Source organism: Oncorhynchus masou, chromosome 17 (assembly GCF_036934945.1).
Source record: "Oncorhynchus masou masou isolate Uvic2021 chromosome 17, UVic_Omas_1.1, whole genome shotgun sequence".
NCBI classification, from domain to species: domain Eukaryota; kingdom Metazoa; phylum Chordata; class Actinopteri; order Salmoniformes; family Salmonidae; genus Oncorhynchus; species Oncorhynchus masou.
In genome coordinates, this window is record NC_088228.1 from 39,660,678 (window position 1) to 39,804,856 (window position 144,179).

The window sequence follows — 144,179 nt, forward strand, 5'->3', positions numbered from 1 at the left end:
CCTGCTCATCTGCGTGAACGTGCCTTAGGCATGCTGCAAGGAGGCATGAGGACTGCAGATGTGGCCAGGACAATAAATTGCAAGCCTAAAACAGCGCTACAGGGAGACAGGACGGACAGCTGATCGTCCTCGCAGTGGCAGACCACGTGTAACAACACCTGCACAGGATAAAGTACATCCAAACATCACACCTGCGGGACAGGTACAGGATGGCAACAATGCCCAGTTACACCAGGTAAATCCCTCCATCAGTGCTCAGACTGTCCGCAATAGGCTGAGAGAGGCTGGACTGAGGGCTTTTAGGCCTGTTGTAGTAAGGCAGGTCCTCACCAGACATCACCAGCATCAACGTTGCCTATGGGCACAAACCCACCATCGCTGGACCAGACAGGACTGTCAAAAGGTTCACTACAGTCGCGGTTTTGTCTCCCCAGGGGTGATGGTTGGATTTGCGTTTATCGTCTAAGGAATGAGCTTTACACTGAGGCCTGTACTCTGGAGTGGGATCGATCGGTTTGGAGGTGGAGGGTCCATCATTGTCTGCAGTGGTGTGTCACAGCATCATCGGACTGTGCTTGTTGTCATTGCAAGAAATCTCAACACTGTGCATTACAGGGAAGACATCCTCCTCCCTCATGTGGTACCCTTCCTGCAGGCTCATCCTGACATGACCCTCCAGCATGACAATGCCACCAGCCATACTGCTCGTTCTGTGCGTGATTTCCTACAAGACAGGAATGTCAGTGTGCTGCCATGGCCAGCGAAGAGCCCGGATCTCAATCCCATTAAGCACGTCTGGGACCTGTTGGATCGGAGGGTGAGGGCGAGGGCCATTCCTCCCCAGAAATGTCCAGGAACTTGCAGGTGCCTTGGTGGAAAAGTGGGGTAACATCTCACAGCAAGAACTGGCAAATCTGGTGCAGTCCATGAGAAGGAGATGCACTGCAGTACTTAATGCAGCTGGTGGCCACACCAGATACTGACTGATACTTCTGATTTTGACCCCCCCTTTATTCAGGGACACATTATTCAATTTCTGTTGGTCACATGTCTGTGGAACTTGATCAGTTTATGTCTCAGTTGTTGAATCTTGTTATGTTCATACAAATATTTACACATGTTAAGATTGCACAGTTGACAGAGAGAGGACGTTTATTTTTTTGCTGAGTTTATGTCGACGATTGTAATTGGCTGATGATCATTTTGAGACGGAAGTTCAGGTTAAACGTATACTTTTTCCAATGTTCGTAATTATGGACCTGCAGTGTTCACACGTCAGCCTGTCCTTCACGTGTGCCCTTGTTCATTTTGGTGCCTAAGCAGCACTGTGGTCTTGTGAGAGGAAACATCATAGCCTGTGCTAGAGGTTACATTCAGTGATTTATTTTGAAGAAGAAGCCTCTGTGTGCTGTGGGGACTGGGGTCTATTTTGGATTGTGCGTTTGTGTGATGGGTGTTGTGGCCTTTCGGGAAAAGAGACAGCCAGATGTGCCTGGGGATGGGGTGGGGTGGGGGGTGGGGGTCAACGGGGTGGGGTGGGGGGTGGACTCACAGGGATCATGTTTGTTGCCGTGATGGCTGCCAGGAAGGTGGGTGAGGAGAGGAAGGAGAGGGAAAGTGAGCACACACACACACACACAAACACTGGTGGTAAACACTGGGTGACCTCTCTCTCTCCCTCCATCAGGCAGCCACTCAGCTAACACGTTGCCTTATTTGGGTTGACTACTGGGAGTGGAGGGAGGCAGGTGGACTCGGGAGGGGCAAGGGTGAGGCAGAGTTAAACTTGTAAACATTGTCATCTAAGCCCACGTGGTGCCATTCAAGAGAGACAAATCATGTTGTCTTTATAAATGCAAAGCATTTCCAATATCCAAAAGGACGTGTGTGTGTGTGTGTGTGTGTTTGTGTGTGTGTTGCTACACTTTGGTTCTATTTTCATGTTCACTGTGCCTCAGTATAGTGTTGTTCTCTGCAGTGAGTCCAATCTCCATTAACTCTCAGTGGGTACCACAATAGGCTAGCTCTAATTTGCCAGGCATCGACCCTCTGGTATACTGTACATCTCTGCTAATTCACGAACAAAGTCTGCTTCTCAAATGGCACCCTATTCCCTAAGTAGTGCACTACATTTGACCAGGCCCCTATGGGAATATACAGAATATATTCTCTATACACTGAGAGTACAAAACATTAGGAGTACCTTCCTAATATTGAGTTGCTCCCTGTTTTCCCTCAACAGCTTCAATTTGTCTGGTCATGGACTCTACAAGGTGGTGAAAGTGTTCCACATGGATGCTGGCCCATGTTGACTCCAATTCTTCCCACAGTTGTGACAAGTTGGCTGGATGTCCTTTGAGTGTGTTGGACTTTTCTTCACACACACGGGAAACTGTTCAGCATTAAAACCTCAGCAGTGTTGCAGTTCTTGCTACAGAAACCTGTGTGCCTGGCACCTACTACTACTACTACTACTACTACTACTACTACTACTACTACCACCAAAGGCACATAAATAACTTGTCTTGCCCATTCACCCTCTGAATGGTACACATACACAATCCATGTTTCAGTTGTCTCAAGGCTTTAAAAATCCTTCTTTAATGACCTCCCCTTCATCTACACTGATTGAAGTGGATTTAACAAGTGACATCAACAAGGGATCATAGCTTTCACAATGCAATGGGATTCACCTGGTCCGTCTAGGTGATGGAAAGAGCAAAGGTACTAATGTTTTGTATATTCCCTATATAGGGAATAGGGTGGCATTTAACGCAACCTACTGTTTGGTAGGGCTGCCTATGTCTGTGTATAAGTGATGGTGTTAGTAGTTGAGCTCCAGATTCTAACTGGAAACAGACAGTAGTAGTAGCAGTGGTGGTAAAGCATTTCAGTAAATACAGTACAATGCAATGAGGATAATGACATGCAGTTCATTTCAGTAAATACAGTACAATGCAATGAGGATAATGACATGCAGTTCATTTCAGTAAATACAGTACAATGCAATGAGGATAATGACATGCAGTTCATTTCAGTAAATACAGTACAATGCAATGAGGATAATGACATGCAGTTCATTTCAGTAAATACAGTACAATGCAATGAGGATAATGACATGCAGTTCATTTCAGTAAATACAGTACAATGCAAGGAGGATAATGACATGCAGTTCATTTAAGTAAATACAGTACAATGCAATGAGGATAATGACATGCAGTTCATTTCAGTAAATACAGTACAATGCAATGAGGATAATGACATGCAGTTCATTTCAGTAAATGCAGTACAATGCAATGAGGATAATGACATGCAGTTCATTTCAGTAAATGCAGTACAATGCAATGAGGATAATGACATGCAGTTCATTTCAGTAAATACAGTACAATGCAATGAGGATAATGACATGCAGTTCATTTCAGTAAATGCAGTACAATGCAATGAGGATAATGACATGCAGTTCATTTCAGTAAATACAGTACAATGCAATGAGGATAATGACATGCAGTTCATTTCAGTAAATGCAGTACAATGCAATGAGGATAATGACATGCAGTTCATTTCAGTAAATGCAGTACAATGCAATGAGGATAATGACATGCAGTTCATTTCAGTAAATGCAGTACAATGCAATGAGGATAATGACATGCAGTTCATTTCAGTAAATACAGTACAATGCAAGGAGGATAATGACATGCAGTTCATTTCAGTAAATACAGTACAATGCAAGGAGGATAATGACATGCAGTTCATTTCAGTAAATACAGTACAATGCAAGGAGGATAATGACATGCAGTTGATTTCAGTAAATACTGTACAATGCAATGAGGATAATGACATGCAGTTCATTTCAGTAAATACAGTACAATGCAATGAGGATAATGAAATGCAGTTCATTTCAGTAAATACAGTACAATGCAAGGAGGATAATGACATGCAGTTGATTTCAGTAAATACTGTACAATGCAATGAGGATAATGACATGCAGTTCATTTCAGTAAATACAGTACAATGCAATGAGGATAATGACATGCAGTTCATTTCAGTAAATACAGTACAATGCAAGGAGGATAGTTCATTTCAGTAGGGATAATAATAAGTACATATAGTCATGTATACAGGTACAACACTACTGCTGTTGTATTGTGGAATCGTCAGTCGATACATTTAATTAACTAAAAATATGATTCTGAAAAGAAAGAATGGCTATAATAAATAAACAAAATGTACACAGATGATGGTTACACTATGTAATATTAGTTATATCAATCCTTCCGAGTCCCTGCCCTGTTTGATGTTTTAAAGATGGAAGTAGATGCGTGAGCTGGGGATGATGGGCTCGGGGTCCCTCTCCTCATTCGAGACATCATGTTGGCGTCTGCCTTCTGATTCTTGGATCCCAGGCGATAGGCTAGTGTGTAATTGAACTTGTTTAAAAAAACAGAGCCCACCTAGCCCGGCGAGCGTTCAACCTCTTGGCTTCTTGAATGGAGACCAAGTTCTTATGGTCTGTCTAGATTATGAAAGCATAAGGTGCGCCCTCCAACCAGTGTCTCCACCCCTCAAGGGCCCACTTAACGTTCGTCATAAGGATCGGACCAAGGCGCAGCGTGGTATGGGTACATCATTTTTTTAATGAATGAACAAAAAAAACAAACAACCAAATGAAACGTGAAGCTATACAAACTAGTGCTGACAGGCAACTAAACATAGACAAGATCCCACGACTAACAATGGGGAAAATGGCTACCTACAGTGCCTTGCGAAAGTATTCGGCCCCCTTGAACTTTGCGACCTTTTGCCACATTTCAGGCTTCAAACATAAAGATATAAAACTGTATTTTTTTGTGAAGATTCAACAACAAGTGGGACACAATCATGAAGTGGAACGACATTTATTGGATATTTCAAACTTTTTTAACAAATCAAAAATTGGGCGTGCAAAATGATTCAGGCCCCTTAAGTTAATACTTTGTAGTGCCACCTTTTGCTGCGATTACAGCTGTAAGTCGCTTGGGGTATGTCTCTATCAGTTTTGCACATCGAGAGTCTGAAATTTTTTCCCATTCCTCCTTGCAAAACAGCTCGAGCTCAGTGAGGTTGGATGGAGAGCATTTGTGAACAGCAGTTTTCAGTTCTTTCCACAGATTCTCGATTGGATTCAGGTCTGGACTTTGACTTGGCCATTCTAACACCGGGATATGTTTATTTTTGAACCATTCCATTGTAGATTTTGCTTTATGTTTTTGATCATTGTCGTGTTGGAAGACAAATCTCCGTCCCAGTCTCAGGTCTTTTGCAGACTCCATCAGGTTTTCTTCCAGAATGGTCGTGTATTTGGCTCCGTCCATCTTCCCATCCATTTTAACCATCTTCCCTGTCCCTGCTAAAGAAAAGCAGGCTCAAACCATGATGCTGCCACCACCATGTTTGACAGTGGGGATGGTGTGGTCAGGGTGATGAGCTGTGTTGCTTTTACGCCAAACATAACGTTTTGCATTGTTGCCAAAAAGTTCAATTTTGGTTTCATCTGACCAGAGCACCTTCTTCCACATGTTTGGTGTGTCTCCCAGGTGGCTTGTGGCAAACTTTAAACAACACTTTTTATGGATATCTTTAAGAAATGGCTTTCTTCTTGCCACTCTTCCATAAAGGCCAGATTTGTGCAATATACGACTGATTGTTGTCCTAAGGACAGAGTCTCCCACCTCAGCTGTAGATCTCTGCAGTTCATCCAGAGTGATCATGGGCCTCTTGGCTGCATCTCTGATCAGTCTTCTCCTTGTATGAGCTGAAAGTTTAGAGGGACGGCCAGGTCTTGGTAGATTTGCAGTGGTCTGATACTCCTTCCATTTCAATATTATTGCTTGCACAGTGCTCCTTGGGATGTTTAAAGCTTGGGAAATCTTTTTGTATCCAAATCCGGCTTTAAACTTCTTCACAACAGTATCTCGGACCTGCCTGGTGTGTTCCTTGTTCTTCATGATGCTCTCTGCGCTTTTAACGGACCTCTGAGACTATCACAGTGCAGGTGCATTTATACGGAGACTTGATTACACACAGGTGGATTGTACTTATCATCATTAGTCATTTAGGTCGTCATTGGATCATTCAGAGATCCTCACTGAACTTCTGGAGAGAGTTTGCTGCACTGAAAGTAAAGGGGCTGAATAATTTTGCACGCCCAATTTTTCAGTTTTTGGATTTGTTAAAAAAGTTTGAAATATCCAATAAATGTCGTTCCACTTCATGATTGTGTCCCACTTGTTGTTGATTCTTCACAAAAAATACAGTTTTATATCTTTATGTTTGAAGCCTGAAATGTGGCAAAAGGTCGCAAAGTTCAAGGGGGCCGAATACTTTCGCAAGGCACTGTAAATATGATCCCCGATCAGAGACAATGATAAACGGCTGTCTCTGATTGGGAACCATATCAGGCCAACATAGACATACAAAAACACTAGATGACAAAATTCCTAGACATACATCAACTGGAGTTCCCACCCTAGTCACACCCTGACTTAACCGAAATATATAGAAAAACAGAGAATCTAAGGTCAGTGTGTGACATTAACTGCCAAGAGCTCCCGGTTGCCTACATCGTTGTTGCGTTCCGCTGGCGTGAACCGCCATGGTGAGAAAGGTGAATGGGTGCAGTTTCTTGCCCTCCTCGTTCCGTGAGAGCAGGGGCGGTTCTTTCAATCACAAAGGAATGAGAAGGATCAGGATGAACGAGGATGGGTCAGAGGTGTCCGTTGAGCTCCATATCAAACACCTGTAAAACAAAATGGTCAAACCTGAGGCACCGCTGGACCGGCTTGAGTGAGGTGGGATGGGGCCAATCGGCGACCGCCTCAACCTCTATGGGGTCCATTTGAATGCCTGCAGTAGAGATAATGTGACCCAGGAAGGAAACTTGGGATACATGGAACTCACACTCTGCAGGAGGCGTCTCAGGACTTGACGGACGTGCAGTATGTGTTCCAGAAGGGTTTTCTAGGAGATCAGAATTTTGTTGAGGTAAACAAAGACAAACTGATTCAACATATCCCTAAGGGTGTCATTGATCAATGCTTGAAAGTCTACCGGTGAGTTCAGTAATCCAAAGGGCATGACTAAATACTCATAGTGACCACTAGGGGTGTTAAATGCAGTTTTTACTCATCTCCCTCCCTGATTCTCACCAAATTGTAAGCCTTGAGGAGGTCCAGGGTAACGATTCTTGATCGTAATCCGGTTCCGCCCTCTGTAATCGATGCAAGGACACCAACCTCCATCCTTCTTTCCCACAAAGAAGGAGCCTGCACCAGCTGGGAATGTAGAGGCGCGAATGAAACCTGCCTCCAGCGACTCCCGGATGTAATTGTCCATGACTGCTGCTTCAGGGGTCGAGAGGGAGTACAGACGGCCCCGGGGAGAGGTGGAGCCAGGCGGCTTTCTTTCTTACTGAAGGCCTCCCAGAGGGCGAAGTATTCGGGAGGGAGAGCGGAGAAGTCTTGGTCTTCAATGGATGCAGGAGGACACGGCGAGTCTCTTGGTGGGGGTCGAAGAAATTTAGTCTGGCATTCCTTACCCCAGTCCAGTAGGTGTCCCATGGACCAGGAGACTAGGGGGTTATGTAGCGCCAGCCAGTGGTAACCCTAGCATAAGGGGGTTCTCGGGAGCAGTGATCAAAATAAATTAAGAGTCTCTGAGTGGTTCACCTCAACCTGCAGTAGAATGGGCTTGGTCTGATATTCCACCTCACCGGAGCCAATGGCAAAGTCAGCCACTGGTCTGGCCCCTTGGCAGATGTTGAACAGTCAGCTAGCCACTTCTCGTCCGCCGACTGGGTGGTCGAAGGCTAGTCTCAGCTCGGCAATGAAGACTAATATAGAGCTGCAGGATGGTGGCTGCTGTTCCCACTCTGCCGTTGCCCACGCCAGGTCCTTGCCCGAGAGTAGGGAGAGGATGTAGGCAATCATGGCCCGATCAGTGTGGAACGAGGAGGGCTGTATCTCGAACACCAGAGAACACTGAATGAGGAACCCCTTGCATCCTCCCTGGTGGCCGTCATACCGCTCCGGGGCTGGGATCTTGGGTTCCCGGTGCAGTTTCCCTGGAGGAACTACAGGGACACCTGTAGCACTAAGCGAAGAGACTTGTGCATTTACTCCTCGTGGGTTGGAGACGTGCCGTGGTTGTAGGGAATCGGTAAGTACCCGGAGGGTCTCTGAGATTTGGGAGAGTTGTCCTTGCTGACGTCCCAACAGTGCTTCTTACTGGGTTATCACACTCCTGATCAGGGTAATCTCTGCTGGGTCCATGTTTGGGAAGAAGCTTGCTATGATGTGGTGAGGTTGAACTCAGGTGCAGAGAAGGACCAGACGAGGAATCAATGATTAAGGGTAAACATAAATACTTTGCTGAGAAAAGATAACATTAGGATCACAGAAACCAGGAGAAAACAGACACTCACTCACTCACTCACTCACTCACTCACTCACTCACTCACTCACTCACTCACTCACTCACTCACTCACTCACTCACTCACTCGACAAACACACAGAGGGCAACTAAAATCAAGCTTCTGCAAAGAGAACAGCAAACACACCTCTTTTAAAGGGTGAGGAAATTAGGAATAATGAGGAAATAGAAACAGGAAATAGAAACACCTGAGTGTGATAATAGCCTCTAGGGCTGTCTCTGCCGCCCTGTGGTTGTAGAATTTAACTGCTAGAATTTAACTGCTCTTTTCTGGATTTTGATCATTAGCGGGTATCGGCCCAATTCTGCTCTGCATTATTTGGTGTTTTACACCATACACGGAGGATGTTATTGCAGAATTCTGCATGCAGAGTCTCAGTTTGGGTTCTATTACTGATTCAATTATTTTTAGCCAGGTCCTAATTGGTATGTCAAATGTTATGTTCCTTTTGATGGCATAGAAGGCCCTTCTTGCCTTGTCTCTCAGCTTGTTCACAGCTTTGTGGAAGTTTTGTCTGCCACTCTCTCTCACTATCTCTTTCTCTCCATACTCTTTCTGCCTCTCTCTATGCCTCTCTCTCTGCCCCTTCTCTCTTCTGCTTCCCCTCCCTATAGTCTTACTCTATTTGTGATGACTTCGGCAAGGGGTATTTCTTGTCCATTATTGGACACTGTCTGAACTATTTCACCATTGTGCTGCATTATTGAAACCTGTCCAGGTTTCCCACAAGTCTATGCCAGTGTGTGTGTACATGTGTGAGTGGGTGTGGTTGTATGTATCGGGCTCTGTGTGTCTGTGTCTGTGCGTGTGCGTGTGCGTGCGTTTACATCTCTTTCCTGCTACACTCCTCAGTCCTCCTGGCACCGCCCTCCAATCAATTTTCAGCGTTTTTATCATCAGGGCTAATTTCTGTCAGTAATCTGATTAGGGGCTCTGAGAAGCTTTAGCACGCTGTCTCCTGCCTCTCATCTCTCTCTCTTTCCTCCTCTCCCCCCCCCCTCTCTCTTGCTTATACCTGTCTCTCTCTCTCTCTCTCTCTCTCTCTCTCTCTCTCTCTCTCTCTCTCTCTCTCTCTTTGCTCTCCCTCTGTCTCTCTATCGGCGCTGATCTCCCTGTCTGAGCCCACACACACACACCCACGCACACACACACATACAGTGTCTGTCTGTCTTTCAGACTGCTGGTCTGAGCTGGCCTTAATGCTACTTGCCTCGCGGTGTGTGTGTTTGTCTGTGTAGTACCTCACAGTGTAGTACCTCACTGCCACAGTCTGTCAGTCTGTCTGCATCACTGTTGCTGTGACTGTAAGCACCACTAGCTCTGGGAAACCTGGGACAACAGGGAGCCTGTCAGCAGCATATGTTCTGTCCGTCTTCAGCCTCCCTACAAACATGTTCCGGAACCCACGGACCACTAATTATCTGAGCCATGTCAAATACAGTGTCGGTGGGCAAGGTAAGGGCAAGGAGGAGGAGGGGACTCTGGAGTGTGTGTGTGCTAGGCTTTGACTTAGTAGCTTGAACTTATTGACCATTCATAGTAAGTAACTGTCCTTGTGCTGTGCACTGAGTGAGAGATTCCAAGGACATGAGTTACTTTGATTTGGTACATGCTTTCTCAGGGATTCAACTGGCTTTGTGTGTGTGTGTGTGTGTGTGTGTGTGTGTGTGTGTGTGTGTGTGTGTGTGTGTGTGTGTGTGTGTGTGTGTGTGTGTGTGTGTGTGTGTGTGTGTGTAAGGGCTGCTACAGCTGCAGTAGCACTATTGAATAATGAATCAAGTATCTCTTAGTGCATGTGGACTGAAGAAGTGTACCTGATGCTGTTTCTTTATGACTTTTTTTCTCATCTGATAAAAACTTCCCTAGTAGTCAACAGGTGCTTTATCCTTGGCACGTTATTACTGTATTGCTGCAGATCGTTATACCCCTCTCATCCATGTACTTCAGGGCTTGTATGTATCAAGCGTCTTAGGGGTGCTGATCCATTGAGATTTCCGCTAGGATCTGTTAGGTCTTTTATATTCTAAGGAATGGAGAGGGGGGACCTGATGGTAGATCAACCCCCCTACTCTCTCCTATCAGACTATGAAGGCTGATAGAGAGGATGGTTTCCATGACTTTAACTGAGGATGTACACATGGTAAGTCTATTCGCTCCTGTGATTCCTGCCTGCCTTGAGATGAGGTGCAGTTTGTTTAACAGGGTCTATTTTTCACCTTGTGCTTCCCCCTGTGTATTTATAGAAATCCCCTTTCTCCACTGAGCTCACTTTTGACAGACAGTCTCCTAAGCTCATCTTTGGCATGTCCTTTTCGCACGGCTGCCCACGAACCAACTGGACATTGTCATGGGTGGACGACTGACCTGTCTCTGATTTAGATGACCTGATTGACACATTCGCTCCCAGGCCACCACCCATGACAACACCTGCACCCACCCACACATACTCGGGCTGGCTCTAGCTTTTTGGAAGCCACCACCCATGACAACACCTGCACCCACCCACACATACTCAGGGCCGGCTCTAGCTTTTTGGAGGCCACCGCCCATGACAACACCTGCACCCACCCACACATACTCAGGGCCGGCTCAAGCTTTTTGGAGGCCACCGCCCATGACAACACCTGCACCCACCCACACATACTCAGGGCCGGCTCTAGCTTTTTGGAGGCCTGTCATGCAGGCCCCCCGCGCAAGCACTATTAGCGCCCGTTGCTATATCAATGGTGCAATGACCTAATGGGTCGATTTTTGGAGATCATTACAGTCTAAATTACGTTATTTTCATCCCCCACTATGTAAACAAAGCTGATTTTCCATGACAATTTCATTGTTTAAACCAGTTTTGTTTAGCTAATTAGATGAAAACATTACTTCAAACCCCCCCCCCCCCCCACCCCCACCTCACAGCAAAACATTTTAGATAACAGTGGAGGTTGATAAAAATTATTCTTCAATTCATGGACCTTGGTTGGAGAGCAAGGTAGCGGCAGTATTATTAGATCTTTTATTAAAAAGCTGTTGTTTTCGTTCTCATTTTCCAATGGTTATCGATTGATTGATGTATTTATTTTTATTTCCCCTTTATTTAACCAGGTAGGCCAGTTGAGAACACCTTTATTTAACCAGGTAGGCCAGTTGAGAACAAGTTCTCATTTACAACTGCGACCTGGCCAAGATAAAGCAAAGCAGTGTGACACAGACAACAACAAAGAGTTACACATGGAGTAAACAATAAACAAGCCAATAAATAACACAATAAACAAGTCAATTACACAATAGAAAAAATAAAGTCTATATACAGTGTGTGCAAAAGGCATGAGGAGATAATACAATTTAGCAGATTAACACTGGAGTGATAAATGAGCAGATGATGATGTACAAGTAGAGATACTGGTGTGCAAAAGAGCAGAAAAGTAAATGAAATAAAAACAGTATGGAGATGAGGTAGGTAGATTGGGTGGGCTATTTACAGATGGACTATGTACAGCTGCAGTGATCGGTTAGCTGCTCAGATAGTTGATGTTTGAATTTGTGAAGGTAATAAAAGTCTCCAACTTCAGCGATTTTTGCAATTCGTTCCAGTCATTGGCAGCAGAGAACTGTAAGGAAAGGCGGCCAAATGACGTGTTGGCTTTGGGGATTATCAGTGAGATATACCTGCTGATATACCTGCTGGGTGTTGTTATCGTGACCAGTGAACTGAGATAAGGCGGAGCTTTACCTAGCATAGACTTATAGATGACCTGGAGCCAGTGGGTTTGGCGACGATTATGTAGCGAGGTCCAGCCGACTAGAGCATACAGGGCGCAGTGGTGGGTGGTATAAGGTGATTTGGTAACAAAACGGATGGCACTGTGATAGACTGCATCCAGTTTGCTGAGTGTTGGAAGCTATTTTGTAGATGACATCACCGAAGTCGAGGATCGTTAGGATAGTCAGTTTTACTAGGGTAAGTTTGGCGGCGTGAGTAAAGGAGGCTTTGTTGCGAAATAGAAAGCCGATTGGAGATGTTTAATATGAGTCTGGAAGGAGAGTTTACAGTCTAGCCAGACACCTAGGTGTTTATAGATGTCCACATATTCTAGGTCGGAACTGTCTAGGGTGGTGATGCTAGTCGGGCGGGCAGTGCGGGCAGCGAACGGTTGAAAAGCATGCATTTGGTTTTACTAGTGTTTAAGAGCAGTTGGAGGCCACGGAAGGAGTGTTGTATGGCATTGAAGCTCGTTTGGAGGTTAGTTAGTACAGTGTCCAAGGAAGGGCCAGAAGCATACAGAATAGTGAGGTCCTCGTAGAGGTGGATCAGTGAATCGCCCGCAGCAAGAGCGACATCATTGATATATACAGAGAAAAGAGTCGGCCCGAGAATTGAACCCTGTGGTACCCCCATAAAGACTGCCAGAGGTCCGGACAACATGTCATCCGATTTGACACACACACTGAACTCTGTCTGCAAAGTAGTTGGTGAACCAGGCGAGGCAGTCTGATATTGAAGAAGTGAATACCTTATTTAGGCTGGAGTCTGGAGTTAGTCACCGCAGCAGGCATGTGCTGGTTATCTACAGTGTGTAATTCCATCATGTTTCCATTTAGGCTATGATGATGACGTAATATGCTTTATCGTCAGATTGCAATGGAAGATTGAGTCATGGTAAAATGTGGTGGATTCCTGTTTTTGGTCCACTCTGACACATTCTTGATTTGTCTTTGTAATATTTATGTAATCAGTCCTTTTTATCAGTTAAGTCATTGGGGGAGTTTCACCACACTGTTTCACCACACCGTGTGACAGGAAAAATCTAACCAATTAACATACACAGAAGTAGGACATATTTTTCTAACATATTTTCTCTGTCTGTTTCTCCAGGCTTTGGAACTGAGGCTCCAGTCAAACTCTTCACTTCAACCCCATTGCCAACAGAAACTCTAAGGTGGAGGAAACCATTTTGTATGCACTTTTCACTTGTCATATTCTAACATATACAGTCGACCCATTTCACAGTCGTGTTGTGGCACAATTATGCGTCAGAAAGAGAGTGTTTTTATCAAAGAAAGTGAACATTAAACTTCAGATGAACGTTAACAAATGTAAGGTCATTTGATCAGGTTGTTATAGCAAACGTTACACATTGTAATCCTGAAGAGCAACATGAGGCCGATAGCATGTTCTATCTGCTACATCATCAAGATAGGGATAGACAAGGATAAGGGCTCTTCAGACTGGTTTAAGATGAATTCAGACTGGTTTAAGATGAATTCAGACTGTTTTAAGATGAATTCAGACTGGTTTAAGATGAATTCAGACTGGTTTAAGATGAATTCAGACTGGTTTAAGATGAATTCAGACTGGTTTAAGACTAGGCTCCTGATGAGATACCCAGGCAGGCAGAGTACCGCCTCTATGAAACCAGAACAGTCCACAGTCCGGATACAACCCCCACTGTCACCACAAAAACACCGTTACCAACAACAGTACAAGGGCCACAAAATACTCCAGCTTTTAATGCTTACTGGGTAAAATTAGCCCAGTATGCATTAAAAGCTGACATGCCTGGAGCAGCTTATCCTAAGATACTTTGTTCACGTGGCAGAACAGAAGAACTGTAATGCCTACATTCAGGAGTCCCTCCCTCCTATCCTGATGGAATTAGTGTACTTCTGTAACTGACAGCTCATTTTCTGCACCCATTCAAAGCTAGTCTATGTCAATATCCTCCACCCTTTTCCAAAATTGTGCACTTGCACACTTCGCGAAATGGATTTAACAGTGTGAAACATTCCTTTCTACCAATGCTCACACCAATCTAATGTCATTACATATATCACACTAAAGCAGTCGAACGTAATATATCATACGAAACGGGTCAAAGCAACCTGTTGCGATCAAGACGTAGGATACTATACGCCCTATAATTCCTATTATATTGTATGACCGCTCTTACCTTGGTAGGCAAATGTAATGTAACCTAACGTAAAGTAACATAATAAATGGAGTGGCACGGATTTTAGTCAAATATAATCCATTTTGCTCTGAGGCCAGGTTGGAGTGGAGAATCAGAGATACATTAAGTAGAGCTACTATAATTCATTTAATTTGTGAATTATAGGATTTCTATGGTCATGTGGCCATTCGTGAACGTTTCATAGAGTTGTACTGTTTCACATCGGACCATTATGAGAACTTTTGATTGACACGGTCAGAATGTTTCGTTGTGACGGCAGAGATGTTTAGAAGATACTTGCCTGGCTATGTGTCCTTTTGATTGGTCTGGATAAAACCACTAGGACATGATCCTGATCGTTTCCTGGAGGTGTGCCATGTTAGGGTTAGGGGTTAACCTAGTTCTTAGCTAGATCCCTCTTCCCTCACGGAAGTCGAAGCACAGTACAAAATTACCCGAACTGACCCTGGGGACTGACAGTATGTTTATCCACTTAAAGGCAGTAATAGTAGTAGACATGACGGTGTCTTCACAATCTTAAAATGGTTTATCCAAGTCAGCAACTTAGGGGCCTTGTGGTTAGTGTCAGCTCTGAGATTGGAAGTTTGGAGGTTCGATCCCAGCTTGGGTCATACCAAGGACTCTAAAAATGGAACCCTATGCTTGGCACTCAGCGTTAAGGAGTTGGATTAGGGGCCTGCGAGAGACTAGTGTGCTGTCCAGGGGGTGCACTTGTACATCAAGCTGCCTCACGCTACAGAAACATGAGATAGTATCATTTCTTTTAGTCATTTGACCAATATGTGAGATGATATATCCAGTAGGAAATGTGTGGCACCTTACTGAAGACTGGTATACAACTTATATACAGTACATCTTCAATAGCAATATTCTCATGATAAGATGCTAGATTATTTGGAACTCTTTTACTTTCAGCTTTCAGAACGACTTTTCCTTCGGGGACAAGACCGAGCTGGTCAAGAGTGCCACTGATATCGATGCCAATCTTCTGTCAGTCCTACCCAAGGGTGAGCTTCTTCCCAAACACAGACAGCATCCCAAATGGCACCCTATTCTATATACAGTGCACTACTTTTCACATGTAGTAAACTATGTGTAGGGGATTTTAGTTATTGCGATAGGAGTAATGAACTAACTAACAGATTACTGTCGTGCCATGTTTTGTAATATTTTACATATATTTTTTCCCAGTTTCAGAATTAAAGAAACATTTTGAAAGCGTTGTCTCGAGTGATTTAGAAATGAACAGGTATGTTTGCATATGTTGAAATCGTAACCCTTGACAACACTCCCTCTGTCCCTCCTTTCCATACATCCTTCAGTTTTCATCAACTCTCGTAGTTACCTCAGACCATTTCATGTTGTTATTGTGTAGGGCTGCAAAATTCTGGGAATTTTCCAACATTCACAGGTTTTCCTTATGTCTTGCTTACTCCATTCTAATTCTGGGAATTTCCCAACATTCACAGGTTTTCCTTATGTCTTGCTTACTCCATTCTAATTCTGGGAATGTTCCAACATTCACAGGTTTTCCTTATGTCTTGCTTACTCCATTCTAATTCTGGGAATGTTCCAACATTCACAGGTTTTCCTTATGTCTTGCTTACTCCATTCTAATTCTGGGAATGTTCCAACATTCCCAGGTTTTCCTTATGCCTTGCTTACTCCATTCTAATTCTGGGAATTTCCCAACATTCCCAGGTTTTCCTTATGTCTTGCTTACTCCATTCTAATTCTGGGAATGTTCCAACATTCCCAGGTTTTCCTTATGTCTTGCTTACTCCATTCTAATTCTGGGAATTTCCCAACATTCACAGGTTTTCCTTATGTCTTGCTTACTCCACTCTAATTCTGTGAATGTTCCAACATTCCCAGGTTTTCCTTATGTCTTGCATACTCCATTCTAATTCTGTGAATGTTCCAACATTCACAGGTTTTCCTTATGTCGTGCTTACTCCATTCTAATTCTGGGAATTTCCCAACATTCACAGGTTTTCCTTATGTCTTGCTTACTCCATTCTAATTCTGGGAATGTTCCAACATTCACAGGTTTTCCTTATGTCTTGCTTACTCCATTCTAATTCTGGGAATGTTCCAACTAAAATTTTTGGAAAATCTGGAATTTTGCAAACCTCTCCTGTATAAACAAGAGTCACTGTTGAGAACCTCTTTACTGAGGAATATGGTTGTTTTTCACAATTATGTTATATTTTGTTGGTGTATTTCCTATGCTCCCATGCTGCCTTGATTGTGCAATTGTTTTGTACTTGTTGAGAAGCAGGGCGCCCTTGCAAAAGAAACTTTAAAAAATCATAATTAAAAATGGCAATATATGATATTATCATATATATCTATATCCCCCTGTCTGTCTCTGCCTGGTATGAAGCAGGAAGGAAAGGATAGCCAGGCGCCTGGAGGGTATCGAGAGTGAGGCTCCTCTTGCCCTGATACCTAGCTGTGCCGGCCTGGTGGCCAACCGCATGCTGGAGGAGGACCCGCCACGATACACCCGGGCCTCAGACCCCTGTGAGCCAATCATGGGTACGTACCACACAAGGCAATGCAAGCCCTGTATGAAACATATAGTGTCGGCTTGGACTACTGTACTTAGATTTTTAAGCTCCTCGTAAAGAACAGGTGAAGCCTCATAATGTATGCTAGTGAGGGGGATGCATGTGACACCTAGACCCTTATTCAGAGCATGGGTTGTTAGGTGCTGATTATTTTGGGATGGAGAAAGATTATATTTGGGAGAGAGGCATGGTAGGTCTGCATGTATGTTTAACTGTGTGTCTGGGTTTCTCCTGGTTCCACAGTGAGACCATGCCATGTTTGAGACATCGTTGTGTTCATATGATTTAGGGTACGTCCCAAATGGCACCCTGTTCCCTATATCAAAAGTGGTGAACTGTAAAGGGAACAGAGTGCCATTTGGGACACATCCTTACTGTGTGCTTGTCTCCCTCCTCGTTCCACAGTGAGACGTTACAGCAGAGAGCAGGTGGAGGCCCCACAGATGCCGGTGTCCTCCCCAGACAGACAGTCTAGGACCCGGGGCAGACCGGGGGACCATCCTGGACCGGCCGTCCACCCCCATGCAGAGCCTGTCCTATCCTCTTCCGGTGGCCCAGTGGACCCAGCCAGCCTCAGTTCCAAGGCCGAGCGGATCGCCCGCTACAAAGCAGAGCGCCGGCGTCAGCTCTCTGAGCGTTACGGCATCCTCTTGGATCAGGAGATAGACATGGACTACAGTCCTCGCTACTCGCTACGTAGAGAGTCTGACGCCTTGGATAGAGTGGCCCCAGCAGTCACAGAGCGTAGGAGAGACAGAGATAGAGAAAGACATGAGGTGGAGGAGGGAGGAGGGGGGCGGGAGAGTTCCCGCAGAACTCCCCACAGCTCTGGAGTAGGCAGGATCTACATGCAGGCTCACCCTGCTGAGCCTTCTCCTGGCCACGCTCCTGCCCCAGGTCACGGTCCAGCCCCTGCAGGCCCTACCCATACTCAAGCCCCTCAGCCAGCCCGGGGGGGGGCCGGCACCTTCTCAGAGCGGGAGAGGATGATGAACCTGGAGAACTGCCGGCGGGCCCAGGAGAGGACAGGGGGCCTCAGAGGTGCCAGTAACAGGCCCCATGATCATGCCCAGGCCTCCTCCATCCAGCAGCTCAGCCCTCCTCTATCCAGGACCTCCTCCAGAGAGTCCTGCAGCGTGGCGGCCATCCCCAGCTCCCCTCGTACGGCCCGCCGGGCCTCCCTGCCCTCCACACGCTACGGCATCTCCCCCGGGGACCTGTTCATCGAGCAGCAAGCTCAAGCCATCCTCAGCAGACAGGGGTGAGTTCAGATCAGCTTTGATGTCATACTGCACTCTGTCTTCAATGAGTTTGATCTCTGTGCTCAGGTTGCTTTCAATATGAAATAGGTGCAGGTGCTGAGTACAAAAAAAATGAATGTAAATATATTGGCACAGTGATGAATGCTCCCACTGTCTCCGGGGGGCGGAGTGGCTTGGGTAAAAAACAGGTTGCTTTCACCGTTGACTGACCACTTTAAGGAGTAGTTGCAGTATTTTGTTGCGCTTGTGCTGTTGTTGGTAACAGTGTTTTTGTAGTGCCAGTGGGGGTTGTATCCGGTACTCTGCCTGCTTGGGTATCTCATCAGGAGCTGCAGAGGGGCTACAGGGTGGGTTTTTGTGGGGGTAAGGGGGCCATCTATGATGGGGGATTTGTTAACTTGGATGGGTTTCACAGCTTGCCCTGTAAGGGCAGACCTATAGAGTTAGATAGAGTGCTCATCTTTGCCTCTTAAAACAGGCTTTGTGCCAAGTGTGCCCTCTATCCAACTCTATGGCCAGAGCAGAGATGGTAGAGAAAGCGAGACATCTCACTGGCTAATCCTTTCTTGTCAGGTGATGCGAGCAGGGAGGTGACAATAATTATACCAGTGCCAGCTGTTATTGGGCAGTTTCTCATTGAAAATAAATGTTTTCTGTGTAAGTGGGCCTTAACTCTCTTGCATGAACATGCCAGAGATTATGGAGAGGAATCGTGAGCTCATGCAGGAAAGCATGCTAACGCGAGAGAGGGAACGCCCACTTTCAAAGACCGGAACCTTGATAAATGTTTCCAATGGTAAACTGCCTGAGTAAGACATCTTCATGTATCCACCATCTTTGGCCAGACCAGAGAGAGCGAGTGGACAGGGTCTAAATGTCTTGTAGCATTGATTAATATTGATATTTCCGAAATAGTGCACTGCTTTTGACCAGAGGCCTATGGGCCCTGGTCAAAAGTAGTGCACTATATAGGGAATAGGGTGCAATTTGGGACACAACCACAGTATTATAGTAGTCCTAATGACCCAGCACCATTCTAAGCTATGTCGTCATCTTCACCACATTGGTCCTGTAGCCTGGCAGTGTTGTCTCAGAGTGACTGGTCTCTCCAGACAGACTCAGAAGATGATGCCGCTGGCACTCAGTCTGTCATCAGTTGGCCTTCCAGGTACTGTGGTATCTGAACATACTGTAGGGCCTGGGTTCAAATACTTTCCCCATTTGCTTTAGCCTGCAGGTCGGTGGGGTTTCTCATTTAGAGACTTTATTATTGGTTCTATTGCAACAGGCAAGTTCACTCAAGCACATATTTGAAATGATGTCTAATGGTATTTGAACCCAGGTCTGTGTACCGTATGTGTGTGTGTGTGTAGACCCCAAAACATCTACCTAACACATCCTCCCAACAGATAGACAACCTATATAATTTATATGATAATATATCCTGTATTATATATTACTATATAATCATAGTAATCATTCCCCTTTGTCATCTCCAAGTTAACTGCTGTTTTCTAGTTCTCAGTGTGAGGTTTGGATTGCAGTTCTTAACCCCCTCATGTTTCAAATTAACGTTTGGTCTTCTCATCCATTTGAATTATCCTTAAAACTTCTAAGGATGTTATCTCTCAAATGTCATCACGCCTCCTCATCAGGGAATGAGATGGAAACCTGAATGCACACAAGTAATAGAAGTGAATGCTTTGGTCACACGTTAGTGATTGGTCAGATATGTAGTATACAGTAGTAGGACAAGAACTTCCAGTCACAGTGTAGGGTGCAAGATGCAACTGACATTTTGAGTGTGAGATAGTGAGAAAGGATGGGGGAAGCTTGCCTTGAAGCGCTAGGCATCTTGCCATGACATGCGTCATCTGAATTAGGCCCACAGAATATCTCTCCCACATTTCTGAATGACACTTGTAACGTGGTCAGTAGGCAAAAGTAACCTATGCTTCAGAGGGGAGGGGCAAGTCAAATCAAATGTTATTGGTCACATACACATGGTTAGCAGATGTTAATGTGAGTGTAGCGAACTGCTTGTGCTTCTAGTTCCGACAATGCAGTAATAACCAACGAGTAATCTAACCTAACAATTCCGCAACTACTACCTTATACACACAAGTGTAAAGGGATAAAGAATATCTACATAAAGATATATGAATGAGTGATGGTACAGAACGACATAGGCAAGATGCAGTAGATGGTATAGAGTACAGTATATACTGAGTAATGTAGGGTATGTAAACATTATATTAAGTGGCATTGTTTAAAGTGGCTAATGATAAATTTTTACATCAATTTCCATCCATTTCAATTATTAAAGTGGCTGGAGTTGAGTCAGTGTGTTGGCAGCAGCCGCTCAATGTTAGTGGTGGCTGTTTAACAGTCTGATGGCCTTGATATAGAAGCTGTTTTTCAGTCTCTTGGTCCCTGCTTTGATGCACCTGTACTGACCTCGCCTTCTGGATGACAGCGGGGCGAACAAGCAGTGGCTCAGGTGGTTGATGTCCTTGATGATCTTTATTGCCTTCCTGTGACATCGGGTGGTGTAGGTGTCCTGGAGGGCAGGTAGTTTGCACCTGGTGATGCGTTGTGCAGACCTCACTAACCTCTGGAGAGCCTTACGGTTGTGGGCGGAGCAGTTGCCGTACCAGGCTGTGACACTGTGGTCAGGCTGTGGTCATTACTATTGTGCATCTGTAGAAGTTTGTGAGTGCTTTTGTTGACAAGCCAAATTTCTTCAGCCTCCTGAGGTTGAAGAGGCGCTGCTGCGCCTTCTTCACAACGCTGTCTGTGTGTGTGGACCAATTCAGTTTGTCTGTGATGTGTATGCCGAGGAACTTAAAACTTACTACCCTCTCCACTACTGTCCCGTCGATGTGGATAGGGGGGTACTCCCTCTGCTGTTTCCTGAAGTCCACAATCATCTCCTTTGTTTTGTTGATGTTGAGTGTGTGGTTATTTTCCTGACACCACACTCCGAGGGCCCTCACCTCCTCCCTGTAGGCCGTCTCGTCGTTGTTGGTAATCAAGCCTACCACTGTAGTGTCGTCCGCAAACTTGATGATTGAGTTGGAGTCGTGGGTGAACAGGGAGTACAGGAGAGGGTTCAGAACGCACCCTTGTGGAGCCCCAGTGTTGAGAATCAGCGGGGTGGAGATGTTGTTACCTACCCTCACCACCTGGGAGCGTCCCGTCAGGAAGTCCAGTACCCAGTTGCACAGGGCGGGGTCGAGACCCAGGGTCTCGAGCTTGGTGACGAGTTTGGAGGGTACTATGCTGAGCTGTAGTCGATGAACAGCATTCTCACATAGGTATTCCTCTTGTCCAGATGGGTTAGGACAGTGTGCAGTGTGGTTGAGGATGAAAATTGGTGCAATGTCAGAAATGTCGTCTGTGGACCTATTGGGGCGGTAAGCAAAGTTGCCTTTTTTTGGGCAAAGTGGGTCTAAAGGGTGTCAAAATAAAAGGCCTTGACAGCAGCCTGGCCTTGTGATTTGGTGGAGGTGATATGGTCCTTTGTTCCACATATTCTTGTTTTTGTCTCTCAAAGCACTTCATGATGACAGGAAGTGAGTGCTAGTCGTTTAGCTCAGTTACCTTAGCTTTCTTGGGAACAGGAACAATGGTGGCCCTCTTGAAGCATGTGGGAACAGCAGACTGCCGGATAAGGATTGATTGAATATGTCCGTCAAAACACACCAGCCAGCTGGTCTGCGCATGCTCTGAGGATGCGGCTGGGGATGCATGTCTGGGCCTGCAGCCTTGCAGAGGGTTAACACGTTTAAATGTTTTACTCATGTCGGCTGCAGTGAAGGAGAGTCCGCTGGATTTGGTAGCGGGCTGTATCAGTGGCACTATATTGTCCTCAAAGCGGACAAAAAAGTTATTTAGTCTGTCTGGGAGCAAGACATCCTGGTTTTCATCCTGGTAATCCGTGATTGACTGTAGAGCCTGCCACATACCTCTTGTGTCTGAGCCGTTGAATTGCGACTCTACTTTGTCTCTATACTGATGCTTAGCAGGTAGCCCATGTGAGTGGAGTCCTGCTCATCGCTCATGGAGCGGTTGCACACTGCTGCTGTGGCCATGTCCTTTCCTACAGCTTTGCAAAAAAAATAATTCTGAACTCACAATAAAAAAAAACTGCTGGTCCAAATTCGCTCCATTCATTAAAATCACAATTGAACCAACACCCATCTATTTTTTTGACTAATTGGTTTTTAAGTATTGAAACCAACACGTAAGGATTTGAATTAAAAGTATTTGAATAAACATGAAAAGGTGAATGTAAGAAGCTAACATCATTTCAAATAGTCAGATATAAACACTCTTAAAAATGTCAGGAGCCAGACAGGGAGCCTAAGAAGTGGATTATTTTAGCTATATTATTTCAAGGCTATAACCTACAAAGAAATACATTGTGAAGCATTTACAAGTATAAGACAATAGGCTGGTAGGGTCATAAAGCATCACATTAAGCATCTCTGATCCAAAATTAAATCTAGAATCAGCTTCCTATTTCGCAACAAAGCCTCCTTCACTCATGCTGCCAAACATACCCTCGTAAAACTGACTATCCTGCCGATCCTCGACTTCGGCGATGTCATTTACAAAACAGCCTCCAACACTCTACTCAGCAAATTGGATGTAGTCTATCACAGTGCCCACCACTGCAACCTGTATGCTCTCGTTGGCTGGCCCTCGCTACCTATTCGTCACCAAACCCACTGGCTCCAGGTCATCTATAAGTCTTTGCTAGGTAAAGCCCCGCCTTATCTCAGCTCACTGGTCGCCATAGCAGCACCCACCCATAGCACGAGTTCTAGTAGGTAAATTTTACTGGTCATCCCCAAAGCCAACACTTACTTTGGCTGCCTTTCCTTCCAGTTCTCTGCTGCCAATAACTGGAACGAATTGCAAAAAATCACTGAAGTTGGAGACATATCTCCCTCACTAACTTCAAGCATCGGCTGTCAGAGCAGCTTACCGATCGCTGCAGCTGTACACATCTGTAAATAGCCCATCCAACCAACTACCTACCTCATCCCCATATTTATATAAAAAAACTCTGCTCTTTTGCACAACAGTATTTCTACTTGCACATCGTCATCTGCTCATCTATCACTCCAGTGTTAATGCTAAATTGTAATTAGTTCGCCACTATGGCCTATTTATTGCCTTACCTGCTTACTTCATTTGCACACACTGTATACAGATTTTCTATTGTGTTATTGACTGTACGTTTGTTTATCCCACGTATAACTCTGTTGTTTTTTTGTCGCACTGCTTTTATTCATCTTGGCCAGTTCGCAGTTGTAAATGAGAACTTGTTCTCAACTGGCCTACCTGGTTAAATAAAGGTGAAATAAATAAATAAAAATAAATAAAGGGTTCAGCATTTAAACAACATTTTGTTGTATTAAATCATTAGAGTCTATAAATTGCGCATATAGGCTGTAACTTACTAAGAATTTAATACAAATTAAATGAAAAAGAACTTATTAGTGCCTTTGAATTCATTTTTAGAAACACAAGTTTTGCCAGCCTTCTGCTTCAGGCTCATGCGATGGTGCCTGGAGAACAGGTGTTGTGCCAAAAAGCTCCCCCCTGACAGAACCCCCCTCGCGTGAACGCACACGCACTCAATGCTTCATTGCTGCGACTTGCTTGCTAATTGAGATTTCTGATCATGTTCGGCTGCATTTAATTTAATTTTTTATGTTGGTTTGATTGTGCGGGAGGCACTAGTAATTTCTGCAGTTTTCGGTTTAGCTATTTGTTTCAAGTGTATTAGTCTATAAATAAATCTCTTCGCCAAAATTATTCATCATCTCTCCCATGTCTTATTCGACTAGTAGTAGTTCTGAAATGTTTATTACTTGCCTACATTTGACTCCCTCCTCTATGTTTAATATAACACACATACATTCATTATTCATTTGGTTGCTGCTTATACAAATTCGTACTCCTAAATTTTTCGTTTAGAAGTGAACAAGCAATTGCCCAGTTAGTGTCTTCCACATTAATGTCCACCTCCCCACAGAAGTGGCACAGTTGGCTCGTGTCATCTAGCAAGACATAATGTCAAGTAGTCTATACATCTTTACATTTATATGGATATGCAAAGATATACATATTCTTAGTGCCATTTGAAAGGATACACTTTGAAGTTTATGGAAATGTGAAAGGAATGTGGTAGAGTATAAAAGATAATACAAAGAAACAAAGAAAATAAAAAACTGTTTGTATTTTTTTTGTACTATCTTTGAAATGCAAGAGAAAGGCCATAATGTATTATTCCAGCCAAGGTGCAATTTTGATTTTGGCCACTAGATTGCATCAGTGTATGTGCAAAGTTTTAGACTGATCCAATGAACCATTGCATTTCTGTTCCAAATGTTGTGTTAAGACTACCCAAATGTGCCAAATTTGTTTATTAATAACAATTACATGTTCAAAATTGTGCACTCTCCTCAAACAATAGCATGGTATTCTGTCACTGTAATAGCCACTGTAAACTGGACAGTGCAGTTAGATTAACAAGAGTTTAAGCTTTCTGCCAATATCAGATATGTCTATGTCCTGGGAAATTGTCTTGTTACTTACAACCTCATGATAATCGCATTAGCCTACGTTAGCTCAACCGTCCCATGGAAGGGACACCGATCCCAACGAAGTTAGAAATTGAGGAGAGTGACTTCCATTTCTTCTCTCATGATGTTAACATCTTTGTTCGTATTTGAAAAGACAATTGACTCCTCCTTCAGAACACTTTCAGCAAACTGGGAAAGAAATTTGATGGGCATTTCAGTGTTCCCCAACAAATTATATTACATTTAAGATTATAATTCGCAAGCATACAATGACATAGCTATAATATAATTTGACAGTTCTGGTTTGCCTTTTAGTCAGTATACTTTCAGTAGGTTAATTGTACATGTACACTTACTTTCAAGGCAAAGACCCCACAAGAAGTAACATCTTGTTGGCATGGGTGAGGAAGGGTACCACACGCCCATCTGGATATATTACACCCCTTCTCTCTCAGAGATGATCTGAACATATATGTTAATAAACGTACAGCATTTTGAAACACTTTATTGATTACAATATAGAGATTAATAACAGAGGGGAATCTGAGAATGCAGGGATTCCAGCAGGGTGTGAGTTGAAGATTAGTCAAAACTGGAGCTGACAAGGCTCTGATTTAGCATCTTATCTGATGTGGGAGAACTTGCACAATTGGTGGCTGACTAAATATTTTCTTTTTATGACTGACAAAATGAGAAAAAATAATTCCATTCCATAATTCCATTTATTTGCAAATTATGGTAAATAAGTATTTGGTCAATAACCCACTGTGACAGAGGTCAAATGTACTGTTTTATGTTGCTGGTATTTTGTATATCTCCTTTATATCTTGGTGTATATCTTTTTACATTTTAATTTATATTATTATTATCATTATTGTGTTTTCATCTTCAATGCCCTTGCTGATGATGGGGCTTTGTTACTTTGGAGCTCTCTGGGGTCATTCACTAGGAGGGTTCTGGGATTTTGGAGGTTCTGGGGGTGATCCTTTGAGGGTTGATGGGGATGGTGGAGGTGATGGGGGTGTCCTATTGAGGGTTGATGGGGATGGTGGAGGTGCTGGGGTGTCCTTTGAGGGTTGATGGGGATGGTGGAGGTGCTGGGGGTGTCCTATTGAGGGTTGATGGGGATGGTGGAGGACAGGGGTGTCTAAAGAAGAAGTTACAGGTCTGTGGGGATGGTGGAGGTACTGGGGGTGTCCTATTGAGGGTTGATGGGGATGGTGGAGGTATTTTCTCTGTCTGGGGTGTCCTATTGAGGGTTGATGGGGATGGTGGAGGTACTGGGGTATATATATCTTGGTGTATATTTTTTACATTTTAATTTATATTATTATTATCATTATTGAGGGGTGGGGGGTTGATGGGGATGGTGGAGGTACTGGGGTGTCCTATTGAGGGTTGATGGGGATGGTGGAGGTGCTGGGGGCGTCCTATTGAGGGTTGATGGGGATGGTGGAGGTACTGGGGGCGTCCTATTGAGGGTTGGTGGGGATGGTGGAGGTGCTGGGGGTGTCCTATTGAGGGTTGATGGGGATGGTGGAGGTGCCTGGGGGTGTCCTGTTGATGGGGATGGTGGAGGTACTGGGGGTGTCCTATTGAGGGTTGGTGGGGATGGTGGAGGTACTGGGGGTGTCCTATTGAGGGTTGATGGGGATGGTGGAGGTACTGGGGGTGTCCTATTGAGGGTTGATGGGGATGGTGGAGGTGCTGGGGGTGTCCTATTGAGGGTTGATGGGGATGGTGGAGGTGCTGGGGGTGTCCTATTGAGGGTTGATGGGGATGGTGGAGGTGCTGGGGGTGTCCTATTGAGGGTTGGTGGGGATGGTGGAGGTACTGGGGTGTCCTATTGAGGGTTGATGGGGATGGTGGAGGTGCTGGGGGTGTCCTATTGAGGGTTGATGGGGATGGTGGAGGTGCTGGGGGTGTCCTATTGAGGGTTGATGGGGATGGTGGAGGTGCTGGGGGTGTCCTACTGAGGGTTGATGGGGATGGTGGAGGTACTGGGGGCGTCCTATTGAGGGTTGATGGGGATGGTGGAGGTACTGGGGGTGTCCTATTGAGGGTTGATGGGGATGGTGGAGGTGCCTGGGGTGTCCTATTGAGGGTTGATGGGGATGGTGGAGGTGCTGGGGGTGTCCTATTGAGGGTTGGTGGGGATGGTGGAGGTACTGGGGGTGTCCTATTGAGGGTTGATGGGGATGGTGGAGGTGCTTGGGGTGTCCTATTGAGGGTTGAAGGGGATGGTGGAGGTGCTGGGGGTGTCCTATTGAGGGTTGGTGGGGATGGTGGAGGTGCTGGGGGTGTCCTATTGCGGGTTGATGGGGATGGTGGAGGTGCTGGGGGTGTCCTATTGAGGGTTGATGGGGATGGTGGAGGTGTCCTATTGAGGGTTGATGGGGATGGTGGAGGTGCTGGGGGTGTCCTATTGAGGGTTGATGGGGATGGTGGAGGTGCTGGGGGTGTCCTATTGAGGGTTGATGGGGATGGTGGAGGTGCTGGGGGTGTCCTATTGAGGGTTGATGGGGATGGTGGAGGTGCCTGGGGCTGTCCTATTGAGGGTTGGTGGGGATGGTGGAGGTGCTGGGGCTGTCCTATTGAGGGTTGATGGGGATGGTGGAGGTGCTGGGGCTGTCCTATTGAGGGTTGATGGGGATGGTGGAGGTACTGGGGGTGTCCTACTGAGGGCGAAGGGACCTATTGGGGAGGGGATTCTTCATGGAGGCACATTCACTCATAATTTTGTTTATTATATTATTATACATTTATTTTATTTCTTATTTTGTTTGATTATTATATTATTATAGCCGTTTACTGTGATTATGGATATGCACTCATGTTGACATATATTTGAACTTTCTTTTTCGCCCAGAGTACACATTTTGGATTTATTATTGTTATTATTATTTTATTATTACTACTGTACCTACATTATTAAAAACTAAAACAGAAAAGTATAAAAAAATGCAGGAAAAGCCATAAGAGGGAAAAGCACGATGGGATGGATAGAGAGAAGAGTAGAGGGCTCTGAAAACTATTATTGCTGAAATAACCTCTTCCTTTTGTGACGAGAGTCTAATACTTCCACACATCAGAGGACATGATAGGTCACCAACAATTATTCAGAAGTGTGCCAGGCCTTGCAGTCCCAAGATTGAAGGGAGGGAGGCAAGAAAATAGCCTTGCCGAAATACTACACCCCCCCCCCCCCTCTAATTTCCTTCATTTTGTGGCTAGAGTCAGATTCTTTCTGTGGCACACATCTGAGTCAAATACTCTCTATAGAACAAATACTCTCTAAATACTCTCTATAGAACATGCCAGACCTATAGGGCCAAAGTCAATTATGGCCTATTGTATAGGTAATAGAACAAAAATGAACAAAACATTTAAAAGATAATTGTTTTTGTTTATAAATAGCTACAATAACACAGTTATCTACCCAACTCGTTGCTTTCTTTTAGCATGTGCACATAACAAGTAGGTTACACCATCATGCTTTTGGGATACGTGTCTTATCAGATTCCACAATGATTATTTAGTTGTGGACATTACACCACAGCCCTCCCTCCCTCTCTTGGTCCTCATCTTATTAGATTCCACAATGAATCTTTAGTTGTGGACATTACACCACAGCCCTCCCTCTCTGGCTCTTGGTCCTCATCTTATCAGATTCCACAAAGATTCTTTAGTTGAGGACATTACACCACAGCCCTCCCTCTCTGGCTCTTGGTCCTCATCTTATCAGATTCCACAATGATTCTTTAGTTGTGGACATTACACCACAGCCCTCCCTCTCTTGCTCTTGGTCCTCATCTTATCAGATTCCACAATGATTCTTTAGTTGTGGACATTACACCACAGCCCTCCCTCTCTTGCTCTTGGTCCTCATCTTATCAGATTCCACAATGATTCTTTAGTTGTGGACATTACATCACAGCCCTCCCTCTCTTGCTCTTGGTCCTCATCTTTGTAAGTCACCTTGATTTAGCACCTGTGTTTTATCAGCTTCTTAAGGAAAATATTTTACGAACTCCATGACAGTAGCTAAAGCAAGGGGCTATAGCAGCACACAAGTAGACTACAAATGCATTCTGGGCCGGGCGTGCCCTGAGCTCGTGCAGTCAGCACTACTGGAGCGCTACTGGAACGATATTGGGTGGGCGAGAAGACCAACGCTCCAGCCTTTGGGAATCTTGCTCCAAGTTCCAGTCAAATTGGGCACGGTCTGCTCCTCGCTCCACTCCAGCTCTGCTCCGCTCACAGACTCTGTAGCCCACACACACACACACCCACTGGCAAATATTTACAGCTGGCAGGCAGGTGCTGGAATAAGTTTCTGAGTGACAGAGTGAGAGCTTTGCATAAATGCTTCATTGCGATTTTTTAGCACCCCCCCAAAAAATGCCTGGAATGTGAAATATCCTTGTTCACCAGTTCCCATGCTTTTAAAATAACGGTTCTGTTCCGGTTCGGGTTACGTACCTCAAATAATTACATTTTCGCTTCTGTTCCCTGAACCCTCAGGGGAATTCTCTGTATGTACTATGTTGTACATATTTATCTATGTACATATATTCAATTCATAAAGCAGATTCTACCTGTGTCTGAAATGGCACCCTATTCCCTATATAGTGTACTATTTTAGACCAGGACCAAAGGGCTCTGGTCAAAAGTAATGCACTATATTGGGAATAGGGTGCCATAGGGTGCCATTATGTGTGCTCTGAGTTTGATAGGCAGAGGAGTTGGGCTGTATGTGAGTGAGTGCTGATTATTGTAGGTGTTGGGGTGTGAACATTAGTCAGAGGCTCGGTCTAACTCAGCCTTTGTGGCCGTGTCCACTGAGTCAGAAAATGCCAGCTGAGTAAGTATGTCTGCACTCATATAGGTTGCCCACTCACTGAGACAGTCAAAATTACCGTGAAATTGCCTGATTGTTTAAGTCTGAAAACAAACCCTTATTATTCTTGTTGACAAGAGTCAGCTGGATATTGGGGAATTGTGAATTGCTGCTTTCGGCATTTCAGCTAATCAGATTGCGCATTTCTCCTAGCCCGTTTTCTATGATAAATCATGTTTTATTTAGGATTACAATTAGTGCCTTCTTAACTTTCTGTCTAGACACGTAGGCTACACAGTGGATATCACTAGAGTGACTGTGTAGGGTTGTCTAGGCCGCTCTTACGACCGTGAGGAAAGTGTTCGCTAGGCTAGTGGGGTATATTTTTGGAGCGGAGTTTGTCCCAGATTCTCTGCATGACCAGCTGAAGGCAGGGCTGTAGTGTGAGAGGTGCTGGGCCCATGACCGGCCAGCTGAAGGCAGGGCTGTAGTGTGAGAGGTGCTGGGCCCATGACCGGCCAGCTGAAGGCAGGGCTGTAGTGTGAGAGGTGCTGGGCCCATGACCGGCCAGCTGAAGGCAGGGCTGTAGTGTGAGAGGTGCTGGGCCCATGACCGGCCAGCTGAAGGCAGGGCTGTAGTGTGAGAGGTGCTGGGCCCATGACCGGCCAGCTGAAGGCATGGCTGTAGTGTGAGAGGTGCTGGGCCCATGACCGGCCAGCTGAAGGCAGGGCTGTAGTGTGAGAGGTGCTGGGCCCATGACCGGCCAGCTGAAGGCAGGGCTGTAGTGTGAGAGGTGCTGGGCCCATGACCGGCCAGCTGAAGGCAGGGCTGTAGTGTGAGAGGTGCTGGGCCCATGACCAGGCCGGCTGAAGGCAGGGCTGTAGTGTGAGAGGTGCTGGGCCCATGACCGGCCAGCTGAAGGCAGGGCTGTAGTGTGAGAGGTGCTGAGCCCATGACCGGCCAGCTGAAGGCAGGGCTGTAGTGTGAGAGGTGCTGGGCCCATGGCCGGCCAGCTGAAGGCAGGGCTGTAGTGTGAGAGGTGCTGGGCCCATGACCGGCCAGCTGAAGGCAGGGCTGTAGTGTGAGAGGTGCTGAGCCCATGACCGGCCAGCTGAAGGCAGGGCTGTAGTGTGAGAGGTGCTGGGCCCATGACCGGCCAGCTGAAGGCAGGGCTGTAGTGTGAGAGGTGCTGGGCCCATGACCGGCCAGCTGAAGGCAGGGCTGTAGTGTGAGAGGTGCTGGGCCCATGACCGGCCAGCTGAAGGCAGGGCTGTAGTGTGAGAGGTGCTGGGCCCATGACCGGCCAGCTGAAGGCAGGGCTGTAGTGTGAGAGGTGCTGGGCCCATGACCGGCCAGCTGAAGGCAGGGCTGTAGTGTGAGAGGTGCTGGGCCCATGACCGGCCAGCTGAAGGCAGGGCTGTAGTGTGAGAGGTGCTGGGCCCATGACCGGCCAGCTGAAGGCAGGGCTGTAGTGTGAGAGGTGCTGGGCCCATGACCGGCCAGCTGAAGGCAGGGCTGTAGTGTGAGAGGTGCTGGGCCCATGACCGGCCAGCTGAAGACAGGGCTGTAGTGTGAGAGGTGCTGGGCCCATGACCGGCCAGCTGAAGGCAGGGCTGTAGTGTGAGAGGTGCTGGGCCCATGACCAGGCCGGCTGAAGACAGGGCTGTAGTGTGAGAGGTGCTGGGCCCATGACCGGCCAGCTGAAGGCAGGGCTGTAGTGTGAGAGGTGCTGGGCCCATGACCAGGCCGGCTGAAGACAGGGCTGTAGTGTGAGAGGTGCTGGGCCCATGACCGGCCAGCTGAAGGCAGGGCTGTAGTGTGAGAGGTGCTGGGCCCATGACCGGCCAGCTGAAGGCAGGGCTGTAGTGTGAGAGGTGCTGGGCCCATGGCCAGGCCAGCCTTACTTTGAGGAGTATGGACAGGTGAGTGTGGGTCTACCGAGCACACCCCACTGAGGCCCTGCACCAAGCCAGTAGAAACATGGTCTGGGTTGTGTTCCAAATGGTGTCCTATTCCCTAGATACTGTAATGCACACATTTTGACCGGAGCCCTGGTCAAAATTAGTGGACTATATAGGGAATAGGGTGGCATTTTGGACACACACCTCGGGTAGATTGTAAAGCTTGGCTGTTCCCTTGTATTTATTAGCAGACAATGCTATCTGGTTCATTTAATAGCCTCTCTGTTCGACAGACACAGCAGCTAATTTACAAAGAGGTTAACTTTCCAACATGTATATAAGTGGCAATCACTCCAACAAACATAGGATCTACAGTGCAGCCTGTGTGGCCTAGCCTGATCCCAGATCTGTTTGTGATTTTGCCAACTCCATTGCTGTCATTGTCGTAGCCCAACATGAGTGACAAGGACTTGGCATGGTAGCACAAACAGATTGGCACTCAGGTTACATGTGACCTTGTCACATGTAAGTGAATAAGTGAAGTGTTAGATCACAATGGAGATGTGCTGTTGTCTCTATGGAGCGTGTTTATACTGGTTAAACTCCTTCCATGCCATGTCAAATGAAGCGTCAGCCCGTCAATTAGGGGTGGCTTAGTGGTGTACAAGGAGATTAGCGTGGCCTGCGTCATAAATGGCACCCTATTGCCTATTTGGTGCATTACTTTTGACCAGAGGCCTGCCATTTGGGACGCAACCTAACATGACCTTTGGCTGCTAAGAGCAAGGGGTCATAGATAAAAATAGTTTAGGCTCGCTCACATTTTGGCATAGAGAAATCTGAGTCAGCTCGAGATGATATAGCAAGGATTAGTCTTGAACCACAACATGGAACATACATTTACATATTAGTTATTTCAGCAGACACGTTTGTCCAGTGGCTTGACATTTATAGTCGACTTGGTGTGCATTTCAACCTGCATCCCAAATGGTACCCTATTCCCTACCCTATTACTTTTGACCAGGCACTATATTTTGGACACAGTTTTAATGACACATTTCAAATCACTACGTCGTCATTTTGACAAGGGCACTGTGGTACTTTATTTGGGTGTCTTATTGATTGTCTTCAATTTGAAAATGAGTGCTATGGTTCGTTAATTGGTTCTTCCCCCTTTAAGAATCAGAGTAAGAGAGAGAGTATCGAAAGACGAGAGCGCCGTCCAAAGGGCCCCTGCAGAGCGGGGTCCAGCTCCAGAGCCCCCAGTGAAGAGACACCGAGATCGTGCTCACACCACCACAGCTCACTACATGCCCCAACGTGGCCACAGCTCTGACCCTGCCACCTACAAAAGGACTGGCCCCTCCTCTCAGCCCTCCCAACCTGCCTTCGCCCACGTCCCATACCCCCACGCCTCAGCACCACGCACACACACATCAGGCCCCGCCGTGGGCCACCAGGGTACCCATCAGGGGACCCACATGGACCCTCAGCCTTACCTAGCCATGCCGGCCCCTGTGGCCACCAAGCTCCCTGGGGCCCCTGTGGTGGAGGTGGATACTCCAAAGAGGAGGGTGAGCACTGACCACATCTACGCGACCCAGAGGGAGAGCCACAGGGAGGCGCTGAGAGAGGAGGTTCACACCGAGGGGCTGCTGAAGAGCCGGAAGGCCGTGCTGCCCTCAGAGATCCGCCGCAGGGAGAAGAGTGTGGACGACCCCCAGAGAGGGGAGCCCCACCTGGGGCCAGTCAGACGCCATGACGACTCCACCACCTCAACCGCCATGGAGTATGAGAGCTATAGGTCTGGGGGGAGGAGAACGAGTCGGGCGGACTCAGAGGAGTGGGAGGCCAGGGAGCAGCAGCAGCACTGGTCCAGCCACAGCCAGGACACAAAGGAGACAGGTCCAGTCAGTCGCATGGAGACCTCCCACTCCCAGCCCAGCCAGCAGGACCTCCAGGGTCAACACGGCCTGCAGGACCACCAGCAGCACTGGTCCAGCCACAGCCAGGACACAAAGGAGACAGGACCAGTCAGTCGCATGGAGACCTCCCACTCCCAGCCCAGCCAGCAGGACCTCCAGGGTCAACACGGCCTGCAGGACCACCAGCAGCACTGGTCCAGCCACAGCCAGGACACAAAGGAGACAGGACCAGTCAGTCGCATGGAGACCTCCCACTCCCAGCCCAGCCAGCAGGACCTCCAGGGTCAACACGGCCTGCAGGACCAGCAGCAGGGTGACTCGGCCGTCTACCTCCAGAGGGGTGCCTACCTCCCTCAGGCCAGACACAGGAGCATGGAGCCAGCCGGGCAGGCTGGGCCCCCCAAGCTCAAGGTCCGCACGCGCTCCATGTCCGACATCGGCGTAAGTCAGCGCTCGGCTGCCTATAGGAGCATGGAGAGGGCAGCCGCCAGCAGAGAGGCTACCATGGCAGCCCACCTGGCCAGGGAGGGAGGGGTGGGGGTACTGCCCAATGGGGAGGTGGGGACCTTGGATACCAGGGTCTCCGTGGCCCAGCTCCGACATTCATATCTGGAGAACGCCAACAGGAAGCCGGAGCTGTAGGTGGAACAGCATGTTTAATCTCTTTAATCAGTTTGCTTTGTCTAACACTAATATAGACTCTCATCCTAACATGAGGCTTGAGATGTTTCTGCTTGTGTGTTTTATATTGAATAATCAAACGTGATATCAAGAGATCTTCTAAGCTAGTATGGGGGGATAACTTATTATTTGTTTAGCCAGCTGCTTGGACATATTCTGTTATTGTCAGCCTGTTGGGCAAACTTGAGGGGTTTGTTGCTGCATGTTGTGCTGTGTGTGGATTCGGACACAATTGGGCTGGTGACAAAATCCCTCATTTTGGGGACAGTTAATTTTTGCGGTGTGATCGTCTTGTGCGTGACTTCACCTCTAACCTGGATGTCTGGATTGCTGTGGAAGAAAACTGACCTTGCCGTTCGTTCTCTCACTATTATCCTCATTTTCTGTTACCTTCGTCGCTCTCTCCATCCCAACACGTGACCCTACAAAGGGAGCCAACTAAAGTAGAGCTTACTGCCATGGAAGTAGATCCGGCTGCTGGGAGCGCTGATCGGGAGCGTGGCACAGCGCGGAGGCCGCGGCGCTACATCACCCCTGGAGACATCCGCAAGTCCTCTGAGAGATTTAGGACGCAGCCCATAACCACTGCAGAGCGGCTAGAGTCTGATAGGTGAGAGGTTTAGGACTCTGCCCATAACCTCTGCAGAGCGGCTGGAGTCTGATAGGTGAGAGGTTTAGGACAGTCCGTAACCTCTGCAGAGTCTGATAGGTATTGAAGGCCCCGAGGGACAGGTCTCTCAGAAAAGGTACACAGAATACATTTGCTAAGATCACCAGTAGGTGCACTGTGGACAGTGACTTTTCTTTCTTCCCCTGGAGTTTGTGGGATACATGGTGCAGACCATGGGTATTTTATGCTCTCAATAAATGTGTCTCTTGTGCCCTATAGAAAAAGACCATTCTTGAGTGTATTTGGATCAATGTCTTGTTTGTTTTCTCCCTCAGGTCTCGTCTGAGTCCAACCGAGCTACAGAACCCAGAAGGCAAGTATCAGTGGAGATGATTTGCTTGATTTAGTTACCAACACCACTCTTAGTTATTCATTAGTCAGAATGCTCACCATCTGACAACACAATGGATGGACTGAGAGATGTGTTGAGGTTAACAAAGATTAGAATGGTGTTGAACAAGGAATAATCCTCTAGATTCATTTACTGTGTCTGGCAGGGTGATTTTAGGTTACATGTGTTTGAGGTCAAGAAAATACATTCACACCAGGGTTGGGGTCAATTTGTAATTTCTGAAATGAATACAATTCACCCCATGAATTGCTCTCAGTGGGTTTATCTTAGTATTGTGGATGTGTTGTGGACTGACAATTGTTCGCCCTTCCCTTTTTCAGCTGACGAAGAGAAGCTTGATGAGAGAGCTAAGATGAGTGTGGCTGCTAAGAGGTCACTATTTAGGGTACAGTATCTGCCTTGTGTGTAGTTGTTTACAATGAGGGCCGGTTTGCCAGACACACATTAAGCCTAGTCCTGAACTAAAAAGATTTCAATTGACATTCTCCATTGAGCATACTTTCAGTCCAGGACTAGACTTAATCTGTGTCGGGAAACCGTCGCAAATAGTATATTCCCATGGTTTGATGCATGTTGTTGATGAGCAGAGATTTACTATAAGCATGTGTCTCTCCGTTCCACTCCACAGGAGCTGGAGAAGACCACAGATAGCGTCCCCAAACCGCGGTCCCGTAACCCTGCCGTGGAGAGGCGTCTGAGGCGAGTCCAGGACCGTGCGCGCACACAGCCTATCACCAATGAGGAAGTGGACATCGCTCACACGTACGTCTGACTCTCTGATCATTACTAAGTGCTGCCTTGCCGTCATTTTGTTTACAATGGAAGGGTACAAAAAATGACAACACTTGGTCAAAGTAAAGATAATCTTTCCAATCTCTTCTTGTGATGTTCTTGTTTGACTCTTTTCCCCTGTCTACTTCTTTTTTTTCTCTCTGATTCTCTTGTCTGCTGCTTTGTGACTTCTCGCGCTTTTATCTCTCTTTCTCTCTCTCTCTCGCTATCTCTCTGTGACTCCTTTCCCTATGTGACTGTCCCTGTCTATGTGGGACACCTTTCTGCACATATAAAGTGTCTCTGCTCTGTCCTCACAATCGGTGACGGTCCACACCACAGTAGCACGTATCCCCAGCCCCACTGTAGTCAGCACCTCCATGACCAGTTACAGGTGTGTGTGTGTGTGTGTGTGTGCTCAACATGGGCTTACCATGGGTTTACCTAATTGAAATGCAATTAAACCTTGCATGCCTCCTCTCTTCTCTTACTCCATGCAAGACTGATGTTTTTCATCTTCCATTTAGCTTTGCATTTTCTTGAGTGGCAATGCATGGATATTAAGTTATTATTGATTCATTCATAGTGTTTCAAAAAATTGCAGTACATTTCTGAAATCCTAGTTGATTCCGGGTGTCCTTCTTATTCCCTGTGATTCAAGGAATCTTCCAACTAGGATTCCGGGAAAACAAGGGAATCTGGGGAAAGTTACCATCATTTTGAAACGTCATTAATTCATCTGATAGTTAACCCACAGTTCCTAGGCCGTCATTGAAAATAAGAATTTGTTCTTAACTGACTTGCCTAGTGAAATAAAGGTAAAATAAAGAACGTCTGTAGTTGTTGTCTAGAGCTACAGGTGGAATGTACTAGGCAGGCAGACATCTGCTCTACAGTGCCCTCTGCTGTTTATAGTGTTCATAGTGCCCACTCACATGCTGCTTGCTTGTTTTCTCGGAATAGCTGTGTGAAGTTGAAACTTATCGGGGGAATAAACTTGTTTTAACACAGTAGATTCTTTAGTACATTTCAACTCCGCAAGCATTAGGGGAGAGTGGGGTAAGTTGAGCCCATTTTTTACATCCAGCATCACTACATTCAGGGAAATATAGTTTTCTTTCTAACAAAGAACTCTACATATATTTCAGGATTTTGTGTATCCCTGAAAACAATCAGAATTCATGTAAACATATAACCAATTTTTATTTTAAAAGAAGTTGTCTCTTGGCACAACTTACCCCTGGTATGATGGTATGAGGTAAGTTGAGCGTAGGGGCAGGGTATGTTGAGCCACCTTGGGGTAAGTGGGTGATGGTGCTGGTTTATTCAAGGTCTTGCGTGTGGTGGAATTATGGGGAATTAAGTCCAGGTCAAAATTGCATATCTGTAGACACACCTCCATTTCTGTGATCTCCAAAGAATACCTGGCGGACAGATGCATTTACCAATACTTAAGTTCAAGATCAGTATGAGAGAAGGGTGCATGGGAATTGAGTTTAATTGATGCAATTTGTAACTCAGATCTCAATTCCCCCATTATGCAGAAAATGGACTCTTACAAATCTTACAACTATCTACTTTGGTTTTGATACAAGCAACATGAAACCTATAACAATGAATTCAAATGACATTTAAAAAGATCATCTGAATAAATACTTTTTCCATGTTTTGTTCTTGTAACTCTTCAGTTGTCACTAATTAACATGGTCACAAAGTCATAAACCCTGCCTGCTTCTACAATTTGTCCTCTTAAAATCTCATTTCAAGCCTAACCCACACATTAACCATAACCTTAACCACACTGCTAAACTTATGACTTAATGCTAGGTTTAGATTATGACCAAAAAACACATTATTGTTTTCATGTTTTTACAAAGCAATTCTAGTGGAAACAATGAAATGATGACCTCTTCCTAAATATTTGGTCACATGATTCGTTTTGTGTATGGTTTCCTAGAAAAAAGGGTGGCTCAACGTACTCCACTCTCCCCTACTGCTTTCAGTGTTGTTTGTACTCTTTAGGGATAGTTCACCTAAATTACAAGATGGCATAAGTGGATTCCTTGTAAACAGTCCGTGGATGAGATAAGACAGCAATCCATGCTGTCTTTGGTTTTGGTTATATTTTTGGTTTTGTTTACCTAGCCATGTCATTTTGTAATGCGGGTGAGAACTATCCCTTTAAGCTCCTATGTTGAAATGTGTCACACGTCTTCTAAAGCTATGACTGAGGGAGAAAAGGTCAAAGGTAAAGCCAGTTAAAGCTCAGTGTGTCAGGTTCACGTGTCGGGCGAGCGCGTAGCACCCGATTTGTTTACCGACTGAGGTTAAACTTAACATGCTATGAGAACCAACCGTCCATATCCTCTAGTACAGATGGCCGACTGCATGAGACCATGATTATCTCAGTGCAGGCCTCACACATCTACTTATAACTCCTGTTCGCCCAATGGCTACATCTTGATTCTCCACCCTTCTCCATTGTATGCACTTGCCAATGCTGACTACCAGGTTATCCACCATCCTGAGTGCTCCACGTTCCTATGCTTTTAAATCCACGAAGTTATTGTACACTCTTTCAGACTTTATGGAGAATCGGGCTGCAGCGTTTCGGTATCATGATCTGATCAGGAATATCAATGACTGAACTTGATGCTATTCACAGGATACTGTACATGCGTTATGGAGATGAGTATTTAGTTTGATCATAAGTATCACCGGGGCTTAAGCATTATTGTGTTCATGTGGTTGAGCTCAGTGCAAACTTCAGATTTGTCTGACTATTAACCATGTAGTATTGCTACTTCACAGAATGTGTTTTGATTACCTAATTGATTTTCTAGCTCTTGCTAGATACTGTCCGTCAATTGTACAGTATGGTACATTATAATACAGTGTCACATATGGCCCTACAGCTGTTAACTCATAGCAGCACAATCTGCACTCATCCTCTGTGTGTGTGTGTGCTTCCTCCTCCCAGCCTGCAGGGGCATCGCAGCACGGCTCTATGGTGCAGCATTGGAGAGCAGGACGGGGAGAAAGAAAGGGATGGGAGGCCAAAGGAGATGGAGCAGGGCCTGGGCCTGACGAGATAATGGAGGACCTGGGTCCAGATGAGGGACCTTTCAACTCTCAGGTCAAAAATAGAGAATGTGCTCAACTCTTATCTCTTATGTAAACACATTAAAGGGTGTTTGGAAGCAAAAATAGATCACATTGAAAAAAATAGCAAAAAGCCAGCATTCACTTCATAAGTTGCAATTGAATCTTGGTTTTACTTCTCTTTGAACTCATGGCAACATGTCTTAAATTTTACAACTTGATTTGAGATGGGTCCACACCCCGAAAGAAGTCTATGGGCCAGGAGAAACTGTAATCCATGTTTCTTTAAATAGCCACTAAAAACTTCAGCTAACTTGACTTCCGCTAGCTAACATTCAATGGAAGTGGTGCGGACAGAGACCCTAGTGACAGACCACACACTGACATACAGTATGTTACCTTTCCCCTCACAGCCTTGCAGAGAAGATGGCCCTGTTCAACCAGCTGTCCAAGCAGCCCTCAAAGCCTGCTGCAACCATAACCTCCAGGGCGACACCCGCCAGCGCAGAGCCAACAGCCGCTTCCAGACCCAGCCTATTACCCAGGGAGAGGTGGATCAGGTATAGAGTCTTGCCCCTCTCTCAACCCAGATAGACAATGGACATGTTTCACTTATCCACCCTTGTCCAGAAGTGTGCACAGCAGTGGCTGTAGGGAGGTTCCACCATTGTTAAATCCATGCGAGATAGTGTGCAAGTGCACACCTAGGGATAAAATGTTGGGCTTCCTTTCTCTTACTTTTCAAAACTGTAGCCTCTAAGTGTCAAGCCTTACACCGAGGGCCAGTTTCCCTGACCCAAATTCAGCCTCGTCCTGGACTAAAACACCACCAATGGAGATTCTCCATATTTTTGGAAACTAGTTTCTCTTTGCCCTGATACAACTACAGGTTGATCATTCCGTGTAAACACTAAAGAACTTACACAATCACGCCATTAGTAAGTGATCCAAGTCTCAAGAAAATATTCAAGAAAAGCAGCCTAATATTGAACTGAAACATTCATGTGAACTAGTATTAAACAACCCTCTAAGTGAAGTAATGCTGTGCCCGTACAGGAGATAGATCCTATGGTCACCTCTCTTCCTCCTCCACCTCCTCCTCCGTTGACTAAGAGAGAACAAGTAGGAGCCTGCCTAGCAACCTGCCTAAACATTGCTGCTGACTGGTAGTGCCCTGCTCATAGTATCCTAAAAGCTTGTGTGCGTTCGTTTGGCCAGCCCTGATGCCCATTAACAGTATGGCTTGGTGTTTACGGTTAATGAAGATGTTGAAATCTGAGCCCTCACAGGCTCCACAATTTTCATCAGGCATTCACTTTGAAGATGTGACGTAACCACACAGTGTCATTTAAGGGACGACAGTACGCCGTGACGTTATGCTGCTACGTTGTGCTTGCTTACAGAAGACTTTGGCATGGAGGCGCCCTAGTGTTTAGTGACTACAACGATATTCTGCCACAAGATGCTTTAGTATCGTGTTAGCAAGAGAGTTCTGCTCCTCTAAAATGCTTATCCAGTGGCTGAATAAGTCTGCATGAACCCTTCAGTAACACTATTTATAGGAATGTATTGACTCCGATGCATGCAAGGTTGGTTCTTGTGCAAATGCTGTCTTGTCTTGAAAATCGAGTGCACAGTGAAGGTGAATACATCGGTTGAATGAATGTTGATTAGGTCGATGGAGGGCGTCACATTTCGACCCATCGTCAAAGATGGTAGGAAGTTGTGTTCATGCATGCTGCTTGGTTCTAAGGTTGCTGCACTGAAGGTGAAGGTCATTTAAAGAATGGTAAAGGGTAAGTGCTCACTCTCAGGTGAACATCACAGAAGAGTCCTAAAAAGCAGGATGAATTATAATGCACAACATTTTAATGCTGTGATTATTCCCTACTAAAGAAAATGACCTCTTACACTGCTTTCCATTGGTCATTTATTATGAATGGGGTAAATGGGATGTGGTCAGAGGCAATGACTTGTGAATTGTGATGTTATTTGTATGACAGGTATATGTTGTCATACTTGGTAAAAGTAAAGATACCTTGATAGAAAATCACCCAAGTAAAAGTAAAAATCACTCAGTAAAATTCTACTTGAGTAAAAGTACTTGGTTTAAAATATACTTAAGTATCAAAAGTAAAAGTATACATAATTTCAAATTCTTATATTAAGCAAACCAGAATCCCCAAACCAGATACCCCAAAAAACTACTTAAGTAGTACTTTAAATTATTTTTACTTAAGTACTTTACACCACTGCCCAGGCCTGCCTTGACTAAGGTATGTTTTGTTTAGATTTGGCGATAGTGTTTTTGTATGACCAAATGTGAAGAGCTACTTGATCGGTTTCATCACTTACGGTATCTGTTCTGACTGCATGTTGTCCTTTCCCCCGTCCCTTTATCCCCCCGTCCCTTTATCCCTCCATCCCTTTATCCCTCCATCCCTTTATCCCCCGTCCCTTTATCCCCCCCGTCCCTTTATCCCTCCATCCCTTTATCCCCAGTCCCTTTATCCCCCGTCCCGTTATCCCTCCATCCCTTTATCCCTCCATCCCTTTATCCCCAGTCCCTTTATCCCCCGTCCCTTTATCCCTCCATCCCTTTATCCCTCCATCCCTTTATCCCTCCATCCCTTTATCCCTCCATCCCTTTATCCCCAGTCCCTTTATCACCCCGTCCCTTTATCCCTCCATCCCTTTATCCCTCCATCCCTTTATCCCCAGTCCCTTTATCCCCCGTCCCTTTATCCCCGTCCCATCCCTTTATCCCTCCATCCCTTTATCCCCAGTCCCTTTATCCCCCATCCCTTTATCCCTCCATCCCTTTATCCCTCCATCCCTTTATCCCCAGTCCCTTTATCCCCCTGTCCCTTTATCCCCAGTCCCTTTATCCCCCGTCCCTTTATCCCTCCATCCCTTTATCCCTCCATCCCTTTATCCCCAGTCCCTTTATCCCCCCGTCCCTTTATCCCTCCAGCCTTTATCCCTCCATCCCTTTATCCCCAGTCCCTTTATCCCCCGTCCCTTTATCCCTCCATCCCTTTATCCCCAGTCCCTTTATCCCCCGTCCCTTTATCCCTCCATCCCTTTATCCCTCCATCCCTTTATCCCCAGTCCCTTTATCCCCCGTCCCTTTATCCCCCGTCCCTTTATCCCTCCATCCCTTTACTGCCTAAACATTCCCCCGTCCCTTTATCCCCCGTCCTTTATCCCTCCATCCCTTTATCCCTCCATCCCTTTATCCCTCCATCCCTTTATCCCCCGTCCCTTTATCCCCCGTCCCTTTATCCCTCCGTGACCTTTATCCCTCCGTCCCTTTATCCCTAAAAGTCCCTTTATCCCTCCGTCCCTTTATCCCCCCCGTCCCTTTATCCCCCGTCCCTTTATCCCTCCATCCCTTTATTTATCCCCGTCCCTTTATGAAGATCCCTTTATCCCCCGTCCCTTTATCCAGTCCCTTTATCCCCCGTCCCTTTATCCCCATTCCCTTTGAAGATCCGTCCCTTTATCCCTCCGTCCCTTTATTCCGTCCCTTTATCCCCGTCCCTTTATCCCCGTCCCTTTATCCCTCCATCCCTTTATCCCTTTATCCCCCGTCCCTTTATCCCTCCGTCCCTTTATCCCCCGTCCCTTTATCCCTCCATCCCTTTATCCCCCCGTCCCTTTATCCCCCGTCCCTTTATCCCCGTCCCTTTATCCCTCCATCCCTTTATCCCTTTATCCCCGTCCCTTTATCCCTCCATCCCTTTATCCCTCCATCCCTTTATCCCTCCGTCCCTTTATCCCTCCGTCCCTTTATCCCTCCGTCCCTTTATCCCTTTATCCGTCCCTTTATCCCCCTCCCTTTTCCCCGTCCCTTTATCCCTCCGTCCCTTTATCCCTCCGTCCCTTTATCCCCCCGTCCCTTTATCCCTCCGTCCCTTTATCCCCCGTCCCTTTATACCCCGTCCCTTTATCCCCGTCCCTTTATCCCTCTGTCCCTTTATCCCTCGTCCTTTTATCCCTTTAGATCCGTCCCTTTATCCCTCTGTCCCTTTATCCCTCCATCCTTTATCCCTCTGTCCCTTTATGGGGTCCCTTTATCCCTCCGTCCCTTTATCCCTGGTCCCTTTATCCCTTTATCCCTCCGTCCCTTTATCCTCCGTCCCTTTATCCCTCCGTCCCTTTATCCCTTTATCCCTCCATCCCTTTATCCCTTTTATCCCTCATCCCTTTATCCCTTTATCCCTTTATCCCTCCATCCCTTTATCCCTCCGTCCCTTTATCCCTTTATCCCTCCCCTTATATCCCTCCAATGACTTTATCCCTCTATCCCTTTATTCCATCCCTTTATCATACTTTATCCCTCCATCCCTTTAGAAAATCCCCCATCCCTTTATCCCTCCATCCCTTTATCCCCTCCCTTTATCCCTCCATCCCTTTATCCCTCCATTTGTTTTATACTTCCGTCCCTTTATTTGTATCCATAATCCATCCCTTTATCCCTTTATCTCCAAACTTTATCCCAAACCAGATCCCTCCAGTCCATCCCTTTATCCCTCCGTCCCTTTATCCCTCCGTCCCTTTATCCCTCCATCCCTTTATTCCCCGTCCCTTTATCCCGCCTTTTATCCCTTTATCCATTTATCCCTCCATCCCCTTAACCCTTTATCCCTCCATCTCCCTTTATCCCTCCATCCCTTTATCCCTTATCCCTTTATCCCTTTATCCCTCATCCCTTTATCCCTTTATCCCTCCATCCCTTTATCCCTTTATCCCTCAGTCCCTTTATCCCTCCGTCCCTCCATCCCTTTATCCCTTTATCCCTCCATCCCTTTATCCCTTTATCCCTTTATCCCTCCATCCCTTTATCCCTTTATCCCTTTATCCCCTTTATCCCTTTATCCCTCCGTCCCTTTATCCCTTTATCCCTTTATCCCTTTATCCCTTTATCCCTCCATCCCTTTATCCCTCCATCTCTTTATCCCCTCCGTCCCTCCATCCCTTTATCCCTCCGTCCCTCCATCCCTTTATCCCTTTATCCCTCCGTCCCTTTATCCCGTTATCCCTTTATCCCTCCGTCCCTTTATCCCTCCGTCCCTTTATCCCTCCATCCCTTTATCCCTCCGTCCTTTCCATCCCTTTATCCCTTTATCCCTCCATCCCTTTATCCCTTTATCCCTCCATCCCTTTATCCCTTTATCCCTCCATCCCTTTATCCCTCCGTCCCTTTATCCCTTTATCCCTCCGTCCCTTTATCCCTTTATCCCTCCATCCCTTTATCCCTTTATCCCTCTGTCCCTCCATCCCTTTATCCCTTTATCCCTCCATCCCTTTATCCCTCCATCTCTTTATCCCTCCGTCCATCTCTTTTTATCCTCTGTCCCTCCATCCTTTATCCCTTATCCCTTTATCCCTCCGTCCCTCCATCCAGTTATCCCTTTATCCCTCCGTCCCTTTATCCCTCCATCCCTTTATCCTCCGTCCCTCCATCCCTCCATCCTTTATCCCTCTGTCCCTTTATCCCTCCGTCCCTTTATCCCTCCATCCCTTTATCCCTCCGTCCCTTTATCCCTCCATCCCTTTATCCCTCCGTCCCTTTATCCCTCCATCCCTTTATCCCTCCATCCCTTTATCCCTTTATCCCTTTATCCCTCCATCCCTTTATCCCTTTATCCCTTTATCCCTCCGTCCCTCCATCCCTTTATCCCTTTATCCCTTTTTCCCTCCGTCCCTCCATCCCTTTATCCCTTTATCCCTCCGTCCCTTTATCCCTCCATCCCTTTATCCCTCCGTCCCTCCGTCCCTCCATTCCTTTATCCCTTTATCCCTTTATCCCTCCATCCTTTTATCCCTTTATCCTCCCTCCCTTTATCCCTCCGTCCTTTTTCCCTTTATCCCTCCGTCCCTCCATCCCTTTATCCCTTTATCCCTTTATCCCTCCTTCCCTTCATCCCTCCGTCCCTTTATCCCTTTATCCCTCCGTCCCTCCATCCCTTTATCCCTTTATCCCTCCGTCCCTTTATCCCTTTATCCCTCCGTCCCTTTATCCCTCCGTCCCTTTATCCCTCCGTCCCTTTATCCCTCCGTCCCTCCATCCCTTTATCCCTTTATCCCTCCATCCCTTTATCCCTCCATCCCTTTATCCCCCGTCCCTCCATCCCTTTATCCCTTTATCCCTCCATCCCTTTATCCTTTATCCCTCCATCCCTTTATCCCTTTATCCCTCCGTCCCTCCATCCCTTTATCCCCTCCCTTTATCCCTTTATCCCTCCGTCCCTTTGTCCCTCCATCCCTTTATCCCTCCATCCCTTTATCCCTTTATCCCTCCGTCCCTTTATCCCTCCGTCCCTTTATCCCTTTATCCCTCCCTTTATCCCTCCGTCCCTTTATCCCTTTATCCCTTTATCCCTCCATCCCTTTATCCCTCCGTCCCTCCATCCCTTTATCCCTTTATCCCTCCGTCCCTTTATCCCTCCGTCCCTTTATCCCTCTGTCCCTCCATCCCTTTATCCCTTTATCCCTCCATCCCTTTATCCCTCCGTCCCTCCATCCCTTTATCCCTTTATCCCTCCATCCCTTTATCCCTTTATCCCTTTATCCCTTTATCCCTTTATCCCTCCATCCCTTTATCCCTCCGTCCCTTTATCCCCCGTCCCTTTATCCCCCGTCCCTTTATCCCTCCGTCCCTTTATCCTCCATCCCTTTATCCCTCCGTCCCTTTATCCCTCCGTCCCTTTATCCCTCCGTCCCTTTATCCCTTTAACCCCATCCCTTTATCCCTCCGTCCCTTTATCCGTCCCTTTATCCCTCCATCCCTTTATCCCTCCATCCCTTTATCCAACGTCCCTTTATCCTCCGTCCCTTTATCCCCCCGTCCCTTTATCCCCCGTCCCTTTTATCCCTCCGTCCCTTTATCCCTCCGTCCCTTTTTCCCTTTATCCCTTTATCCCTCCATCCCTTTATCCCTCCATCCCTTTATCCCTCCATCCCTTTATCCCTCCGTCCCTTTATCCCTCCGTCCCTTTATCCCTTTATCCCTCCGTCCCTTTATCCCTCCGTCCCTCCATTCCTTTATCCCTTTATCCCTCCATCCCTTTATCCCTCCATCCCTTTATCCCTCCGTCCCTCCATCTCTTTATCCCTTTATCCCTTTATCCCTCTGTCCCTTTATCCTTTATCCCTTTATCCCTCCGTCCTCCATCCCTTTATTTTTTCCCTCCGTCCCTCCATCCCTTTATCCCTCCGTCCCTTTATCCCTCCATCCCTTTATCCCTCCGTCCCTCCATTCCTTTATCCCTTTATCCCTTTATCCCTCCATCCTTTTATCCCTTTATCGCTCCGTCCCTTTATCCCTTTATCCCTCTGTCCCTTTATCCCTTTATCCCTCCGTTCCTCCATCCCTTTATCCCTTTATCCCTCCGTCCCTTTATCCCTCCGTCCCTTTATCCCATTATCCCTCCGTCCCTTTATCCCTCCGTCCCTCCATCCCTTTATCCATCCGTCCCTTTATCCCTTTATCCCTCCGTCCCTCCATCCCTTTATCCCTTTATCCCTCCATCCCTTTATCCCTCCATCCCTTTATCCCTTTATCCCTTTATCCCTCCGTCCCTTTATCCCTCCGTCCCTCCATCCCTCCGTCCCTTTATCCCTTTATCCCTCCATCCCTTTATCCCTCCGTCCCTCCATCCCTTTATTCCTTTTTCCCTCCATCCCTTTATCCCTCCATCCCTTTATCCCTCCGTCCCTCCATCCCTTTATCCCTCCATCCCTATATCCCTCCGTCCCTCCATCCCTTTATCTCTTTATCCCCCGTCCCTTTATCCCCCGTCCCTTTATCCCCCCGTCCCTTTATCCCCCGTCCCTTTATCCCTCCGTCCCTTTATCCCTCCGTCCCTTTATCCCTCCGTCCCTTTATCCCTCCGTCCCTTTATCCCCTTATCCCTTTATCCCCCATCCCTCCATCCCTTTATCCCTCCGTCCCTTTATCCCTCCGTCCCTTTATCCCTCCGTCCCTTTATCCCTCCGTCCCTTTATCCCCCGTCCCTTTATCCCCCTGTCCCTTTATCCCTCCGTCCCTTTATCCCCCGTCCTTTATCCCTATCCCTCCATCCCTTTATCCCTTTATCCCTCCGTCCCTTTATCCCTCCGTCCCTTTATCCCCCCGTCCCTTTATCCCTCCGTCCCTTTATCCCTCCGTCCCTTTATCCGTCCCTTTATCCCTCCGTCCCTTTATCCCTCCGTCCCTTTATCCCTCTGTCCCTTTATCCCTCCGTCCCTTTATCCCTTTATCCCTCCGTCCCTTTATCCCCGTCCCTTTATCCCCCGTCCCTTTATCCCCCATCCCTTTATCCTCCATCCCTTTATCCCTCCGTCCCTTTATCCATCCCTTTATCCCCCATCCCTTTATCCCCCGTCCCTTTATCCCCATCCCTTTATCCCTCCGTCCCTTTATCCCTCCATCCCTTTATCCCCCGTCCCTTTATCCGTCCCTTTATCCCCCGTCCCTTTATCCCCTGTCCCTTTATCCCCCCGTCCCTTTATCCCTCCATCCCTTTATCCCCCGTCCCTTTATCCCTCCGTCCCTTTATCCCCCGTCCCTTTATCCCCCTGTCCCTCCATCCCTTTATCCCTCCGTGTCCCCCGCCATTCACGTCCATTCATTCATTTATTCATCCCTCCTCTCGCTTCCTGCAGCTGCAGAATGGAGGAGGAGGGGTCAAGCTGGAGCCGCTGTCTGCCTCTTTGGTCCGCTCCGTGGCAGCCGTCACCTCCCAGGTCTCGGTCGCCACGGTAACCACAGCGACTTCCAGCAGCAGCAACGTCCACCTTGGAAAATCTACGGCCGTTCCCTACAACCCCCACCACCCCCCCACCACTACCACCCAGGAAAGGGGAGGGGTGAGGTGTGTGTTTCCTCATGTGTCAAATAATTCAGCCTTCACTGGTATTGAAACCATGAATTGCATGTCTGTCTGTCTGTGTGTTTTTTCTCTCTCTCTCTGTCCCCCTCTCTCTCTCTCTGTGTCCCCCCCTCTCTCCTCTCCTCTCTCTCTCTCTGTGTCCCCCCCTCTCTCTCTCTCTGTGTCCCCCCCTCTCTCTCTCAGGTACTTCAGCCTGTGTCCCCCCAAGGCCTCTGTGTGACTCTCTCCTCTGTGTTTCCTCAGGTAAGCCTGATCTGACTTCGGTTTCCCTGGATCTGTTCTCCCCTGGCCCTCCCCTTTCAGAGGAGCAACCGCAGCAGCAGGCTCACAGTAGAAGAGCCGGAGAGAGAGGAGGAGCCAGTCGCTCCTCCACTGGCCACAGAGAGAGAGAGGAGGTGGAGGATGTGTGGGAAGGAGGGGCCAGCAGAGAGGAGAGGGAGAGCTGTGCTAGTAGTGGTGCTGGAGGCAGCAGCAGTAAGGGAAGGCTCCACCCCCCCGACAGGGACAGCAGACAGCAACACTATCAGCCCCCAGCCCCAGAGCCCCAGCCGCGGCACACCAACAGTAGCCAGCGGGAGTCCATCCAGCTTCCCTCTTTGAGGCACGGGAGGGGTGAGTTGCTGGTGGAGCCCAGGCAGCACAGAGACAGAGATAAATACGACAGTAGCAGCAGCATCACCCTGGAGAGGGAAGAGCACGGGAGCTACCTGGGAGAGACACACAGCTCAGAGAGACACACAGAGCTGCAGCACACAGCAGACAGAGAGAACACACGGAGCAGCAGGAGCAGGGAACTCCTCTCAGGTAGGAAACACAGACCATTGTATACCTCCCAAAAGGCACCCTATTCCCTACGTAGCACACTACTTTGACCAATGCTGAACAAACATGCATGTAGATTAGAGGAATATTTCTATGCATTCATTATACGGACGGCTGATGCACTCAAGACGTTTTTTTCAATTCAGAAGAGTGCACTACATAGGGAATATGGCACCATTTGGGATGAGGACGAGGGACATATCTTACTGTCTCCTGGATTATGCAGCATGTTAATTGCATGACTCTTTCCATTGGCTACACACTGTCTCCGTCTGCGGACGGATTTGTCTTAACGCCTAATGCGTCTGTGCTCATCACATCACAGACCCTATCTGACAGACAGGACGACTAGAGACACGGCTTCAGCTGAATCTAATTAGCATATTTGTACATACATTTGTCCCCGCGGCTCCCTTTGTCTGCAAATATAGGACCACTCTTACTGACAAGGTTGTCTGTAATTGTGATTCCAAATGGAAATCAGGTATGATTGAGGTGTGGATATGTTTTTGTGGATGTCAATGGATGGATGTGTTGCAGGCTTCGGTTTACGCATTGGCATTGTGCTCCGCCGTGCCGGTAGGGCAGATAGACAGGGCAGATAGACAGTGAAGATAGACAGTGTAACATGGCTGGCCCATCTGTCTGTGTGTCTGGATGACCGTCAGCAAACATTGTGTCCAGAGGATGCGGGTTCGTCTTTTCTTCACGCATGCGAGAGAGAGAGGGAGAGAACACTCGTAGAGAACAATGGAAAGGAACCCTAAAAGGAACGGAGAACAAATGTCCGTGCATGAATGAGCATTCGAGACGACGGCTGAGCATCAGAGACCGTGTGAACAGAACATGACGATTGTATGCAGGGTCTTGGCAGTCGCGAATGTGTGTCTGGACGCGGTGTGCGCACGTGCGTATGCGTGCATGTGTGCTACGAGGGGCTGCCATTGGGGTCTGCTTCTCCCCCTGTGTGATTATTGATTACACTGTGGATTTATTACAATGCAATTTGTGTGTGCGTGTGTGTGTCTGTCTATATGTCTACAGACACCGAGCACACCAGTGTGTCATTGAGAACTGTGACAACAGAGGCAGCGGCCAGGAGTGTCTCTCACACCTCCAGTAACCAGCGGAAACTGTCTTTCACCCAGTCTCCCCCACAAACTGAGCCCCAGCCATACTCCAAACCTCACCAGCACTTCACCCAGGAACCTCCAGCCCAGCCCAAGCCCCAGGAAAGGGAGAGGAGCTTCACCCAGCCACTACCCAAGCCTTCCTCTCAGCTAATCCCTCACACTCAACCCAGACCCCTGTCCTTATCCCAGCCTCCTCCTCCCCAGACCGCCCCCCAGACTCTGCCCAAGCCCACGTCCTTCTCTCAGCCACTGGTCAAGTCTCAGTCCCTGCCTCTGGACCACAGCGGCCACATCACAGGACACAGTGTCTCCGACCTCCTCTCCCCCAGCGAAACAGAACTCTCAGAGATGTCCTCCAAACAGATGTCCATCAAAGAAAGGTTAGTCTGTGCCTGGGTTTCTGTGATTGGGTAACAATTCCAACTGTAGTTCAAGTGGGGGTGGTTCCTTGGCAGGATATTGTACTGTACGTACGTTTCCAGAAATACTGGTTGGAGGATTCCAAATGTCCTGCTTATTCCCTTCTGATGCCGGGAATCTTCCAACCATCATTTCTATACTTATGGGAAAGTTACCAGAATTTTGTAATTGTCTGAATGGGCTCTCCGTTGTAAAAGATGCAGGTTTTATTCAGGCGACAAAGCGGCTTGCCAAAGATTTCAACTTGATTCGCCTTGTTGTCTGTGTAAAAAACGTGACGATGTAAAGAATATGAGACAGAATGAGGCGGTGGTGAATGAGCCCCTGCCTGCGTCCCAAATGGTAGTCTATTCCCTACATAGTGCACTAGTTTCATAAGGCTCTGGTGAAAAGTAGGGCACCATATAGGGAATAGGCAGCCATTTGGGGCACCCTGTGTCCTTGTGGGATCTAAGTTTCTGCCTCTCTTTGAGGTGAAAGTGATTTATTTCTGGCCACTGTGCATTTCCCTCTTTGTTCCTGGAGAGAGGAGAGGTAGGAGACGGAGATCAGGCTGCAGTCTGTAGACATCCTGAGGTTGTGTCCCAGTGTCCCAAATGGCACCCGTGTTCTGTTCCCTATATATTGCACTACTTATGACCTGACTGCATCCCAAATCCCACTCTGCCAACCCCCTACCCCCCAAAAAGTAGTGAACTATAAATAGAATAGGGTGCCATTTGTGATGCACCCTTAGAGATTAAAAGCTGTTTCAGTAGATTTAGCTACTGTTCAACAGTACTGCTCTCATCTTGGCCATGTCAGACTGTTATTAGCTGGGTTTCCATCCAATTGGCAACAGATTTTCAAGCGAATATTCTAAAATCTGCAAAAAGGAAATATGCACATTTTTCCACCAGTGGCGCGTTTCCACCAAATAGACGTGTTTCCACCAGTGGCGCGTTTCCACCAAACAGACGTGTTTCCACCAAACAGACGTGTTTCCACCAAACAGACGTGTTTCCACCAAACAGACGTGTTTCCACCAAACAGACGTGTTTCCACCAAACAGACGTGTTTCCACCAAACAGACGCGTTTCCACCAAACAGACGCGTTTCCACCAAACAGATGTGTTTCCACCAAACAGACGTGTTTCCACCAAACAGACGTGTTTCCACCAATCAGACGCGTTTCCACCAAACAGACGCGTTTCCACCAAACAGACGCGTTTCCACCAAACAGACGTGTTTCCACCAAACAGACGCGTTTCCACCAAACAGACGCGTTTCCACCAAACAGGCGTGTTTCCACCAAACAGACGTGTTTCCACCAGTGGCGCGTTTCCACCAAACAGACGTGTTTCCACCAAACAGACGTGTTTCCACCAGTGGCGCGTTTCCACCAAACAGACGTGTTTCCACCAAACAGACGTGTTTCCACCAAACAGACGTGTTTCCACCAAACAGACGTGTTTCCACCAAACAGGCGTGTTTCCACCAAACAGACGTGTTTCCACCAAACAGGCGTGTTTCCACCAAACAGACGTGTTTCCACCAGTGGCGCGTTTCCACCAAACAGGCGTGTTTCCACCAAACAGACGTGTTTCCACCAAACAGACGTGTTTCCACCAAACAGGCGTGTTTCCACCAAACAGACGTGTTTCCACCAAACAGACGTGTTTCCACCAAACAGACGTGTTTCCACCAAACAGACGTGTTTCCACCAAACAGACGTGTTTCCACCAAACAGACGTGTTTCCACCAAACAGGCGAGTTTCCACCAAACAGACGTGTTTCCACCAAACAGACGTGTTTCCACCAAACAGACGCGTTTCCACCAAACAGACCTGTTTCCACCAAACAGACGTGTTTCCACCAAACAGACGTGTTTCCACCAAACAGGCGTGTTTCCACCAAACAGACGTGTTTCCACCAAACAGACGTGTTTCCACCAAACAGACGTGTTTCCACCAAACAGACGTGTTTCCACCAAACAGACGTGTTTCCACCAAACAGACGTGTTTCCACCAAACAGACGTGTTTCCACCAGTGGCGCGTTTCCACCAAACAGACGTGTTTCCACCAAACAGACGCGTTTCCACCAAACAGACGTGTTTCCACCAAACAGACGCGTTTCCACCAAACAGACGTGTTTCCACCAAACAGACGTGTTTCCACCAAACAGAGTTTCCACCAAACAGACGTGTTTCCACCAAACAGACGTGTTTCCACCAAACAGACGTGTTTCCACCAAACAGACGTGTTTCCACCAAACAGACGTGTTTCCACCAAACAGACGTGTTTCCACCAAACAGACGTGTTTCCACCAAACAGACGTGTTTCCACCAAACAGGCGTGTTTCCACCAAACAGACGTGTTTCCACCAAACAGACGTGTTTCCACCAAACAGACGTGTTTCCACCAAACAGACGTGTTTCCACCAAACAGGCGTGTTTCCACCAAACAGACGTGTTTCCACCAAACAGACGTGTTTCCACAAACAGCGTGTTTCCACCAAACAGACGTGTTTCCACCAAACAGACGTGTTTCCACCAAACAGACGTTTGTTTCCACCAAACAGACGCGTTTCCACCAAACAGACGCGTTTCCACCAAACAGACGTGTTTCCACCAGTGGCGCGTTTCCACCAAACAGACGTGTTTCCACCAAACAGACGTGTTTCCACCAAACAGACGTGTTTCCACCAAACAGACGCGTTTCCACCAAACAGACGCGTTTCCACCAAACAGACGCGTTTCCACCAAACAGGCGTGTTTCCACCAAACAGGCGTGTTTCCACCAAACAGACGTGTTTCCACCAAACAGACGTGTTTCCACCAAACAGACGTGTTTCCACCAAACAGACGTGTTTCCACCAAACAGACGTGTTTCCACCAAACAGGCGTGTTTCCACCAAACAGACGTGTTTCCACCAAACAGCGTGTTTCCACCAAACAGACGTGTTTCCACCAAACAGACGTGTTTCCACCAAACAGACGTGTTTCCACCAAACAGACGTGTTTCCACCAGTGGCGCGTTTCCACCAAACAGACGTGTTTCCACCAAACAGACGTGTTTCCACCAAACAGACGTGTTTCCACCAAACAGACGTGTTTCCACCAAACAGACGTGTTTCCACCAAACAGACGTGTTTCCACCAAACAGTTTCCACCAAACAGACGTGTTTCCACCAAACAGACGTGTTTCCACCAAACAGACGCGTTTCCACCAAACAGAGTTTCCACCAAACAGACGCGTTTCCACCAAACAGACGTGTTTCCACCAAACAGACGTGTTTCCACCAAACAGACGCGTTTCCACCAAACAGACGCGTTTCCACCAAACAGACGCGTTTCCACCAAACAGACGTGTTTCCACCAAACAGACGTGTTTCCACCAAACAGACGTGTTTCCACCAAACAGACGTGTTTCCACCAAACAGACGCGTTTCCACCAAACAGACGTGTTTCCACCAAACGCGTTTCCAACCAAACAGACGTGTTTCCACCAAACAGACGTGTTTCCACCAAACAGACGTGTTTCCACCAAACAGACGTGTTTCCACCAAACAGACGCGTTTCCACCAAACAGACGCGTTTCCACCAAACAGACGCGTTTCCACCAAACAGACGCGTTTCCACCAAACAGACGCGTTTCCACCAAACAGACGCGTTTCCACCAAACAGACGCGTTTCCACCAAACAGACGCGTTTCCACCAAACAGACGCGCGTTTCCACCAAACAGACGCGTTTCCACCAAACAGACGCGTTTCCACCAAACAGACGCGTTTCCACCAAACAGACGTGTTTCCACCAAACAGACGTTTCCACCAAACAGACGCTGCGTTTCCACCAAACAGACGCTGTTTCCACCAAACAGACGCGCGTTTCCACCAAACAGACGCGTTTCCACTAAAATGACGCGTTTCCACCAAACAGACGCGTTTCCACCAAACAGACGCGTTTCCACCAAACAGACGCGTTTCCACCAAACAGACGCGTTTCCACCAAACAGACGCGTTTCCACCAAACAGACGCGTTTCCACCAAACAGGCGCGTTTCCACCAAACAGGCGTGTTTCCACCAAACAGACGTGTTTCCACCAAACAGACGTGTTTCCAACAAACAGACGTGTTTCCACCAAACAGACGTGTTTCCACCAAACAGACGGTTTCCACCAAACAGACGTGTTTCCACCAAACAGACGTGTTTCCACCAAACAGACGCGTTTCCACCAAACAGACGTGTTTCCACCAAACAGACGTGTTTCCACCAAACAGACGCGTTTCCACCAAACAGACGTGTTTCCACCAAACAGACGTGTTTCCACCAGTGGCGCGTTTCCACCAAACAGACGTGTTTCCACCAAACAGACGTGTTTCCACCAAACAGGCGTGTTTCCACCAGTGGCGCGTTTCCACCAAACAGGCGCGTTTCCACCAAACAGACGTGTTTCCACCAAACAGACGTGTTTCCACCAAACAGACGTGTTTCCACCAAACAGACGTGTTTCCACCAAACAGACGCGTTTCCACCAAACAGACGCGTTTCCACCAAACAGACGTGTTTCCACCAAACAGACGTGTTTCCACCAAACAGACGTGTTTCCACCAAACAGGCGTGTTTCCACCAAACAGACGTGTTTCCACCAAACAGGCGTGTTTCCACCAAACAGACGTGTTTCCACCAAACAGACGTGTTTCCACCAAACAGACGTGTTTCCACCAAACAGACGCGTTGCCACCAAACAGACGTGTTTCCACCAAACAGACGTGTTTCCACCAAACAGACGTGTTTCCACCAAACAGACGGGTTTCCACCAAACAGACGTGTTTCCACCAAACAGACGCGTTTCCACCAAACAGACGCGTTTCCACCAAACAGACGTGTTTCCACCAGTGGCGCGTTTCCACCAAACAGACGTGTTTCCACCAAACAGACGTGTTTCCACCAAACAGGCGTGTTTCCACCAGTGGCGCGTTTCCACCAAACAGCGCGCTTCCACCAAACAGACGTGTTTCCACCAAACAGACGTGTTTCCACCAAACAGACGTGTTTCCACCAAACAGACGTGTTTCCACCAAACAGACGCGTTTCCACCAAACAGACGTGTTTCCACCAAACAGACGTGTTTCCACCAAACAGACGTGTTTCCACCAAACAGACGTGTTTCCACCAAACAGACGTGTTTCCACCAGTGACGCGTTTCCACCAAACAGACGTGTTTCCACCAAACAGACGTGTTTCCACCAAACAGACACGTTTCCACCAAACAGACGTGTTTCCACCAAACAGACGCGTTTCCACCAAACAGACATGTTTCCACCAAACAGACGTGTTTCTACCAAACAGACGTGTTTCCACCAAACAGGCGTGTTTCCACCAAACAGACGCGTTTCCACCAAACAGACGCGTTTCCACCAAACGGACGCGTTTCCACCAAACGGACGCGTTTCCACCAAACGGACGCGTTTCCACCAAACAGACGCGTTTCCACCAAACAGACGTGTTTCCACCAAACAGACGTGTTTCCACCAAACAGACGCGTTTCCACCAAACAGACGTGTTTCCACCAAACAGACGTGTTTCCACCAGTGGCGCGTTTCCACCAAACAGACGTGTTTCCACCAAACAGACGTGTTTCCACCAAACAGGCGTGTTTCCACCAGTGGCGCGTTTCCACCAAACAGGCGCGCTTCCACCAAACAGACGTGTTTCCACCAAACAGACGTGTTTCCACCAAACAGACGTGTTTCCACCAAACAGACGTGTTTCCACCAAACAGACGTTTCCACCAAACAGACGCGTTTCCACCAAACAGACGTGTTTCCACCAAACAGACGTGTTTCCACCAAACAGACGTGTTTCCACCAAACAGACGTGTTTCCACCAAACAGACGCGTTTCCACCAAACAGACGCGTTTCCACCAAACAGACGCGTTTCCACCAAACAGACGTGTTTCCACCAAACAGACGTGTTTCCACCAAACAGGCGTGTTTCCACCAAACAGACGTGTTTCCACCAAACAGACGTGTTTCCACCAAACAGACGTGTTTCCACCAAACAGACGCGTTTCCACCAAACAGACGTGTTTCCACCAAACAGACGTGTTTCCACCAAACAGACGCGTTTCCACCAAACAGACGTGTTTCCACCAAACAGACGTGTTTCCACCAAACAGACGTGTTTCCACCAAACAGACGGGTTTCCACCAAACAGACGTGTTTCCACCAAACAGACGCGTTTCCACCAAACAGACGTGTTTCCACCAAACAGACGTGTTTCCACCAGTGGCGCGTTTCCACCAAACAGACGTGTTTCCACCAAACAGACGTGTTTCCACCAAACAGGCGTGTTTCCACCAGTGGCGCGTTTCCACCAAACAGGCGCGCTTCCACCAAACAGACGTGTTTCCACCAAACAGACGTGTTTCCACCAAACAGACGTGTTTCCACCAAACAGACGTGTTTCCACCAAACAGACGCGTTTCCACCAAACAGACGTGTTTCCACCAAACAGACGTGTTTCCACCAAACAGACGTGTTTCCACCAAACAGACGTGTTTCCACCAAACAGACGTGTTTCCACCAGTGACGCGTTTCCACCAAACAGACGTGTTTCCACCAAACAGACGTGTTTCCACCAAACAGACACGTTTCCACCAAACAGACGTGTTTCCACCAAACAGACGCGTTTCCACCAAACAGACATGTTTCCACCAAACAGACGTGTTTCTACCAAACAGACGTGTTTCCACCAAACAGGCGTGTTTCCACCAAACAGACGCGTTTCCACCAAACAGACGCGTTTCCACCAAACGGACGCGTTTCCACCAAACGGACGCGTTTCCACCAAACGGACGCGTTTCCACCAAACAGACGCGTTTCCACCAAACAGACGTGTTTCCACCAAACAGACGTGTTTCCACCAAACAGACGCGTTTCCACCAAACAGACGTGTTTCCACCAAACAGACGTGTTTCCACCAGTGGCGCGTTTCCACCAAACAGACGTGTTTCCACCAAACAGACGTGTTTCCACCAAACAGGCGTGTTTCCACCAGTGGCGCGTTTCCACCAAACAGGCGCGCTTCCACCAAACAGACGTGTTTCCACCAAACAAGACGTGTTTCCACCAAACAGACGCGTTTCCACCAAACAGACGTGTTTCCACCAAACAGACGTGTTTCCACCAAACAGACGTGTTTCCACCAAACAGACGGGTTTCCACCAAACAGACGTGTTTCCACCAAACAGACGCGTTTCCACCAAACAGACGTGTTTCCACCAAACAGACGTGTTTCCACCAGTGGCGCGTTTCCACCAAACAGACGTGTTTCCACCAAACAGACGTGTTTCCACCAAACAGGCGTGTTTCCACCAGTGGCGCGTTTCCACCAAACAGGCGCGCTTCCACCAAACAGACGTGTTTCCACCAAACAGACGTGTTTCCACCAAACAGACGTGTTTCCACCAAACAGACGTGTTTCCACCAAACAGACGCGTTTCCACCAAACAGACGTGTTTCCACCAAACAGACGTGTTTCCACCAAACAGACGTGTTTCCACCAAACAGACGTGTTTCCACCAAACAGACGTGTTTCCACCAGTGACGCGTTTCCACCAAACAGACGTGTTTCCACCAAACAGACGTGTTTCCACCAAACAGACACGTTTCCACCAAACAGACGTGTTTCCACCAAACAGACGCGTTTCCACCAAACAGACATGTTTCCACCAAACAGACGTGTTTCTACCAAACAGACGTGTTTCCACCAAACAGGCGTGTTTCCACCAAACAGACGCGTTTCCACCAAACAGACGCGTTTCCACCAAACGGACGCGTTTCCACCAAACGGACGCGTTTCCACCAAACGGACGCGTTTCCACCAAACAGACGTGTTTCCACCAAACAGACGTGTTTCCACCAAACAGACGTGTTTCCACCAAACAGACGCGTTTCCACCAAACAGACGTGTTTCCACCAAACAGACGTGTTTCCACCAGTGGCGCGTTTCCACCAAACAGACGTGTTTCCACCAAACAGACGTGTTTCCACCAAACAGGCGTGTTTCCACCAGTGGCGCGTTTCCACCAAACAGGCGCGCTTCCACCAAACAGACGTGTTTCCACCAAACAGACGTGTTTCCACCAAACAGACGTGTTTCCACCAAACAGACGTGTTTCCACCAAACAGACGTGTTTCCACCAAACAGACGTGTTTCCACCAAACAGACGTGTTTCCACCAAACAGACGTGTTTCCACCAAACAGACGTGTTTCCACCAAACAGACGTGTTTCCACCAGTGACGCGTTTCCACCAAACAGACGTGTTTCCACCAAACAGACGTGTTTCCACCAAACAGACACGTTTCCACCAAACAGACGTGTTTCCACCAAACAGACGCGTTTCCACCAAACAGACGTGTTTCCACCAAACAGACGTGTTTCTACCAAACAGACGTGTTTCCACCAAACAGGCGTGTTTCCACCAAACAGACGCGTTTCCACCAAACAGACGCGTTTCCACCAAACGGACGCGTTTCCACCAAACGGACGCGTTTCCACCAAACGGACGCGTTTCCACCAAACAGACGCGTTTCCACCAAACAGACGCGTTTCCACCAAACAGGCGTGTTTCCACCAAACAGACGTGTTTCCACCAAACAGACGTGTTTCCACCAAACAGACGCGTTTCCACCAGTGGCGCGTTTCCAACCAAACAGACGTGTTTCCACCAAACAGACGTGTTTCCACCAAACAGACGTGTTTCCACCAAACAGACGTGTTTCCACCAAACAGACGTGTTTCCACCAGTGGCGCGTTTCCACCAAACAGACGTGTTTCCACCAAACAGACGTGTTTCCACCAAACAGACGTGTTTCCACCAAACAGACGTGTTTCCACCAAACAGACGTGTTTCCACCAAACAGACGTGTTTCCACCAGTGGCGCGTTTCCACCAAACAGACGTGTTTCCACCAAACAGACGTGTTTCCACCAAACAGACGCGTTTCCACCAAACAGACGCGTTTCCACCAAACAGACGTGTTTCCACCAAACAGACGTGTTTCCACCAAACAGACGTGTTTCCACCAAACAGACGTGTTTCCACCAAACAGACGTGTTTCCACCAAACAGACGCGTTTCCACCAAACAGACGTGTTTCCACCAAACAGACGTGTTTCCACCAAACAGACGTGTTTCCACCAAACAGACGCGTTTCCACCAAACAGACGTGTTTCCACCAGTGGCGCGTTTCCAACCAAACAGACGTGTTTCCACCAAACAGACGTGTTTCCACCAAACAGACGCGTTTCCACCAAACAGACGCGTTTCCACCAAACAGACGCGTTTCCACCAAACAGACGCGTTTCCACCAAACAGACGCGTTTCCACCAAACAGACGCGTTTCCACCAAACAGACGTGTTTCCACCAAACAGGCGTGTTTCCACCAAACAGACGTGTTTCCACCAAACAGACGTGTTTCCACCAAACAGACGTGTTTCCACCAAACAGACGCGTTTCCACCAAACAGACGCGTTTCCACCAAACAGATGTGTTTCCACCAAACAGACGTGTTTCCACCAGTGGCGCGTTTCCACCAAACAGACGTGTTTCCACCAAACAGACGTGTTTCCACCAAACAGACGTGTTTCCACCAAACAGACGTGTTTCCACCAAACAGACGTGTTTCCACCAGTGGCGCGTTTCCAACCAAACAGACGTGTTTCCACCAAACAGATGTGTTTCCACCAAACAGATGTGTTTCCACCAAACAGGCGTGTTTCCACCAAACAGGCGTGTTTCCACCAAACAGACGTGTTTCCACCAAACAGATGTGTTTCCACCAAACAGACGTGTTTCCACCAGTGGCGCGTTTCCACCAAACAGACGTGTTTCCACCAAACAGACGTGTTTCCACCAAACAGACGTGTTTCCACCAAACAGACGTGTTTCCACCAAACAGACGTGTTTCCACCAAACAGACGTGTTTCCACCAAACAGACGTGTTTCCACCAGTGGCACGTTTCCACCAAACAGACGTGTTTCCACCAAACAGACGTGTTTCCACCAAACAGACATGTTTCCACCAGTGGCGCGTTTCCACCAAACAGACGTGTTTCCACCAAACAGACGTGTTTCCACCAAACAGACGTGTTTCCACCAAACAGACGTGTTTCCACCAAACAGACGTGTTTCCACCAAACAGCCGTGTTTCCACCAAACAGACGTGTTTCCACCAAACAGACGTGTTTCCACCAAACAGACGTGTTTCCACCAAACAGACGTGTTTCCACCAAACAGACGTGTTTCCACCAAACAGACGTGTTTCCACCAAACAGACGCGTTTCCACCAAACAGACGTGTTTCCACCAGTGACGTGTTTCCACCAGTGGCGCGTTTCCAACCAAACAGACGTGTTTCCACCAAACAGACGTGTTTCCACCAAACAGACTTGTTTCCACCAAACACACGTGTTTCTACCAAACAGACATGTTTCCACCAGTGGCGCGTTTCCACCAAACAGACGTGTTTCCACCAAACAGACGTGTTTCCACCAAACAGATGTGTTTCCACCAAACAGACGTGTTTCCACCAAACAGACGTGTTTCCACCAAACAGACGTGTTTCCACCAAACAGACGTGTTTCCACCAAACAGACGTGTTTCCACCAAACAGACGCGTTTCCACCAAACAGACGCGTTTCCACCAAACAGATGTGTTTCCACCAAACAGACGTGTTTCCACCAGTGGCGCGTTTCCACCAAACAGACGTGTTTCCACCAAACAGACGTGTTTCCACCAAACAGACGTGTTTCCACCAAACAGACGTGTTTCCACCAAACAGACGTGTTTCCACCAGTGGCGCGTTTCCAACCAAACAGACGTGTTTCCACCAAACAGATGTGTTTCCACCAAACAGATGTGTTTCCACCAAACAGGCGTGTTTCCACCAAACAGGCGTGTTTCCACCAAACAGACGTGTTTCCACCAAACAGATGTGTTTCCACCAAACAGACGTGTTTCCACCAGTGGCGCGTTTCCACCAAACAGACGTGTTTCCACCAAACAGACGTGTTTCCACCAAACAGACGTGTTTCCACCAAACAGACGTGTTTCCACCAAACAGACGTGTTTCCACCAAACAGACGTGTTTCCACCAAACAGACGTGTTTCCACCAAACAGACGTGTTTCCACCAGTGGCACGTTTCCACCAAACAGACGTGTTTCCACCAAACAGACGTGTTTCCACCAAACAGACATGTTTCCACCAGTGGCGCGTTTCCACCAAACAGACGTGTTTCCACCAAACAGACGTGTTTCCACCAAACAGACGTGTTTCCACCAAACAGACGTGTTTCCACCAAACAGACGTGTTTCCACCAAACAGCCGTGTTTCCACCAAACAGACGTGTTTCCACCAAACAGACGTGTTTCCACCAAACAGACGTGTTTCCACCAAACAGACGTGTTTCCACCAAACAGACGCGTTTCCACCAAACAGACGTGTTTCCACCAAAGTGACGTGTTTCCACCAGTGGCGCGTTTCCAACCAAACAGACGTGTTTCCACCAAACAGACGTGTTTCCACCAAACAGACGTGTTTCCACCAAACAGACTTGTTTCCACCAAACACACGTGTTTCCACCAAACAGACATGTTTCCACCAGTGGCGCGTTTCCACCAAACAGACGTGTTTCCACCAAACAGACGTGTTTCCACCAAACAGACGTGTTTCCACCAAACAGACGTGTTTCCACCAAACAGACGTGTTTCCACCAAACAGACGTGTTTCCACCAAACAGACGTGTTTCCACCAAACAGACGTGTTTCCACCAAACAGACGTGTTTCCACCAAACAGTGGCGTTTCCACCAAACAGACGTTTCCACCAAACAGACGTGTTTCCACCAAACAGACGTGTTTCCACCAAACAGACGTGTTTCCACCAGTGGCGTGTTTCCACCAAACAGACGTGTTTCCACCAAACAGACGTGTTTCCACCAAACAGACGTGTTTCCACCAAACAGATGTGTTTCCACCAAACAGACGTGTTTCCACCAAACAGACGCGTTTCCACCAAACAGACGTGTTTCCACCAAACAGACGTGTTTCCACCAAACAGGCGTGTTTCCACCAAACAGACGCGTTTCCACCAAACAGACGTGTTTCCACCAAACAGACGTGTTTCCACCAAACAGACGTGTTTCCACCAAACAGGCGTGTTTCCACCAAACAGACGTGTTTCCACCAAACAGACGTGTTTCCACCAAACAGACGTGTTTCCACCAAACAGACGTGTTTCCACCAAACAGACGTGTTTCCACCAAACAGCCGTGTTTCCACCAAACAGACGTGTTTCCACCAAACAGACGTGTTTCCACCAAACAGACGTGTTTCCACCAAACAGACGTGTTTCCACCAAACAGACGTGTTTCCACCAAACAGACGTGTTTCCACCAAACAGACGTGTTTCCACCAGTGGCGTGTTTCCACCAAACAGACGTGTTTCCACCAGTGGCGCGTTTCCACCAAACAGACGCGTTTCCACCAAACAGACGTTTCCACCAAACAGACGTGTTTCCACCAAACAGACGTGTTTCCACCAAACAGACGTGTTTCCACCAAACAGACGTGTTTCCACCAAACAGACGTGTTTCCACCAAACAGACGTGTTTCCACCAAACAGGCGTGTTTCCACCAGTGGCGCGTTTCCACCAAACAGACGTGTTTCCACCAAACAGACGTGTTTCCACCAAACAGACGTTTCCACCAAACAGACGTGTTTCCACCAAACAGACGTGTTTCCACCAAACAGACGTGTTTCCACCAAACAGACGCGTTTCCACCAAACAGACGCGTTTCCACCAAACAGACGTGTTTCCACCAAACAGACGTGTTTCCACCAAACTTCCGTGTTTCCACCAAACAGACGTGTTTCCACCAAACAGACGCGTTTCCACCAAACGGACCTTCTTTCCACCAAACAGACGTGGTTTCCACCAAACAGACGTGTTTCCACCAAACTTTCCGTGTTTCCCACCAAACAGACGTTGTTTCCACCAAACTTTCGTGTTTCCACCAAACAGACGTGTTTCCACCAAACAGACGTGTTTCCACCAGGCTGGCCCTGTTTGAACCAAACAGACGTGTTTCCACCAAACAGACGTCTTTCCACCAAACAGACGTGTTTCCACCTTTCTTTCCTTCTCTTCCCAGGCTGGCCCAAACAGAGTGTTTAACTCTCTCTTCCCACCAAACAGACGTGTTTCCACCTCTCTTCCAGGCTCTCTCCCAGGCTGGCCCTGTTGACCAAACAGAGGTTAACCTGTTTCCACTCTTCCTTTCTTTCCTTCTCTTCCCAGGCTGGCCCAAAAGAGTGGTGAGGAGGTTTTCCACCAAACTTCTTTCCTTCTCTTCCACCAAAGTGGTGAGGAGGTTAACCTCTCTTCTCTTCCTTTCTTTTCTCTCCCAGGCTGGCCCCTGAAGAAGAGTGGTGAGGAGGTTAACCTCTCTCTCCACTTCCTTTCTTTCCACTCTCCCAGGCTGGCCCTGCTGAAGAAAAGGAGGACTTTCCTTCTCTCTCCTCTCCTCTTCCTTTCTTTCCTTCTCTCTCCCAGGCTGGCCCCAAAAGAGTGGTTTCCACCAAACTCTCTCTCTTCTCTTCCTTTCTTTCCTTCTCTCTCCCAGGCTGGCCCTGTTGAAGAAAGTGGTGAGGAGGTTAACCTCTCTCTCTCTCTTCCTTTCTTTCCTTCTCTCTCCCAGGCTGGCCCTGCTGAAGAAGAGTGGTGAGGAGGTTAACTCTCTCTTCCTCTCTTCCTTTCTTTCCTTCTCTCTCCCAGGCTGGCCCAAGACAGACGAGGTTAACCTCTTCCACTCAAACTTTCTTTCCTTCTCTCTCCCAGGCTGGCCCCAAAAGAGTGGTGTTAACCTCTCTCTCTTTCCTTTCCTTTCTCCCAGGCTCCGTGTCTCTCCCAGGCTGGCCCTGTTGAAAAGACGTGTTAACCCCTCTCTCTTCCTTCCAATCTTTCCTTCTTTCCCACCAAACAGACGTGAGGAGGTTAACCTCTCTCTCTCTCTCTCTCTCTCTCTTCCTTTCTTTCCATCTCTTCCCAGGCTGGCCCTCCACCAAACAGACACTTCTCTCTCCCAGGCTGGCCCTGTTGAAGAAGAGTGGTGAGGAGGTTAACCTCTTCCACCAAACTTTCTTTGGCCCTTCTCTCTCCCAGGCTGGCCCTGTTGAAGAAGAAGGAGGTTAACTCTCTCTCTCTCTTCCTTTCTTTCCTTCTCTTCCCAGGCTGGCCCTGTTGAAAAGAGAGGAGGTTAACCTCTCTCTCTCTCTTCCTTTATTTCCTTCTCTCTCCCAGGCTGGCCCTTTCCACCAAACTTCCTTTCTTTCCTTTCCTCCCAGGCTGGCCCTGTTGAAGAAAGTGGTGAGACGTTAACCTCTCTCTTCTCTTCCTTTCTTTCCTTCTCTTCCCAGGCTGGCCCTGTTGAAGAAGAGTGGTGAGGAGGTTTCCACCTCTCTTCCTTTCTTTCCTTCTCTCTCCCAGGCTGGCCCTGTTGAAGAAGAGTGGTGCATGATGATGTCTCTCTCTTCCTTTCTTTGTCTCTCTCCCAGGCTGGTCCTGTCTCTGTCAGGGTTAACCCTCTCTCTCTCTCTTCCTTTCTTTCCTTCTCTCTCCAGGCTCTTCCTTTCTTTCTTCCCTTTCCTCTCTCCCAGGCTGGCCCTGCTGAAGAAGAGTGGTGAGGAGGTTAACCCTCTCTCTCTCTCTCTCTTCCTTTCTTTCCTTCTCTCTCCCAGGCTGGCCCTGTTGAAGAAGAGTGGTGAGGAGGTTAACTCTCTCTCTCTCTTCCTTTCTTTCCTTCTCTCTCCCAGGCTGGCCCTGTTGAAGAAGAGTGGTGAGGAGGTTAACCTCTCTCTCTCTCTCTCTTCTTCCTTTCTTTCCTTCTCTCTCCCAGGCTGGCCCTGTTGAAGAAGAGTGGTGAGGAGGTTAACCTCTCTCTCTCTCTTCCTTTCTTTCCTTCTCTCTCCCAGGCTGGCCCTGTTGAAGAAGAGTGGTGAGGAGGTTAACCTCTCTCTCTCTCTTCCTTTATTTCCTTCTCTCTCCCAGGCTGGCCCTGTTGAAGAAGAGTGGTGAGGAGGTTAACCTCTCTCTCTCTTCCTTTCTTTCCTTCTCTCTCCCAGGCTGGCCCTGCTGAAGAAGAGTGGTGAAGAGGACTGGAGGAACAGGATCAATAAGAAGCAGGAAGTGGTCAAGGTGGCTGTGACTGAGAGACACTCCACAGTACAAGGACAGGGATGGGAGGCAGAGCAGACCTACAAGAAGAAGGTGAGACTCCACACAGCTGGACCTCCAAATTGAATCTTGAAAGAGAAGCCACATTTTGGGCTCAAAGAGATACAAACAAAAGCACTCGGTGGAGATTCACTGTACTGCACTATAACTACAACAGTACAACAAGCAGCATCCCCACACCTCACACCTCACCTCACAAAAACACTCGGTGGAGATTCGCTGTACTGCACTATAACTACAACAGTACAACAAGCAGCATTCACATAAATTGTTCGTGTGCTCATTGTTTTTGATATACTTAAAATTAGATGCACTCTCAAACTTTTTGTTAATGAAAGTGATGCTCACCTTCCAAAAGTGGTCCCTGTTTTTTGTGCACAACGTCTTCCGTTTCGTGACATGCTACACATTTGTTGTGCTTACAATTGTTAGTAGTCTCATTAGGGCACTCTTCCTGGTTGCCATTTTAAAGGGGCCTCTCGTGGTCTTTATGTGAGGGTGCCTTTCATTTCCCCCTTGCCATTCATCAGCCCCATCTGCTCCAGTGAGAGATCAGCTCAGCTTAGTGGGCTGGTGCCCCCTTTATCCCAATTGACTCGCTATTGTGCCCTTCTTTTGACCATAGTTTGACCACAGCCCTATGGGCCTTGATCAAAAGAAGTGCACTATATAGGGAATAGGGTGCTATTTGGGACCAGTGCCTGGGGCCAACACAGCCCTGCATGGAACATATGGGCCAGTCTCCCTGTGGAATTAGCAATCTGGGGTCTTGGAGAAATCTCTTTTCTACTTTACACTGGGACCAGAGCAAGTCAAAATGGCTCACTCTGATTGAAGATTGAGTTTCACTTAAACTAGTGCTAATGCCACCAATATGTCATTTGACAGTATGGTTACAGAATGGCATGTGATTATATGTATTGTTTAATGTAGTCTTTTTACTGTACAGTTTTACGTTGAATTAACGTTGAATTAGTCTACTCTATGCCACTTCACAAACATTCTGGTTGAACTGAGCATATTCAGGTCAGATTATATCTAAAACAGAGACACGCACTTCTTGGAATAATTGAATCGCCCCTCCTTTCTGTTAATGATGTACCCCATTGTGCTGTAATCTGGTCAGATCCTGTCTGTTTGTGTACTTAATACTTCATGTTAAATCCTCCCGTTGATCACACTTCTTCTAAGCCTCATGTTACAGTAGCAACAGTAATGGGTTGAGGCTAGGGTTGTAATTGAAAGATTTTGGGCACTGGCCAGTTTGGCTAGCAGACCGCAATTTCTACTAGCCAAGGTGACATTCTACCAGCCAAGATTCCAAAATATATGTCACGCAATATTTGATAAGACAACATTTCTGTCTTGTTTGGCACATTTTCTACTAGGCTAGCCTCGAACTAGCCTTCTCCCTTTGAATGTGTTCTGTGTTTCCCCTGTCTTCAGGAGAAAGGCATGGTTATTGATGAGTTCGCTGAGGTCACTGTGTCTGACCAGCTGTGGGTAAGGCCTGACGACGTTGCTGTGCCCCAGTGCCAACGGCGGTCCACTGAGCTCTGTGTGTGACCTGCTGCTTCTTTGACTCTTCTGTTCTGTTCTGTTGTTCACTGCTGTTCAGTGTTGCTGTGGTCTGACGAGGGTTGAACGTTCCCCAAATTCCCAGGTTTTCCAGAAATCCCAGCTGAAGAATTCCCTGATTTTCCTACTTATTCCCTCCTTGGAAAACCTGGAAATTTTGGGCAAATTACCAGAAATGTGCTACTCTAGTTGTTCACTACTCTTCAGTGTTATTGTTCACTGCTATTCAGTTTTGCCGTTCACTACTCTTCAGTTGCTGTGGTCGGATGCTATCCTACTTCTGATGGTTTGTGGCTGTGTTATGGGATGCTGGTGATGGACTTGACTCTGCTTCTTTTTCTAAGCTTTCGATTGAACTTCTTGCACTTTTGCTTGGTTTGAAGTCAATATAGCTACGCTACAGTGTTCAGAGACGCGTTTGTTGCTACGTTGCTGCCAGTCACTGCTTGTTTCTCGCCTCAAAATGTTTGCTTTTTGAACTGCACACTGCATAGTAGTGATGGAGACTTTCATCATACAGTGGTTCTTCCTTTCAACCTTTTGAGGTTATGCCACAACTGTTTGTGGTAGACGGTTCACAGATTGTGGTAAATTGCGACATTCCGGCAACTATGGCTGACACTTAAATAACGTGCCATAGAATTCTGCGGCACCCCGCAAGCTGTGCTGCAGTACGCCACAACTTGTAAAGGAAGGACCACTGTAAGTCAGTAGTGACAGAACAATTGGCCTCTCTTCATGACTGTGTCACTGAGACAGTCGTCGCTGGCTTGTCTAGACCAGGGTTTCCCTTATTCGGTTCTGGGTCCCGCCTGTGTCTACGTTTCGTTTTTTGCCCTAGCACCCCACAGCTGATTCAAATAATCAAAGCATGATGAGTTGGTTATTTGAATCAGCTGCGTGATGGGTGTTAGCTACAGCAGCTGCAATGTGCATGGCCAGTTACCGATTAATTCGTATTCAAGCACCTCTGTATATGTTCATGATTAAACACTTAACACTTGCATGCCAGTGGTGGCTGGTGGGACTTTGAATCAGAGGACGGGCTCATAGTAATGGATGGAACGGAATATATGGAACGGTATCAAACACATCAAAGACATTGTTGCCATGAGTTGGATACTGTTCCATTTTTTCCATTCCAGCCATTGCTATGAGCCGTCCTCCCCTCACCAGACTCCTCTGTTGCATGTCTTTGCATTACATGTGAAGTGTATGGATGTGAGGGGCTCAGGCGATGGTGCTCTGGAGATGTTGTTTCTCTTCAAAGGGGAAAATACACTGTGAACCAGATAACAGTTTGACTGGGGAACGCCGGCTAAGTCTGCTTCAGCCATGGAAACATCATCATGACTTCAGACTTGATTTATCCAAAATAATCTCTGTGAGTTGTCCCTCAGTGGCTCTCAGTGTCTCGCTGAATGGTCTCTCTCCTTTGCATCCTTTCTCCAGTAGCGTTGGGGCGGTATCCCGATTGACATACCTTCAAAATACCCCGGTATACGGTATGATCATATACCTGGAAGCCCAACCCTACTCTCTAGCGTTCCTCTGTATATGTCTGCCTGATTGTAACTTTCTTCCCTATCCCTCTCCATTTCCTCCCTCCACATCTCTTCTCCTCTTATCCACGTATCCAATCACCTCTGTCCTTTAGGAGCCTGTCTTTTCCTCCACATATTTTCCTCCAATCTCCCTTGGCCATAAGTGCCAAGTTATTGACCTTCATAGTCAGGTAAGAACACGCACCGGACCTGCCATGTTTCACTGTTCTGCCTGTGTCTCAAATTGCACCCCATTCCTTATGTAGTGCACTAATTTTGACCAGTGCACCTAATAGGGCTCTGGTCACCTATCCCGTATTTAGGGAACTACTTTTGACCAGAATCCTATGGGGACTGGTCGAAAGTAGGGCATTATATTAGGGATTAGGGTGTCATTTAAGACTCCGCCTGCATGCATGTCATTGAAAGGTCTGTCTTTTCCCTGTCCACTAAAATCTCATTTGGTTACGTTAATGATTTGAACACCTCCCCCTATTGCAACTTATCTTACTGTACTCTGTCTCTTTGGTGTGTATGAGTAGTATTACACTATGGAATAGTCCTACAAAGACAAAGCTCCTGTACTTTGTGGCTTTTCCAAGGTTTTGTGGTTCTGTCCTCATATAATCAGAGCAGTTGTGGCTGGTGTCACTTTAAGTCGGAGGATGGACTCATTGTAATGGCTGGAACGGCATGGTTTTTACGTGTTTGATACAATTCCAGCCTCATGGCTATGACTCGTCCTCCGTTCACCAGCCACTACTGATTTCCACTTTATTTTTTGGTTGTCATATTATCAGAGTGGTACAGTGACCTTCAGTGGTGTAGTGGAGGGTAAACACTGTTTACCCACCTTTTGGTTCTCATATTATCAGAGTGGTACAGTGACCTTCAGTGGTGTAGTGGAGGGTAAACACTGTTTACCCACCTTTTGGTTCTCATATAATCAGAGTGGTACAGTGACCTTCAGTGGTGTAGTGGAGGGTAAACACTGTTTACCCACCTTTTGGTTGTCATATTATCAGAGTGGTACAGTGACCTTCAGTGGTGTAGTGGAGGGTAAACTCTGTTTACCCACCTTTTGGTTGTCATATTATCAGAGTGGTACAGTGACTTTCAGTGGTGTAGTGGAATGCATTTAAAGTACAGGGAGCATTACTTTAGTCACAACGAACTGTGATCAACGTTATACTAATACATCACTGGTGACCTCACAGCATTTAACACTATGTGAAACCCTGTACTACCAGTAGGTAACCGTGTGTAACTCTGTGTGTTCAGAGGATGGGAGAGGAGATGGAGAACCAGGCTCAGATGTCCATAGAGGAGAGGAAGCAGATGATCTCAACACGGGAGGAGTCCTGGGTGTCTAAAGGCAAGGGGGTGGCCAATGACTCCACCCAGTACACCGTGGCTGCACGCATGGTCAAGAAAGGTCAGTACACTGTGGCTGCACGCATGGTCAAGAAAGGTCAGTACACCGTGGCTGCACGCATGGTCAAGAAAGGTCAGTACACCGTGGCTGCACGCATGGTCAAGAAAGGTCAGTACACCGTGGCTGCACGCATGGTCAAGAAAGGTCAGTACACCGTGGCTGCATGCATGGTCAAGAAAGGTCAGAGCACGGCCCACTGATGGTCAGCTGTTCGTGCACACAAAATATGTTCTTGAGGCAAGCCGAAGTTCGTAAACCAAAGTCTACACACCTTTGTCGGTGATTGGGCAACAGTAGGGATTCTTCAATTAAGTGTAGGTTGTCATTGTCAACGATAGACGACTCCTTTTCATGTAATTTTTTTCACTTGACAAATACTGCACCAAACATCCTTGTTAGATGTAAAATTGTCTAAGATCTCCTGGGCAAAAATGTCTAAATTAATGACAGATTTCTGGAGTTATCTTAGATTAAATCTGAGTATTTTGAGGAAGTTTATACTGGCTACGGTGTCTCAACATGGACAAACAGTACTATTGCAGCTTTTTTCTTGTTTTTCAAGTGAAGGTCGAAGGTATGCTAGTGTAACCGATGTGATATGGCTAGCTATTTAGCGGTGGTTCGCGCAAATAGCGTTTCAATCGGTGACGTCACTCGCTCTGAGACCTTGAAGTAGTAGTTCCCCTTGCTCTGCAAGGGCCGCGGCTTTTGTTGAGCTATGGGTAACGATGCTTCGTGGGGGACTGGTGTTGATGTGTGCAGAGGGTCCCTGATTCGAGCCCGGGTAGGGGCGAGGGGACGGACTAAAGTTAGACTGCTACACAAGATCACCTGTTTGTTTTGCCTAGTGGAGTTCGGGTAGGCGCCAGCCAAACCAAAGCATGTGCAAGTCCACTGAGGCAACTACATCCAATTTTTAAATAATAATATCAAAACTATTTATTAATAGGCAGGATGGCAGATATATAAAACACCATACATAACAACGTATGAGATGATCACAACAGCTACACACCAATAGATATTAAACGAGAGGTTTTCTTTTAGAAAACCAAATCTCTATTTTTGATGTAAATGGCATGTTCTAGAAGGGTTCAGACACCTTTTTTAAAAACTTTTCTCATCCTCGTTGTGCAGTATGGGGCCACTGAAAAAACATGATCAAAGGCTCCAAAAACATTACTTTTAGAAATGGAAAATCTCTCAGTATAGTGATGCAGATCTTTAAATGTTGTACACATGAAATTGTGCCATTTCTAACTTTATCCGCAAGGTTCCATTCAATTTTGTTGAAACTCGAGTGATACCTCTCTGTCCATTCTACAGGTAACTGCCAAAATAAAGGAAAACTTGAGAAAATGAGGGATTCAAAAGAATATTGAAAGCAGGTTTGTACAATATATGCCAAGGCGCATTGAAACTGTTCTGGTGGCTCATGGTGCCCCAAAGCCCTATTAAGACACTATGTTGGTGTTTCCTTTATTTTGGCAGTTACCTGTAGCAGCAGGCTACACGGAGAATGGCACAGCTGGATAGCGGAAACTGCTCGAGTCGCACAAAAGTAGTGAATATAACGTTGCGGATAAAGATCATTTGTACAACATCTAAAGACCTGCATCACTATGCGGAGATCTTTGCTGTTTCTAAAAAGATGTTTAGGGTGTTTGTTTTGTGTTTTTTCAGGGCCCCCATATTGCACAACAAAGGATGAGAAAGTGATTCGCTGTTTGGAGTAAGATTATAAAAGCAAGTGAAATCACAAGAAAGGTTTCTGGACCCTAGAGGATGATTTTCTTTCCTCTCAGAGTGTGTGTGTGGTTGTGTTTGCAGGTCTGGCAGCCCCCTCAGCCATCAGCCCCATCCTGTCTCCTGTCTCCACCAAACTCAAGAGCAACGTGCCTGTCATCAAACCGCAGGAGGGTCAGTCATACACTTAACTTAATTAATTTCAATTACTTTCCCCAAGTTGTTCTGAAGTTCTGGTCGGAGGGAGGATACATGGATTTCCTGCTTATTTCCTCACGACTCAAGGAATCTTCCAACCGAGATTTGGACGTTACCAGAATTGTTTAACCCTCATCACGATCCTATGAAAACAATCACAACATGACCATAGCATATCTGTCAGGAATATTTGTACCTCTGTTGTCTGATCTGATGTTTTATCCACCAGAAATTGAAGCCAGACCAGAGATGAACTTGGAGTCGGATAAAAAGCTGGATAAATTGGAGACATTTTTGGGACGTCTGAACAGTAAAGGTTGGTGCTAATAGTTTATCAGTTGCCATCAAATGCTTTTCAGTGGCGTAACTGGCTAAAGATGTTTCAAGGGTGTGGGCTTTGTGAGGAAGGAAGCTATTCTGTTCATTAGGCATCGTAAAGTCTGTTACAGTAGTCATTTACAGTAGTGATTGGACTTTTACTGTGTTTCCCCCTAGTGGCAGGTCTTCAGGAGACCACTCTGACCGTGACAGAGAGGGAGCAGATGGGCTGCTCTGGCTTGGACAAGGCTCACTTTACTGTGTTTCCCCCTAGTGGCGGGTCTTCAGGAGACCACTCTGACCGTGACAGAGAGGGAGCAGATGGGCTGCTCTGGCTTGGACAAGGCTCACTTTACTGTGTTTCCCCCTAGTGGCAGGTCTTCAGGAGACCACTCTGACCGTGACAGAGAGGGAGCAGATGGGCTGCTCTGGCTTGGACAAGGCTCACTTTACTGTGTTTCCCCTAGTGGCAGGTCTTCAGGAGACCACTCTGACCGTGACAGAGAGGGAGCAGATGGGCTGCTCTGGCTTGGACAAGGCTCACTTTACTATGTTTCCCCTAGTGGCGGGTCTTCAGGAGACCACTCTGACCGTGACAGAGAGGGAGCAGATGGGCTGCTCTGGCTTGGACAAGGCTCACTTTACTGTGTTTCCCCCTAGTGGCAGGTCTTCAGGAGACCACTCTGACCGTGACAGAGAGGGAGCAGATGGGCTGCTCTGGCTTGGACAAGGCTCACTTTACTGTGTTTCCCCCTAGTGGCAGGTCTTCAGGAGACCACTCTGACCGTGACAGAGAGGGAGCAGATGGGCTGCTCTGGCTTGGACAAGGCTCACTTTACTGTGTTTCCCCCTAGTGGCGGGTCTTCAGGAGACCACTCTGACCGTGACAGAGAGGGAGCAGATGGGCTGCTCTGGCTTGGACAAGGCTCACTTTACTGTGTTTCCCCCTAGTGGCGGGTCTTCAGGAGACCACTCTGACCGTGACAGAGAGGGGAGCAGATGGGCTGCTCTGGCTTGGACAAGGCTCACTTTACTGTGTTTCCCCCTAGTGGCAGGTCTTCAGGAGACCACTCTGACCGTGACAGAGAGGGAGCAGATGGGCTGCTCTGGCTTGGACAAGGCTCACTTTACTGTGTTTCCCCTAGTGGCGGGTCTTCAGGAGACCACTCTGACCGTGACAGAGAGGGAGCAGATGGGCTGCTCTGGCTTGGACAAGGCTCACTTTACTGTGTTTCCCCCTAGTGGCGGGTCTTCAGGAGACCACTCTGACCGTGACAGAGAAGGAGCAGATGGGCTGCTCTGGCTTGGACAAGGCTCACTTTACTGTGTTTCCCCCTAGTGGCGGGTCTTCAGGAGACCACTCTGACCGTGACAGAGAGGGAGCAGATGGGCTGCTCTGGCTTGGACAAGGCTCACTTTACTGTGTTTCCCCTAGTGGCGGGTCTTCAGGAGACCACTCTGACCGTGACAGAGAGGGAGCAGATGGGCTGCTCTGGCTTGGACAAGGCTCACTTTACTGTGTTTCCCCCTAGTGGCAGGTCTTCAGGAGACCACTCTGACCGTGACAGAGAGGAGCAGATGGGCTGCTCTGGCTTGGACAAGGCTCACTTTACTGTGTTTCCCCCTAGTGGCGGGTCTTCAGGAGACCACTCTGACCGTGACAGAGAGGGAGCAGATGGGCTGCTCTGGCTTGGACAAGGCTCACTTTACTGTGTTTCCCCCTAGTGGCGGGTCTTCAGGAGACCACTCTGACCGTGACAGAGAGGGAGCAGATGGGCTGCTCTGGCTTGGACAAGGCTCACTTTACTGTGTTTCCCCCTAGTGGCGGGTCTTCAGGAGACCACTCTGACCGTGACAGAGAGGGAGCAGATGGGCTGCTCTGGCTTGGACAAGGCTCACTTTACTGTGTTTCCCCCTAGTGGCGGGTCTTCAGGAGACCACTCTGACCGTGACAGAGAGGGAGCAGATGGGCTGCTCTGGCTTGGACAAGGCTCACTTTACTGTGTTTCCCCCTAGTGGCGGGTCTTCAGGAGACCACTCTGACCGTGACAGAGAGGGAGCAGATGGGCTGCTCTGGCTTGGACAAGGCTCACTTTACTGTGTTTCCCCCTAGTGGCAGGTCTTCAGGAGACCACTCTGACCGTGACAGAGAGGGAGCAGATGGGCTGCTCTGGCTTGGACAAGGCTCACTTTACTGTGTTTCCCCCTAGTGGCAGGTCTTCAGGAGACCACTCTGACCGTGACAGAGAGGGAGCAGATGGGCTGCTCTGGCTTGGACAAGGCTCACTTTACTGTGTTTCCCCTAGTGGCAGGTCTTCAGGAGACCACTCTGACCGTGACAGAGAGGGAGCAGATGGGCTGCTCTGGCTTGGACAAGGCTCACTTTACTGTGTTTCCCCCTAGTGGCAGGTCTTCAGGAGACCACTCTGACCGTGACAGAGAGGGAGCAGATGGGCTGCTCTGGCTTGGACAAGGCTCACTTTACTGTGTTTCCCCCTAGTGGCGGGTCTTCAGGAGACCACTCTGACCGTGACAGAGAGGGAGCAGATGGGCTGCTCTGGCTTGGACAAGGCTCACTTTACTGTGTTTCCCCCTAGTGGCAGGTCTTCAGGAGACCACTCTGACCGTGACAGAGAGGGAGCAGATGGGCTGCTCTGGCTTGGACAAGGCTCACTTTACTGTGTTTCCCCCTAGTGGCAGGTCTTCAGGAGACCACTCTGACCGTGACAGAGAGGGAGCAGATGGGCTGCTCTGGCTTGGACAAGGCTCACTTTACTGTGTTTCCCCCTAGTGGCGGGTCTTCAGGAGACCACTCTGACCGTGACAGAGAGGGAGCAGATGGGCTGCTCTGGCTTGGACAAGGCTCACTTTACTGTGTTTCCCCCTAGTGGCAGGTCTTCAGGAGACCACTCTGACCGTGACAGAGAGGGAGCAGATGGGCTGCTCTGGCTTGGACAAGGCTCACTTTACTGTGTTTCCCCCTAGTGGCAGGTCTTCAGGAGACCACTCTGACCGTGACAGAGAGGGAGCAGATGGGCTGCTCTGGCTTGGACAAGGCTCACTTTACTGTGTTTCCCCCTAGTGGCAGGTCTTCAGGAGACCACTCTGACCGTGACAGAGAGGGAGCAGATGGGCTGCTCTGGCTTGGACAAGGCTCACTTTACTGTGTTTCCCCCTAGTGGCAGGTCTTCAGGAGACCACTCTGACCGTGACAGAGAGGGAGCAGATGGGCTGCTCTGGCTTGGACAAGGCTCACTTTACTGTGTTTCCCCCTAGTGGCAGGTCTTCAGGAGACCACTCTGACCGTGACAGAGAGGGAGCAGATGGGCTGCTCTGGCTTGGACAAGGCTCACTTTACTGTGTTTCCCCCTAGTGGCGGGTCTTCAGGAGACCACTCTGACCGTGACAGAGAGGGAGCAGATGGGCTGCTCTGGCTTGGACAAGGCTCACTTTACTGTGTTTCCCCCTAGTGGCGGGTCTTCAGGAGACCACTCTGACCGTGACAGAGAGGGAGCAGATGGGCTGCTCTGGCTTGGACAAGGCTCACTTTACTGTGTTTCCCCTAGTGGCAGGTCTTCAGGAGACCACTCTGACCGTGACAGAGAGGGAGCAGATGGGCTGCTCTGGCTTGGACAAGGCTCACTTTACTGTGTTTCCCCCTAGTGGCAGGTCTTCAGGAGACCACTCTGACCGTGACAGAGAGGGAGCAGATGGGCTGCTCTGGCTTGGACAAGGCTCACTTTACTGTGTTTCCCCCTAGTGGCGGGTCTTCAGGAGACCACTCTGACCGTGACAGAGAGGGAGCAGATGGGCTGCTCTGGCTTGGACAAGGCTCACTTTACTGTGTTTCCCCCTAGTGGCAGGTCTTCAGGAGACCACTCTGACCGTGACAGAGAGGGAGCAGATGGGCTGCTCTGGCTTGGACAAGGCTCACTTTACTGTGTTTCCCCCTAGTGGCAGGTCTTCAGGAGACCACTCTGACCGTGACAGAGAGGGAGCAGATGGGCTGCTCTGGCTTGGACAAGGCTCACTTTACTGTGTTTCCCCCTAGTGGCGGGTCTTCAGGAGACCACTCTGACCGTGACAGAGAGGGAGCAGATGGGCTGCTCTGGCTTGGACAAGGCTCACTTTACTGTGTTTCCCCCTAGTGGCGGGTCTTCAGGAGACCACTCTGACCGTGACAGAGAGGGAGCAGATGGGCTGCTCTGGCTTGGACAAGGCTCACTTTACTGTGTTTCCCCCTAGTGGCGGGTCTTCAGGAGACCACTCTGACCGTGACAGAGAGGGAGCAGATGGGCTGCTCTGGCTTGGACAAGGCTCACTTTACTGTGTTTCCCCCTAGTGGCAGGTCTTCAGGAGACCACTCTGACCGTGACAGAGAGGGAGCAGATGGGCTGCTCTGGCTTGGACAAGGCTCACTTTACTGTGTTTCCCCCTAGTGGCAGGTCTTCAGGAGACCACTCTGACCGTGACAGAGAGGGAGCAGATGGGCTGCTCTGGCTTGGACAAGGCTCACTTTACTGTGTTTCCCCCTAGTGGCGGGTCTTCAGGAGACCACTCTGACCGTGACAGAGAGGGAGCAGATGGGCTGCTCTGGCTTGGACAAGGCTCACTTTACTGTGTTTCCCCCTAGTGGCAGGTCTTCAGGAGACCACTCTGACCGTGACAGAGAGGGAGCAGATGGGCTGCTCTGGCTTGGACAAGGCTCACTTTACTGTGTTTCCCCCTAGTGGCAGGTCTTCAGGAGACCACTCTGACCGTGACAGAGAGGGAGCAGATGGGCTGCTCTGGCTTGGACAAGGCTCACTTTACTGTGTTTCCCCCTAGTGGCAGGTCTTCAGGAGACCACTCTGACCGTGACAGAGAGGGAGCAGATGGGCTGCTCTGGCTTGGACAAGGCTCACTTTACTGTGTTTCCCCTAGTGGCAGGTCTTCAGGAGACCACTCTGACCGTGACAGAGAGGGAGCAGATGGGCTGCTCTGGCTTGGACAAGGCTCACTTTACTGTGTTTCCCCCTAGTGGCAGGTCTTCAGGAGACCACTCTGACCGTGACAGAGAGGGAGCAGATGGGCTGCTCTGGCTTGGACAAGGCTCACTTTACTGTGTTTCCCCCTAGTGGCGGGTCTTCAGGAGACCACTCTGACCGTGACAGAGAGGGAGCAGATGGGCTGCTCTGGCTTGGACAAGGCTCACTTTACTGTGTTTCCCCCTAGTGGCGGGTCTTCAGGAGACCACTCTGACCGTGACAGAGAGGGAGCAGATGGGCTGCTCTGGCTTGGACAAGGCTCACTTTACTGTGTTTCCCCTAGTGGCAGGTCTTCAGGAGACCACTCTGACCGTGACAGAGAGGGAGCAGATGGGCTGCTCTGGCTTGGACAAGGCTCACTTTACTGTGTTTCCCCTAGTGGCAGGTCTTCAGGAGACCACTCTGACCGTGACAGAGAGGGAGCAGATGGGCTGCTCTGGCTTGGACAAGGCTCACTTTACTGTGTTTCCCCCTAGTGGCGGGTCTTCAGGAGACCACTCTGACCGTGACAGAGAGGGAGCAGATGGGCTGCTCTGGCTTGGACAAGGCTCACTTTACTGTGTTTCCCCCTAGTGGCAGGTCTTCAGGAGACCACTCTGACCGTGACAGAGAGGGAGCAGATGGGCTGCTCTGGCTTGGACAAGGCTCACTTTACTGTGTTTCCCCCTAGTGGCAGGTCTTCAGGAGACCACTCTGACCGTGACAGAGAGGGAGCAGATGGGCTGCTCTGGCTTGGACAAGGCTCACTTTACTGTGTTTCCCCCTAGTGGCGGGTCTTCAGGAGACCACTCTGACCGTGACAGAGAGGGAGCAGATGGGCTGCTCTGGCTTGGACAAGGCTCACTTTACTGTGTTTCCCCCTAGTGGCGGGTCTTCAGGAGACCACTCTGACCGTGACAGAGAGGGAGCAGATGGGCTGCTCTGGCTTGGACAAGGCTCACTTTACTGTGTTTCCCCCTAGTGGCGGGTCTTCAGGAGACCACTCTGACCGTGACAGAGAGGGAGCAGATGGGCTGCTCTGGCTTGGACAAGGCTCACTTTACTGTGTTTCCCCCTAGTGGCGGGTCTTCAGGAGACCACTCTGACCGTGACAGAGAGGGAGCAGATGGGCTGCTCTGGCTTGGACAAGGCTCACTTTACTGTGTTTCCCCCTAGTGGCAGGTCTTCAGGAGACCACTCTGACCGTGACAGAGAGGGAGCAGATGGGCTGCTCTGGCTTGGACAAGGCTCACTTTACTGTGTTTCCCCTAGTGGCAGGTCTTCAGGAGACCACTCTGACCGTGACAGAGAGGGAGCAGATGGGCTGCTCTGGCTTGGACAAGGCTCACTTTACTGTGTTTCCCCCTAGTGGCAGGTCTTCAGGAGACCACTCTGACCGTGACAGAGAGGGAGCAGATGGGCTGCTCTGGCTTGGACAAGGCTCACTTTACTGTGTTTCCCCTAGTGGCAGGTCTTCAGGAGACCACTCTGACCGTGACAGAGAGGAGCAGATGGGCTGCTCTGGCTTGGACAAGGCTCACTTTACTGTGTTTCCCCCTAGTGGCGGGTCTTCAGGAGACCACTCTGACCGTGACAGAGAGGGAGCAGATGGGCTGCTCTGGCTTGGACAAGGCTCACTTTACTGTGTTTCCCCCTAGTGGCGGGTCTTCAGGAGACCACTCTGACCGTGACAGAGAGGGAGCAGATGGGCTGCTCTGGCTTGGACAAGGCTCACTTTACTGTGTTTCCCCCTAGTGGCGGGTCTTCAGGAGACCACTCTGACCGTGACAGAGAGGGAGCAGATGGGCTGCTCTGGCTTGGACAAGGCTCACTTTACTGTGTTTCCCCCTAGTGGCGGGTCTTCAGGAGACCACTCTGACCGTGACAGAGAGGGAGCAGATGGGCTGCTCTGGCTTGGACAAGGCTCACTTTACTGTGTTTCCCCCTAGTGGCGGGTCTTCAGGAGACCACTCTGACCGTGACAGAGAGGGAGCAGATGGGCTGCTCTGGCTTGGACAAGGCTCACTTTACTGTGTTTCCCCCTAGTGGCGGGTCTTCAGGAGACCACTCTGACCGTGACAGAGAGGGAGCAGATGGGCTGCTCTGGCTTGGACAAGGCTCACTTTACTGTGTTTCCCCTAGTGGCAGGTCTTCAGGAGACCACTCTGACCGTGACAGAGAGGGAGCAGATGGGCTGCTCTGGCTTGGACAAGGCTCACTTTACTGTGTTTCCCCTAGTGGCGGGTCTTCAGGAGACCACTCTGACCGTGACAGAGAGGGAGCAGATGGGCTGCTCTGGCTTGGACAAGGCTCACTTTACTGTGTTTCCCCCTAGTGGCGGGTCTTCAGGAGACCACTCTGACCGTGACAGAGAGGGAGCAGATGGGCTGCTCTGGCTTGGACAAGGCTCACTTTACTGTGTTTCCCCCTAGTGGCAGGTCTTCAGGAGACCACTCTGACCGTGACAGAGAGGGAGCAGATGGGCTGCTCTGGCTTGGACAAGGCTCACTTTACTGTGTTTCCCCCTAGTGGCAGGTCTTCAGGAGACCACTCTGACCGTGACAGAGAGGGAGCAGATGGGCTGCTCTGGCTTGGACAAGGCTCACTTTACTGTGTTTCCCCCTAGTGGCGGGTCTTCAGGAGACCACTCTGACCGTGACAGAGAGGGAGCAGATGGGCTGCTCTGGCTTGGACAAGGCTCACTTTACTGTGTTTCCCCCTAGTGGCGGGTCTTCAGGAGACCACTCTGACCGTGACAGAGAGGGAGCAGATGGGCTGCTCTGGCTTGGACAAGGCTCACTTTACTGTGTTTCCCCCTAGTGGCGGGTCTTCAGGAGACCACTCTGACCGTGACAGAGAGGGAGCAGATGGGCTGCTCTGGCTTGGACAAGGCTCACTTTACTGTGTTTCCCCTAGTGGCAGGTCTTCAGGAGACCACTCTGACCGTGACAGAGAAGGAGCAGATGGGCTGCTCTGGCTTGGACAAGGCTCACTTTACTGTGTTTCCCCTAGTGGCGGGTCTTCAGGAGACCACTCTGACCGTGACAGAGAGGGAGCAGATGGGCTGCTCTGGCTTGGACAAGGCTCACTTTACTGTGTTTCCCCTAGTGGCAGGTCTTCAGGAGACCACTCTGACCGTGACAGAGAGGGAGCAGATGGGCTGCTCTGGCTTGGACAAGGCTCACTTTACTGTGTTTCCCCCTAGTGGCGGGTCTTCAGGAGACCACTCTGACCGTGACAGAGAGGGAGCAGATGGGCTGCTCTGGCTTGGACAAGGCTCACTTTACTGTGTTTCCCCCTAGTGGCGGGTCTTCAGGAGACCACTCTGACCGTGACAGAGAAGGCTGTGAAGGAGGTGATGAGGATGGACGATGAGATCTTCTCCAAGTTCTACCGTCACGTGGCTGACTTCCCACGCATGCCCAGCAGGATCGAGATCGACGAGGACTTTGACGCCATCTTCGGCACTCAGGCGCCCAAGTAAGCGAATCATTTACCAAATAATGATGTCTTTGCTCTAGGGTTGCAACATTCTGTTAACTTTCCCAAAACATTTTCCAGAAATCCTGTTTGGAATATTCCTGGAATCAGGAGGAATTCTGGAGTTACAGGATTTCTGCAAGCCTACTTTGGTTGGAGGAGACATGTGGCATTGGGTGTAGCTCCATTGCATGGAGTTTCACTACATCTACATGTCCTCTCTGCCCCTCTTCCTGTCCCTTTCTCCCTCGCCCCCTCTCTTCCTGACCTCTGTCCCTCCCTATGCAGGTTGACCTCAGCCATAGCGCAGCACAAACGAGCAGTGAGACCGTCTAGGAACGTCCAGTCGTCTAAAAACCCTCTGAAGATGCTGGCGGCCAGGGAGGACATCAGACACGAGTACACTGAGCAGAGACTCAACATCGGCCTCATAGAGAGCAAGAGGATCAAGGATGAGAAGAGTGAGTGTGAGTGAGTGTGTGTGTGTGGTGTGGTGTGTGTGTGTGTGTGTTTCACACAGAGCGTCTAGCCCTCACACGCTCCTTCTCCTGTGAGTTGTAGTGAATAAGACTTCAGAGTACTCGGACGCGGCCCTAGCTGGACTGGCCAGTAAGGAGAACTTCAGCAATGTGAGTCTGAGGAGCGTCAACATCTCAGAGCAGATGTCCAACAACAGCGCTGTGCCGTACAAGAACGTCATGCTGATGCAGGTCAAAGGTGAGATGCCTACTGCGTTACTGAGCTTTATTCATGAGTGCACATTGCTTCAAAATGTAGATAGAGTAACTCCCTGTTTCTGTCAGTTTTCTTTCGTTTCATTCCTAATGAATATGACCTAGATGTGTCTTTAGTATCTTCACCATTCATTTTGGGACTGAGGCATATAGCTTGATCCACAGTACAGATGCATGGGATATATTCTCATCGCATCCCACTTTTAAGGTCGTAAAACGCCTGACAAACTTTGGTTTTGAGGTGAGCTGTATCAATTCAAGACCAGCATTCATTTTGACATGGACCAATGTCATAGGAAAATATGAACAGCACAGAGAATATTCCACAGCCAGGTAGTTCCTGAAGGAAGACAGGTGAGGACAGGTAAAGAGAACACATGAAGTCCTGGAGAACTCTGCGTCATTGAAGTAGGATGTTGCACCCAAACAGCCCACTGTTCCCTTCATAGTTCAGTTCCTTCCACCACAGCCTATATGGCTCCAGTCAAAGTAGTGCACTTTTAGGAAATAGGATGCCATTTGACACGCACACAGGGTCCTGTGTTGTCTGCTAACCTGTGTGTGTGTGTGTGTGTGTGTGTGTGTGTGTGTGTGTGTGTGTGTGTGTGTGTGTGTGTGTGTGTGTTCAACCTGCTAGAGAGCACAAGATATTAGGGCCAGTGATACAAAGGGGAAAGATAAGGAGGAAATGGATTAGAGTTGGAAAGAGAGGGTCATGTTGGGATAGTTAAACATGTGGTTGCACACACACTCTCTCACCAAATCAAGAATGTGATTTCCTGTGCAGATGTGACCGTGTCCACTTTCTAGACTAAAATAATCAAGCCCAGAATAGCAGAGTTGCTCGGATCATGACAGAGAAAGAATTGTATCCTGAGCCTCAGGTTGGTTTTAAAAAAATGTTACCCTATTCCCTAAATACTGTAGTGCACTACTTTTGATCAGAGCCCTATGGGCCCTTGTTCCCTTGAAGCTTTTGTCAGGGAATATGGTGCCATGTAGTGCACTACTGTATATTGGGAATAGGGTGCCATTTCAGACACAATCTCACCCTCTCTCTTATCTACCCAGGCCGCCGTCACGTCCAGACCAGACTAGTGGAGCCCAGAGCCTCGACCCTGAACAGTGGCGACTGCTTCCTCCTGGTTACTCCTCAACACTGCTTTGTTTGGATGGGAGAGTTTGCTAATGTCATCGAGAAAGCCAAAGTGAGTCCCTGTTTCCTGATTATGCGTATGTCTGTGTGTCTGTGTGTCTGTGTGTCTGTGTGTTTGTGTGTCCATGTGTGGGCATGACTGTGTGAGATGGGCGAGAAAGGCAAAGTGAGTCCTTGTCTCTCCAACTGTGTCAGTGTTGAAAAACGACTTCCAGGATTAGGGAAATGTCTTGTGTGTTAATCCCAGTCCTCTAGGGTTGGGTTAGCTATACTTTGTGATTTAAAAGCTTGGGGGTTATTTTAGGGTGCAGACCAATGTGGATGGCCTTTAATGTCTCCCACACAGGCAACAGCTGGTGTTGTGTTGTCGTGTTTTTCTGTTGAAGTAGACAGATGTTCTGTGATATCCTATTGGCCCTGGTCAAAAGTAGTGCAGTTCAATGGACAATCTCTTTGGGATTCAGCCACAGACACACTGATCATTTGTGCTGTTCTCTCATTGTAGGAGCGAGAGCTGCCCCATCTGTTCCTACAGCAGCTCCCATTCCCCACGGGGAGTGTCCTGTCTGTGTATAGTAGACCGTTTCAAACACACTTTAGCTTGATTCCCCCAGGCTACATCGTTTTATTCAATCCTGATATGTATTATACTAGCTACAGTATTTTAAACTGATCTCAACTTGGGTACCATTAGGCAGACATCGAACGACAGTGCGCCCACAGTTAGAGCATGGAGACCCTTGATCTCTCAAGATGAACAATGCCTCATCATTAGAACATAAAATACTACTCGTAGGACAAAACTAGCAGGCTCGGACATTGGCCTAATGCTGACCTATGCCCCTTTCAGGGCTGACAGGATTGGTATTGTACTGCATGTACAGTGTATGTATTTCCGTTAGTGACATTTTCTCTGTCGTTGTGTATCTCTCTCGTACTGTAGGCTTCTGAGCTGGCATTGTTCATCCAGACTAAGAAGGATCTGGGCTGCAGAGCGAGCCAGATCCAGACCATCGAGGAGGGGGTCAACCCCCAGTGCCCTGCGGCCACAGAGTTCTGGAAGATCCTGAGAGGAGAGCAAACCTACCAGTGTAAAAGCAACAGCATCCGTGGCCGTGTCACAATTCTCCACCTCCTAAAATGTGTACTTGCACACTTTGATTTGAAAAGCATTGGTGGAGTCACTGGATGGAGGGAGTGTCTACCATTTGTTAAGTGCACACTTTGGGAAAGAGTGGAGAATTGGCACAAAGTTCACTGGAAAGATGTAGCTACAAGTCATCAGAAGCCTTTATCTGGATATGTAATGTGTGTGTGTGTGTACTCTCATGCCAGGAGAGAGAGAGAGATAGATAGAGAGAGAGAGAGGCCTGTTCCTTGATATGTAGTGTGTGTGTGTGTGTGTCCTCCTACAGCTGCCGGACCACCAGAGGAGGACGAGCTGTTTGAGAGTGCCATCGTGGAGACAAACTGCATCTTCCGTCTGCTGGATGACAAGCTGGTTCCCGATGACGACCAGTGGGGGAAGGTTCCTCACAGCACACTGCTGGAGTCCAAAGAGGTAGGTGATTGGACTGGTCAAGTAAGACATGTGATATATCAGAAATTATGTAATAGAATGATCGTCAACCGAAAATATTGTCCGATAATTATAATATAGTTTATATGGGTTTTATGCACATTTTCTATATAAATAGCTTCTAAAATATGTAAACTGACATGTTTTAATTTGAGTTTCCTTGGAAAGCTGTGAGTGCTCTTGTATGATACAACATCAGTACTTGTTGCATGTACAACTTGTCTAAGTCCCGTCATCAGCTGATTTCAGCCAGTGTGTGGCTGTAGATTGACTTCATTGTTTTAATTAAGGGAATCCTTCCTCTAAAACTGGCTGGCTAGTTAGATAACAAACATACAGTGCAGATAAATGATTCAACTTCATTATTTTTGAAATGATCTTATCACAGCACTGTCAAACCATGGTTGACCAACGCCCTGACCAAAATGGCTGACCTTTATCCCATCATAAGAAGGTTAATGTTAGTATTCTAATTCCTAAATCTATAGTCCTAACCATGGAGATCCTATTAAATTAATTCCCAATTCTATGGTCCTAACTCTCTAAATATATGGCTCTGGTTTCCGTGTGTTGGACGTAGTTTGACTCCGTTCCATTAATTCCATTCCAGCCATTACAATGAGCCCGTCCTCCTATAGCTCCTCCCACCAGCCTCCTCTGCTATCAATGAACTTCATATTATTGCAACCAAATGTTTACCGGAATGGCCATCATTGTGCCCTAGCTGTTGCTCTGTGCCCATTCCGATGCCACACTGGCACACTGTTGTTTTTGTGCCCCCCTGCAGGTGCTGGTGTTTGACTTTGGCAGTGAGGTGTATGTGTGGCACGGTAAGGAGGTGACTCTGGCCCAGAGGAAAGTAGCCTTCCAGCTGGCTAAACACCTGTGGAATGGAACCTTTGACTACACCTGCTGTGACATCAACCCTCTAGACCCTGGAGGATGCAATACACTCATACCCAGGCAGGCAACCAACACACAAACGCGCATGCTCTCTCTCTCTCTCACACACACACAACTCAAATCATCACCTCAGGGACTGTTTGTCCTAGATTTTTTTTAGTATAGGCTAAAACCTGTGCTCTCACTCTCTTGTTCTGTGCGTGCGTGCGTGCGTCGACAGGAAGGGCCAGGGGCGTCCTGACTGGGCCATATTCGGCAGGCTGACCGAGCACAATGAGACTACCCTGTTCAAAGAGAAGTTTCTGGACTGGGCAGACACTAAGAAACCACAACCAAAGAACACCAATGAGCAAGTCAGTGAGCAGAAGGTATGTCCTCCTGACTCTCTCTCATTCCTGATCTTTCTCTTTGTCTCTCTGTCTCTCTTTCACTCTGTCTACCCTTCTCTCTCTCATTCCTGATCTTTGTCTCTCTGTCTCTCTTTCACTCTGTCTACCCTTCTCTCTCTCTCCTTCTCTCTCTCATTCCTGATCTTTCTCTTTGTCTCTCTCTCTCTTTCACTCTGTCTACCCTTCTCTCTCTCATTCCTGATCTTTCTCTTTGTCTCTCTCTCTCTTTCACTCTGTCTACCCTTCTCTCTCTCATTCCTGATCTTTCTCTTTGTCTCTCTCTCTCTTTCACTCTGTCTACCCTTCTCTCTCTCCTTCCTGATCTTTCTCTTTGTCTCTCTCTCTCACTCTGTCTACCCTTCTCTCTCTCTCCTTCTCTCTCTCATTCCTGATCTTTCCCTTTGTCTCTCTGTCTACCCTTCTCTCTCTCTTTCACTCTGTCTACCCTTCTCTCTCTCACTCTCTGTCTACCCTTCTCTCTCTCTCACTCTGTCTACCCTTCTCTCTCTCATTCCTGATCTTTGTCTCTCTCTCTCTTTCACTCTGTCTACCCTTCTCTCTCTCATTCCTGATCTTTCCCTTTGTCTCTCTGTCTACCCTTCTCTCTCTCTTTCACTCTGTCTACCCTTCTCTCTCTCACTCTCTGTCTACCCTTCTCTCTCTCATTCCTGATCTTTCTCTTTGTCTCTCTCTCTCTCTCACTCTGTCTACCCTTCTCTCTCTCCTTCCTGATCTTTCTCTTTGTCTCTCTCTCTCTTTCACTCTGTCTACCCTTCTCTCTCTCTCCTTCTCTCTCTCATTCCTGATCTTTGTCTCTCTCTCTCTCACTCTGTCTACCCTTCTCTCTCTCTCCTTCTCTCTCTCATTCCTGATCTTTCTCTTTGTCTCTCTCTCTCACTCTGTCTACCCTTCTCTCTCTCATTCCTGATCTTTGTCTCTCTCTCTCTCACTCTGTCTACCCTTCTCTCTCTCTCCTTCTCTCTCTCATTCCTGATCTTTCTCTTTGTCTCTCTCTCTCTCACTCTGTCTACCCTTCTCTCTTCCTGATCTTTGTCTCTCACTCTGTCTACCCTTCTCTCTCTCATTCCTGATCTTTGTCTCTCTCTCTCTTTCACTCTGTCTACCCTTCTCTCTCTCTCCTTCTCTCTCTCATTCCTGATCTTTCTCTTTGTCTCTCTCTCTCTCACTCTGTCTACCCTTCTCTCTCTCTCACTCTGTCTACCCTTCTCTCTCTCATTCCTGATCTTTCTCTCTCTCTCTCTTTCACTCTGTCTACCCTTCTCTCTCTCTGCCTTCTCTCTATCCCTTTCATACTTCTTTTGCTATCTGTTTTCATCAGACCCCATGTGCCAAGAGTTTTCTGAATGACACTCTCTCTCTCTCTCTACACCCCTTCCTATCTCCCTCTCTCTTTCTCTCTCAGGAGACGCCGGGGCGGGAGTGCAGACCGTATGATGCAGCATTGATGCTGCCTGTACTCCAGACAGCAGTCAGCACTGTGCTGGATGGGATGGACGTGGGCCGAGGCCACGGCTCTATAGAAGGAGAGGACAGGATGAGGACTCTAGAGATCAGCACGGTGTCGGTGGATGTCTGGCACATCCTGGAGTTTGACTACAGGTCAGTTTCCCCCAAAAATCAATGAACTTGATTTGACATATTTTAAATGACGTATAGAGCTACCTTGGCCATTAGAGTACAACAATACGTACATTAAAATGATCCAGGATTAAAAGCACAATAAAGTCTACCACAATTGTTGTCCTTCCTATTTAAAGTGCAATGCACAGTGGGAAAATGCTCCATAAATCAAATCGGTATTCTTATTTCAGCCGGCTACCCAAGCAGAGTATAGGCCAGTTCCATGAGGGGGACGCGTACGTTGTGAAGTGGAGGTACATGGTGAGCGCAGCAGTTGGCAGGAGGCAGAACCCGGAGCTGAGGAGCGCGGGCCCTGGCAAAGAAAAGTGCTGCTACTTCTTCTGGCAGGGACGGAACTCCACCGTGAGCGAGAAGGGAACGTCGGCCCTGATGACAGTGGAGCTGGATGAGGAGAGAGGGGCACAGGTACTGTCAACCTGTCAACACATCTCAAATGGCACCCTATTCCCTATATACTGCACTCCTTTTAAACTAAGCCCCCATACCAGACCAGAGAGCACTATATAGGGAAAAGGGTGTCATTTTGGATGGAGCCTAAATCCATGCATACATGTATCTACTGTCACTGATCTGAGAGCAGCCCTAGATGCATATGACCTGGGTGAGCGTTGTCCCTCTGTCTCTCCCCCAACAGGTCCAGGTACAGCAGGGGAAGGAGCTCCCTTGTTTCCTCCAGTGTTTCAACGGGGGGATGATCATACACTGTGGGAAGAGAGAGGAGGAAGAGGAGAACACACAGAGTAGGGATCTCTTCTGGTTAGCAGTATGACGTCATAGCCCTCAGTTGGTTAAGCAGTTAGATGCAACTCTACTGTATTAGTAGGAGCGCTGTGGTGTGAATGGAGTTACACAATTCCACGAACTTTCCCCAAATTCCCAGGTTTCTCAGAAATCCTGGTTGGAAAGTTAGTAATTGTGCAACCATATTTGTGAATGTGTGCCATGTTAGAGGGGCTTCTGCCTGTGTGTCTGTGTGTCTGTGATCAGGAGCAGTAGTAAGTATCATACTGACCGTGTGTGTCCGTCTGTTTCCAGCTGAGTGGCGTCTGTACTGTGTGAGAGGGGAGGTCCCCTGACTGTTATTCTAATTAATTCCAGCTGAGTGGCGTCTGTACTGTGTGAGAGGGGAGGTCTCCTGACTGTTATTCTAATTAATACCAGCTGAGTGGCGTCTGTACTGTGTGAGAGGGGAGGTCTCCTGACTGTTATTCTAATTAATTCCAGCTGAGTGGCGTCTGTACTGTGTGAGAGGGGAGGTCCCCTGACTGTTATTCTAATTAATTCCAGCTGAGTGGCGTCTGTACTGTGTGAGAGGGGAGGTCTCCTGACTGTTATTCTAATTAATTCCAGCTGAGTGGCGTCTGTACTGTGTGAGGGGAGGTCCCCTGACTGTTATTCTAATTAATTCCAGCTGAGTGGCGTCTGTACTGTGTGAGAGGGGAGGTCTCCTGACTGTTATTCTAATTAATTCCAGCTGAGTGGCGTCTGTACTGTGTGAGAGGGGAGGTCTCCTGACTGTTATTCTAATTAATTCCAGCTGAGTGGCGTCTGTACTGTGTGAGAGGGGAGGTCTCCTGACTGTTATTCTAATTAATTCCAGCTGAGTGGCGTCTGTACTGTGTGAGAGGGGAGGTCTCCTGACTGTTATTCTAATTAATTCCAGCTGAGTGGCGTCTGTACTGTGTGAGAGGGGAGGTCCCCTGACTGTTATTCTAATTAATTCCAGCTGAGTGGCGTCTGTACTGTGTGAGAGGGAGGTCTCCTGACTGTTATTCTAATTAATTCCAGCTGAGTGGCGTCTGTACTGTGTGAGAGGGGAGGTCTCCTGACTGTTATTCTAATTAATTCCAGCTGAGTGGCGTCTGTACTGTGTGAGAGGGGAGGTCCCTGACTGTTATTCTAATTAATTCCAGCTGAGTGGCGTCTGTACTGTGTGAGAGGGGAGGTCTCCTGACTGTTATTCTAATTAATTCCAGCTGAGTGGCGTCTGTACTGTGTGAGAGGGGAGGTCTCCTGACTGTTATTCTAATTAATTCCAGCTGAGTGGCGTCTGTACTGTGTGAGAGGGGAGGTCTCCTGACTGTTATTCTAATTAATTCCAGCTGAGTGGCGTCTGTACTGTGTGAGAGGGGAGGTCTCCTGACTGTTATTCTAATTAATTCCAGCTGAGTGGCGTCTGTACTGTGTGAGAGGGGAGGTCCCCTGACTGTTATTCTAATTAATTCCAGCTGAGTGGCGTCTGTACTGTGTGAGAGGGAGGTCCCCTGACTGTTATTCTAATTAATTCCAGCTGAGTGGCGTCTGTACTGTGTGAGAGGGGAGGTCTCCTGACTGTTATTCTAATTAATTCCAGCTGAGTGGCGTCTGTACTGTGTGAGAGGGAGGTCTCCTGACTGTTATTCTAATTAATTCCAGCTGAGTGGCGTCTGTACTGTGTGAGAGGGGAGGTCTCCTGACTGTTATTCTAATTAATTCCAGCTGAGTGGCGTCTGTACTGTGTGAGAGGGGAGGTCCCCTGACTGTTATTCTAATTAATTCCAGCTGAGTGGCGTCTGTACTGTGTGAGAGGGGAGGTCCCCTGACTGTTATTCTAATTAATTCCAGCTGAGTGGCGTCTGTACTGTGTGAGAGGGGAGGTCCCCTGACTGTTATTCTAATTAATTCCAGCTGAGTGGCGTCTGTACTGTGTGAGAGGGGAGGTCTCCTGACTGTTATTCTAATTAATTCCAGCTGAGTGGCGTCTGTACTGTGTGAGAGGGGAGGTCTCCTGACTGTTATTCTAATTAATTCCAGCTGAGTGGCGTCTGTACTGTGTGAGAGGGGAGGTCCCCTGACTGTTATTCTAATTAATTCCAGCTGAGTGGCGTCTGTACTGTGTGAGAGGGAGGTCCCCTGACTGTTATTCTAATTAATTCCAGCTGAGTGGCGTCTGTACTGTGTGAGAGGGGAGGTCCCCTGACTGTTATTCTAATTAATTCCAGCTGAGTGGCGTCTGTACTGTGTGAGAGGGGAGGTCTCCTGACTGTTATTCTAATTAATTCCAGCTGAGTGGCGTCTGTACTGTGTGAGAGGGGAGGTCTCCTGACTGTTATTCTAATTAATTCCAGCTGAGTGGCGTCTGTACTGTGTGAGAGGGGAGGTCTCCTGACTGTTATTCTAATTAATTCCAGCTGAGTGGCGTCTGTACTGTGTGAGAGGGGAGGTCCCCTGACTGTTATTCTAATTAATTCCAGCTGAGTGGCGTCTGTACTGTGTGAGAGGGGAGGTCTCCTGACTGTTATTCTAATTAATTCCAGCTGAGTGGCGTCTGTACTGTGTGAGAGGGGAGGTCTCCTGACTGTTATTCTAATTAATTCCAGCTGAGTGGCGTCTGTACTGTGTGAGAGGTGATGTCCCTGTAGAGGGCCACCTCCTGGAGGTAGTGTGTCACTGCAGCAGCCTGCGCTCCAGGAGCTCCATGATCCTCCTGAATGTCAACAAGGCCCTCATTTACCTGTGGCACGGCTGCAAGGCCCAGCAACGCACTCGCCTGGTGGGCCTCACCACCGCACAGAGGGTCAAAGAACAGTGAGTCTCCGCCTCAAATGGCACCATCTTGCCAAAATAGTGCACTACTTCTGCCCAGGTCCTATTCTTTTTCTTGATAATTTACTATGCCAAGTAGTTGACCAGGAAAAACTCTTGTCCCTAGTCATGAAATGTGTAATATGGGATGCTTGCGTCCCAAATGGCACCCTACGCCCAATATAGTGTACTACTTTTGACAAGGGCCCATAGGGCACTTATATGGGGAATAGAGTGCAATTTGGGGGACAACCTGTATATTGTATGTGGAGGATATGAACCACGTGTTGTCTGTTAGATGTCCGTTGGAGGCGGGGCTCCATAGCAGCAGTAAGGTGACCATCACCGAGTGTGACGAGGGATCAGAGCCCACTGGATTCTGGGATGCGGTCGGTAGGAAAGACAGGAAGGCCTACGACTGTATGTTGCAAGGTACAGTATAGTACTGTTATACAAACACACACACAATTGCAGTGAAATTCCTCATTCACAAGAGCACCCCAGTTATTCATTCTGACTTACTTTTACGATTTGTTTGTTTCAGATCCGGGTAAATTCAACTTCACCCCTCGGCTGTTCCAGCTGAGCAGTTCTTCAGGGGAGTTTGTAGCCACAGAGTTCTACCACCCCTCCAGAGTTCCAGACTTGGTCAGCTCTCTGCCCTTCCTTCAGGAGGACCTGTACCAAGCCTCCCAGCCTGGTGAGTCCTAAAATAAAATACAATACAGTACCATACCATACAGTACAACACAAATACTGTATATCAGCCTTGGAAGGGGATGAGGTCTGTTTAAGGTTGATTTACTTGCAATCAAATGTCAGAGCCTGTTTGTTTGATTGTTCCCACCATTAGTACCGTAAAGTTGGGTCCACATTCATCTTGAGGAATCAACCGTCCCTCTGCTCTCACTGTGGCCTTACTATTGGAAATAGCCGATCTAAAATGACTTTCTCTTCCTGTAGCGTTGTTCCTGGTGGATAACTTCCATGAGGTGTACCTGTGGCAGGGCTGGTGGCCCCAGGACAGCGAGAGCCCCGGCTCCGCCAGGATACGATGGGACATGGACAGGAAATAGCTGATCTAAAATGACTTTCTCTTCCTGTAGCGTTGTTCCTGGTGGATAACTTCCATGAGGTGTACCTGTGGCAGGGCTGGTGGCCCCAGGACAGCGAGAGCCCCGGCTCCGCCAGGATACGATGGGACATGGACAGGAAGTGCGCCATGGAAACGGTGCTGCGGTACTGCAGAGGTAGAATGTGATGATGTCATCTGTTTGACATCAGTGTGATATTACACTTTAAATACAATGTCATCTCTGACCTCTGGTATCTCTTGGTTAAATTTAAAGAAGGGCATACATGGTGTTTATCTTTCAAGACCATTGAGTTTCGTTGTACTGTTAACGTGCAAAGCTTTTCACTAAGGACATGTCTCTCTAGTTACGATTTGTTACTGAAGTGTGTCCCAAATTGCATCCCATTCCATAAATAGTGCCCTAGTTTTGATGTCCTCGGGGCTATGGTCAAAAGTAGTACACTATATAGGGTGCCATTGGGGCCGCATGCTAAATGGGTTGCCTTCCACCTATAGAGAAGAATGAGAAGAAGCCTCAGAAATCGTACCTGATCCATGCTGGTCTGGAGCCTCTCACATTTACCAACATGTTTCCCAGCTGGGAGCACAGAGAGGACATCGCAGAGATCACTGAGAGGGTGGGTTATACGCCACACACAGTGATCTGACAGCCCCCGTGTACATTACACACACATACTCTGGCCATACACACACACACGTGTGCAGTGCTCTTATGTCCTTTTTCTTGGGACCATAACAGTGTGTGTGTGTGTGTGTGTGTGTGTATGTGTGTGTATGTCAGGAGGCGGAGGTGTGTAACCAGATCATCCTGGTGGAAGATGTGCTGGCCAGGCTGTGCCAGAACACCTATCCCCTGGCTGAGCTGCTGGCACGTCCCCTACCTGGGGGCGTCGACCCCCTCCGCCTGGAGATCTACCTATCAGACCAGGACTTTGAAGTGAGTTTTAGTTCAATGTTTTTTATTTATCTAACTGCAAACCCTCTCTGAAATAGTTGATATTAACAGATTAAAGGAGTCCAGCTGCAGTTTGTATTAAATACACAATGTGGTGAGACCACCCCTCTCACCATTCAGCACCAACACACCCTGTGAGAAAAGTCAACCTTGATTTAAGACTAAATGGGCTGGTTTCCCAGACAAAGGTGTAGGCCTAGTCCCAGACTAAAAAACTCATCTTAATTGGGAAAGCTTTTTGTCCAGGACTAGGCTAAATCTTTGTCTGGGAAATATTTCTAAAATGTTGTTTTGTTGAAATCAATGCATTGTAGTCATGTTGATATCTGATGTATGCAGTATGTCCATGTTAAACATAAACCAGAGTGTGAGTGTGTGTGTGTGTGTGTGTGAGGTGTGTGTGATCCCCGCTGTGTGATGGATGAAAAGGTCAAAGGGATTTCCACAGATAAGAAGCTCAATACAAAAGCAGAACATGTGAGAAGCAGCACCTTGCTTCCTAGCTGCGGCTTGGAATAAGAGCTGTATCTGGCCTAAAGTAGTGAACCATATAGGGACTAGGATGCCATTGGCGATGGAGAGAGAGACAGCCTGGCCCAGTCAGGTCACCCTCCATTTCACACATTACCTCAATCTGGGTGCACTCCTCTTCCCTCCCACCATTCAACAAGAGAGAGGCCCTCTCCGTTTGTGTTTCTCTATTTACAGAATTCAACACACACACACACACACACACACAAACACACACTGGAGGAGGACAGAGTGGTTGCAGTGTCAGAGCTCACTCTGTGTACTCAGGAAATTAGTTCTCGCTCTCCTTGGGCGTCAACTCCCCTCCTCAAATAGTGTGACCATGGTTACAATGAGGACAGAGGGCCCGGAGAGATGCTTGGTCTTTGGTCTGTAGCATGCCAATGGCACAGATACCAAGCATTTCAGAGTGGTGATCTAGGATCAGTTTCGCCTTTTAGATCACAATGAATAAGATTACATGGACAGAGATCCTAGATCAGCACTCCTACCCTGAGATGGTTGATACCTACTGATGGAATTTGTGATTATCTTACCGTCATTACTTTCATGTCTAATAGCGCTGTAATAAACTCTTAGTCCAGGCTAACTTCTCCTTTCACCTTTCAGGCTGGGTTCTAGGGGATTCAGGTAAGGTGAGTTATTTTATGACTCAGACTATGATGAATGAGCACTGGTGATTATACTTGTCTTCAAGCACACGGCATCTTCACTCACTGTAATAACCTCTGACCACGCTTGTTCACTCTTCTTTTCCCTCTTCCTCTGGGCTGTCCTGCTTGCCTTCTCCACCTGCACCCCTCCACTCCACCTGTCGTTTCTTTCTTTCTCCACAGCAAGGTGGAGAACAGTGGATCACTTCACGTCTTGGTAGCATGGGCTCAGGCGGTTTACTATTGGGAAAAAAGGGTTCCCAAAGGGTTCTTCGGTTGTCCCCATAGGAGAACCCTTTTTGGTTCCAGATGGAACTCTTTTTGATTCCATGTAGAACCCTCTGTGGAAAGGGTTTTGCATGGAACCCAAAAGGGATCTAGCTGGAACTAAAAAGGGTTTTCCTACTTATGGGGACAGCCGAAGAACCCTTTTAGTAACTTCTAATAGATCCTTTTGTTCTCAGTGTGTACTTCTCTGTAAAACGTATTTGACTTTGAACTTTGCTGAGGCCAGAGCATGATAAGCAATGATGGTTCATTATTTGACATGACATTGTTTTGAATTCAGCCAATGTGACTATATATGGGTGACGTATTGAGTTTCTTCCTCTCTCACTCAGTGTAATAATTGGAGCTGTTTCTTTCCCCTATGCAGAAAGCATTGGACATGAAGAGAGAGGAGTACGAAGGATTACCAGGGTGGAAGCAAGTGAACTTAAAGAAAGCCAAAGGACTGTTTTAGTGTAAAGCTAAGCTGAGAGAAATGAAATTCAGCAAGTCTTGGACGACAGTGGAAGTTGATAAAAATGCTGCTTTATTGTTATAACCCACGTGTTTTTGGCTCCTAGCCTTCATCAGGTTGGTTGTGGAGAGAGAGAGGACACAGAGACTGTTGACATGGAGGCCACCAAGCTGTCCCCCTCAGCACTTCCTTCCCAGTGGTGTGACTGAACCCCAGTAGTGGCTGGTGGTACTTTAAAATCAGCGGATGGGCTCATCATTTCAATAGAATGGAATCATTGGAAAGGTGTCAAACTCATGGTTTCCAAGTGTTTGTTGCAATTCCAGTCATTATTATGAGATATCCACCCCTCACCTGTTTCCTCTGCTGAACACACTGTCAGGGACAGCTTCTTTGAGTGGGTCACAGGGAGGGGGGGGGTGGAGGATCTGCTGAGGTGTGCTAGCGTCATGTAGCATATTGTTTTTACCTTTCAGTTATGTAACTATGTAGGAAAATGAAAATTCTGCTAAGCACATTGTATGCGAGTGGCTTTATATCAGGTACTGTACAAAGCAGGACCTGCACTCACTCTTTCTCTCTCTGCTTCAAACTGTACTACAAGTCTCCACTTATGACACCGCTCATGCCATATGAAGTGAAGAGGAAATTCAGCAACTCTTCGAGGACAGTGGAAGTTGATAAAAAGGCTGGTTTATTGTTGAAATAAACCAACAGGTTTCAATTGGTTGGTAGCCTTCATCAGGGTTTAACAGATAAAAGAACAATGGAGGGCAGAGTTTCATACCATGGACATACACACTGATGTGGTCTCTGGGTGTGAGGTTTTAACTGTTGTGTGTGTGTGTGTTTGTGAAGTATTTAGAAGAATTTGTATTTATGTAAAAAAAAAAAAAAAATCTGGTAGAAGGACAATGTATTCAACTTGAAAGTACTGTGTAATATCTGTCAGTAGGAGTGGGTTTTTGGTTCTTGTCAAAAGGTGTAAACATGCCAAGTATGTACCTTTTTTGTTTTGCGTTCTCAAATATGGTACCTGCCTGGGGCTGTCACAATGACATCTAACCTTTACAGGTGCCTGAGAAATGACAAACAGTTGTATTTTTAAAGGCATGGAATTCTTTGTGAAAAACACTTGAATGTTGAATGTATAGTGCCTTGCTTTTGTGTACAGTTTATATACAGAAATTCTAGTCTGCATTTCGAAGACTTTCTTTGTGATAAAATAAATAGTAAATAAACAACAAATCCCCAAATCCAAATAGATTGTTAGTTTGTATTCATTTGAGTGAATCTCAGTTGTATTTTCTTGAATACACACATTCTCCCTCCACTTTTTCAAAATCACATTTGAGTAGAAGATCTGTGGTTCCTCCTTGGAGGATGAGACGAAGAGAGGACGCAAGGAATCTAGGGGAGATTCTCAATTGGGAAACAGTCGGTCCTCTCCTGGACTCTTCCATCGTCCTCTCCTCTGTGACCCGGAAACCGATGTGGTCGAGTGGTAGGGGAGAGTGTCAAGGAATCTAGGGGAGATTCTCAATGGGGAAACAGTCGGTCCTCTCCTGGACTCTTCTGTCGTCCTCTCCTCTGTGAGCCGGAAACCGATGTGGTCGAGTGGTAGGGGAGAGTGTCAATGGGGAAACATTCGGTCCTCTCCTCTGTGACCCGGAAACCGATGTGGTCGAGTGGTAGGGGAGAGTGTCAATGGGGAAACAGTCGGTCTTCTCCTCTGTGAGCCGGAAACCGATGTGGTCGAGTGGTAGGGGAGAGTGTCAATGGGGAAACAGTCGGTCTTCTTCTCTGTGACCCGGAAACCGATGTGGTCGAGTGGTAGGGGAGAGTGTCAATGGGGAAACAGTCGGTCTTCTCCTCTGTGACCCGGAAACCGATGTGGTCGAGTGGTAGGGGAGAGTGTCAATGGGGAAACAGTCGGTCCTCTCCTCTGTGACCCGGAAACCGATGTGGTCGAGTGGTAGGGGAGAGTGTCAATGGGGAAACAGTCGGTCTTCTCCTCTGTGACCTGGAAACCGATGTGGTCGAGTGGTAGGGGAGAGTGTCAATGGGGAAACAGTCGGTCTTCTCTGTGACCTGGAAACCGATGTGGTCGAGTGGTAGGGGAGAGTGTCAATGGGGAAACAGTCGGTCTTCTCTGTGACCTGGAAACCAATGTGGTCGAGTGGTAGGGGAGAGTGTCAATGGGGAAACAGTCGGTCCTCTCCTCTGTGACCTGGAAACCGATGTGGTCGAGTGGTAGGGGAGAGTGTCAATGGGGAAACAGTCGGTCCTCTCCTCTGTGACCCGGAAACCAATGTGGTCGAGTGGTAGGGGAGAGTGTCAATGGGGAAACAGTCGGTCTTCTCCTCTGTGACCTGGAAACCAATGTGGTCGAGTGGTAGGGGAGAGTGTCAATGGGGAAACAGTCGGTCCTCTCCTCTGTGACCTGGAAACCGATGTGGTCGAGTGGTAGGGGAGAGTGTCAATGGGGAAACAGTCGGTCCTCTCCTCTGTGACCCGGAAACCAATGTGGTCGAGTGGTAGGGGAGAGTGTCAATGGGGAAACAGTCGGTCCTCTCCTCTGTGACCCGGAAACCAATGTGGTCGAGTGGTAGGGGAGAGTGTCAATGGGGAAACAGTCGGTCCTCTCCTCTGTGACCCGGAAACCAATGTGGTCGAGTGGTAGGGGAGAGTGTCAATGGGGAAACAGTCGGTCTTCTCCTCTGTGACCTGGAAACCAATGTGGTCGAGTGGTAGGGGAGAGTGTCAATTCGTTAGTAGGTGAACAGGAGAGTATGCTTCCCTCCTCTTACCTAGTTTAGCAGAGGATGCACAAAATAATCCTACCAGGACCTAGCGCAGAAGTGAAGTCAAATCCACCACATCCCCTTTGAATCAGCTGTTGTTTTTTCTCAGAAGAGGAAAGCATGCACACATTTAAAAACATTTTTTTATATAAAATGTCTCGCACAACTAGCTAACACGTTACACTTTTATTTTGGGTTATTCCAACCCTGTAAACATAATTTGCCTGATGATATGCAAGAGTCTCTTTTTTGTTTCCATGTTCCCTCTCCTCACCACCTCTGGAGCAAAACCAACGGATTCTCCCTAGGAAATACAATTGAGATTCACTCTAAAACTTGCTTGACTTTGTAGCGGTTTGTCTTATGCCCAGCAGATGGTGGTCTTTGTCCTAACATCCCTTAAAGTCCCATGCAGTCTTATATTTAAATGATCTCTGTATGTCTAATAAATCCCTGTGTATGTTTATTTTCTGAAAATAACTACAAATATATTTGTATAATTTATTTCCCTGAGCCTCCTTTTGCCATTGAAACAAATGCACAGCCTGATCATGTGGGCGTGTTGATAGAAATTGAAATATATTTACATACACAGCCCTGATTGGAGAATAAGATTGTCTAGTCTAGAGCCTACCCTGCTTACCCCTTCAAAGTAGGAGGATACATGTGCAAATAAAAGATGATTGGTCAGAATATTCAGATCAGATTGTGATGTCATGTAATGGGCCAAAAACTCCAACACACCTGAACTTCCAGGTGTTTTTATTTTTTTCATCTCTTACACTAAAAGGCCATTATCATCACTTTCACAATTTCAGTTTTATTTCATCCTCGTAGTGTGGAAATATACATGAAAATCACGTTGACTGCACTGGCCTTTTAAGTGCCTAACCGTTTCCAGTTCTGTGTGTCATGTATACATTTGCCAAGCATATTAAGATTGTACGAGAGATATTGTTTTCTTAGTGACTGCTGCGTAGTAGTATGGAGAACTAGTTGTTGTGAATTGTACACGTGTTAATTCATTATCTACCTAGCAACTAATATGCTGCATTTATGTTGGTTAATTGTTGGGAGAGAGCAGTAAATAGTTGAGTTGGTGCATGGCTGTAGACCCAGCTAACAATTAACGTTCCCACAACTTTAGTGATCGTTCCCTTAAGCGTCTCATTAGGTCTTTAACTAACGTTTTCATTGGAATGTTCCTGATATGTGCAAGGAATGTGGTTTAGGAAAATATTCCATCAACATCCCACCAAATACACACATTACATGGTTGCCATGTTCTCAAAACATACGACTTTAATGTTCTAGACACGTTTAATGGGAACTTTGAAAAATGTGTGTCCCAATACTATTACACCAGTGAAGGCTGCTGGGGGAGGACAGCTCATAGTAATGGCCGGTACTAAGCAAGTGGAATGGCATCAAACACATGGAAACACAGTGGTTTCAATTTACATATTTGACATATAATTACATTAATCAGGAATTATTATTCCACATTCCTCACCTGGGATTCAAAGTCACAACCTCTTGGTTCACAGAACTCTGATCTTCCTGCTATGCCAGCAGTTAATCTGACTATCATCATTGATCTTATGTACGGATCTCAGCCATTTAAGAGCTTCCTGTTATCTAATGTTGGTGGAGCATATTAACTTTACTTTAATAAGATTCACTTTAAAGTCCATTCACCCTATTGCTTACACCCATCAAGTTGTTTTAGATTGTTACAGGCTTTGTTTTTTCAAATATATTTTGAGGTTGAAGTTAGCACGTTGGGCACTGATTGGCGTCACCTCGTTAGTTAGTATGTGTTACACCTGTGCTGGCTTGTCATCTCGTTAGTCAGAAGGTTTTTCACCTGTGCTGTCAAAGGTGATATTTAACACTGGCTGGCCATGTGCTCTAGTTGGCTGGAGAGATGTGGAGGGCTAACTCCCTATTTGATGTCTGGGGAAAAACAATCCTCTTCCCTGTTTTTGTAACAAAAGGGGGTCTCGTCTGGGATATTGTTTCCCCATGAGTATGGCAGTTGCTCTAATCACCTACTCTGAAGCTCTGCTGTGCCCAGATATGAGTTTTCAAAATACGCATTTGTGTTCGTTTGTCACTGACTTCCACCCGAAGGGGTTATAAGATTGTTGGAATCATTTAAGTTGGTAGCATTTGTGGAAAACCCTAGATATATATACGGAGGTGCATCTCTTCATCATTACCAAGCTTAATGACATCAAAGTTGCACATGACTATTCGAAAGCAGTAGTCAGTCTATACTGCTTTGTTGGAGGAGGAAATCCTTCCAGAGAAGGAGTATGATACAATGTGTGTAGAGTACACCCCATAGATTTACTGCGAGAGGTAGAACTGAAGGTGAAATGGGAACAGAAATTAGAGCTTGAGCACAAGGAAAGGGAAAGAGAACATGCAGACAGACAAGAACAGGAATGTAAGCATGCCGTTTGATTAAGAGAGCTGGATCTGGAAACACTGAATCCAGTCAGGCCGTCCTGCACCCCTCAACATAGTTTGATCTTGGTCAGAATAGCCGACTTGTACTGACCTTTCAACGAAAAAGAGGTGCCACATCCCTAAAATGGCCACTAAATATTTGGTCATTGCTCCTCCAAAATCTTGTGGAAAAAGCTTAAAGTGTAAGCCGCTTTATGATTTCAGATTATGACGCTGTTAAAGCTCCTACCCTTTGGTCCCAGATGCCTACAGACAATTGTTCGGTAAAGTACTAATGTGAAAAGCAGTCCTGAGAAGTTACCTGTACTATGAGGTTTGTCTTTTCTACAGTGCCAAAAGATAAGGATCGGCAGAAAACTGGTTTTTCATATCCGCAAGTTTGTCATATATTGTCATATATATATAGGACGTATACTGTGTCCTATATTGAGAAAAAATTGAGTAGAAGAAGCCATTTCTTCTTGTGGCAGCACTCCAGCCTATTATGTGTCTGGTTGATTTTGGATCAGTTATGTATCAACCCTTTGTTTTAAACGGGTTTGTGTCTTGCATGGAAGTTCCTTTGTATAATGTGGAACTCGAGCCTGATCTTATTTCTGGTTCTGTTGGAGTGAGGCCTAGCCTACTGGTGAAGGGGGTCTCATTCATTTTGGGAACCCAGAGAAGAGGAACCTGGTGGGTTGCCAGAAGAGTACCCGAGAGTGTTCACAGCTTGTGTCGTAACACGTGTCTAAGAAAGTCTAGTGTTGAGGATGTCAGCGATCCCACCATATTCGATCTATCTGAGACATTTATGATCCTGATTTTGGTAAACCTACTGAGTTGACCTCTCCTTTAAAAAACTAAAAGGTGAGTGAGTAAATAGAACCAGTGAAGAAAGAGAGGGTCCCTATAGTTGACACTTTGATGTCTAGGAAGCAGCTGATTGCTGAACAGAGTAAAAAATTTTCCCTCTCCCCTCTTTTTGATGCGATACATCCAGAGGAGGAGTTTGGTGAAGTTTGCATGGGTTACTTTGACAGAGATGGTGTCCTGAGGAAATGGCATTCTCGCACCACTCCTGGGCAAGACGATTGGCCCAGTGTGTCTCAAATTGTTGTCCCAGTTACACTTCAACAAGAGATACTGAGGGTGGCTCACAATGGTCGTATGGCCAGCCATCTTGGAGTCATCAAGATGTCTGACCGTATCTTGAGTAACTTCTGGTCTGAAATAGGATGCTGTGGCTTACTGTAAATCCTGTTGCGTTTTGACAGCGGACAGATAAACCGAACCAAGCTGTATTGGTTGCACCTTTGAAGTCTATTCCTGCTTTTGACTAACCTTTCAGCAGGGTTCTGGTGGATTGTGTTTTTCTTAAATAAAAGTGTTAACCAGTTTCTCGTAACCATCATGTGTTCTGCCACTCGTTTCCCTGAGGCCATTCCACTGAGGAAAATCACAGCTCCCAGTATTGTTGAGCCCCTTGTGAAATTATTTTTAATGTTTGGACATCTTTGAGCAGTGCAATCAGACCAAGTTTTGAATTTCAGCAATTGCTGCTAAAGTTGGGCGTTACCCATTGCCTCTAGTGCCTACCACCCAGAGTCTATGTTGAGAGCTTACTGCTTTGAGTTTTATAAAGACTGAGATGTTCCTCTTTTGATGTTTGCAGTGCAGGAGGTTGTTCAGGAATATCTCGGGTTTTGTCCGAATTAGCTTGTGTTTGAACATCATGTTACAGGTCCTTTGTTCAGGAATATCTTGGGTTTTGTCCGAATTAGCTTGTGTTTGAACATCATGTTAGAGGTCCTTTGTTCAGGAATATCTTGGGTTTTGTCCGAATTAGCTTGTGTTTAAACATCATGTTAGAGGTCCTTTGTTCAGGAATATCTCGGGTTTTGTCCGAATTAGCTTGTGTTTGAACATCATGTTAGAGGTCCTTTGTTCAGGAATATCTCGGGTTTTGTCCGAATTAGCTTGTGTTTAAACATCATGTTAGAGGTCCTTTGTTCAGGAATATCTCGGGTTTTGTCCGAATTAGCTTGTGTTTGAACATCATGTTACAGGTCCTTTGTTCAGGAATATCTTGGGTTTTGTCCGAATTAGCTTGTGTTTGAACATCATGTTAGAGGTCCTTTGTTCAGGAATATCTCGGGTTTTGTCCGAATTAGCTTGTGTTTGAACATCATGTTAGAGGTCCTTTGTTCAGGAATATCTTGGGTTTTGTCCGAATTAGCTTGTGTTTGAACATCATGTTAGAGGTCCTTTGTTCAGGAATATCTCGGGTTTTGTCCGAATTAGCTTGTGTTTGAACATCATGTTAGAGGTCCTTTGTTCAGGAATATCTCGGGTTTTGTCCGAATTAGCTTGTGTTTGAACATCATGTTAGAGGTCCTTTGTTCAGGAATATCTCGGGTTTTGTCCGAATTAGCTTGTGTTTGAACATCATGTTAGAGGTCCTTTGTTCAGGAATATCTTGGGTTTTGTCCGAATTAGCTTGTGTTTGAACATCATGTTACAGGTCCTTTGAGCTTGCTGAGAAGGAGGTTGTTGCAGGGCGACACGTTCAACACCAAAACAAATCTGTTGGAGCACGTTAGCACTTTTCGATACAGACTGCACCGAGCCTGAGTTTGCCAGTAAGAATCTGGAAAAGGCGCAAACAAAAATGTGCGGCACAATCGATAAACCCGAAGCCGCATTTTTGATGTGGGTGACCACGTCCTGTTTTTTTTGCCCATTCTGGGGTCACCGTTGCAAGCTCGCTTTTCAAGCGTTTACCCTATAATGAAAAAAATGTGTCATCTAGATTACACCGGAGTGCAAGAGACCCGGCTATGTCATGTCAACATGTTGAAACCACACTTCACCCGCTAGCTAAGAAGAAGTCCGTGGAGACCTGTGGTGACGTTCTGCCTGTAGCCACTGCTGTCACCATTGACTATAGTCTTCCTCAAGAAAGCAAAGAAAGTCCAATATTCCCTGTGCCTGTGGGACGGCTGAGTAACTCAGAGATTCTAGAAAACCTTTAAGTATTTTTGGCACACTTATCTCCAGAGGAAAAAGGAAACATTTCTGCTTTTAGAATATCAGGGTTTATTCTCAGATGTGCCAACTCAAAGAAATGTACTAGAGCATGACATTGACATTGTGGACTCTGCCCCGAACAAACATGCCTATTGAGTGAACCCTGAAAACCCAAAGAAACGCCGTTGTGAGGTGGCATTCATGCTTGAGCACAGCATTGCACAAGATGGCAAATGTCAGTGGAGTTCGCCCAGTATATTAGTACCTAAGGCGTATGGGTCTCTACGGTTTGTTTTCCGATTTTCAAAAACTCAATGGCGTTACTAAGTCGGAGTCGTACCCTTTACCAAGGGTCGACAACTGTGTGGACCGCGTTGGCGCTGCTCTGTAAAGTTAGCAAGTTCAATCTACTGAAGGGATATTGGCAGATCCCTCTAACTGAGCACGCCTTTTGGTCTCTGCACTGGTCTCTGCACTGGTGCTAGCTGCTCTGAATTTCCGTCATCCATTTGCTTGTACACCGATGCCAGCGATGTAGGAGCAGCGGCCGTGCTCCGATGAGTTTTGTTTTGGTTTTTCTCGTTCCAAGAGGATGAGAGTCAAAGAAACATACTTCATTTTACCCGTTTCTCAAAACGTCAGTTTTAGGCAGCAATTGAAAGAAAACTATATAAGAAAAAGATTGTAAAAATTATAATTTTACAAGGATACATAATATATACATTATTTACAAAGTTGCCGTTCTGTCTAGTATTTAATTGTTGACAGCAGAGTAGACACCATGTGTATATTGTGCTGGCTTGTCATCTCTAGTCAGAAGGTGTTTCACCTATTTAAGAGTGGTTGGCCCAGTGCTCCATTTGGCTTGAGAGATGTGGAGGGTTAACACCTTTAGATTTCTGGAAGACAGTCCTTTGTCTGATCTTCCCTGTTTTTGTTTTGCTCCACTTTTTGGTTTGCTTGCCGTCTGTAAGTTTTAATTGTTTTTTTTCTGTTTGCCTCTTGGGCAAATTTAGTGGGTGTTCATGGTGGGTGTCTTTTAGGTCCCGGTTTCTTGTTGCTGATCAACTTCCAGTGGAAACCCTATGAGTGTCTTTCAGAACCCCTCCTAGCCCATTTAACATATTGTGATTCCTGGGATTTGTCCCAAATGTCTTTTTTCCACATTAAAACTTGGAGATGGAATTCCGTGTTGTGTATTGTTTTGGTATAACTGGCATTAACATTTTGCTTAAATGGCAATTGTGAGAAAGTACAGAAATGCTACTGTAAATATACACATTATGAGAATATGGCATCCCAGAAGCAACACTTCCACCTGGGCCAACGTTCTGCAACAAATGTCACAGATGACACAATAACGAGGGCTGATGTGATTCCTAATCAGAGACACGTTTGTTCTACGTGGTATGTGGTGTGAATTTAAAAAAAAGTAAAGGATAGAGAATTCGCTTTCAGATGCTCAGCTATCTAGAATTCTACCGATTCCTATCTTTTAATGAGAAACTAACTAATTGATATTGTTGGTGTCTTGTAACTGTTACCAAATAATGTAATTGATATATATTGCTAAGAATGTGAGGCTAGCAGGTCTTGAACCCAGGCTACCAGCACCAATGTCAAACACCCTAACCACTGTGCCAATGAAGGATATCTCTAAGGCATACTGTTTGCTTGTTGGCCCAGTATAGTACCGACCTGTCCAGAAGAAACCCTAACCCCTCCTCCCTAGGCACTTGCGTAGATCTGAAAAAACTTGATATGTGTAAGAATAGGGTGAATGGATTTTGATGTGAAGCTCAGCTCTATTAAAAGTATACTCAATAATTGTTTTTATTGATCATGGTGATTCAAGAGTATCATTAATATAGGTTAATATGCCCCACCAACAGACAACTATACAGAAAGCCCTTATATTGTTTAAATAAGTTAATCAAATTAATGATGAGAAATAGTCAAATTAAATAACTGATGCAGACATGGTGGCATAGCAGGAAGATCTGAATGTTGTGAACCAAGAGGTTGTGAGATTATATCCCAGGTAAGGACATGTTGACTAATAATTACTGTATAAATTAACATGCAATATGTAATCAAGTGTGTATACTATCTAAGTTGAAAACACTATGTTAAACCTCCAAAAGTCGAAGCGGCTGGGAAGGTTCTACTGACCTTAACATCTGGAATTGTTTTAAGATGGTCAGACCATGTATCATTTAGCTATTTGATATGTCATTTTAGGACCCTTTAGGTACCCCCCCCCCCAAAAAAAATGATTAGAGCAAATATGCAATTTGGCCTTTGTTACTATAGCCCATAGAAACACATTCAATAACACATTGATGAATGTCAAAAAATACAGTCCAAAAAAAATATTATAAGGAATGTTTCTGATGTTTCTGTCCGATATCTAGGAGATATAGGACATATTTTAGTTTTTTGGATAGTATTTAACCCCTTATTTTTGTTGCCACAAAACTACCTCCATACTTCCATTCAACAGACTTTTATTGATTAGCCCTTAGAAAACTGGACACAAATGTTCTTGCAACATAAAACGTGTCTAGAATGTTGTCTATCCCGAGAACATTGTAACCACGTTCTATATCAATTCTGTTTATCTAGATACTTATTGTAGAAGTCTGAAGTAAATGTCAGGACCCGGTTTCAAACCTGGGTCTCCGGAGTGAGAAACAGTCACTTAACCAACTGAGCCACGAATAGTCAGCAGAACCCAGAAGATGAGGCAGAATACCACAAGAGCGTCACCCGGAATCGACAAGAGCACACAGAACACTAAGGCAGGGTGCTAACATACAAACACAGAGCACAGAACTGAGGGAAACTAAGGGTTTAAATACAATAAGAGGAAACGAGGCACAGGTGCAAATAATAATGGGGATCAAGGGAAAAACATAAGGACAAAAAGCACAATGGGGGCATCTAGTGACCAACAACCGGAACAACCGTGGCCAAATCCTGACAGAATCCCCCCCCTAGGAACGGCTCCTGACGTTCCTACCAGCTCTCTCAGGGTGGAGGGCCCTGAACTGACAAATGAGGTCAGGGTCCAGTATGTCTTTGGCAGGAACCCAGGAGCGCTCCTCAGGACCGTAGCCTTCCCAGTCCACCAGATACTGCCAGGACCGCTGCACCCGGCGGGAGTCCAGTATCCGATGGACGGTATAAGCCGGCTGGCCTCCAATGACACGAGGCGGAGGGGGAGGTCTGTCTGCCGGGACAAGGGGAGAAAAAACAACAGGTTTTAACAAGGAAATGTGAAATGTGGGATTAATCTTAAGGGATCTGGGTAAGTGTAGGCGATAAGAAACTGGGTTAACTCTCCTGGCAACCTTAAAGGGACCAATGTATTTTTGGGACAGCTTGCGAGACTCCACCCGTAGTGGTAAGTCTCTTGTGGAGAGCCAGACTCTCTGGCCGGGGCGCAGGGTAGGCCCGGGACGGCGACGTCTGTTGGCTTGTTGTTGGTACCTCTGTGAGGAACGCATAAGATTAAGACGGGTCTTCCTCCACATAAGCCGACAGCGTCTGACGAACTTCAAGGCTGAAGGCACTCTGACTTCTGCCTCCTGGTCCGGGAACAATGGAGGAGCATAGCCAAACTGACACTCGTGCGGGGACATACCAGTGGAGGAGGAGCGCAAGGTGTTGTGCGCGTATTCGGCCCAAACAATAAAGGATGACCATGTGGACGGGTTGTCACGAGTCATACATCGGAGGGTGGTTTCCAGCTCTTGATTCATCCTCTCTGTTTGGCCGTTGGACTCCAGATGGTACCCTGAAGATAGACTGGCAGAAGCCCCCATGAGTTGGCAGAAGGCCTTCCAAAACCTTGAGGCGAACTGGGGACCTCTGTCAGAAACCACATCTTGAGGAATGCCGAAGACTCGGAACACATGATTAATTACCAACTCAGCCGTTTCCTTGGCAGAAGGTAACTTAGTCAGAGGGACGAACCTGGCCGCCTTTGAAAACCTGTCGATTATGACTAGGATAGTAGTATTGCCATGAGATGGAGGAAGTCCAGTAATAAAGTCCAATGAGATATGGGACCAGGGTCTGTGGGGAACAGGTAAAGGGTGAAGGAGTCCTTGAGGGCGGAGGTGAGAAGATTTGCCCTGGCAGCACACGGGGCAGGCATTGACGAAAGTGGCAACGTCTTCTCTTATGGTAGGCCACCAGAACTTACGCTGGATGAACTCCAAGGTGCGACCTACGCCCGGATGACAGGTGAGGCGAGAGGAGTGCCCCCACAGAAGGACCTGAGTCCTCACTGCCTTGGGGACAAACAACCGATTGGCAGGGCCTCCTTTCGGGTCCGGTTCGCTAGCTTGAGCACGTCTCACGATATCCTCAACTTGCCACGAGATCGGAGCCACAATCTTAGCAGCAGGAAGGACAGGCATGTCCGTGTCATCTCGAATGGCAGGAAAGTAGACTCGGGACAGGGCATCCGGTTTGAGATTCTTCGACCCGGGCCGATAGGTGAGGATAAACTGGAATCGATTGAAGAAAAGAGACCATCTAGCTTGTCTAGAGTTCAACCGCTTCGCCTGCTGGATATACTCCAGATTTTTGTGGTCCGTAAGCACTTGAAACGGGTGAGAAGCCCCCTCGAGCCAGTGTCTCCATTCCTTCAATGCCATCTTAACCGCTAGGAGTTCACGATCCCCCACATCGTAGTTCCTCTCAGTCGGGGTAAGCCGGTGTGAGAAGAAAGCGCACGGATGAAGCTTCTTGTCTTCACCCCTCTGAGACAGGACAGCTCCAACACCAACCTCTGATGCGTCTACCTCCACCACAAATGGTTCATCCGTAGTCGGTAGTATCAGGATGGGAGCAGAGAGAACGCGCTGCTTGAGTCCTTGGAAGGCCGTCTCAGCTTCTCTTCCCCACAAAAACCTTGCATTGCCACCTTTGGTTAAAGCTGAGAGAGGAGCTGCCACCAAGCTGAAGTTCTTGATGAACTTGCGGTAAAAGTTTGTGAAGCCCAGGAAACGCTAAACATCCTTAACGGATTTGGGGGTGGGCCAATCCGCTACCGCCCCTACCTTCCTGGGGTCCATTTGGACTCGACCGGGTTCCACTACAAATCCCAGGAATTGTACTCGGTATGAATGGAATTCACATTTTTCCGGCTTAACGTACAGATGGCTGTCTAGGAGGCGTTTGAGTACTTGTCTGACATGCTTAGTGTGTTCTTGAAGGGAGCTCGAAAAGATGAGGATGTCATCCAAGTAAACGAACACAAATATGTTAAGCATATCCCTAAGCACATCGTTTATGAGCGCTTGGAACACCGCTGGGGCGTTGGTCAGGCCGAAGGGCATCAGCAAGTATTCATAGTGACCAGTAGGCGTGTTGAAAGCGGTCTTCCACTCGTCACCAGGTCTGATCCGCACAAGATGGTATGCGTTCCGCAGGTCAAGCTTAGTGAAAACAACTGCTTCCTGGAGCAGCTCGAAGGCTGTGGCCATAAGGGGTAGCGGGTAACGGTTACGGACGGTTATGTCATTGAGTCCCCGGTAGTCGATGCAAGGACGTAATCCACCGTCTTTCTTGGCCACAAAGAAAAACCCTGCTCCCGCCGGGAGGTGGATGGACGCATGAGGCCTGCTTCCAGAGCGTCCTTGATGTAGGTATCCATAGCAGCTCGTTCGGGTGGAGATAGGGAAAAGATCCGACCCCTGGGGGGGGCAAGTGCCCGGAAACAGGTCGATGGGGCAATCGTAAGGTCTATGGGGTGGTAGCATGGTGGCCCTCTGTTTGCTAAACACCAGTTTGAGGTCATGGTAAGACTCGGGAACTCAGGTCAGGTCGATGGATTCTAAAGACTCGGGAGTAGAACTCGGGAATTCTGGAAAATACAAGTAGCTTGGCACGTAGGACCCCACTGCTTGATAGTGCCCACAGACCAGTCGATGTGAGGGTTATGGCTGTGAAGCCAGGGGTATCCAAGGACGAGAGGGAACTCGGAACAGGAGATCAAATGAAAGTTCATCAATTCCTGGTGTTGTGAAACTGAAAGTCGCAAGGAGGTAGTGACATGAGTGACAAGTCCAGATCCCAAAGGGCTTCCATCCAATGTAGTAACCCTCATGGGGTCACTTAGAGGTTCAAAGGGAACGCCATTCTCCTTCGCCCAGACACCATCCATGAAGTTACCTGCGGCTCCAGAGTCTACCAAGGCTTGAAGGTGAAGCTTGTGGTTGTCCCAGGAGAGGGTGACTGGAATGAGCAGACGGGAGTTGGACGGATGGGAGGAGGTCATGTTTCCCGTTACAGTTCCCCCCGGTCTGTACGGGACAGAGCGTTTCCCTGGAGCCCGGGACATGTGGAACGGAAATGGCCCGGTTTGCCGCAATATAGACAGCGTCGCTCCCTCATCCGGCGGTCTCTCTCAGCCTGGGAGATGCGTCCAATCTGCATGGGTTCCGGTGGAGCCAGCGAAGATAAAGGTGGGGACTCGGAGCTGGGACTGATAGGGGCTAGAGGTCTACGGTTGAGTTCTCTCTCTCTCAGACGGTGGTCAATGCGTGAGGCCAACTTGATCAGGGACTCGAGATTGTCCGGTGGTTCCCGAGTGGCCAGTTCATCTTGGATAGTGTCGGAAAGGCCTTTCAGAAAGCACACCGTGAGCGCCTCGTTGTTCCAGCCACTTGCTGCTGCCACCGTGCGGAACTGGATGGCATAGTCCGTCACGCTGCGCCAACCTTGATGGAGAGTCAGGAGCTGTTTGGCTGAGTCAGAACCACTGCTTGGGCCTTGAAACACTCGTTTGAATTCCTCAGCAAAGGCAGAGTAGCTGGCACAGCAGGAACTATGGGCATCCCACACAGCAGTAGCCCAGGCCAGGGCTTTTTCCGACAGCAGGGTGATGATATATGCGATCTTAGACCGGTCGGTGGGAAACGACGAGGGTTGCAGCTCAAAGGAGAGAGAACATTGAGTGAGAAACCCTTTACAAGCACTTGGATCACCTGAGAACCGTTGGGGAGGTGGAAGACGAGGTTCAGCCAGGGAGTTAACTGCCATGGGTACGTGAACCTGAGGTACTGGAACGGGAACTGTTGCCGGGGTAAGTCGATCAGATATTTGCTTAATGGAAGTCAGCATCTCCGACAGAAGATGAGAATGTCTAGCCATTAAGGCCTCTTGCTGAACCAGGGCGGCTTCGTGGCGTTGGACAGTCTCCTGGTGGTGGGACAGCGTGGCAAAAAGGTCCTGGGAACTGGCTGCCTCTGGGTTCATTTTTTGGCTCTGTGTTTCTGTCAGGACCCGGTTTCGAACCTGGGTCTCCGGAGTGAGAAACAGTCACTTAACCAACTGAGCCACGAATAGTCAGCAGAACCCAGAAGATGAGGCAGACACAGCAGTACTTAAGACGGTGTATTTAATAAAGAAAAAATCCTTAAATACAAAAAATGGCAAATCCAAAAGGTGGTAGGAAAAGCACAAAAAGGCCTCAAAAGAAACTCACAAAAAATAAACAAAAACAAAAAACAGAATACCACAAGAGCGTCACCCGGAATCGACAAGAGCACACAGAACACTAAGGCAGGGTGCTAACATACAAACACAGAGCACAGAACTGAGGGAAACTAAGGGTTTAAATACAATAAGAGGAAACGAGGCACAGGTGCAAATAATAATGGGGATCAAGGGAAAAACATAAGGACAAAAAGCACAATGGGGGCATCTAGTGACCAACAACCGGAACAACCCTGGCCAAATCCTGACAGTAAAATGTAGTATACTATACTACACACTGTAGTATCCCTCAATCATGTGTTGTACTACTATAGTAAATACCACAGTATTATCCACACAAAAACCACTGTAGTAAATACTACAGAAATATCTGCAAAAACACTGCAGTACTTAATTTGCATATACCCTGCCCATTCCTCTCCCCCATATACCGAAACACTACAGTATGCTACAGTCCTCAAAAACACTACAGTAATTACTATACTACTCTTTTTTTGCTACAGTATTTATATTATAGTAAACTGTAAATAATATAGTAAATTCTAAAGTACTCACTGTAATGTCGACAATAACACTACAGTGAAAATGATCGTATTCCTACCATAGTATACGCTATAGTATTTTGTTATACGGGAAGAGTCACTTTCGGATGGTAAAACTTGCTGTATGTGATTTTTTATGGTTGGCTATGGATTGACTGAGTTAGTGATCTTTGTGCACCATGCTTGATCAGCTTCACCTCCTCTGCAACCCTTTTACTGTCCATCAAATGTATATCAAATCAAATCACATTGTATTGGTCACATGTTATTGCAGATGTAGCGAAATGCTTGTGTTCCTATCTCCAACAGTGCAGTAGTATCTAACAATACACACAAACCTAAAAGTAAAAGAATGGAGTAAAGAAATATATAAATATTTGAACGAGCAATGTCGGAGTAGCATTTACTAAAATACAGTAGAATAGAGTACAGTATATACATATGAAATAAGTAAAGCAGTATGTAAACATTATTAAAGTGTCTAGTGCTCCATTATTAAATTGGCCAGTGATTCAATGTCTATGTATATAGGGCAGCAGCCTCTAAGGTGCAGGGTTGAGTAACCGGGTGGTAGCCGGCTAGTGATGGCTATTTAACAGTCTGATGGTCTTGTTTTTCAGTCTCTCCGTCCAAGCTTTGATGCACCTGTACTGATCTTGCCTTATGGGTGGTAGTGGGGTGATCAGGCCGTGGCTTGGGTGGTTGATGTCCATGATGATCTTTATGGCCTTCTTGTGACATCGGGTGATGTAGGTGTCCTGGAGGGCAGGCAGTGTGCCCCAGGTGATGCGTTGGGCAGACCGCACCTCCCTCTGGAGAGCCCTGCTGTTGCGGGCTGTGCAGTTGCCGTACCAGGCAGTGATACAGCCCGGCAGGATGCTCTCAATTGTGCATCTGTAAAGGTTTGTGAGGGTCTTAGGGGCCAAGCTGAACTTCTTCTGCCTCTTGAGGTTGAAGAGGCACTGTTGTGCCTTCTTCACCACACTGTCTGTGTGAGTGGACCATTTCAAATTGTTTGTGATGTGTACGCCGAGAACTTGAAGCTTTCCACCCTCTCTAGGATGCTGCCTAGAAGGATGCTCTCTGGGATGCTGCCTACTTTTGACAAGGGCCCATAGGGCTCTGGTCAAAAGTCGTGCATTATGTAGGGAATAGGGTGCCATTTCTGACGCAACCAGGAGTCTATTCCCTTACAGCCAAAGATCTTACCGCCACACTGGAGTCATTTGCAAGCAAAGTGATGGAGAGAAAGGAGGAAATGCAGCCAGCGTTTTCTCAAAGACCCCACCACGCCCGAGTGAGTGTAAGTGAATTATGTATGAGAATAAAATGCCATACCGACAAATAGCTGTGTGGAGAGGATTGGATTGCCTGAGGGGATTGACTCGGTTGAGGTGTTGGTCACAGTGCACCACTCTGACCCTGCTCCTGAGTACAGTTGCAAAATCCTGGTAACTTTCCCAGGTTTTCCAGAAATCCTGGTTGGAAGATTCACAACATTGGGACGGAGTAAGGGATGGATTGAAATTTACATAATGGGTATCTGGAAGAAAATGGGGGAGGGTCGTGCTTTTTCAATTCAGTCAAGCAGAGGGTTTCGTATCTTTTAAACATAGTCCAAGGGAGGGTCATGAAATTGGTAATTGATGAAATGTCAATATTTTACAGTGTTTTAGAATTAGTTGCTTATTAGGCTATATACAGTGCCTTGCGAAAGTATTCGGCCCCCTTGAACTTTGCGACCTTTTGCCACATTTCAGGCTTCAAACATAAAGATATAAAACTGTATTTTTTTGTGAAGAATCAACAACAAGTGGAACACAACCATGAAGTGGAATGACATATATTGGATATTTCAAACTTTTTTAACAAATCAAAAACTGAAAAATTGGAGTGTATATATATCGATGCCTGATGCCGTCCCTCGTTTCTGACCCAATGTTGTGAATTTCTGATTTCCCGCTGGGCGTGCAATATCAAGTGCGCCTATAGGCTATTCTGTGTGGTCTCAATCAAATTATCCATATAGGCTCCAAAGTGCTCAAGAAGCACGAAGAAAATACATATTTCAAAAAAATCGAAACCGTGTTTGTCTGCTGCCGAACCAATGCTGTGCAATCCTACTGTGGCAGTTCAGGAGGAGCGTCAAAGGATTCTTCCGAAAATAACTGCATGCGGACGAGCCTATAGCCCATGTTCTGTTCAGTTTGAGTAGAACTTAAAGAGGAGAAGGAGGACCAGAGGTCAACTTTGATAGCTTCCTACTACTATAATTGATTTGATCAAAAACAATATGTTTCTTGCCCATGATGTAGTTATTGACCTCACAATAAGCCAGATTTGAGAAGCTTGGGAAGTAATCTTATTCTCACTTTCAATTGATAAAGCTAGAAGACAATAGAAGATGTTTAAACCCAGACAGCCTTTATGGAAACACTTGTGACCCTCTCCCGTTGGGTTAAGCCACAGAAGAAGCATAGCCTGCAGTTAAATTATACATTTTTCTAAGTTGGTAAACCTACTCTGCCTTTTGACAGTTAGACAGCCTACTCTGTCTAACTTTTGAAAGTACAATGCTCAGATTCCCGGATGACGTCTCAGATGTAAATATTTGTAAACAGTTTCGTTACTGTAACGCTCGAAGAGGATGGGTGTGGAGTCAGGCGCAGAGAGCAGAAGTATCTGGGAAAAAACGCTTTAATGTCCAAAACAGGAATACGCACAATGGGTGACGCCGAACACAGGCGTAACATACCAAACCCATGTGCAACAGCGAAAACCCAACAATAATCAGAGTACACCTCTAACATAACAGTAACAAGCCCGCACAAACACAGGCGGGCTTACCGAACTTAAATACCCCAACCCAAAAACCCCAACAAGGAACACGTGAAAACAATTAGATAAAACCAACGAGAAGGGAAAAGAGGGATCGGTGGCAGCTAGTAGACCGGCAACGACGACCGCTGAGCGCCGCCCGAACGGGAAGGGGAGTCACCTTCGGTGATATTCGTGACAGTTACAAACAAGACACCGATTTGACATTGAAGAAATATGATGAGATGAACACATTCCAGGTCTCTCTGTCCTCTTAACCTGTAATTTTGGTAGTTTGTGTGGCAATATTTAGCTAATATGTGAATCTGTTCTACCATGCCCAGAAATCTGCTCCTTTTCCTCTCTGTTCCCAACACACTAGACGACCAGTTCTTATAACCTTTAGCAGTACTCTTATCCTACTCCTACTCAAAAACACCCCAACTACAACATTTTCCATCAAGATAGGCCTGCCAAAGGGGGCAGAGTTGCAATCTACTGCAGAGATAGTCTGTGCCCAAACAATCCGAGCTTCTGCTTATAAAAATTCACCTTTCCAGAAATAAGTCTCTCACTGTTGCCGCTTGTTATAGACCCCCCCAGCCCCCAGCTGTGCCCTGGACACCATATGTAAATTGATTGCCCCCATTTATCTTCAGAGTTCGTACTGTTAGGTGACCTAAACTGGGCTTTGCTTAACACCCAGGCTGTCCTACAATCTAAGCGAGATGCCCTCAATCTCATACAAATGATCAAGGAACCTACCAGGTACAAATCTGTGGACACGGGCACCCTCAAAGATATCATCCTGACCAACTTGCCCTCTAAATAGACCTCTGCTGTCTTCAACCAGGATCTCAGCAATCACTGCCTCATTGCCTGCGTCCGTAATGGGTCCGTGGTCACTGTCAAACGCTCGTCACTGTCAAACGCTCACTAAAACACTTCAGCGAGCAGGCCTCTCTAAACAACCTGGCCCGGGTATCCTGGAAGGACCTCATCCCGTCAGTAGAGGATGCCTGGTTATTCTTTATTTATTAAAAAAATGTAGAACTAAGAACAGATATAGCCCTTGGTTCACTCCAGACTTGACTGCCCTTGACCAGCACAAAACCATCCTGTGGCGTTTTGCATTAGCATTAAATAGCCCCCGCGATATGCAACTTTTCAGGGAGGTCAGGAACCACTAGACACAGTCAGTTAGGAAAGCAAAGGCTAGCTTTTTAAAACAGAAATGCGCATTCTGTAGTACAAATTCCAAAAAGTTTTGGGACACTGAAGTCCATGGAGAATAAGAGCACTTCCTCCCAGCTGCCCACTGCACTGGGTCTAGGAAACACTGTCATCACCAATAAATCTACGATAATCGAGAATTTTAAGAAGCATTTTTCTACGGCTGAACATGCTTTCCACCTGACTATCCCTACCCTGGCCAACAGCTTTGCAACCCCCGCAGCAACTAGCCCAGGCTCCCCTTCTCCTTCACCCAAATCCAGATAGCTGATGTTCTGAAAGAGCTGCAAAATCTTGACCCCTACAAATCAGCTGGGTTAGACAATCTGGACCCTCTCTTTCTAAAATTATCCACCACAATTGTTGCAACCCCTATTACTAGCCTGTTCAACCTATCTTTCCTATCGTCTGAGATCCCCTAAGATTGGAATGCTGCTGCAGTCATCCCCCTCTTCAAAGGGGAAGACACTCTAGATCCAAACTATTAGACTTATACTATCCTGCCCTGCCTTTCTCAAGTCTTCGAAAGCCAAGTTAACAAACAGATCACTGACCATTTTGAATCACACCGTACCTTCTCCACTATGCAATCTGGTTTCCGAGCTGGTCATGGGTGCACCTCAGCCACGCTCAAGATCCTAAACGATATCATAACCGCCATTGATAAAAGACAGTACTGTGCAGCCGTCTTCACCGACCTGGCAAAGGCTTTCGACTCTGTCAATCACCACATTCTTATCGGCAGACTCAATAGCCTTGGTTTCTCAAATGATGGCCTCACCTGGTTCACCAACTACTTCTCAGATAGAGTTTAGTATGTCAAATCTGAGGGCCTTTTGTCCGGACTGCTGGCAGTCTCTATGAGGGTGCCACAGGGTTCAATTCTCGGGCCGACTCTTTTCTCTGTATATATCAATGATCTCGCTCTTGCTGCTGATGATTCCTTGATCCACCTCTATGCAGACGACACCATTCTGTATACATCTGGCCCTTCTTTGGACACTGTGTTAACAAACCTCCAAATAAGCTTCAATGACATACAACACTCCTTCCGTGGCCTCCAACTGCTCTTAAACACTAGTTAAACTAAATGCATGCTCTTCAACCGATCGCTACCCACACCCGCCCGCTCGACTAGCATCACTACTCTTGACGGTTCTGACTTAGGATATGTGGACAACTACAAATACCTAGGTGTCTGGCTAGACTGCAAACTCTCCTTCCAGACTCACAAACCTCTCAAATCCAAAATTAAGGATTTGAGAGGTTTGAAAGCCTCCTTCACTCATGCTGCCAAACATACTCTCGTAAAACTGACTATCCTACCGATTCTCGACTTCGGCAATGTCATTTACAAAATAGCCTCCAACAGACAGCAAACTGGATGCAATCTATCACAGTGCCATCCATTTTGTAACCAAAGCCCTATGCTTCTACACCTGTATTGCTTGCTGTTTGAGATTTTAGCCTGGGTGTAAGATATCAGCTGATGTAAGAAGGGATATCAGCTGATGTAAGAAGGGCTATATTGATAAAAATACATTTGATATACCACCCACCACTGCAACCTGTATGCTCTCGTTGGCTGGCCCTCGCCCCATATTCGTCGCCAGACCCACTGGTTCCAGGTCATCTATATGTCTTTGCTAGGTATAGGTATATTTCACTGGTTATTCCCAAAGCCAACACCCACTTTGGCCGCCTTTCCTTCCAGTTCTCTGCTGCCAATGACTGGAACGAATTGCAAAAATCGCTGAAGTTGAAGACTAAAATCTCCCTCAATAACTTTAAGCATCAGCTATCTGAGCAGTTTACCCATCGCTGCAGCTGTGCACAGTCCGACTGTAAATCACCCACCTAACTACCTACCTCATCCCCATATTGTTTTAATTAACTTTGTTGCTCTTTTGCACACCATTGTTTCTACTTGCACATGATCATCTGCAAATCTAACACTTCAGAGTTAATTTGCTAAATTATAATTACTTCGCTACTATGGCATTTTTATTGCCTTACCGCCTTACTCAATTTGCACACACTGGATATAGTTTTTTCTATTGTGTTATTGACTGTACTTGTGTTTATCCCATGTGTAACTCTGTTGTTTTTTGTCGCACTGCTTTGCTTTATCTTGGCCAGCTCGCAGTTGTAAATGAGAACTAGTTCTCAACTGGCCGACCTGGTTAAATAAAGGTCAAAGAAAAGAAAAGAAAAAAACAGAAGAATCGCACTGGCACATATCTATTCCACGTTGGTTCAACATAATTTCATTGACATGACATGGAAACAGCGTTCCTTTAACCAGTGTGGGCCTAGTGGGATGTGTTCAACTTATTTGGGGGAGATTTGCAAGATACTGGTTCTTAATAACATTTTCCTATTACTAAATGTTGCATTCCTCCTATGTTTCTACACGTTTTTAATGTTGGATACCTGGGGGAGTTAATTGATGAGCATAACAAGTCATGACAAAGACATCAATAATAATCAGTCCTGTGACACTGTGCCATATGCTCTTCTGTACAGAACCAAACACATCATCAATATAGCTGGCCGATGCTAACATGCTGCATGTCTGGCTACTTTCTTGTATCTCTAATTGTCCTCTGATACAGATCCCTTCTGCTTGATCACATGGTCTGTGTCCCAAATGGCACCCTAATCCCTATATACAATAGTGTACTATGCTTGATGTTTCTCCTCCGTGTGAAATACACTGCAATACAGATCCTTTCCTTCGGAAAGACCACACTGTAGATGATTCATGAGAGAAAAAGACTTGATGAATTGCTTCCCTACTGCCTCCATGCTGGATGGCACTGTAACTATAACGCTGGAGTTATTAGCCCACATTTAGACTCGGTCCTTGTTGAGTCAGGCCTACTATAATTGTCAGGCCTCTTCTCTCTTGGTGGTCTCACACCCTTATCCCCTCTGGAAGCATAATGCTAGGCAGCATAGTGTAAAATGGTCCCAAAATGACCAACTACAGTATTTGTCTACGTGAAAAAGGGTTATAGGAATAGATTATTTAAGTGATAATGCCCGAGAAGCCGGTGTTCAGAGGATATATTGGCACGGTTGTTGTTAGGCCCGAGACGAAGCAAACCGTGCCAATATATACACCAAACACTGGCTTCGAAGGCATTATCACTTTTAAACAATGGGTTACCAACATATTCAAATAATGATTTACATATTTTCCTTAAAAACATTATTTTGGTTGATTTATTCGTGCCATTTTATCCTTCCAACAGTTTAAGCTGTTTTCTAGTGACATTTATTTGGATATATCCATAATAATGAGCTAATGATGTGCGATTTCACCTGGCATGCTCTCTCATCAGGACACTGTTGTTCAGAGGAGCCAGCCAACAACACAGCTGCTTCAAACTGAAGCTGGAAAGACTGCAAACTAGCTGCACTTTTTAATTTGACATGTTTTCTATTATTTATTTTTTTGTATATATCTGTTGTGTATATATATATAAATTATGCTGATTCATGATTTTGACTGACTGAGAAAAGCTTCCCTCCTGTCTGTCTTTATTTATTTTTATTTCACCTTTATTTAACCAGGTAGGCTAGTTGAGAACAAGTTCTCATTTACAACTGCGACCTGGCCAAGATAAAGCATAGCAGTGTGAACAGACAACACAGAGTTACACATGGAGTAAACAATTAACAAGTCAATAACACAGTAGAGAGAAAAAAGAAAAAAAGGGGAGTCTATATACAATGTGTGCAAAAGGCATGAGGAGGTAGGCGAATAATTACAATATTGCAGATTAACACTGGATTGATAAATGGTCATGTACAGGTAGAGATATTGGTGTGCAAAAGAGCAGAAAAGTAAATAAATAAAAACTGTGGGGATGAGGTAGGTGAAAATGGGTGGGCTATTTACATATAGATTATGTACAGCTGCAGCGATCGGTTAGCTGCTCAGATAGCTGATGTTTGAAGTTGGTGAGGGAGATAAAGGTCTCCAACTTCAGCTATTTTTGCAATTCGTTCCAGTCACAGGCAGCAGAGTACTGGAACGAAAGGCGGCCGAATGAGGTGTTGGCTTTAGGGATGATCAGTGAGATACACCTGCTGGAGCGCGTGCTACGGATGGGTGTTGCCATCGTAACCAGTGAACTGAGATAAGGCGGAGCTTTACCTAGCATGGCCTTGTAGACGACCTGGAGCCAGTGGGTCTTGCGACGAATATGGGGCGAGGGCCAGCCGACTAGAGCATACAAGTCGCAGTGGTGGGTAGTATAAGGTGCTTTAGTGACAAAACGGATGGCACTGTGATAAACTGCATCCAGTTTGCTGAGAAGAGTGTTGGAAGCAATTTTGTAGATGACATCGCCGAAGTCGAGGATCGGTAGGATAGTCAGTTTTACTAGGGTAAGCTTGGCAGCGTGAGTGAAGGAGGCTTTGTTACGGAATAGAAAACCGACTCTTGATTTGATTTTTGATTGGAGATGTTTGATATGGGTCTGGAAGGAGAGTTTGCAGTCTAGCCAGACACCTAGGTACTTATAGGTGTCCACATATTCAAGGTCGGAACCGTCCAGTGTGGTGATGCTAGTCGGGCAAGCGGGTGCAGGCAGCGATCGGTTGAAAAGCATGCATTTGGTTTTACTAGCGTTTAAGAGCAGTTGGAGGCCACGGAAGGAGTGTTGTATGGCATTGAAGCTCGTTTGGAGGTTAGATAGCACAGTGTCCAATGATGGGCCGAAAGTATATAGAATGGTGTCATCTGCGTAGAGGTGGATCAGGGAATCGCCCGCAGCAAGAGCAACATCATTGATATATACAGAGAAAAGAGTCGGCCCGAGAATTGAACCCTGTGGCACCCCCATAGAGACTGCCAGAGGACCGGACAGCATGCCCTCCGATTTGACACACTGAACTCTGTCTGCAAAGTAATTGGTGAACCAGGCAAGGCAGTCATCCGAAAAACCGAGGCTACTGAGTCTGCCGATAAGAATATGGTGATTGACAGAGTCGAAAGCCTTGGCAAGGTCGATGAAGACGGCTGCACAGTACTGTCTTTTATCGATGGCGGTTATGATGTCGTTTAGTACCTTGAGTGTGGCTGAGGTGCACCGTGACCGGCTCGGAAACCAGATTGCATAGCGGAGAAGGTACGGTGGGATTCGAGATGGTCAGTGACCTGTTTGTTGACTTGGCTTTCGAAGACCTTAGATAGGCAAGGCAGAATGGATATAGGTCTGTAACAGTTTGGGTCCAGGGTGTCTCCCCTTGAAGAGGGGATGACTGCGGCAGCTTTCCAATCCTTGGGGATCTCAGACAATATGAGAGAGAGGTTGAACAGGCTGGTAATAGGGGTTGCGACAATGGCGGATAGTTTCAGAAATAGAGGGTCCAGATTGTCAAGCCCAGCTGATTTATACGGGTCCAGGGTATGCAGCTCTTTCAGAACATCTGCTATCTGGATTTGGGTAAAGGAGAACCTGGAGAGGCTTGGGCGAGGAGCTGCGTGGGGGCCGGAGCTGTTGGTCGAGGTTGGAGTAGCCAGGCGGAAGGCATGGCCAGCCGTTGAGAAATGCTTGTTGAAGTTTTCAATAATCATGGATTTGTCGGTGGTGACCGTGTTCCCTAGGCTCAGTGCATTGGGCAGCTGGGAGGAGGTGCTCTTGTTCTCCATGGACTTCACAGTGTCCCAGAACTTTTTGGAGTTGGAGCTACAGGATGCAAACTTCTGCCTGAAGAAGCTGGCCTTAGCTTTCCTGACTGACTGCGTGTATTGGTTCCGGACTTCCCTGAACAGTTGCATATCGCGGGGACTGTTCGATGCTATTGCAGTCCGCCACAGGATGTTTTTGTGCTGTCTCATCCCGACTCTTACAAGTTCATTACTATGTGAGAGCTGGAGATAGAATTTCAATACTGCAAAAAAAGGTTGCAAATGTCAGAGAGACAGACAGCAAGGTTTATACAAATATCCGCTATTGAAAGACAATTGCAGCTCTAACATAAATAGGAGAAAATGTCTAGATGATTTATGGAAGTCCAGAGAGGATGTACGATAACATTTTTAAAAACATTGTTGTGTCAAGATCACAGCTTATTTATCTCATGATCACAACATAACAAAAGTTTCTATTGGACAAATTCAGGTAGGTCTATCCCCATTTAATTCCGTTTGCTTCTATTTAAGAAGCGTTTTTCAGCAGAATATGTGGAATGAATACACCCTTGACCACCGACATATAAAGTTCACGTTCATTGCAGCCACATACAAACAGCATTGTCACTTTAATTGTATAATTCCCCCTCTCACCTTTTCTTTTGGCTTGTGGTGTTGTGTTGTGTTGTGCACTGATGTCTGTGACCAGGTCGAAAAAACCTTTCCAAGCCGACATAGTTGTCACCATATTAGCTAACGTCATAGTCAACATACAGTTGAAGTCGGAAGTTTACATACACCTTGGCCAAATACATTTAAACTCAGTTTCACAATTGCTGACATTTAATCCTAGCAAAAATTCCTGTCTTAGGTCAGTTAGGATCACCAATTTATTTTAAGAATGTGAAATAATGTGAAATAATAGTAGTAGAGAGCTTTTTTATTTCTTTCATCACATTCCCAGTGGGTCAGAAGTTTACATACACTCAATTAGTATTTGGTACCATTGCCTTTCAATTGTTTAATTGGGTCAAAAGTTTCAGGTAGCCTTCCACAATATGTTGGGTGAATTTTGGCCCTCCTTACAGAGCTGGTGTAACTGAGTCAGGTTTGTAGGCCTCCTTACTCGCATGCGCTTTTTCAGTTCTGCCCACATCTTTTCTATAGGATTAAGGTCAGGGCTTTGTGATGGCCACTCAATGCCTTGACTTTGTTGTCCTTAAGCCGTTTTGCCACAACTTTGGAAGTATGCTTGGGGTCATTGTCCATTTGGAAGACCCATTAGCGACCAAGCTTTAACTTCCTGACTGATGTCTTTAGATGTTGCTTCAATAAAGCCACATAATTTTCTATCCTCATGATGCCATCTATTTTGTGAAGTGCACCAGTCCCTCCTGCAGCAAAGCACCCCCACAACATGATGCCGCCACCCCGTGCTTCACGGTTGGGATGGTGTCCTTCGGCTTGCAAGCCTCTCCTTTTTCCTCCAAAAATAAAGATGGTCATTATATGGGGGTTTCAGGGTAGAGGTGTACATTTGACCTCCATCATCTAGGATGTGACAATGGTAAATAAAATCTCTTAATTTTCCGGATGAGGAGGGCTTTTAGCGGGTGGAATAGTAGGGAGCAATTTGAGGTTTACTTAATAGAAAGGTAAAGATCATGGTACAGCTATATAGACACTCAATCATCATGTTACTTTTTAATGGTACATTTACAAACATATACTTTGATAAAAATAATTGAAAGTTGTGTCTCATTATGATAGGTGGTGAAATAAGTATAGCCAGGTACAATTGTAATGGTCTAGCAGATAATAAGAAAAGACTATCAGTATTTACCTGGCTAAAAGAGAAGGAATATAATATATATTGTTTACAGGAAACTCATTCAACAGTTTTAGATGAAGTTTTGTGGAAAAAGAACTGGGGGGGGCGAAATATACTTCTCCCAAAGAAATTCAAAAGGGGTGATGATATTAATTAACACTACAAACTATCACCCTCAGGCACTTAAGGAAATCATGAATGTCATGGATATATTAGTGGATATATGGAGGCTTAAATACCCTGATCTAGTGAGATATACATGGAGGAGGTTTAATACCCTGACCTAGTGAGATATACATGGTGAAGGTTTAATACCCTGACCTAGTGAGATATACATGGAGGAGGTTTAATACCCTGACCTAGTGAGATATACATGGAGGAGGTTTAATACCCTGACCTAGTGAGATATACATGGAGGAGGTTTAATACCCTGACCTAGTGAGATATACATGGAGGAGGTTAAATACCCTGACCTAGTGAGATATACATGGAGGAGGTTTAATACCCTGACCTAGTGAGATATACATGGAGGAGGTTTAATACCCTGACCTAGTGAGATATACATGGAGGAGGTTTAATACCCTGACCTAGTGAGATATACATGGAGGAGGTTTAATACCTGACCTAGTGAGATATACATGGAGGAGGTTTAATACCCTGACCTAGTGAGATATACATGGAGGAGGTTTAATACCCTGACCTAGTGAGATATACATGGAGGAGGTTTAATACCCTGACCTAGTGAGATATACATGGAGGAGGTTTAATACCCTGACCTAGTGAGATATACATGGAGGAGGTTTAATACCCTGACCTAGTGAGATATACATGGAGGAGGTTTAATACCCTGACCTAGTGAGATATACATGGAGGAGGTTTAATACCCTGACCTAGTGAGATATACATGGAGGAGGTATAATACCCTGACCTAGTGAGATATACATGGAGGAGGTTTATTACCCTGACCTAGTGAGATATACATGGAGGAGGTTTAATACCCTGACCTAGTGAGATATACATGGAGGAGGTTTATTACCCTGACCTAGTGAGATATACATGGAGGAGGTTTAATACCCTGACCTAGTGAGATATACATGGAGGAGGTTTAATACCCTGACCTAGTGAGATATACATGGAGGAGGTTTAATACCCTGACCTAGTGAGATATACATGGAGGAGGTTTAATACCCTGACCTAGTGAGATATACATGGAGGAGGTTTAATACCCTGACCTAGTGAGATATACATGGAGGAGGTTTAATACCCTGACCTAGTGAGATATACATGGAGGAGGTTTAATACCCTGACCTAGTGAGATATACATGGAGGAGGTTTAATACCCTGACCTAGTGAGATATACATGGAGGAGGTTTAATACCCTGACCTAGTGAGATATACATGGAGGAGGTTTAATACCCTGACCTAGTGAGATATACATGGAGGAGGTTTAATACCCTGACCTAGTGAGATATACATGGAGGAGGTTTAATACCCTGACCTAGTGAGATATACATGGAGGAGGTATAATACCCTGACCTAGTGAGATATACATGGAGGAGGTTTATTACCCTGACCTAGTGAGATATACATGGAGGAGGTTTAATACCCTGACCTAGTGAGATATACATGGAGGAGGTTTATTACCCTGACCTAGTGAGATATACATGGAGGAGGTTTAATACCCTGACCTAGTGAGATATACATGGAGGAGGTTTAATACCCTGACCTAGTGAGATATACATGGAGGAGGTTTAATACCCTGACCTAGTGAGATATACATGGAGGAGGTTTAATACCCTGACCTAGTGAGATATACATGGAGGAGGTTTATTACCCTGACCTAGTGAGAGATACATGGAGGAGGTTTAATACCCTGACCTAGTGAGATATACATGGAGGAGGTTTAATACCCTGACCTAGTGAGATATACATGGAGGTTTAATACCCTGACCTAGTGAGATATACATGGAGGAGGTTTAATACCCTGACCTAGTGAGATATACATCGCACTACCCCGCCTTTACGACACGGAGGATCGGTCCACCGAACCTACTCCCATTCTTCCCGCCTCGAAGCTGATAGCACCAGTAGTATGGGAGGTGGCCTCGGACATCGAGCGGGCGTTACGGGCGGAACCCGCGCCTCCTCAGTGTCCGGCGGGGCGGAAGTACGTGCCGCTTGGTGTCCGGGACCAACTGATTCGGTGGGCTCACGTCCTACCCTCCTCGGGTCACCCTGGGTGGCGAGGACAGTGGGGAGCCTTCGGGGGAGGTATTGGTGGCCCACCTTGGCTAGGGACATTAGGGTTTATGTTCCATCGCCTCATCCGGATCACCCTGCGCCTCGTCCTCCGGGTCGACCTCGAGTCCGGTGTTGGCGCGCTTCTAGAGCCGCGCGTCGGGGGGGGGTACTGTTCGGGTGGCGCTCGGCGGTCGTCGTTACCGTCCTACTAGCTGCCACTGATTTCTTTCCTCCCCCTCATGTGTTTATTGGTATCACCTGTTTTAGTTTGTTGTAATTAGTTGGGCTTTATTAGTCAGCCGGCCCGCCCGTTTCTTTGTGCAGGATTGATTTTTGTAACCCTGGTGTTTGTTATTGTCGAACGTGTTGATTTATGTTCGTGTATAGTGCTGTACTGTTTCGTTCCCTGTGTCTGGGGCATTTTGTTTTGAGCACCCAGTGTTTAGTGGGGTGGCCGTGGTTCACCGTGTGTGCCTGGCTTCCCACTCACGACACCCAGTACCTTACATCTCTAGCTTTAGTGATTTTTGCAATTCGTTCCAGTCATTGGCAGCAGAGAACTGTATGGAAAGGCTGCCAAATGAGGTGATGGCTTTGGGGGTGGCCAGTGAAATATACCTGCTGGAGTGCGTGCAACAGGTAGGTGTTGCTATTGTGACCAGTGAGCTGAGATAAGATGGGGATTTACATAGCAAAGGCTTATAGATGACCTGGAGCCAGTGGGTTTGGCAACGAGAGCAAAACGGATGGCACTGTGATAGACTTCATCCAATTTGCTGAGTAGAGTGTTGGAGGCTATTTTGTAAATGACATCGCCGAAGTCGAGGATCGGTAGAATAGTCAGTTTTACGAGTGTATGTTTGGCAGCATGAGTGAAGGAGGCTTTCTTGTGAAATTGGAAGCCGATCCTAGATTTAATTTTCGATTGGAGAAGTTTAATGTAGTCTGGAATGAGAGTTAGATCATGGCTAGCCCTACTCTGCAGTAACTAACTTAGCTAGCTATAATTTTTTACACCTTTATGATAGCAAATTGTGGTAATCTTTTGATAATAACAATTGTTCGTTTTGAGTTTAAGTACAAAAATCTAACTGAGTTAATAATGGATTTCAAATTGCTGAATGTTAACTTGCTGAACACTGGCAGCTGTAGCCTACTAGTTACCCCACATTAGCTAAACATTCGTATGCTGTAACTTTCGACACTGCACTGTATATGTGTGTATTACTAGCACAGACATAAACATAATGTTAAGCTGTTAATCTGTCTGTTAATGGAGCCAAAGGTCTAACAAACCAGTTATGCACTAGGGGTCGCTATTCAAATTTTTGGATTAAAAACGTTCCCGTTTTAAACAAGATATTTTGTCACGGAAAGATGCTTGACTATGCATATAATTGACAGCTTTGGAAAGAAGACACTCTGACGTTTCCAAAACTGCAAAGATATTGTCTGTGAGTGCCACAGAACTGATGTTACAGGCGAAACCCAGATACAAATCCAACCAGAAAGTGCCGCATTTTTAGAAACCGCCTCATGCCAATGACTCCTTATATGGCTGTGAATGAGCTACGAATGAGCTTACGTTTTCCACGTATTCCCCAGGGTGTCTACAGCATTGTGACGTCTTTTTCCGCATTTCCATTGAAGAATAGCTGTAAGGGAGCATATTTAGCAAGTGGTCACATGGTGTCTCCCGCAGAAAATCTTGCGTAAAATACTGAGGTAGCCATTTTTCCATTCGCTTCTTATGAGAAACCAATTGCCTCGACGGATACCTTATCGAATATATATGTTAAAAACACCTTGAGGATGGATCCTAAACAACGTTTGCCGTGTTTCTGTCGATATTATGGAGTTAATTTTGAAAAAAGTTTGTCGTTGTAATGGTAGCATTTTCCGGTCGATTTCTCAGCCAAGCATGATGAATAAACGGGAGCTATTTCGCCTACAAAAATAATATTTTTGGAAAAAAGTAACATTTGCTATCAAACTGGGAGTCTCCAGAGTGAAAGCATCCAAAGTTCTTCAAAGGTAAATGATTTAATTTGGTTGCTTTTCTTATTTTTGTGAAAATGTTGCCTGCTGCCAGCAGAGCCTAGCATAGCATTATGCCATGATAAACCTATACAAATGCTTGTCTAGCGTTGGTTGTAACGCATATTTTGAGATGACAGTGTTGTTAACAAAAGGCTAAGCTTGTGTTTGCATGTATTTATTTCATTTCATTTGCGATTTTCATGAATAGGAAAAGTTACTAGGGGTATTTATGTACGCTTCGTTATGCTAATTCGTTTGAGGCTATGATTACGCTCCCGGATCCGGGATTGCTCGTCGCAAGAGATTTTAACTTACACAGCGACTCAACTTTCATAAAAGTTGTTCAGGAAACCTATACCTGATGCTGAACCTCAAAACTTACTTCAAATATAATGCTTTCCCCAATCGTGAAAAGAGCTTGTGGAGCTGTGGAAATATTCTCTCTTCTTCTGTATGTTCTTCTTATTCTTCTGTATCTCGCAACTAACGTTAATATTCTCTCCTCATCCTCGATTTGAAAAAATGCTCCGCCGAACGTCAACATAAATGCTTCTTTCAATAAGAGGTGAAATTAGCATCAAACTACCAGCAGCGAATGGCATTTTGGGGTGGCAGCCACGCCGGAAACCCCTCTGGCTCCGCTTCTGCATATATCCTCTCTGGGCTTCCAAAGCTTTTTTTACAGTGGAGATGAAGTTTATGAATAGAGTGGTTGGGCTGATGAGACATTGGATTGCGCACTGAAATTGAACAGTGAATAGGCATTTCAATGTCACAGCCTTAGCCGGTGGTAATTTGTGGAATAGACACCGCCTTGAATGTGGTTTTAACCAATTAGCATCCAGAATTAAAGCCACCCCGTCTAAAAGGAAAGAAGTATGTTCTCCTTGTGATGTTCAGAGGCCGAGGAACAATGTAGCAAAAATTTAGCAAAACAATTCCGAAATGTAATAAATGTCATAATTTGATGGATTTATGACTTTGGTACAGTAATCAAACACTTGGCTGAACATTTTTAGCAGTTGGTCTATCAACTCAGGGGAAAAAATATACAAAAGAATACAATCTCAGCTGCTGGAAAATATATTTATAATATATTTTGTACTAACTGTATTGCTCAAATTGATCCGAGAATATAAATGATGTCGGCCGAATCGAACATAAGGGAAGGGTTAAACCTGTAATGGAAAAGGGGAAAGAGAGACATTGGGAATCAATGCCATTAACTGGCAGCAACTGTATTTCACTCTGCTTGGGGGTTGTGGCTGGCTGGCTTAGGGCCTACTTGGCTGAGCGTAGGTATGGTTGTCCTGAAGGCCTCCAGGTGCCTGCATCAATGATGCCCTTATGAACAGTCTGTAAGCGTGTTCATGTTAGTGAACCTCCACGCGAAGATCCCTTTAAGCATTTCTTAAAGGACACGTTCAGGTAGTCCCTTTGGCCCATTTGCTGTGTCTAGAAGTCTAGAAGGAGCATGAGAGAAAAAGAAGAGGGCGTTTAATTACAGCTCAGCCATTCACTTACACAGGGCCACAGTGTAATTCCTCCAGCTGCAAGCCTCATTTGCATTTAACCATCAAGCCTGAGACGGAAATGGGAACGGGGTGTAACACACTCTATGAGAGCGGTAGCAGAAGAGAGAAAATGTGGTAATTACAGCCTGCTTCCCAAATAGCACTCTATTTCCCTATAGTGCACTACTTTTGACCAGAGCCCTGTGGGCCCTGTTCAAAAGTAGTGCTTTATGTAGGGAGCAGGGTGCCATTTGGGAAACCCCCATAGACCAAGCTGTGAGTTGGGAAAGGATGGCTTGGCTTCCTTCCTCATCCACCCTTTTCATCTGCTTGTTCAATGCTTCATTCTCCCACATACACCCTTACTCTCTAAACTGCACCACTACAGGGGGCTAAAAGCATTGTTTTTCGTAGACTCAGAATTCTGAAAATGCTTTATCACTATATCAGGGTCCCAAATGGCACGCTATTCCCCCATATAGTGCTATATAGGAAATACAATGACATTTGGGATGCAATTTAGATCTGGTTCAATACATTCTCCTAAGCAGGATGTTATCATTTAGGCACACACATACATTTAGGTCATGCTTGGACCCTTGGCTGCAGTCAGTTAGCTACCATACTGCTCCACCTCTTTGTGCTGAGTATCAGAGCACATTTTTTACATACCTGCCTGTCACATGCTGTCTGTGTCTGTGATAGCAGGATCGTATTCGCTAGGCACCAAAGAAAACAGGGAGGGTCTACCATTTTCATCTTCCATTGCAAAATGTTTTTTGTTTTGTTTTGAGCCCTAATGTATCTGTCAATTGTTAGCCTGGGAGACACAGAGATGTTAGGTCTCTATGGAGCACTAGATGGCAGACAGGAACACCAGACCCCCCATACTCAACTACACACAGAGTTATCATAACAACATCACAGATGGAGAGGGAGAGAGAGAGAAAATTTGAATGGTAAAATCCCTTGTAATGGACTCTCCAGTACTTGAACATTCAACCCTCAGAAGTCATGCACCAATGCGCTGTGTAAGAAAAACAGAGAGATGGACTTTTTGTCTTACTTTGACATCCTCATTATACTAAAAACACCACATTACCCCCCCCAACAAAAAAAAACATACATACCCCCCTAAACCCCCCCACATTATTCAAAATTATATTAAACAAAAATTCAACACTAAGGCACACAGAGACCATCCCTTTAAATAATAACACAGGGTCAGTTGCCCTCTACCTCTGATCCGGTTTCTTCTCGTTAGCCATACGGCCAACTTGGCCTGCCCAAACATAATTTATTTTCACTGTTAAAATAACTGTGGGCCAAAACAAACATCCCACAGAAAACACCACCCCCAACCTTATACACAGGCAGTCCAACAGAGACAATACCGGCATCACCCTCGGCATCACCCTCGGCATCACCCTCGTACACACAGGAAAAAAGCATGCAGAACAGTTTCAGTTGATACACAAGAGGGACACCCCTCCCAGACCCCCGGGTCAAACCGAGCCAACCAGCTATTTCTGGCCAGGGCCACACGAACCACCTTTCACTGGAGGTCTACTGTCCTTTTCAGCCCTGGGAGCAGCTGAACCTCCACCTTTGATGCTTCCTCACTGCCTTCCTCACTGCCTTTCAGTTTAAGGTTCCTCACCTTGACACTGAGATCACACAACGCCAGGGTCGGAGTGTTGCAGTAAAAGTCAGTATGTCTTTGGGACCGTACTGCCAGTCCCCGGTCTCTGCTGTCAATTGGCCGACCAAACCCTCCTGGCCTCAGGCCGCGTCTCATGGACTTCCCCCAATGACCCTCAGTTAGCACTATTCGGAATCCTTGGGAAATCCCTACATTTAACCCCTAGCCGTCCCCTAACCCTAACCTAAACCATAGCCCTAACCTTAAGACATAGAGAGACAGAAAGATTAACATTGAGATTGAGTGTTCTATTCCTAATCACAATACTGTCTTTGGTTCTTGTTCTCGCACAGACAACAATCCTGATATTTCAACAGAATGCCCACTTTGAGACACAAGGAGAGGCAGCTTGCTGCTCGTCTCGTCTCTCTGCCGGACGGGTGTCTTCAGCAGGAGTGAAGTGTTCAGGTAAATAATGAATGTTTCACACACGCATCACGTGTCACGGGCCACAGGAGGCAGGGGTGGGGAGTAACATGTAAGGGATTACAAAAAACGGTAACTGTAATCCGTTCTGTTACCAGCATAAATATTGTAATCAGATTACAGATTACTTTTGAAAAGTTAGATGATTACTTCTCGGATTACTTTTAAATTCAGAAAGGACGCAAAAAAAAATATTTGACACTTTTCTGTTTTCTCAATGACATTCAAATCAGCATTGAAAATATCAGCCTGAGTGAGTCTGACCACAAGTCAGAGACCACTATGATGACACGCCAAATGTGTTAGATATATCCGGGAAAAGAGCAGGAATTTGTAGGCTACAGTCCAGCTATGTCTTTCAATGGTGCAACTGTTGTCAGCATCCACAGATGATCCAATTTAAATAAACTCTTGAGGGTCAGGATGACAGCAGTGGTGTAGTCTACGTCGATACGGATATCACTTATTATTGATATCAACATAGCGCACTGATGTGAATCACACTGCTGCTCTCTCATTTAGCTATTTGCGCCTCACGGATTGTGGTTGTTTTGGATGGCTGTTCACAAATCTAAATGTGTATTTGAACCCATTAATGTTTGAATTCAACCATTATTGGGTTGCCTATCAATCATTGTTTCTGAAAAATGCGCTCTTGCAACAGCTGCACAGTGTGGATCCAGGACTATGTAATAAAAGTGGGGCTTTTATTGCTCAATCTAATTCATGCTGATAAAAAAATGGACAGATGCTCAAACTCGCACACTTTTGATAGACTTAAAAGGGGCAATCTGTAGTTGCTACATCCATTATTGGACTTATACATTACATATACACTACCGGTTAAACGTTTTAGAACACCTACTCATTCAAGGGTTTTTCTTTATTTTTTGTATTTGTAGAATAAAAGTGAAGACATCAAAACTATGAAATAACACATATGGAATCATGTAGTAACCAGAAGTGTTAAACCTATCAAAATGTATTTTATATTTGTGATTCTTCAAATAGCCACCCTTTACCTTGATGACAGCTTTTCACACTCTTGGCATTCTCGCAACCAGGCACCTAGAATGCATTTCAATTAACTTCTTTAAAATTAATTTGTGGAATTTCTTTCCTTCTTAATACATTTGTTCAGTTGTGTTGTGACAAGGTAGGGGTGGTATACAGAAGATAGCCCTATTTGGTAAAAGACCAAGTCCATATTATGGAATGAACAGCTCAAATAAGCAAAGAGAAACGACAGTCAGTCAATATGGAAAATTTCAAGAACTTTGAAAGTTTCTTCAAGTGCAGTCGCAAAAACCATCAAACGCTATGATGAAACTAGCTCTCCTGAGTGCAGCCAAAGGAATGGAAGACCCAGAGTTACCTCTGCTGCAGAGGATAAGTTCATTACAGTTAACTGGCTCTCATGAGGTCCGCCACAGGAATGGAAGACCCAGAGTTACCTCTGCTGCAGAGGATAAGTTCATTAGAGTTAACTGGCTCTCATGAGGTCAGCCACAGGAATGGAAGACCCAGAGTTACCTCTGCTGCAGAGGATAAGTTCATTAGAGTTAACTGGCTCTCATGAGGTCCGCCACAGGAATGGAAGACCCAGAGTTACCTCTGCTGCAGAGGATAAGTTCATTAGAGTTAACTGGCTCTCATGAGGTCCGCCACAGGAATGGAAGACCCAGAGTTACCTCTGCTGCAGAGGATAAGTTCATTAGAGTTAACTGGCTCTCATGAGGTCCGCCACAGGAATGGAAGACCCAGAGTTACCTCTGCTGCAGAGGATAAGTTCATTAGAGTTACCAGCCTCAGGCCTCCTGAGTGGCGCAGTGCATCGCAGTGCTAGCTGTGCCACTAGAGATTCTGGGTTCGAGTCCAGGCTCTGTTGCAGCCGGCTGCGACCGGGAGACCCATGATGCGATGCACAATTGGCCCAGCGTCGTCCGGGATAGGGGAAGATTTGGCCGGCAGAGATGTTCTTGTCCCATTGCAACTCCTGTGGCGGGCCGGGCGCAGTGCACGCTGACACGGTTGCCAGAAGCACGGTTATTCCTCCAAAACATTGGTGTGGCTGGCTTCCCGGTTAAGTAGGCATTGTGTCAAGAAGCAGAGCGGCTTGGTTGGGTTGTGTTTTGGAGGACGCACAGCTCTCGACCTTAGCCTCTCCCGAGTCTGTACGGGAGTTGCAGCAATGAGACAAGACTAACTACCAATAGGATAACATGAAATCTGGGAGAAAAACAGGGTAAACAAAAAAAAGAGTTGCCAGTCTCAGAAATCCAAATAAATGCTTCACAGGGTGAAAGTTACAGACACATCTCAATATCAACTGTTCAGAGGAGACTGTGTGAATCAGGCTTTCATGGTTGAATTGCTGCAAAGAAACCACTACTAAAAGACACATAATAAGAAGAGACTTGCTTGTGCCAAGAAACACGAGCAATGGGCATTAGACCGGTGAAAAGTCCAAATTGGAGATTTTTGGTTACAACCGTCGTGTCTTTGTGAGATGCAGTGAGGGTGAACGGATGATCTCCTCATGTGTGTTTCCCACGTAAAGCATTGAGGAGGAGGTGTTATGGTAGGGGGGTGCTTTGCTAGTGACACTGTCTGTGTGATTTATTTAGAATTCAAGGCACACTTAACCAGCATGGATACCACAGCATTCTGCAGCAATATGCCATCCCATCTGGTTTGCGCTTAGTGGGACTATCATTTGTTTTTCAACAGGACAATGACCCAACACACCTCCAGGCTGTGTAAGGACTATTTTACCAAGAAGGAGGGTGATGGAGTACTGCATCAGATGACCTGGCCTCCACAATCACCCAACCTCAACACAATTGAGATTGTTTGGGATGAGTTGGACTGCAGAGTGAAGGAAAAGCAGCCCGCAAGTGCTCAACGTAAGTGGAAACTTCTTCAAGACTGTTGGAATAGCATTCCAGGTGAAGCTGGTTGAGAGAATGCCAAGAGTGTGCAAAGCCGTCGTCAAGGCAAAGGGTGGCTATTTGAAAAATGTCAAATAAAAAATATATTTGTTTAACACGTTTTTGATTACTACCATATGTGTTATTTCATAGTTCTGATGTCTTTACTATTATTCTACAATGTAGAAAATAGTAAAAAATAAAGGAAAACCCTTCAATGAGTAGGTGTTCTAAAAAATTTAACCGGTAGTGTATACATACAGTACCTGTCAAAAGTTTGGACACACATATGGGTTTTCAATGGTTTTTCTTTATTTTTACTCTTTTCTACATTGTAGAATAATATTGAAGACTTCAAAACTATGAAATATGACATATGTATCATATAGTAACCAAGAAAGTGCAAAACAAATCAAAATAGATATACAATTTGAGATTCTTCAAAGTAGCCACCGCCTTATTCCGTTTGTAGCGCACTACTTTTGACCCATAGGGCTCTGGTCAAAAGCAGTGCACTATATAGGGAAAAGGGTGCCATTTAAGACACACGCTTCATGTCCAGATGTAATCCAGATGGCTGGCCACAGTGGAGCCCTGATCCTAGCCCTCCCTCACCCAGAGTTCAGATATCAACCTCAATGATCCCTGGAGAAAGCTCCATCACAATTACAGCTCAGATTACATCACAGGATGCTAGCAAGGACTGAATCCATACCGTCCTAAATGTTCCCATATTCCCTATATGGAGCACTACTTTTGACTAAAACCTTATGGGAATACAGATGTCGAATTTAATTTGATCACCTTGTTGCAGGAGAACTTTCCTGCAACACACACATCTATAATGTTTAGAGGGTTATAAAAAGGCTTTTAAGGTTTGTAATTTCCCCTTATGAAAAATGTATCAACCTCTACAAAAATGTCCATGAATTATAATCCACATAAACATTCACATTTCCTGTTGCTGCAGGGTTATTTTCATGCGTAGGAGACTGGTTCAAATTATGATCCTACATCTGTAGGGTACTATTTGGAATGCCCACCTTACTTTCCTAAGGCAGGTGTAACAAGTGCGCTGAGAGTTGGAACAGAAGTTCAGTGAGTGTTTTAATAAATAAAATGAACAATGAACACGAAACACAAACAACGCACCGACATGAAAAAATAGTCAATATAACCTGAGTAAAGAACCAATGGGAGTGACAGATAAAGGGAAGATAATCAAGGAGGTGATGGAGTCCTGGTGAGTGTCATGAGGCGCAGGTGCACGCTTGACGATGGTAACAGGTGTGGTAACAGGGATAATCAGCAGCCTGATGACCTAGAGACAGGAGAAGAGTATACGTGACAGCAGACCCTATGCTTCCACACTCAGATACACACAGATGCGGAAAACCTCCACCAAGCAGATCTAGAATCCTTCCTCTTCTGTTGGGCTCAATGTTACCTTGTGAAATTCTTTGAAGTCATGTGAGATATATGCAGTAGAACCTCAAACCAAAGTAGGTCAACAAGGGTTTGTCTCAAATGGGACGGTATTAGAGCTCTATGTGCCTTGGTCAAAAGCACTATATAGGGAACAGGGTGCCATTTGGGATGCAGACACAGGCTGAGAAACCTTCCTCGTCTGTTGGCCTCAACGTCACTTAGTGAATCTCTTTGAAGTCACGTGAGGTGTATAGGAAGAGTATATGCAGAAGGCAGTAGGCTGTGGTCTGTGTTCACTGAGCTAATTCAAAGACATAATGAGCTACAGCACATCAATCCATCGTGGAGGCATGTTAGATGTGCTGTCTAGCGTCTGTCTAATGTGGTAAAAGTACTTTAATACAAACCCAATTCAGTTGGCTTCTTTAATACTTGAACTAATATGTTGTCAGTGCACTCACAACAGCCAGCCAATCAACATGCTGTGACTTATCACATTTCCTGGTTATTATTACAGTCTCCTTGACGACATAAGAAAGGAAGTGGAACCTTTGAAGGGATAATTGCTTGACTTTCTGTGGCATCTCAAGGGATTGAGAAGTCTAAAGACTATGTTTAAAAAGCTGCTCTGTGTTGAATTAAAGCACGTTTAGGGGTTAGGACAGCTTAAAGCTCATGAATAATGTCGTAACCAATTGAATAACATTTCACCTTCTCTCTATACCTGACAATACCAGATAATAGCCTTGTACTTTCTTATTTTCTGGAAATCATATCAAATCCACTTTAAGCCATAGAGCATTGTTTGGTTATTTTGTTGAGTGAAATGTACGTTTTGAAAATTGAGTTTTGAAGTTCCTCACAATTCTCAGCCAGTTCAATATTTCCAGTTATTTCAATTCTTGCTTTGCCTCTCCACCAACCACTACTCAACCACTACTCAAACTACTGTAAGATTACAGGGACATGGAGAAAAGAATAAAGACATTGATGTCTTCAACATGAAACACAAGATATTGCTACATTTATCAGGAATGTTGGTAGAGGATTTTACCTCAAAGGAATTTTTAGAAAACAATTAACACCTTATTTTTAAAACATTACACTGTGCAAAGGTTAAATATGTATCTTTTCCAGGTAGTAGCACTGTAGCACTAATTCCCAAAAGTTTTTGGGACACTGTAAAGTCCATAGAGAATAAGAGCACCTCCTCCCAGCTGCCCACTGCACTGAGGCAAGGAAACACTGTCACCACTAATAAATCTACCATAATCAAAAATTTCAATAAGCATTTTTCTAGAGCTGGCCATGCTTTCTACCAGGCTACCCCTACCCCGCTCAACAGCTAGTAACTCCCACAGCAACTTAACTCCCCCCCCCCCTCCCCCCGCTTCTCCTTCACCCAAATCCAGATAGCTGATGTTCTGAAAGAGCGGCAAAATCTGGACCCCTACAAATCAGCTGGGCAAGACAATCTGGACCGTCTCTTTCTGAAATTATCCGCCACAATTGTTGCAACTCCTACTACTAGCCTGTTCAACCTCTCTTTTGTATCGTCTGAGCCAAACTGTTACAGACCTATATCCATCCTGCCCTGTCTTTCTTCGAAAGTCTTCGAAAGCCAAGTTAAAAAACAGATCACTGACCATTTTGAATCCCACCATACCTTCTCCACTATGCAATCTGGTTTCCGAGCTATTCTTGGGTGCACCTCAGCCACGCTCAAGGTCCTAAACGATATCATAACCGCCATCGATAAAAGACAGTATTGTGCAAACTGCTTCATCAACCTGGCCAACGCTTTCGACTCTGTCAATCACCGCATTCTTATCGGCAGACTCAATAGCCTTGGTTTCTCAAATGACTGCCTCGCCTGGTTCACCAACTACTTCTCAGATAGAGTTCCGGGTGTCAAATCGGATGGCCTGCTGTCCGGACCTCTGGCAGTCTCTATGGGAGTGCCAGAGTGTTCAATTCTCGTGCCGACTCTTTCCTTTGTAGATATCAATGATGTTGCTCTTGCTGCTGGTGATTCTCTGGTCCACCTCTATGCAGACGACACCATTCTGTATACTTCTGGCCCTTCTTTGGACACTGTGTTAATAAACCTCCAAACGAGTTTCACTACTCTGGACAGTTCTGACTTAGAATATGTGGACAACTACAAACACCTAGGTGTCTGGTTAGACTGTAAACTCGCCTTCCAGCCTCACATTAAGCATCTCCAATCCAAAATTAAATCTAGAATCGGCTTCCTATTTCACAACAAAGCCTCCTTCACTCATGCTGCCAAACATACCCTCGTAAAACTTACTATCCTACCGATCACCTTCCAGTTCTTTGCTGCCAATGACTGGAATGAATTGCAAAAATCACTGAAGCTGGAGACCTATATCTCCCTCACTAGCTTTAAGCATCAGCTGTCAGAGCAGCTTACCGATCATTGCACCTGTACACAGCCCATCTGTAAATAGCATACCCAACTACCTCATCCCCATATTGTTATTATTTGTTGTTGTTGCTCTTTTGCACCCCAGTATTTCTACATCATCATCTATCACTCCAGTGTTAATGTCAGTGTTAATAAATTGCAATTATTTTACCACTGTGGCCTATTTTCCTTTACCTCCCTAATTTTACTACATTTGCACACACTATACATAGATTTTTCTATTGTGTTCTTGACTGTAGGTTTCTTTATCCCATGTGTAACTCTGTGTTGTTGTTTTGTCACACTACTTTGCTTTATCTTGGCCAGGTTGCAGTTGTGAATGAGAACTTGTTCTCAACTGGCCTACCTGGTTACATAAAGGTGAAATAAAACATATAAAATATATATGTAAAAAACAACTTCAAAACATTAATACATTACAGCAGTTACATTGCGAGTGTGTGAGCGAGAGAGAGAGAATTATTGCACTTTATCTCTGTTATCTTGCTTTCATTTCCATTCCTTTCTAGTGGTGGAATGAGCTGATCTCACAGGAGCACCTCCTCTTCACCTCCATTTAGCTCATTCTGTCTGAAGCCCTTCGATCGCATTTCCCCATCACCTCCGAACGCACGTAATGCAAACACACACACACAGGCCTATTCTCTGCCACCTTGGCTTCCAGTTCTCTGAGGCTGCCTGCATAACCCTCTCTGATTAAAACTGAATGCAGAGGAGAGGAGAGAAAAAAGAATGATGCAGAGGCAAATAGAGTAAGGAGAATGATGAATGTGGTTTTGAGATTGCTTTTGGTTCCTCCTTCACAAACTCCTAGATGTGATACTGTAGCTTCTGCTTTTAATAATCTGTGCCTATAAAGGTGTGTCATGGTGTATAAGGTGTATGCTTTCTCAGATAAGGAATGTAGTGAGTGACATGACCTCAATTTCTTTCGGAGGATATGAAGTTTGAAAAGGCACAGTGAATGCATCCCAAATGGCACCCTATTCACTATACAGTGCTGGGTGCCATTTGGGATGCAGCGAGTGTAATCTCTATGTACACGGAGCAAAAATATAAACGTAACATGTAAAGTGTTGGTCCCATGTTTCATGAGCTGAAATTAAACATTCCAGAAATGTTCCATGCACAGATAAATCTTATTTATCTCAAATTTCTTGCACAAATTTGTTTACATCCCTGTTAGTGAGCATCTCTCCTTTGCCAAGGAATATCAAGAAGCTGATTAAACAGCATGATCATTATATGGGGGCAATAATAGGCCACAAGAGGAGTGGGACAACTTTCCACCATCCACAGCCGGATCAACTCTATGCGAAGGAGATGTGTCGCGCTGCATGAGGCAAATGGTCACACCAGACACTGACTGGTTCTCTGATCCACACCCCTACCTTCTTTTAAGGTATCTGTGACCAACAGATGCACCTGTATTTCCAGTCATGTGAAATCCATAGATTAGGGCCTAATTAATTCATTAATTGATTTTCCATTGACTGATTTCCATATATCAATTGTAACTCAGTAAAATCTTTGAAATTATTGCATGTTGCGTTTATATTTTTATTCAGTATAAAGGACATTTTCGTCCATACTTCTGAATGTCTTTTGCAGCCATTTGCATACCGTGTTTGCCATTAGTCAGTAGGGCTGTATAGCAGTAGCAGAATTGTTGCATATAGAAACTACGGTCATGGTTGAAATGATGTCTGTATGCACACACACACACACACACACACACACACACACACACACACACACACACACACACACACACACACACACACACACACACACACACAGACGGCTGCTGTCACCATCTGATGAATACCCCCAAGGTGCACTGTGTCACCTTTCTAAATTAAATCTGTGGCTCTCTGTTTATCCAACCTAATAAAACAAAGGAGGACTTGACCTTCAGGCTGGTTCACAGCAGAACACACACATATTGCACACACACAAACACGCACGCACAGATGGACACACACACGCACTCAAACACACACATGTACACACATTCCCACAAACTCACACATGCATGCACAGTCCCATATAGACTCATCAATCATCATCATCCTCTGCTCTTCATCATTTGTATCTATAAAGACTCCCCCAAGTGCGTGACCAAGGCTCATTTCGCTTAGTCGTGAGAGGAGGATTGTGGGCCAGGGAAGCTCAGCACTGATCCGTCAGAGACCACTCTCCTTAGCTACCGTTGAGCGGGACTGCATTTCAAATGGCACCCTATTCCTTATGTATTGCACTACTTTTGACCAGAGCCCTATGGGATTCCCTATGGGCCATGGTCAAATGTGCACTGTATAGGGAATAGGGTGTAATTTGGGACGCAGCCCTGGAGCGAGCCGTCATAACGGAGACGGATGACAACGTCACGAAGGGAATGAGTCAGGGGAGTCAGACGGTGGCACAAAGGACCAGTGTACAAGGACAGTCTGTCTGTCTTAACTGTCGTGTCTCTGTCTGGATGATTTGCTCTGTTTGCTGACTTCCCTGATTCCTTACCAGGTAGCACCCTATTCCGCATTTTGTGCCATTTTGGATGCAGCGCGGGAATTATCTGTTGTCTATCTTGATGATTAGATTATATGTCTGGACAGCACATATAGTGCCTTCAGAAAGTATTCATACCCCTTGACTTTTGGTATTTTACAGCCTGAATTAAAAATGGATTAAATATACAGTATATTTTTCTCTCGCCAATTTACATACAATACCCCATAATGACAAAGTAAAAACTTTTTATTTATTTTTGCAAATGTATTGAAAATGAAATACAGAAATAGCTCATTTACATAAGTATTTACACAGTCTACACTTTGTAGAAGCATCTTTGGCAGCGATTACAACTGTGAGTCTTTCTGGATGAGTCTCTAAGAGATTTCCGCACCTGGATTGTGCAACATTTGCCCATGATTCTTTTTGAGATTGTTCAAGCTCTGTCTAATTGGTTGTTGAACATTCTCTGTCTTCTTGGTATGTAACTCCAGCTCCAGATTTTGTCTTGTATTTTAGGATATTGTCCTGCTGAAAGGTGAGTTCATCTCCCAGTTTCTGATGGAAAGCAGACTGAACCAGGTTTTCCTCCAGGATTTTGCCTGTGTTTACAGCAGCTCCACTCCGTCCCTTTTCTATCCTGAAAAAGTCCCCAGTCCTTAACGATTCCAAGCATACCCATTTAATGATGCAGCCACCACTATGCTTGCAAATATGGGGAGTGGTACCCACTAATGTGTTGTATTTGCCCAAAATATTTTTTGCAGTATTACTTTAATGGTTGCAAACAGGATGCATGTTTATTCTGTACAGGCTTCCTTCTTTTCACTCGGTCAATTGGGTAAAAAAAATTACAAAAATCTACCAATAGGTGCCCTAGTCCTTGTGGTTGAATATGTGTATGAAATTCACTGCTTGACTAAGGGACCTTAGGGACCTTATGTGTGCCGTACAGATATGAGGTAGTCATTCAAAAATCATGTTCATCACTATTGTTGCACACAGAGTGAATCCATGCAACTTATTATGTGACTTGTTAAGCAGATTTTTACTCCTGAACTTATTTAGGCTTGTCATAACAAAGGGGTTCTATACTTTTAAGTTTTTCATTTTTCATTAATTTGTAAAAATGTCTAAAACGTCATTCCACTTTGACATTTTGGGGTATTGTGCGTAGGCCAGTGAAAAACATCTAAATTTAATCTGTTTTAAATTCAGGCTAACACAACAAAATTTGGAAAAAGTCTAGGGTGTGAATACTTATCTGGATGAGCTGCCCCAGTCTAAACAATGACCTCTGGTGGAGAAACTGGGCTCCCTGGACCATCACATCTGGCCTTAGGAGGGGGTTGCAAAATTCCTGTAATTTTCCCCAAATTCCAGGTTTTCTGGAAGTCCGGGTTGATGGATCCCAGGTTTCCTGCTTATTCTCCCATGATTCAGGGAACATTCCAACCGAGGTTTAAGAATTTGTGGGAAATTACCCGGCTTTTGCAACCCTACATCTGCCTCCAGGAAGAATGCAACAGAGAACAGATAGATAAAGTATGTTGTGTTATTCGTGCATGACATTGTTTTAAGTACTCTGACTCATATTTTTCTGAGGTACACAGAAACATAATGTCTCATACTTATTTGTAACGATGGATGGCTCACTCTAAACCCTCATCCAAACCTTTTTTTGCGCTTTCACCACTTACCAACATTACATCGTTCACTACGCCCCCCTATTTACACACCTCACCTGTATTCTCTGCAAAATGTACTTCCTAAATAACACCTGATTCCTTATTTAGCACACTACTTTTGACCAGGGCCCATAGGGTTCTGGTCAAAAGTAGTGCACTATATGGTGAATAGGGTGCCACAAAGTCTCTTCCTTCTAAAGTACAACAGCAAGGTAGGATAGAGAATTATCTTGGACTACAGGAAAATGAGGGCTGTGCATGCTCCCATTCACATCGACAGTGCTGTAGGGGAGCAGGTCGAGAGCTTCAAGTTCCTTGGTGTCCACATCACTAAAGACTTATCATAAACGAAACACACCAAGACAGTCGTGAAGAGGGCACAACAATGCCAATTCCCCCTCGGGAGGCTGAAAATATTTGGCATGGGTCCTCAGATCCTCAAACATATCTACAGCTGCAAGAGTATCACCGCTTGGTATGGCAACTGCTCCGAGCTACAGAGTGTCATGACATTGCCCTCTTTGGGTACAGCGAGCACCATCCCCCTCTCTCTGCACCATCCCCCTCTCTCTCTTCCCCCTACACCAGGCTCTATTAGGCAGGTCATAAATTCCTGGAGGAAATTCTTCCTCATGACCAGACAGTGTAGAGAGAGAGAGTGAGTTTTCATAGAGAGAACAAAGGAACTTCTTCTGCCTCACAGAACTTGAGAACTGAACAATATTCATGTTCTGGAGAATGTTTAAACGGTCGGGGAAGTAGCCAGCTTACGAACTGGTCCGTTTGGTACTATTTTGTGAAAATCATGAGAGATAATACAGCCACATTACCATAACCATGTTTATACAAGAGTCTCAGTTGTAAGGCTTGCATCTAATTGTTGTATAAAATGAATGGGTAAAGATTAAACAAATTGTGAAATGATGTAATGTGATTTTAAAATGTTCAACCTCTCTGAGATATGAGAGCGCCAAATTTAAATAAATTACTATTAAAATGTATCTTTGATGAAATCACACATGCAAGATAGCAAATTAAAGCTACACTTGTTGTGAATCCAGCCAATGTGTCAGATTTAAAAAATGCTTTACGGTGAAAGCAAACAATGCTATTATCTGAGGATAGCACCCCAGTAAACAAAGCATATTTCAACCCTGCAGGCGCGACACGACATACAGAAATAAAAATATAATTCATGCCTTACCTTTGACGAGCTTCTTCTATTGGCACTCCAATATGTCCCATAAAAATCACAAATGGTCCTTTTGTTCGATTAATTCCGTCGATATATATCCAAAATGTTCATTTATTTGGCGCGTTTGATCCAGAAAAACACTGGTTCCAACTTGCGCAACGTGACTACAAAATATCTCAAAAGTTACCTGTAAGCATTGTCCAAACATTTCAAACTACTTTTGTAATACAACTTTAGGTATTGTTATACGTAAATAATTGATCAAATTGAAGACGGGATAAACAGCGTTCAATACAGGATGATATCAAAGTGTAGCAAGCATTTCTGGTCACGCGCCTCTATCTAACAGTACACTTCAAGTTACCCTCATTCTTCTTCATTACACAAAGGAAAAACCTCAACCAATTTCTAAAGACTGTTGACATCCAGTGGAAGCGATGGGAACGGCAAGCCCCTGCCTTTATAATTCTAGATTCCCAATGAAAACCCATTGAAAAGAGTGACCTCAATTTTTTTTATTCCTGGATGGTTTGTCCTCGGTGTTTCGCCTGCCAAATAAGTTCTGTTATTACTCACAGACATCATTCAAACAGTTTTAGAAATGTCAGAGTGTTTTCTATCCAGATCTACTAATAATATGCATATCCTGGCTTCTGAGCCTGAGTAGCAGACCATTTACTTTGGACACGCTTTTCATCCGGACGTGAAAATACTGCCCCCTATCCCAAAGAAGTTAATGAAGGAAACTCCAATTCCCTTTGGAGTTTAACTAAATCATAGGCCCACCCCATGAGCACAGACATTGATCTGGCGTCATGGGGCAGCCCCTTTCTGCTCTTCCCGAAAATAACCCCTACCTTGGTCATTTATCTTCAGACCATGCTTCTCTCAATTACGAGAGGGCTACGGTTTGAGTAGAGACCAGTTTACCTCGATAACCACGAAGGTTTCAGACAATTGCTGAATTCTTAACCATACCACGTGGTTCAACTCTGAGACTATCGAACCGACAGAATAGGAACAAATCTTTGATACTAATTACTAGTCTGCAGCTAGGAATTCGACATCATTGAACGTGAAGACCAACAACTGCCAAAACATCCATTCTGTAACAACACTGAACGTTACTCTGGACTATACATTCTAACCACGGCAGAGAGAGAGAGAGAGAGAGCAGACACACTCTCCAACAGAAACAAACTTTCCAACCGAGACCACAACGACACACTGAGCGTAAACATATATATT

General features: G+C 46.5%; 1 protein-coding gene across 1 annotated transcript; it reads left to right on the forward strand.

Annotated features, from left to right (window-relative positions):
* The first annotated feature begins 9,859 nt into the window (after window positions 1-9,859).
* Window positions 9,860-96,196, forward strand: svilb (supervillin b). Its single transcript, XM_064991989.1, has 39 exons — window positions 9,860-9,923; window positions 13,336-13,399; window positions 15,347-15,438; window positions 15,623-15,680; window positions 16,821-16,972; window positions 17,410-18,265; window positions 32,787-34,169; window positions 34,643-34,822; window positions 35,158-35,195; window positions 35,555-35,619; window positions 35,863-35,996; window positions 39,529-39,667; window positions 47,781-48,030; window positions 48,251-48,811; window positions 49,874-50,342; window positions 65,554-65,698; window positions 67,112-67,168; window positions 68,901-68,978; window positions 70,069-70,222; window positions 72,053-72,142; window positions 72,396-72,482; window positions 80,793-80,970; window positions 81,259-81,431; window positions 81,532-81,687; window positions 82,776-82,912; window positions 83,804-83,951; window positions 84,276-84,421; window positions 85,227-85,402; window positions 85,563-85,710; window positions 87,155-87,351; window positions 87,564-87,798; window positions 88,028-88,133; window positions 90,753-90,960; window positions 91,256-91,389; window positions 91,502-91,657; window positions 92,064-92,207; window positions 92,549-92,670; window positions 92,835-92,990; window positions 94,848-96,196. The coding sequence occupies exons 1-39, from the start codon at window positions 9,860-9,862 to the stop codon at window positions 94,932-94,934; spliced, it is 7,923 nt and encodes a 2,640-aa protein (XP_064848061.1). The 3' UTR covers window positions 94,935-96,196.
* The last annotated feature ends 47,983 nt before the right edge of the window (window positions 96,197-144,179 follow it).

Coding starts and splice junctions, on each gene's coding strand:
- svilb (XM_064991989.1), top strand. CDS start 9,860: ATGTTCCGGAACCCACGGACCACTAATTATCTGAGCCATGTCAAATAC. Junction 34,823..35,157: donor GAGCGGCTAGAGTCTGATAG/GTGAGAGGTTTA, acceptor TTTCTCCCTCAG/GTCTCGTCTGAGTCCAACCG. Junction 35,997..39,528: donor GAAGTGGACATCGCTCACAC/GTACGTCTGACT, acceptor ACAGCCTTGCAG/AGAAGATGGCCCTGTTCAAC.